Source organism: Carcharhinus amblyrhynchos, unplaced genomic scaffold (assembly GCF_965287045.1).
Source record: "Carcharhinus amblyrhynchos unplaced genomic scaffold, sCarAmb.v2.hapA scaffold_38, whole genome shotgun sequence".
In the NCBI taxonomy this organism is placed as follows: domain Eukaryota; kingdom Metazoa; phylum Chordata; class Chondrichthyes; order Carcharhiniformes; family Carcharhinidae; genus Carcharhinus; species Carcharhinus amblyrhynchos.
This window is the reverse complement of record NW_027649779.1, coordinates 3,322,385-3,466,563: the sequence shown is the minus strand read 5'-3', so window position 1 is coordinate 3,466,563 and position 144,179 is coordinate 3,322,385. Positions and strand designations below refer to the sequence as shown.

The 144,179-nt window shown below is 42.4% G+C and overlaps 2 protein-coding genes, 18 non-coding genes and 1 pseudogene across 20 annotated transcripts; 9 read left to right on the top strand and 12 right to left on the bottom strand.

The window, feature by feature from the left end:
• Nucleotides 1-29,072: 29,072 nt before the first annotated feature.
• On the top strand, nt 29,073-54,240 carry LOC145362400 (Ig heavy chain C region-like; annotated as a pseudogene).
• A 2,562-nt stretch (nt 54,241-56,802) lies between these two features.
• trnar-acg (transfer RNA arginine (anticodon ACG)) lies at nt 56,803-56,875 on the top strand. Its single transcript has one exon. It is a non-coding gene; the product is annotated as a tRNA-Arg (tRNA).
• A 991-nt stretch (nt 56,876-57,866) lies between these two features.
• trnaq-cug (transfer RNA glutamine (anticodon CUG)) lies at nt 57,867-57,938 on the bottom strand. The gene has a single exon. It is a non-coding gene; the product is annotated as a tRNA-Gln (tRNA).
• Nucleotides 57,939-59,614: 1,676 nt separating this feature from the next.
• On the top strand, nt 59,615-59,709 carry trnai-uau (transfer RNA isoleucine (anticodon UAU)). Its single transcript has 2 exons — nt 59,615-59,652; nt 59,674-59,709. It is a non-coding gene; the product is annotated as a tRNA-Ile (tRNA).
• Nucleotides 59,710-62,242: 2,533 nt separating this feature from the next.
• trnaf-gaa (transfer RNA phenylalanine (anticodon GAA)) lies at nt 62,243-62,315 on the bottom strand. Its single transcript has one exon. It is a non-coding gene; the product is annotated as a tRNA-Phe (tRNA).
• Nucleotides 62,316-64,001: 1,686 nt separating this feature from the next.
• trnaq-uug (transfer RNA glutamine (anticodon UUG)) lies at nt 64,002-64,073 on the top strand. Its single transcript has one exon. It is a non-coding gene; the product is annotated as a tRNA-Gln (tRNA).
• Nucleotides 64,074-65,320: 1,247 nt separating this feature from the next.
• Nucleotides 65,321-65,393, bottom strand: trnat-ugu (transfer RNA threonine (anticodon UGU)). Its single transcript has one exon. It is a non-coding gene; the product is annotated as a tRNA-Thr (tRNA).
• A 2,092-nt stretch (nt 65,394-67,485) lies between these two features.
• On the top strand, nt 67,486-67,558 carry trnav-aac (transfer RNA valine (anticodon AAC)). Its single transcript has one exon. It is a non-coding gene; the product is annotated as a tRNA-Val (tRNA).
• An 855-nt stretch (nt 67,559-68,413) lies between these two features.
• Nucleotides 68,414-68,487, top strand: trnan-guu (transfer RNA asparagine (anticodon GUU)). Its single transcript has one exon. It is a non-coding gene; the product is annotated as a tRNA-Asn (tRNA).
• Nucleotides 68,488-70,960: 2,473 nt separating this feature from the next.
• Nucleotides 70,961-71,042, bottom strand: trnal-uaa (transfer RNA leucine (anticodon UAA)). The gene has a single exon. It is a non-coding gene; the product is annotated as a tRNA-Leu (tRNA).
• A 3,229-nt stretch (nt 71,043-74,271) lies between these two features.
• trnat-cgu (transfer RNA threonine (anticodon CGU)) lies at nt 74,272-74,344 on the bottom strand. The gene has a single exon. It is a non-coding gene; the product is annotated as a tRNA-Thr (tRNA).
• Nucleotides 74,345-81,167: 6,823 nt separating this feature from the next.
• On the bottom strand, nt 81,168-81,240 carry trnaf-gaa (transfer RNA phenylalanine (anticodon GAA)). The gene has a single exon. It is a non-coding gene; the product is annotated as a tRNA-Phe (tRNA).
• Nucleotides 81,241-83,553: 2,313 nt separating this feature from the next.
• On the bottom strand, nt 83,554-83,626 carry trnav-uac (transfer RNA valine (anticodon UAC)). Its single transcript has one exon. It is a non-coding gene; the product is annotated as a tRNA-Val (tRNA).
• Nucleotides 83,627-84,047: 421 nt separating this feature from the next.
• Nucleotides 84,048-84,119, bottom strand: trnae-uuc (transfer RNA glutamic acid (anticodon UUC)). The gene has a single exon. It is a non-coding gene; the product is annotated as a tRNA-Glu (tRNA).
• Nucleotides 84,120-87,832: 3,713 nt separating this feature from the next.
• On the bottom strand, nt 87,833-93,285 carry LOC145362399 (putative G-protein coupled receptor 139). Its single transcript, XM_080218445.1, has 2 exons — nt 93,189-93,285; nt 87,833-88,776 (listed from the first exon to the last, which is right to left on the bottom strand). The coding sequence occupies exons 1-2, from the start codon at nt 93,283-93,285 to the stop codon at nt 87,833-87,835; spliced, it is 1,041 nt and encodes a 346-aa protein (XP_080074571.1).
• Nucleotides 93,286-96,003: 2,718 nt separating this feature from the next.
• Nucleotides 96,004-96,076, bottom strand: trnaf-gaa (transfer RNA phenylalanine (anticodon GAA)). Its single transcript has one exon. It is a non-coding gene; the product is annotated as a tRNA-Phe (tRNA).
• A 1,006-nt stretch (nt 96,077-97,082) lies between these two features.
• Nucleotides 97,083-97,156, bottom strand: trnav-cac (transfer RNA valine (anticodon CAC)). Its single transcript has one exon. It is a non-coding gene; the product is annotated as a tRNA-Val (tRNA).
• Nucleotides 97,157-98,276: 1,120 nt separating this feature from the next.
• Nucleotides 98,277-98,348, top strand: trnap-ugg (transfer RNA proline (anticodon UGG)). Its single transcript has one exon. It is a non-coding gene; the product is annotated as a tRNA-Pro (tRNA).
• Nucleotides 98,349-101,608: 3,260 nt separating this feature from the next.
• LOC145362398 (G-protein coupled receptor 15-like) lies at nt 101,609-102,502 on the bottom strand. The gene has a single exon (XM_080218444.1). The coding sequence runs from the start codon at nt 102,500-102,502 to the stop codon at nt 101,609-101,611; it is 894 nt and encodes a 297-aa protein (XP_080074570.1).
• A 23,973-nt stretch (nt 102,503-126,475) lies between these two features.
• Nucleotides 126,476-126,558, top strand: trnal-aag (transfer RNA leucine (anticodon AAG)). Its single transcript has one exon. It is a non-coding gene; the product is annotated as a tRNA-Leu (tRNA).
• A 783-nt stretch (nt 126,559-127,341) lies between these two features.
• trnaf-gaa (transfer RNA phenylalanine (anticodon GAA)) lies at nt 127,342-127,414 on the top strand. Its single transcript has one exon. It is a non-coding gene; the product is annotated as a tRNA-Phe (tRNA).
• Nucleotides 127,415-144,179: the final 16,765 nt, after the last annotated feature.

Below are 144,179 nucleotides of genomic sequence, written 5' to 3'. Positions count from 1 at the left end.
TCACACTCCAAAAGACGTGCTGGCTTAAAAAATGTATTCCAATTGTTATGATAATGTACTTTTTAAAAAAAAAACCATCGTAAGTCTAAATGGCAATTCCTTCCATTGAATCATATCTAATTTTATTCTGTATTTCCTTCCTGACAGTGAACATAATCACAATTGCGACGTTGACGAGCAGAAACTGTGGTCTGTCCAAATGTGTCACTCGTTACCTGGTGGCCATGTCAGCAGGGGATCTGCTGGTCATTATCCTCGACCTGATATTGAGACACATTCCCATTGTTTATTGGGAACACTTTTATTTCCTGCTGTCATTCCCCGTGTGTAACATCCACGCTGTCCTGCTTTATGCAGCCACTGACTGTTCTGTCTGGTTCACCGTCACTTTCACCTTTGATCGATTTGTGGCCATTTGCTGCCCCAAGCTGAGAAGTAAATATTGCACTGAGAAATCGGCGTCTGTGGTTCTGGGAACAGTGACAGTGCTGAGCTGTTTAAAGAACATTATCTGGTATTTTATGTTATTAAATACATATCGGCTGCGGAACCTCCCCTGGTTTTGTCACTTCACAACTGGTGTTATGTACTCTCTGGTCTGGGGAACAATCGAGTTCCTCCATTACATTCTAAACCCGTGTGCCCCATTCGTCCTGATTCTGCTGCTGAATGCTCTCACCGTCAGACACATTTTAGTGAGCAGCAGAGCCCGCAGGAGACTCCGGGCTCACCGCAGCGGTGAGAATCCAAGAGACCCAGAGTTGGAGAGTCGAAGGAAATCCATCATTTTCCTATTTGTTATCTCAGCCAATTTCATTATCTTATGGTCAATATTCATGGTTTATTCAGCATGGAATCGCATGTATGATTTGGGGGTTAAATTTAGATTAGACTTTTATGTTATGGAATTGGGCTTCATGCTGCAACTCACAAGTTGCTGTACAAATACTGCTATTTACGCTATGACACAAACGCAGTTCAGGCAGCAGCTAAAAAATCTACTGAAATATCCCCTTACTGCAATTTTTCAACTCAATACAGCCTGAGAGGAAATGACAACGACAAGACCTCTGACTCTTCCTATTGGGCATTCAAACTGTAAATCACCAAACAGCCTCACAGAGATAGAAAGAGTGACAGATAGATAGAGAGGACAATGTTAGCAACAGTGAGATTATTAGACAGAGAGTAGCAAAGAGAGGGAAAGGCACGAAGACTTGGAGAGCAAAGAATTTGAAAGAGTTACTAACAGGTACAGGAAAATAAACAGGGAGACAATGAGATAGAAGAGAGACAAAGACAGAGCCTCACAGAATGTGAAAGACAGAAATAGTGAGGAAAATGGCGAGAGAGATAAACAGGGAATGAGAAAGACAGAAATAATGAGGAAAATGGAGAGAGAGAGATATACAGGGAATGAGAAAGGGAGATAGAGGAAGACAGATTGGAGTTTGTAATACGAGAGGGAGAGGGAGACAAGGGGGGGTGGGGGAACGGGAGGCAAAAAGTGATGCAGAAGGAAATAGCCAGAGACAGATAGAAACAGAGATATCGAGACACAGAGCAGGAGTGAATGGGAAAGAGTGGGACTGAAAAAGCACAATGGACAAAGCAAGAGCAAAAGTCAGAGTGAGGTGGGTGGGGGAGGGGCAGAGAGACAAATAAATTAAAGAGGGACAGGGAGTGGGAGTAGGAGAGTGACACTGGGGGGTGGGGGGTGCAGGAGAGACAGAGGGAGAGTGGGGGAGAGGCGGAGAGACAGCAAAAGACAGAGTGAAACATCGAGAGAGACAGAGGCACAGAGAGACATAGAGAAAGAGTGGCAGAGAGAGAACCACAAGAAACATAGAAAGAGGTAGAGAGATATATTTAAGGACTTCAACGGTAACCATCAGGTGGAGCTTTGGAATATGAGCTCCCTGATTGAGGCAGTTAATGCTATCCAATCCGGGAGCCAGGCAGACATGCATAGTATGGTGTGTCTGGGTTACCGGAATTCAGGATGTGTACACTCACGTGTGCATGTGATGGACTGTGGGTTTTATCACTTGAGTATTAATGCAAGAACTCAGCTAATGTTCTGGGCACATGGATTCTGATCACGTCACTGCAGATGGTGGAACTTAAGTAAATATATCTGGAGTTTAGAATTCATTAGTGACCATAAAAACATTGTCCATTTTCAGAAAGACCCATCTGGTTTATCAATGTCATGATGTGGATATGCTGGCGTTGGACTGGGGTAGACACAGTAAAAAGTCTGACAACACCAGGTTTAATTCCAATCGATTTATGTGATAGTAAATTCACTAGCTTTCGAGGTTACCCTCTTCGTCAGGTGAATGTTTGTCGCCAGAACTCTCCATTCACCTGACGAAGAGGGTAACCTCGAAATCTAGTCAATTTACGATCAAATAAATCGGTTGGACTTAAACCTGGTGTTGTCAGACTTTTTACTGTGTTTACCAATGTCCCAGGGAAGGGCCACAGCAATGTGGTTGACACTTCATTGCCCTCTGAACATGGGCAACTAGGCATCAGATTTGCAAAGGAAGATGCCTTGAGTTGGCTCCAATTAACAGACACTGGTCATATCCCCAGTGGAAGAGACGGTAATCATGAACTTTTTCAAAACTCTCCCAGTGGCAGCCAATAATATTTGGCTTTGGATACAAAATTACCCAGTCCTGAATAAACTGAAGCAGCGAGCGCTGATGGGAGAAACTAAAAGGCCGTTACAGCCTGAATTGCACCCATATTGGAGTGGCAGGCTGACTGTGGAAGATGGCACACGCCTATGGGGTTCAAGAGTGTCATCTTGAGCCAAGGTTCACCATCTCATCCTCGCGGTATTCGTGGCCACCCAGGAGTGACAAACTGAATAACCTCCAAATTGCCACGTCTGTGGCCAGGTATGAATACAGGTATTTGGTCGTGGGTCAGTGCTGGCAATGTCAACAAGGGACGAATGTCACCAGTCACGACTCTTCACACTTGGGAATGGCTGGAACGGCCGTAGATGTGGCTGCACATGGACAGTGCCGGACCGTTCATGGGGTCTATGTTCCTGATTATGGTAGATGCTGATTCACAATGGATGGCCGTACAGAGGGTGAGATCATCAAACACAAGGACAAGAGTGGAGAAACCTCACTCCTCTTTCTTGACACTCGGGATCCCGCAGCTGTTGGTTTCTGAAAATGGTCCACCCTTCATGAGCCAGGAATTTGTGCATTGCATGAAGTTGAACAGGGTTTAACACTTTTGGACAGTGCCCATATTCCCCATCATCCAACGGCCTGGCAGAAAGAGCGGCACAAACAGTAAGAACAGGTTCAAAAAACCGTCCCACAGCCTCCTTTGACACCAAACTATCAAGATACAGCTTCAGTTACAGGACAACACCCCCCCACCCCCTCCCAATCACCAGTCCCCTCCTCTCTTCAACAAATGGAATAGCCCAAGCAGAGTTGCTCATGATCACTCTTCCCAAAGTTAAGTCTGATCCTCCGAGGGCGGGAGCTGACACCCAGTGCCGTTTCCATCAACTGGGACCGGCACTTAAAGGCAGTTGTTAGGCTATTAGTTAAGAATCATGGCAATGGATACGCTGGTTATGAGGCACGTTCAGGTCAGGAACAGGGCCAGATTCCTATCAAGTTCGCTTGGGAGATACCATCGATGGGAATGTTTCAAACATCTACAAACCATAAGAACATAAGAAATAGAAGCAGGAGTAGGCCATCTAGCCCCTCGAGCCTGCCCCGCAATTCAATAAGATCATGGCTAATCTGTCGTGTCTCAGTTCCACATTCCCGCCCTCTCCCCATAATCCTTAATCCCCTTGCCTATCAGAAACCTATCAACCCGCATCTTAAATATATTTAGCGACTCAGCCTCCACCACTTCAACGGGCAGGGAATTCCAGAGATTCACCACCCTTTGAGTGAAGAAGTTCCTCCTCAACTCCGTTCTAAACCGCCCCCCGTTTGTCTTGAGGCTGTTCCATCTAGTCCTACGGTCCTTTCTGAGCGGGAAGAGCCTCTCCACCTCTATCCTATCCATCCCATTCATCATCTTATATGTCTCAATGAGATCTCCCCTCATTCTTCTAAACCATTCTTATTTGTCTCAATGAGGTCTCCCCTCATTCTTCTAAACGATGAAACCCCAAGACATGCAGGGAAAATCAATTCCCGGCACACCCGGAACTTTGGAAAGAATTCCAGATACTCCGGCTCCTGCTCTCCATCTCCACCAGTGAGAAACTCGGAGTCTGAAATGGACAGGGCGGGTTTAGCCTCTCGGCCACATTGTCTCCCGATAAAGGGAACTCGGGCCACAACGCTCATGGTGGAAGGGGCGAGCTCCGGTCTGCTGAACCCCACTCACTTCCGAGGCTGAGCTGGAGGAACCAGACCCAGCATTGAAATTTCAAAGAAAGGCTTCCAAGCCGGTCAGCCCTCGGCGGTTACTCAGGCCTAGAGGGGGAGGGGTGTAATAACTTAAAATTGATTAATGATTTGGGCATGACCAAGTATGAACTTCGGAACTGAGGCCTGTGAAATCTGCCTATTGAATGATCTCCACAGACGGTAAGTTGCAGAGAGTGAAACGCTGAGAGTTGGGGTAAGTGTGGGAGTTTAGGGAAGTGGGTGGAGAGGTGTTGCTGTGTCTTGTGTCCCTTACTACCCGGTCCATACTGCCATGTCCAGTTGGGTAGGTGTCTATCAGGTATTACAGTTCAGAAAGTGACGTGGGACAAACAGAAGTTGCTGATTGTTGAGTAAGTCTTTGAAAGGAAAACTGAGGAAATTTTCTGAGTAGCTCCTACTGATGCCATAACTTCAGGAAGGATTCCTCATGTTGTTAATGTTCTAGGTACGAATCCGCTCACTGCAGCTGATGGAATTTGAATTAAATAAAAATTGTCTGGAAATAAAAATCTACTGATGACCATAAAACCATATTTGATTGTCGAAAGGACCAATTTCTTTCACTAATGTCCTTTAGGGAAGGAAATCTACCAGGGAGAGGGGAATAAAGCAAAGGTGAATTAGCTGAAGTGGAACTAGAGAACAGGGCCAGTAAGACTCAGAGAAAGAGCAGAAATAGTGTGGCTCCTAATTAAAGCGGGTCCGGCAGGCTGAACTGCATTTGTTTCAATACAAAAAGTGTAACAGGTCAGGCTGATGGACTTGGAGCTTGGATTTGTTCTTGGAACTGTGATGTTGCTGCTATTACAGAGACTTGGTTAACGAAAGGAGTGGAATGACAGCTTAACGTACAAGGATACAAATGATTCAAGCAGGATAGAGAGTGATGTAACAGGGGAGGGACATTTTCAAGACTGGTAAGGAGAATATTGCAGCAGTACTGCAGGAGGACTGCACCCAATGTACTTCGCATGGCTTATACAGCGAGGCAGTATGGGTAGAGTGCAGGAATAGGAAGGGTGTAGTCACAAGATTCGGCATTTTCTATTGGCCTCCCAACAACCTGCGGGAGATGGAGAAACAGATATGAGTGAGATTTTGGCAAGATGTAAAAGTAACAGCCTTGTTGTGGTGGGAGAGTTAACTTCCTCAAACTTGACAGGGATTCATTTTGTGCTGAGTGTGTGGATGGGGCAGAGTTTGTAAGGAGCATCCAGAAGGGTTTACCGAAACATTATATCGGTAATCCAACTAGGGAAGCTGCTGAAATTGACCTGGAAATAGGGAATCAGCCTGGACAGGTGGTCCACATTTCAGTAAGGAAGCAGTTCGGGACAGAAACCACAACTCAGTAAGCGTTAAGGTACAGACAGAGAAAGGTAAGTGTAATACTCAAGTGAAGACCCTAAACTGGGGGATGACTAATTATAACAATATTAGTCAGAAACTGAATAATGTAGATTGGGGCAAATATTTGAGGGCAAATCAACATCTGGCACATGGGAGGCTTTCAAGTGCAAGTCGATAGGAATTCCGGACTGGCGCATTCCAATGAGGATGAAGGGTAGGTATGGCAAATTTCGGGAACATTGGAAAACGAGAGAAATTATGAGCCTCGTCAACGTGAAAAAAAAAAGATTTTTTCTAGCCTAGGAAGACAAAAAACAATTATGAAATACAAGGAAAGTAAAACAAAACTTAAGCAAAGAATAAAGAGGGCGAAGAGGGGTCACGAGAATTATTTGGCCGCAGGATGGAAGAAAATCCGAAGGCGTTTTACACATATATAAAGGGCAAATGTTTCGCCAGGGAAGGGGTTGGCACACCCGAGGGCAGGTGAGGGATTCTGTGCGTGGAGCCAGGGAAATGGCGAGGTATTAAATATTTTACATCAGTATTCACTAAAGAGAAGTACTTAGTGCATGATGAGTCTGGGAAAGGATGCACAGAAAGTTTGAGTCATGTTGAGATCAAAAAGGAGGAGATATTGGGGTTCTTGAGAAACATTAAGGTAGACAAGTCCCCAGGGCCTGATGTGATATACCACAGAATAATGCGAGAGGCCAGAAGGAAATTGCTAGGGTCTTGAGACAAATCTTTGTATCATCACTGGCTATAATGGAAGTACGAGGATTGGAGAAGAGCTGATTTTTGTTCAGCAAGAATAGCTACCATAATCCAGATAAGCACAGGCCAATGAGCCTTATGTCAGTAGTCAGGAAATTATTGAAGAAAATTCTTCGAGACAGGATTTAATCCCACTTGGAAATAAGTGGATGTATTAGTGAGAGGTAACTTTTTTTTGAAGGCCAGATCGTGTGCCAATAACGTGATCGAGTTTTTTTGAGGAAGTGACGAAGATGATTGATGAGGACAGAGCAGTGGATATTATCTACATGGACACCAGTAAACACTCTGACAAGGTCCCTCATGGCAGACTGGTACAGAAGGTGCAGTAAAATGAGACCAGAGATGACCTGGCTAGGTGGATGGAGAACTGGCTCGGTCATAGAAAACAGAGTGTAGCTGTGCAAGTGTGTGTTTCTGAATGCTGTGTTGTGACTCAGGGATCAGTTCTGAGACCTTTGCTGTTTGTCATAGATATATAAATGAATTGAAGGAAATTGGGGAATCAGCTTGGAGATAATCGGCACATTGGGGGAAAGATTGGAAAGCAGAGGATGGTGATTTAAGGTAAATGGTGACAGGGCAAAAAGAACTAATTGGTTGAATGGACGAGTAATTTGCATATTTAATTTATTGCAGAGAAAAGTTACATGATCAGTTTTGTTCAGCAGAATGTGAAGAGAAAAATGGAAATGATGAAAACGCTATGAAAGTGAATATAGACGCCGAGGGACTTGATTGAATATGTGTATAAATCATTCATGATGCAAGACAGGTTGAGACAGCTGCAAACAAAAAAGAAGTGAATAGTTTTTGTCTATTGGGGAAAAGAATACAGAAACAAGGAAGTTGTGCTAAATTTGTAGAAAACACTTCGAAAATCGTCAACCGAAAAATTCGGTCCAATTTTCGGCACCGAACTCAGGCAGAATGTCAAGTCAATAGGCTGGATGTAACGGAAAGCACGAGAATAAGTCCAGAGATCAGAAACTTCGGGGACGAAAATATTTTGGAGGGGTTCGGACTAATTTCCTTGATAGAAAGTTGTTGATGTGACTTTAACGAGGCATTCAAAATCCTGAGGGGTCTTGACAGAGTAGATACAGAGAAACTGGTCAATGGCAGAAGGATTTTGACACAGAGGGCGCGGGTTGAAGTAAATTAGTGGAAGAAACATGGAGACATCACGAAAAACATTTTCAGACAGTGAGTGATCCAGATCAGGAATGTGCTGTTTGAGAGTGTGGTGCAGGCAGCGCCAATTAATGGTTTCAAAATGGGATTGGATAATTGTCTGAAAATGAACAAAATGCTAGACTGTGGGGTACAGAGTGTTATTGGATGAATTGCTCCTTTCGAGGGCCAACACACACATGACGCTTCAAAATGGCTTTCTTCTCTGCTGTAAGTACTTTATCAATGTTGAAAGGGTGACAGTGACAGAGTGGTAATATCTCTGTGAGGGTAGGCCAATTTCTCAAGATAAATGTTCAAGTCCAACTACAACAGGCTTCAAAATGCAATACAATTTTGAATGTAAAGGTCATTTCCGTGATTGCGGCCATGACCTGAAATATATCAGATTCTCTAATGCCCTGCAGAAAAGAAAACTTTCCATCTTTTCCCAGTTTAGCCCAGAGGTGACTCTAGGCGCAAACGTGCTTGGCTATTACGTGCCTTTTATGATGGTCTAGAAAACCAGTAAATTCAATGTATTAGCGATTGCCAATATATGCTGACCTTACCAGCTGGATACACAGCCCGTGAAAGAATAAGAAACAGCAACTAAAATCAGCATTTCACAACACCTGCAATAGCAAGGCTAGTCCAGGAGATGGCAGTGAAACTGCATTTTTTTTCGGTACGACGAGATACGGAAGATCGTCTGTTATTTCTGTAATAGACTCAGTCTTTGTCCATCCTAAACGTGACCCAGTTTATATGACACGAAATCATATTTCTGATTATATGACAATAATCTCAGTTGATGCTGTACTCAGCAAAATCCCAGTTGTTTGAGTATGGCATGTCTCTGTTTATATGAGAAAATGCCACGCTGGTTAGAGAGTGTTAGATACTGTATACACCCTCTCAGTAATGACTGAACTGGGCCCAGTCTGCATTTATATTAGTACAGGTGCTATATTGATATCTGGTGTATTCGGCCCTATCTCAATATTACTGCACGAAACCAGTCTCTCGATTATATTGCAACAGATAGTATTAGTTGGATTCGCCATGCAAAATTGCCCGTTATTTTCCCTCAGAATATGTGGAATAGCCATGGTAAATGTGTGGGGCTAACGGGGATATGGCAGAGCGGAGGACCTGGGGTGGGATGCAGACTCGGTGGGCCAGATGGCCTTTCTTCTGAACTGTAGGGATTCTATGGTTCTATGTCTAACAAATATCATAAACATTTGCGTGCTTACTTATTTTAAATATTCTATTTTCTAATAACCCCCTTTGGAGAAATGATCTCTTTTAGCAATTCCCCTTCAGTTTTCCCAGTGATAACCTTCAGCCCATCACTGCCTTCCATGAGTGCATGGAAACACCAAACAGTTCATGTGTTTCAACTGAAGAACGTTTAATATGTAATTATTTACTGACAACCCTTCTGTTGTGCGCTCTTGCATATACAATTATTGCAGCCTCACTATTTTGTTCCCGGTGATGACTTATCTGTCTTTAGAGATCTGTTGGAAAATGGATAAATCACATCTCGAATGACGGGGAGATTATGAAAATTCTTCTTCTCAGCGTCTCATTAAACTTCCTGATATAGGACTCAATTGTGTTCTGAGTTGTGAAAATGATGGTGAAAATGACCGTGGATATATAGCCGACAGGAGATAATTACACCTGTAATTCTCAGGCTTCTTATTTCTATTGATGCAAAGGATTGAAACATCTGCTCCTCTCCAGAGAAGGAACAATATTTCTGTTTAACCGTTACCTTCAATTCCATGGTTACCATCCTAAATATTTTCTACTGTGTATAGGTTGTACAATCTAGCTAATGCGATGAATCAGGATCAGGTGCATCATAAGAGTCGCCAGACCTTTTGTGATATAAACAGTGATATCACCTGGTGAACATGGACTGCAGCGCGTCAAGATAGCAGTTCATTACCACATTGTCAGGGACAATTAGAGAAGGGCAACAGATGTCAGTGCTGCCCGCACCCTATAAATGATTAAACACAATGATCCAACAACAGAAGAAGAACCTAATCTAATATAGACAGATACGCTAGCGCAAAATTGGCATAAACTGGCAGGGAGGGTCATGTAAAACAATGTATGAGATCTTTAAGGTAAGAGAGACAGACCATGGTATAACATTTATATAAACATTTACTTGTGCGTGTGATAATTCCAGAAAAAGTAATTTGTCCAATAATAATCGACAGATGTCCAACGAAGGAAATAAGATACACGTTCTAATTAACAACTGATTGGGTCACGCTTTCCAAAAAAAAACATAGAAAATTAAAACATTATAATTTGAATGACTGGCTCCAGTGTATCACTAACAGAGACAGCTGGGCCCGGAGTCAGACTGGAACCTGAGAATTAGGACATTGCAATGTGAATGACTGGCCCCAGTGTATCACTGACAGAGACAGCTGGGCCCGGAGTCAGACTGGAACCTGAGAATTAGAACATTACAATGTGAATGACTGGCCCCAGTGTATCACTGACAGAGACAGCTGGGCCCGGAGTCAGACTGGGACCTGAGAATTAGGACATTACAATGTGAATGACTGGCCCCAGTGTATCACTGACAGAGACAGCTGGGCCCGGAGTCAGACTGGGACCTGAGAATTAGAACATTACAATGTGAATGACTGGCCCCAGTGTATCACTGACAGAGACAGCTGGGCCCGGAGTCAGACTGGAATCTGAGAATTAGGACATTACAATGTGAATGACTGGCCCCAGTGTATCACTGACAGAGACAGCTGGGCCCGGAGTCAGACTGGGACCTGATATAAGGAAACAATCATTTCTAGGGCCTTAGCACAGGTTTCTTTGTCAGGACGAGTGACACAGGGATTTGTGTGGCAAACACGGATTGGAAACCCTATGACATCAGCAGGAGTGACTGACTCCACCTGACTAAGAGCTGGTATTCCCAAAGGGGGGACAGTCATGGCGGGCTCCCTAAATGTCTGTTTTCTGAGGTAACAATAGTGAATCTGTCAGAGGAAGAGAAAATAATCTGTTCCTTTTCATTCTTACAAGCAGTTCCACATTTACAGACAGAATTAGTACATGTAAAGATTGAAAAGACTAAGTATGAAAACCTCTCCGGAAGAAAAAGAACAGTGCAATAAATGTGAAGTGTTATTGTGCTTTTCCCAATCAAGTTCGATCCAGTATTCAGTTGTTCAAAGTGATGGTTTGTAAATAGAATTTCAGAGTGGTTCCTGGCAATTACACACACACACACACACACACACACACACACAAGTTTTGTCAAAAGATAAGATTTACACAAGATGACAGCTGTATAAATATTGCAAGTTATTCAGTCTCAGTGAAGGACAGAGAGAGAGACAAAAAAGGATGCTGGGACAATGATATAGATGAACCATTAAAATGCTCCCATTCCCGAAAACCCTTGAAATTTTAAACTCATGAAGGACATATCTTATTTATGTCCCAAAATTACTGTGAAATCTGATTCGATCACCCTTTTAAGCTGTTCATTCCAGTTCATAACAAATCTTGCGTAAAAATAAATAATTTCATTTCTGTCTCTCAGCTCAATAAAATAAACTTTTGCCGACTGGTTGCTGACCCGCCCTCCCAGTTGAAATACTCTCTCTTTAATTCTCCCAATCAAAACTTCATGATTTTGAGTACTAATAAAAGTGTTCAAAAGATTGACAAGGAAATAGAGGGAGGGAGAGAGGTTTGGAGAGTTGGGAGAAATAAAAACGGGGTGCTGACAGATAAAAGCTGAGAAACAAAAAGTAAATAGCAGATGGAGAGAAAATGATTAAACAATGAAACATAACAGTTATAATTTTCTTCCTTCGTGAAAACCGGGAGTTCAGTGACTGATCCACTGACCATCAGTTATGTCCGGGAAACTCTGAACAGATCACATCAGACTCATTTGTAAATGTCACCGCAATGTGATCTGTCTGACTCTGCCCTGACTCTGTGGACAGATATAAGCCGCACTGACAGATGTTCTCACCAGATTGTGGTCCCTGGATTTATTTTCTGCTCAGAAGTGAGATGTGCGGTTTGGAACCGGCAGCAAGAATCGGGAAGTTGTGTTACCTGAGATTGAAACAGTGGGCGTCAGTTTGATGTTATCACCGTGAACAGTCTTCCTGCCTGTGAGGGTGAACTCACTCTGGAAGCATTAAAAACAGCCACATAGATTGCTGCCGGTCTCAGCATTACATTCACTTCCACTGCCATTTTTGTGATTCAAGAGATTTGTCGTATTTGGTGTTTATATAGGTTAATTAAAGGGAAGACGGACTGGAAATTATCACTGAGAGAAAATTAAAAGAGGGAACATTTTGTCCCGCAGAGGAATTCTAAAATAATAAAAAGAATAAGTGTGTTAGGCGTCGTGTGAGAGAAATCGAAGAGAGAGGTTAAGTGAGTGAACAGGTCTGTTTCCGGCACTGAATTTCCCTTGATGGAATTTTTGTGTTTCATCTTTTCAGTCACAAGGTGCCTTCAGCAAAAAAAAGAACATTTTTTTTCAACTAATAGCTGGATCGGTCTCTTGGGTACCAGTAAAACTGAAGTATTGGAGATTGAGTGAGAGAAGAGAAGTCATCCGATTTAGGCACAATCTGAGACATACAGAGACAGAGAGAGAGAGACAGAGGGGAAAACAAAAAGAAGACAAGGAGCCAGGGAGAGAGAGGGGGACAAGGAGGGACTGAGAGAGATAGAGAGAGGGAGACAGAGAGACAGAGAAAAACAGAGAGGGAGAAGGAGCCAGGGAGAGAGAGGGGGACAAGGAGAGACAGAGAGAGACAGAGAGAGACAGAGAGAGAGAGATGGAGGGGAAAACAGAGAGACAGAGAAAGACAGAAAGAGAGAAGACGCCAGGGAGAGAGAGGGGGGCAAGGAGAGCGACGGGAGACAGGGGGAGAGGCAGAGAGTGGGAGGGAGAGAGGCAGGAATGGCGGGGAGTAGGGGAGAGAGAGAAAGAGGCAGGGAGAGAGAGAGAGATGCACAGTAATGCCATTCCACATATGGCGAATGATTTGTTGAGTGTTTCTGGCATTTCTTTTTCAGACCCCATGCATCTGCAATATATATTTTTATGAACAACAGTTATTTGATCAGATTAGTAAAAGGATGGTCAATGAAGGGAAAGCTTTATGGATTGATTTAGACGAGGAAACTGAGATAAGTAAATTTAAGAACGTAAGAACATAAGAAATAGGAGCAGGAGTAGGCCATCCAGCCCTTCGAGCCTAAGCAGTTGAACACATTCCAAATTGAAAAAATACAATCATTTAAAATATAACAATACAAACTGCAGGAAGTCAAACGTGACATAACTGTCAAGACTTGTTCTATGGCAATTTATTTTCTTTTTTTCTGGGAAACAGATAAGCAATCAATGATTGGATAGATATTCAGCTTGTTGGATCCATCTGAGATATTGTAAGTCCACAATTCAGTCTCACACCGTCACCGTATCAGTGAATGCTTTTAATAAAATGAGACAGAGGAAACATTTTTCGCTAAAATCTGCTGTAAATTGACGCAATGCAACACAATATTCATCTATTAAAATGCATCGCAACAGGGATTGCCTGACGGTGTTACAATGAATGCTGCACCATTGTTCAGATACTGACCTGTCCCCCAGTGCCAGTTAATCACTTAGAAATTGTTAGAATGTTCACGCTACCGACATACAATTAAAGGTTGCATCTGGTACAAAATAAGTAGAAGTATGGACTGGTGTGATGTAATCAGAGAGATGGTTCCTTTAATTCATAACCAATAAACAGTGTCTTCTGTATACTGGCCCTTTTGCCAGTGGATAACAGTTTCTTCCTAATGAGCAAAACATTCTCATTCATAGCTTTGAATTTTGTACAAAATCTCCCATAGACTGCTCAGTTCGAAGAGAAACAAACTCAGTGTTCAGCTGTTCTGACAGTGGAACTTATGCATCATTAACGTCAAACTCTCAGGCCTTGTGCCTCGCGTGTTTCCAGATGTTATTTTAAGATTTGATGGAAGTTTTACGTAGATTTCCATTAATGATTGCCATCGAGACAGATAAAATTCAAGACTAGGAAAAAAACTTGCCTCTGACAATTAAACACACCCGTGTAATATTGGACACTGACCTCACACTTTAGACACTGTGAACTAAATGGCATAATGTTAAAACACAAAATGTGATCAGTTAACAGTCTTATCTCACAGGAGTCAAAATCATTTTTGAAATAGTTGGTAGTATGTCCAATTCAGACAACAGATACCTGAACTCATGATCCAACCTGTGACCCAGTTATGAATGTTCAATTATTTCATTATTAGATGTGATGATACTTAATTGTAGCAATATTATTATTAAACTGGTAATATAGAATTTTGAAATAATGCTCTGGGGACAGGAGTTCAATTTCCAACCCGACAGCTGGGGAATTTCAATTCAATTAATTTGCTTCAACTGAAACAAAAATTCTTCTGTAATTGAACAATCATATTTCATCAAAGCTCATCTTCTCCTCTAGTGGTTTTAAAGAGAGGAAATTTTATTCCTCACTTATAAAGTATAGACAATTGTCAGAAGAAGCAACAGGCCTGAGGATTGTGAATTAAACGAATGAAGACAAAATGATTGAGGGGGGAAATAGATTATGAGAATAAAACTGCAGGGAACATTAGAGATATAATGGTGGCACTGTAGCACAGTAGTGAGCATTCCTGCTTCACAGCGGCCCGGATTCGATTGTCCTCTTGGGAGACTGCCTGGGTGGTCCTGCACGTTCTCCCTGTGAATACGTGGGTTTCCTGTGAGTGCTCCAATTTCCATGCACATTCTGTTTTGGTCAGAAGAATTCACCCGGATAGGCGCCAGACTGCGGTGACTTGGGGATTTCACGCTAACTTCATTGCAATGCTAATGGAAGCCTTATCAGTGACTTTTTTTCAATAAACTAATTACAAAAACATCTATGAATAACTGAATGGACAAAGATTAATAAAGACAAATGTACGGAACTTGCATTCAGAATCCAGAGAAATTATAGTGGGGAAGGAAGACATGTTGGTGGAATAGACAACAAAGTTTGACTCCATCTTCGCAAAAGAGGACACAAGCACCCTTCAAAAAATGTTATGGAACCAAGGGGATAGTTGGAAGACGGCATTGAGGAATACTAGTATTAGTAGGAAAATCATGTTGGGGAAATTAATAGGGTTAAATGCTGAAAAATCGCAAGAACCTGATAATCTACATACCAGAATATGAAGGGAAATGGCCCCGGGGAATATTGGATGCATTGGTGTTCATCTTCTAAAATTCAATACACTCTGGAGCAGTTCCTACAGATTGTAACTCCAATGTACACAATGGAAGGGAGAGTGACGATGATGAATTACAGCCTGATTTTTGTATCAGTGAAGATGTCAGAGACTGTTATCAAAGATATGATAGCAACGTATTTGAAAGGCATCAACGGAGTTGGATGAAGACAGGATGATCTTAAGAAAGCCATGCTATTCTTAACAAACCTACTTGCGCTTTTTAGTTAATATAAATAATAGAATAGGCAAGGGGGAGGGGGTGGGCCACCGTACATGGTGTATTTTCACTTTCAGAAGATATTTGGGAAGGTTTCTCATAAAATATTAGAAGACCAAATTAAAACACGTGGGATAGGGAGTAACGTATAGGCATAGGTATATAAATTGTTGACAGATAAGAAAGTGAGAGTGGAAAGAGATGGGGATTTTTCCCCAGTGATTTTTCAGCTCCAATTGGGGTACCACAGGGTCTGAATTTATTTTATTTATTTATTCGTCACAAGTACGCTTCAGTAACACTGCAATCAGGTTACAGTTAAAATTCCTGAGACACCACACTCCAGCTCACTTTCGGGTACACACACCTGAGGGAGAATTTATGCCAATGCACCTAAGCAGAATGACTGTGGGGCTGTGGGAGGAAACCTGATCACCTGGATGAAACCCACATAGACACGGAGAGAACGTGCAGATACTGTACAGCAATGACCCAAACTGGGAAATGAACCCAAGTCCCTGGCGCTGTGGCCAGTGGGATCTGGAAGGGGGAATCAATTGTAGCATGTCCAAAATGGCTGGCGAAACAAAGTTTGACAAATTTGTGAACTGTGAGGAGGGTCCTGGGGGTAGCGCGGGGGGCTGGGGGGGTGGGTGCAGGGAGGGGGGCTTCAATGTGATCTGGACAATTTGAGTGAATGGGTGAACACGGAGCAGATGCCTTACAACGGGGATAAATGTACAGTTATATACTGGTGTGTAAAGCCGAAAGCAACATATATTAGGAAGTGTGATGTAAAAATGGATCTGGGTGTCCTTTTGCACCAGTCAATGAAATTTTAGAGGCAAGTAAAACAAGCAATTAGGAAGGTTTCTGTTGCAAGAAGTCATGAGTTCAGAATTAGGGAAGCCTTACTGCAGTTACGCCAAACCTAGAAAGAGTGCAGAAGGGATTTACTAAGATGTTATCAGGGCTTGATAGTTTGATTTATAAGGAGAGGTTGGATCGACTGGGCTTTTTTTTTCTCTGGGGCGTAGAAGGCTAAGGGGTGATCTTATAGACTTCTATAAAATGATGAGGGACATCGATCAGCAAGATAGTCAATATCTTGTCTCAAAGATAGGGAAGTTTAAAACTAGAGGGAACAGGTTTAAGGTGAACGGGGAGAGATACAAAAGTCTCCAGAGGGGCATTTGTTTCCGCAGAGAGGGTGGTGAGAATCTAGAACACGCTGCCAGAGATAGTGGTAGACGTTGTTACAATTTTGCATTTGAAAAAGCATTTAGCCAGTTACTTGGCTAAGATGGGTATAGAAGGATATGGGCCAAATTCAGACAATTGGGATTAGTTTTGGTGTTTAAAAAAGGGCGGCATGGGCAAGTTGGTCCGAAAGACCTGTTTCCATGCTGTAAACCGCTGTGGCTGAGACGATTGGCTTTAAACAACCAGAACCATCTTCCTCTGTGCTCGGTATGACTGCGGTCAGTGAAATATTTACCCCCGGATCCACATTGATTGAAGCTTTGCTCAGGGCCCTTGCTGTCACGATCGGTCAAGTGCTGCGCTGATGTCGAGGGCAGGCTCTCTCTTTATTAAATCAGTTAGTTCCACTATATTTGGAGTAAGTTTAAATGATTTCTGGAAATGAGTGTTCCTCGTGGGAACCCAGCAGAGCATCACTGACCAAATTATTATGATTACAATTATTATTATTGCTTATTCAATAATCCTTGATACTTTCTACTACGTTGATGGAGTTCCGTTCATTGGGTGGCATTTGGTCGTTTTGGATTTGTCCTGCCTTTTGTGATCAGGCGTGTCTGCCAAAATTCCACAATGTTGTGTCTTTGATAGTGTCATAGCTGTACTTGAATACATTGGCTGGGGCACAACTAGTCCCAGAACAAAAATCGTTATTATTGTTGCTGAAGTATTGTCAGGACGAACAATCTTTACATTGTCCAATGCTTTTAACATGGGGTTAGGCCACATATCATTCATGATCATATTGCATGACCGAGCGGGCTCCAGGAGATGAATGACCGACTCCTGTCCCTATCCTGTCCCTATCTTCCTATGTTATCCTGTGAAATGAGTTGAACTGCTTGGAGACTGGCATCTGTGATGCTCGGGACCTCAGGAGGAGGCCCAGATGAAACATCCTCTTGGCACTTCTGGCTGAAGATATTAGCAATTGTTTCAGCCTTGTTTCTTTTCCTTCTTGCTGAGCTCCCCAATCTTAAAAATTGGGATTTTATTTGAGACTTCTGCTGCGTTTTATTTTAAACTACCATTCAGGGCTGTGTGCGGGAGAACTGCAACGTTCCATCCTGCCGGTAAAAATTCGGATCAAAGTGATCATGTGATGTATACATTGCCATGTACCGGTGCAAATTAGTTGAAACAAGGTGCCATATGATACATTATATTGTAATCAGAGACGGGGCCCATTCCACATATATACATATGGAGGCCAATTCAGAATGAACGGACACAGAGTCCAGTGTAGTATTTATTGAAACAGTGCCTGAATCATCTAATGTAACTGATCAAGATTTCAACTCCATCTGCTGGCAAAACTCTGCAATTACAGTATCATTATCAGGTATGATCAATGATACTAATGTATCAAGAGTTCACACCCATAAATATAATATCACATCCCCTTCTGTGGAAGGTGCCAAAATTTAAGGTGCAAAGAATTCTATAGGTACGCTGTTGGATAATGTAGGTTAGATGGTGCCCATCGGAATCTATCTGGGGGCCTTGATTATTGACAATATTCATCAGCGACTTAAATAATTACAAAAATAGACAAATATCCAACTGATATTGATTAAGATTTTTTTTAGAAAATACAAAGTTCAGTTCAGTTAATGTCCAGCGAGATTTGGAGTTCCGGTGCAGAGCTTCTTAAAATGCCATGAACTGTTGCAGAAACCAGTCAAGAAGGCCAAAGGAGTGCTGGTCTTCATATCTAAAGGTTAGGGGGAGAGGGACGCAGATGCTGTGCTGCAATTGTGCAAAATCTTTGTTAGACCCCAATTACAGAACTCTGAACAGGTATTGGCAACAAACTTTGGAAGCGTGATCACCCTGGTAGGAGTTCAACGCAGGTTTACAAGAATTATACCTGATTTTAAGGGGTTAGGTTGCCAGGAGAATTTAGACAAATTCAGAGTTTTTCGCTCGAATTCAGAAGTTTGGAGGGTGCGCTCACGGAAATCAACAAAATATTTACAGGGAAGGACGGAGTTGACAAGGATAAAATGTTTCCACCTGTTGAAGGCTCGGGAATAAAGGACCATATTTTAAAAAAAGGCCAAGCCATGCAGGAGAGTTGATACAAAGCATTTCTACACACAGAGAGTGGCGAAGTTTGGAACTCTCGTCCTCAAACGCCGGTGGATGCTGGTTCAATTGTTAAATTTAAGTCTAAGGTAGTTTTTTTTTAATTGAGCAGGGGTATCAAGGGATATGGGTCGTGGGCAGGTGCATGGAATTTGGTTACAGATCAGCCAGGATCTTAAAGAATGGCGGGGTGAGTATGTGGAGTTGATTGGCCCCTCCTGTTCCTATATTGCCAAGCAAGCCTCAGAGCAAAATGCCTCAATTCATGTTAATGTATTTGTGTTAATCCTGGATAGAAGGAAGAATGTTGACCAAGGCTCTGTTGGAGACCATGGCACCTTCAACGTCCAGCTCGGCAATCATGGCGTTGGGGAAAGTTTATTTCTTCATCATTCCACCTGAAAGATAGTTGGGGTCATTATCTCTGAAGCCTCCCAGGAAGGCAAGGTGGAGTCTTAAATTGAAGGAAAATGTGAGTATTCACGTCTGTGTGTGTGTGTGTGTGTGTGTGTGTGTGTGTGTGTGTGTGTGTGTGTGTGTGTGTGTGTGTGTGTCTACGTGCATGTGTATATGAAAAGAAGACAATACGTAAGACAGAATGAGAGCAAGAGAGAATGTGTGGGTGTGTGTTTGGCTGATTGCTTTGTCTGGAAAATGCCAAGTTGTGCACAAATCAATTTCACAATGTTCCAAATATAACAATCCACTCTTATCAACCTCATCATTTTCAGTCTTTCCAGCTTCGATTTGAAGATCCACCATCAGCAGGATGTGACTCTAGACGGACAGCAGTATGTGTAACTGGGCATTGCCTTCTGAGATGCCCTGGAATACCAATCTGCTGTAAATAAGTTAAGCACAGGAAACAAATGTTGGCCTTCCCAGAGATCCCCACATCCCATGGAAGAATAAATGAAATAAAACACAAGCATAAATGTTTATGTAGTATAAAATATACCATCTCTCTGTATCAACCCTCGCAATCTGCCTGAATTTATTTCTATCCAACTATCACAGTGTTTGGTTGTGTTGGAGAGATCATCATTGTTGCTACCAAGGTGCCGGAGAAGCTGGAAACTTTCTTTTCCTAAGAAATGGGAAGCATTGGTATAGGTTTACAACTTTAAAAAAACGAGTAAAAGGCCTGCAGCAGTGTTGCTGGGCAGATTTGTTTATAAATAGACCCCATTGACAATGTTAAGAGTTTGACGTTGGCTTGTAGCCAAGCGCTCAGTACTGAGTAAACAGATCTTTGAGTTACTGAACAAACACCGTCAGATGTTTCCTGGAAATATTTTCGGGTATTTGGCAGCAGGTTGGACTGCTGCCAAATGCTGCGTCGGACAGATTAACGTGAATCTGTAAGGATAGAATGGAACTTAGTCAGTAATATAATAATTGTTTGATTTCCACAAGAAAGACACATTTTAATTTGTATTCTTTCTCAGCGAATATTTTAAATGAACGCACTGTTCACTAGGTGATTAAACAATATCAGAGAGTAGTAAATTGGCCAGGTGCTATTTCATTTTTATAACTTGCAAATAAATGCCCTTTCAACAATTAAAGCCATGTTGTGAGCTACTGCATGATCTGCATGGAGGAGATTTTGATGATCCCAATCCCTCAGTCCAATGAGATCAGTGTAATGGCCCCAAAATCAGAAATAATTAAAAGTAGAAGAATCCATATAACTGCCTTGAGCAGCGCGGATTCTTGGAATATTCTCAGTGCTCTGCCCCTCTCTTACATTTGATTAGATCCATGTTCTGTTGTACAGCAGAATCTGATTTCGACCATTTACCAGTCCCTCTCGTAGCTGCCAATCTGTGAAGAAATGACCCGTTCATAACCTGGTTCAGTGGAAGATAAAACAATTATTCTTGTGATATTGTGTAATATGCCGCAAAGTCCTGATGTCCTGTTTTCACACTACCAATGAATGTTAGACAGCCGGTGGCTGATAAAATGAGCTGCAATGATCTGGATGCTGAGGGAGAACTTTCCTGATCCCTGTGTCCGTTCTGATTCATTAAATTCTCTGTCCAAAGTCGATTTTAATTTAATGTTTCTCTGTCAAGTAATCATAAGTCAACCAGTTTTCTTTCACCGTTAATTTTCACAGGGTTAAGTAGCTATTGGGGAAATATAAGGTGTAACATTGCATCATACGAGGATTTTCATTTTTGAATGTATTTGTGAGTTGTACGGTGACATCTTTGTTAGCTCTTCTGCCTTAAAGCGCCAGGGACACAGTTTCAATTCCGGATTTTCGTCTAAGTGGAATCACTACCTGTGTGGAGTCTGCACATTCTCCAATTGTCAGCCTATTTACTCACACTGTCAAATAATGTGTCGCTTAGGTTGATTGGCGATGATAAATTGACCCATAATGTCAAGGGATTTAGCTGGGAATATAGTTGGGTGTTGGTGATAGGGCCTGAATAGAAATGGCATTGGTGCGGGCCCGATAGGCCAAATGGCCTCCTTATGCTCTGTACAGATTCTATGAACATGGGCACGGCTGGATGACCAGAATTTATTGGCCACCTCTTGCCAAAGACAATGGAGAGCCAACCACATTGCGGTGGCTCTGGAATTGCAGAAAAGCCAGACCAGTTAAGGACGGCAGATTCCCTTCTCTAAAATACATTAGTGAAGTGAATGGATTTTTTTTAATCAATCGACAAAGATATCATTATCATAAGTAGATTCTTATTTCCAGATGTTTGTACTGAATTTACATTCTACCATCTGTTGCTCTGAGATTCGAAGCCAGGTCCTGAATACATTAGTTCAGTTGGTGGATGAATTGTCAGCGACACAAACAGTAGGCCATTCTTCTCTTCTTCGTATAACCAGTCTCAAATTACAGTGATAGTTATCCACATCGGAAATACAATCATCCCAGCATGTCGTTACAAAAATCGATAATAATTCCTCTAATGAATTATACTTTTGCTGCAATGTGTTAGACGCAAAATCATTACAGATCAGACTGACGTATTTATCCTGACAAGGTAATGCCATCTTCTTTATGTTTACTCCATTCTGAAGGGGTGCAGAAATAAAGGAGCTTAATTTATAATCATTTTTTTTTTCTCTCTAATACAGATGCTCAAATGCAATTTCACCCCTTGGACTAGCAGAGACGTTACAATGGATTTCACTGTCACTGTGTCAGTGTTAATCTGTGTCTTGAATGTTCCAGTGCCAGCAATCAATTAACTGGGAATAATTCTCAGTATTTTTGATATATTTTATTTGATTTCATTTGATTTATTATTATCATATATATTAGTACACAGTGAAAATTATTCATTCTTGCACACTATACAGACGGAGCATACCGTACATAGGGAAGGACGGGAGAGAGTGAAGAATGTCATGTTGCAGTCATAGCTAGGGTCTAGGAAAAAAGAATCAATTTAGTGCGAAGTGGATCCATTCAGTAATCTGGTTGCAACAGTAAAGAAGTTGTTTTTGAATCAGTTCGTACGTGTCCTCAGATTTTGTATCTGTCCCCGATGGCAAAAGATGATTCAGTATGTCCGGGGTGCCTGACGTTTTATTTTCATAGATCATGTTTCATATTTTAAATGTGTCGAATCGGAGGTTGTGTTGACTCAGCCAGAGGCAGAAACCGGGCGTCCCTCAGGCTCCCTGAAACTGATCTGTAAAGACATAGCGTTCAATATTGGCAGCAACAGGATGGTCTGGGTCTGACCAGTCCCTGGCCAGTGTTCACAGTGTCTTCTTCAGTATGATAGTCATGGAACAACCTACAATTTCTCTGCCCATGGATTCAGAATCAATTTGCTCCGCACAAAGACACTTCAAACAACGTAAAGAGGAAATCCTGGAAAATCTCAGCAACTCTGGCAGCATCAGTAAGGAGAGAGAAGCTTTGTCAAAAGGTCACTTGGACTCGAAACGTCAGCTCTTTTCTCTCCTCACGAATATTGCCAGGCCTGCTGAGAGTTTCCAGTATTTTGTCTTTTGGTTTCAATTTGTTGTAATTTGTTATTATATTTCAAACGGCATCTTCTCTTTGGAAATAACTGGAAATGGAAGATTCCTATATTTATCCTGCCTGTACTACATAGACTCCAGTTCCACTGTGATGAAAATGACTCTTAGCCACTACTGAAATTGCCGGATAGGCCAGTCATTTGTAACAAAGCTGCTATAGAAAATTAAATAATAAAATCATCCAGAGGGCAGGTTTCAACAAGGTGGGTCACAATCGCCTTCTCAACAGGAACAATTAAATGTTGTCTTTGTCAGTGATGCTCACATACAGTGAATCAATAACAACAGGGTAAAGTGCTGAAGGTTCTGGAAATCTAAAACGACAACAACACAAATGTTACTCAACAGGTCAATGTGTATCATCAGACAGAGAACTAGATTCATATTAATGATCGATGCCAGGATGCAAAATCTCATTGATATAATTCTAAAGAACAAAACTGTTCTCTCCAATATTCTACATTAATACTGATTCTTCACACAAAATCACACATTTACTGTCAAGTTGCCACATCTCGGTTTGTGGTAGCTTGTTGTACGCAAATTACCTGCTGTATTTGCAACATGACAGCAGTGACTAAATTCAGCAAAAGGACATCAGTGAGTTTTAAGAACAAACAAAGAGCAAAGAACAATACAGCACAGGAAACAGGCCCTTCGGCCTTCCACACCTGCGCCACTCAAACTTTAGGACGATATGAGGTCGGGTAAAGTGTTCTATAAATGCATGTTCCTCCAAAATGAACGTTGTAATTCTTTGGAAGCGTTGAGATTAATGTGAACATGGTCAAGCTTCTCCCTGGTCACAACAACATAACATCATAGAATCCCTGCAGTTCAAAAGGAGGCCATTCGGTCTAACAACTCTGCAGTGGCTCTCCAGCAGAGCATCCTACCTGGGTCCAGCCTTCACCCTATCCCGACAGCGAAGCATAATGACAGGCTAATCCCCCGAACCTCAACATCGTCGAACACTAATAAGAAATTTAGCGTAGGCAAACCACCTTGGACCTGGGAAGGATGCTTTGCTGGATAGCTGGTGCAGACTTGATGAACCGAATGGCCTCCTTCTGCACTGTAGGGATTCTATGATTCTACGTTGCATATCATTGGACGCTAAGGGTCAATTTATCATAGCCAATCCACCTAACCTGCACATCCTGGGACTGTGGAAGGAAACTGGAGCACTGGGAGGAAACACACATGGACATGGGTAGAATGTGAAAACCACTCACATTCACCCAGGGTTGGAAGCAAACCCGTTCCCTGTGAAGCAGCAAAACTAATTGTAACTCTTAGTGATAACCATATTGGATTTTTTATTCTTGTGTCGTGTGAATGTGATCACTATTTGTGACAGGAATATTGAGAAATCAGATCTTGTTTTTTTTTAAAAATTAACTTGTCTAGTTTAAACAGACTAAATCCTCAATCAAATGATCATTCAGTGGAATATCTGCCTGTTCACAGATGCTTTATTAATTGTGACATCAGAACTTTCAGAACTAATTCTGAAATGAAATGTATCATTTTCTTTCAATTAAATACAACTGGTGTTATGAATGTTCAAAAGTTTCTATTCATTTTGAACCAACTGTTAAAATTCTTAAAATAAATCGCTATTTTGAGTTGAAACTGATCAATAAGTGACGGTTTATCTGTTTTTTCTGTCATGAACATTTCATTGCAAACAGTGAGGTATTTATGTAAATAAATACAAAAATAGAAATTCCAAATTAGATTGTTGATTGACAAAAACACAACAAATATTTCCCCACCAACACAGCACAGAAATAGTGACAACCATGCAAATCAATCAACGGATTCCAGTAATGGTTGTTTTTCAACATTATTTATTCATCAGTTATGTGAGGAAAAACATCATGATGAAATCAATGTTCGAAATTAGGAAATAATCCCTCTGATCCCGAAATAAAATGACACAGAAAACACAGAACATCTCCTGTGTTTCATCTCTTTCTCTATCTTTCTCCTGTGTCTTGTCTCTCCACGATGGTTCATCGTCTTCACTCCACAGATAAAGTCAATGTCTGTCCAATGTATTCTCTCAGTCAGAGTTACAGGCTTCTAAAATATGTAATTAAATTAATTTGAATCCGTGAGTGAAATGGACTCTAAAAGACCTCTTGAACATTCTATGATCTTGAAATGCTTGCTACATTTTCTGTTGCATCTAACCTCGGGTGTAGCTAATGATAAAAATCGATGTGGCAGCACCAAGGGATCTTTCCCTAGATTTAGCCGGTGTTATCCCTGTCCTTGGAGTATTTGACTGGGCAGTGTGTAGGAATATTTACTCTGCATCTCAACTCACTGTAGCTGTCTCTTGAATGTTTGATATGACTTTGTCAATATCAAGATTTAGTCCGTATCTAATCTCTGTTGTACCTGACCTGAATGTGTTTTATTGAAGTGTGTAGACGATTTTTCCCCTGTAAGAACATAAGAAATAGGAGCAGGAGTAGGCCATCTGGCCCTTCGAGCCTGCCCCGCCATTCAATAAGATCATGGCTGATCTGTCGTGGCTCAGTTCCACATTCCCGCCCTCTCCCCATAACCCTTAATCCCCTCTCTTATCAAAAACCTAGCATCTGTACCTAGCATCTGCCTCCCGAATCTCTGAAGGAAACATACAGGAGAGGTTTTACATCGAAGAGAGTCCATTCTCTTTCTGCCTTCACTTTGTTTGAGCAGACTTTGTACAAGGAGGTTCACTCTGGTTCTTTACACGATACTGTTCCGGGAATGTTTGATTTGAATAGTGTAGAGGGAGATTCACTTTGTACTGATTCATGCTATTCCTGACTTGGGAGTATTTAATTTGGCAATGCAGAGGGAATGTTGCATTCTGCATCTAAGCCCATGTTACCCCTGTCCTGCAATTTTATGATAGTGCAGTCGTCATCTCTACAAATTTGATGGGGATTGAGTTTGTCTTTTCATATTACAGTAAATGTACCCTGTGTCAAATTATATCATGAGGCTATGTATTTCTTTATTTTTCACGAGAGCCTAACTCATTTTATATTGCATGTAGAATTTTATATTGTCTGTCTCTACTCATATTAGACTGAATCTTTTATCTGTTTGTACTAAGTTAGACGCTTTCCCTGTTTATGTTGTCCTTAATTTTGCTCGTTATGTAAAGCGAGACGTTGTCTCTGTTTATATTCATTTAGATATTTCTCGGTTTGTATCAAACTAGATGCATTCTTGTTTCTGAAATTGACCGTGTCCATGTATATATTGCATTAGACATGGTCTCAGTTTTTATTGCACTGGTCAAGGCCAGTAATGATAAAACTGGCTGGAAGAACACAATTCTCTGCATCCTTCGGCAACTGCAAACTCTATGAGATTTTGGGCTTTGTAAAAGAAGAAGCGATTTCTGAAATCTACTTCTGCTGACTGCATTCAAAATGGATACGAATTCCTGTGTAGAATTCACTGTCAACAAAGAACAAAAATCAAAGACAATTACAGCACAAGGAAAGGCCTTTCGGCCCTCCAAGACTGCTCCAACCAAATACTGTCTCCCCAATACTGCCCGTTTCTGGATCCTGCCTGATAACAATGTTTTTATCCCAACATATTATCTCTTCTTCTCACAGAACCGTGTCGTAATGCAGACATAGTTCAAACAGAGGCAGAGTTCAGGAATAACGCTGACACATTCGACTGAAACATATACAGGGTCAGTATCGAACATTACATATCCAGAGAGAATGTGTAGTGCAATGTAAACTGAGTTCTGATCTAGCAGAGTATTAACAGAGCCAGACTGTATTTTAATATAAACAGGGGCCGGGTCCAACAAAATAGAAATGAGTTAGTGCCGAGTGCCATGTGGGGGTGGGCAAATGCCAGATTCCAATGACACCAACATCCCATGAAAGAAACACTTTGAAAAAATGACATTGTCAAGGAAAAGAAAACTGAAACAGTGTATTCTGCAGTTTTACTGATATAGGTGCTTGTGTGACATGAACTGAGACATTGCCAACTTATTAATGATACTGGAACGAGATTGATATGAGCTGAGATGGAGTCAAGTGCATTAGTAATAATGACTGGTACAGGCTTGAGCCATGTTTCATCTGAGACAGAGTCCAGAGTATTAGTGATAACTACTGATTCAGAATCCTGACTGATACAAACTAAGACAGAGCCTAATTTATTCGTAATAATTGTTGATACAGGACCGAGACTGATACACCCTGAGATTCGGACAATGCGGCAAAGAGGAAGTGTTGCAAACTGCAATAAAATTGAGATATGGCGTAGTCTTAAATAATCAAACACATTGATTGTGCAGCGTTAACTTAGACATGACTGAGACATGACTAATGAACTATTAGCATACATGACTTAGACATGACTAATGAACTATTAGCACAGTAACTGTGGCAGAACCATGTGTAACGCATGAAGACTGTATCTCCAGTTTAGTATACTGCGGCAAATGTTGTGAGGCAGTAAGAATTAAGATACAGCCTCTTGTCAGGTTAGAAGAGACATGGCTAAATGCGATCATAACTTAGAAATTATAATATTAACGGTGCCGCTACCTCATATATGAGTACCTGAAATTGAGCCGAGTGCAGGGAAATAAAACTTAGATAGGAGCTCCTGGAATGTGATCCAGGCAGAGCCTAGTGTAACACAGACAGAGTCAGAGGCGAGTTGAGTATACGCAGAAATATAAGACGTTTAAAATTAGAAAAACACACATAGAAAATTGCAGCTCAGAATCAGGACTTTTGGCCCTTCTTGTCTGTGCCGAACCATTTTTTGCCTCGTCCTACCGACCTGCACTTGGACCATATCCCTCCAGACCCCTCTAATCCATGAACCTGTCCAAATTTTTCTCAAATGTTAAATGTGACCCCGCATTTACCATTTTATCCGGCAGCTCATTCCACACTCCCACCACTCTCTACGTGAAGAAGCCCCCTACACCACCCCACCACCGCCCCCCCCCCCCCGAAATATTCCCTTTAAACTTTTCTCCTTTGACCCTTAACCCATGCCCTCTGTTTTTTTTTGCCCTCGCCTCCTTATTTCATAAGATTTTGCCGTCACTGGTAAAGTCAACTTTTGTTGCTACATCCTAATTTCCTTTGAGAATGTGGTGACAGGCTTTGGAAAGCTGGTGAGTGAGGTGTTCTTCGACACAGCTACTTTTTCCAGAATGGCATTGAGATTTTTGAGTGGCACAAGTCGGACAAGTAGAGAATATTCAATCGTTTATGTTGCAACAGAGGCCGGTTCATGTGCGGTATTGTCCTTTGTTCTTTGCTCATACTCCTCAATTTTGCCTTGTAGATGACAGATAGAGTTTGGGAATTCAGGAAGTCAGCTGTTCACAACAGAACTCCTGGCATCTGACCTGCTCTTGCAGCAACTTGGTTTAAAAGCCTGTTCCAGTTCAGATGTTCATGAATTATATTGCCCAGGATGTTGACAGTGAGGGATTCTGTGAGAAAAATGATACTTAGTGTCAAGGGGAAATCGTTGGAATCTCCCTTACTGGAGAAGATCATTGCCTGCCACTTGTGTGGCATCAATGTTACTTGCCACTCATTAGCCCAAGACTGAATGTTTTCTCAGCCTTGCTTCATATGGACGCAGACTGTGTCAATACCTGAGGAGTTGGAACTAGTGTTGAACTTTGTTCAATCCTGAATGAACATCCCACACATGAATGTTAATGATGGCTGAAACTTGGGGCTAGGTCACTAAGCTGAAAAATTCCTGCAAAGCTCTGTGACTGAGATGATTGACCATTAACATCCACAACCATCTTCCTTTGTGTTCCAGCCAGTGGACTGTGTTCCCTCTGATTCCCATTAGATGTAGTGGTGGTGAACCACCTTCTTGAACAGCTGCAAAACCTGCAATGTAGATACACCCATGATGCTGTTAGGGAGGATTCTCATGGATTCCGACCCAGCGACAGTATAGGATCAGTAATATATGTTCAAATCAGGTTGATGAGAGTTTTGGAGGGGAATTTCCAGGCGGGGTTGTTCCAATTCACCAGTTATCATCAATTCATACAGATAAACAATTATTTCACCAATTATATTCAGCATTTTGAAAAAAAAACAAAATATTGCGGATCCTGGAAATTGAAACAAAAACAATACATTCTGGAAAATCTCAACTGATCTTACATCTGTGGAGAGAGAATAGAGCCAACGTTTTGAGTCAGGAAAACATTGTTTTTTTAATTTGGGGAAATTTGAAGAGGATGGTTAAGTTGGGAAATGGTGAGTGTGGATAGGGATTAGGAAGTTTATTTTCGTACATAGTTAGTGATTAAGGCGTTGATTAGTTTAGTTGGGATGGAGAAGTTGAGTATGATGTTTGTGATCGGTATGTGAATTGATGTAATTGTGTGTAGCTCGAAATAGTATATATCATTGAACAGTAACTACTTAAACTATCCCCATCTCACAGGAAAGTTATTCAGCTTCTCTGACATCTTGTTAGAAACAGTGATGAGCTCTCCAAATCATCAGGAACACTCTGTCGAAGAGCCATCCAGCCTCCATTCTGTCTCCACAGATGCTGGAAGACATGCTGAAATTTTCCAGCTTTTTCTGATTGTTTTCAGTATTTCATTCCATACAACACACAATTGTAATTTACTTCGTATGATTTATTTGATATTCCTATTTATTGACATTACATTGGCCTTTTATCACCAAGGAATAAAACCTGTCCCAGAATTCAGTGGGGAATGGAATTAATTCAGCCCGAGGATAATGAACAGCTACCCAGCAGCCTCTGCGCTTCATTGACAAGTCATCACCTTATCATCACACAGAAAATCCTGGTACATAGCTGGAGTGTCTGATGGTTTTCAAAGTGATGATATAAATGAATCCAACTGTATCTCGTGTGAAGTTACTGAATCTTTAAATCCCGATTTATTATTACACTGTTTTGGGAAGTAATGTCACACTTGTAGTTGCCCAGTGAGTCTCACAATATTTCTGTTGTACCTTATTTAATTTTCACCCTGTTACCTTCACTAATTTGGGCGAGGGCATGATGAGAGTTTTGTTGTAAGTGAAAGAATCACATGTTTCAAATATTACAATCCTCTCTCCTCAAACTAATCATCTTCACTCTTTTTACCTTGGGTATGAAGATTCAGTATCAGCAGAGAAATCCGAGCCTCAGGAAAATCTCGTCCTTCTCTTCGTGAGGATCAGTTTGCCAACTCCCGAAAGCCTCGGGACAGATTTTGCCGAGACACACTGGAAGAATTGGAGACATTAGGCTGACACAAATGGAATAAAGGAGCTCATTCAATTTATGAAATAATCAAGTACAAATACGGGAATGCAGAAGAGCATCTTTCAATGCCATCTATTCATGCATCCATCAATCGATTCACTGATTCCTCAATGAAAATATTCAGGAATCAAACTGTCATTCATTCAAATTTCATTCATTCCAAAGTCATTCATTCCTGCATCAACACAATAATACAATTATTATTTGCATAGATTGTGACATAATATTAATTTAATTGATCCAGAGATCCAGAGGCCCAGGACAATGCTGTGAGGACGGGGATATAAATCGGTCCATTGCAGCTGGTTGAAGTTGACTTTAATTAATAAACCTGGAACAGATACTAACGGCGACCATTGGAACTTCTCTGACTCTCCAATGGAGGAAATCTACCATCGCTACCTGGTCTCGCAAGAATGTGACTTCAGGTGGACAGCAAAGTAGCTACTCTTTAATATCTTCAGAAGTGACCGAAACAAAAACAGGCAGTTCAAGGGAATTTGGGAAAGGCAAGAAGTGCTGCTCTTTCCAATCAAACATCCCATGGAAGAATAAGGGGAAAGAAAACACAAACATACATTTTCATGTATCTTTTCGCTGAGACATCTCTCAGTTTGCCTATGACTCTTTCTATCCACCCATCACAATATCCTGATCATCGTTATGGCTAACAGGGTACCAGAGAAGCTGCATGGATTTCCTTTCTGTAGTAATGGGGAATAAAAACATCTACATTTACAACTTTTAAAAATTAAAGTGCCTCCAGTACTGTTGCTGGGTAGATTTGTTTTTAATTAGGCCTAACTGACAACGTGAAGGGTTTTAAGTTGGCTTGTAGCCAAGCGGTCAGTACTGAGGAAACAGATCTTTGATCTACTGCACAAACACCCCCAGGTGTTTCCTGTCAATAACTTTGAGCATTTGACAGCAGCCTGGATTGCTGCCAAGTTGTGTGTGGGCAGATTAGCGTGAACCTGGAAGGACAACATGGGATTCAAACATTTAAACAGTAAATGTTTCATTCCCACAAGGAAAACACGTTTTAAATCGTAATCATTCTAATCAAATATTTGCATTCAATGTCCTGTTCATTGTGTGAGTAAATGGTATCACAAAACAATAAAGTGACCAGATGCTTTTTCATTTGTATAACTTCCAAATAAATGCCATTCCAGTATTTAAAGTTTGTTTGTTAACCAAATCATGAAATGCGAGCGAGAGAGAGAGATGTTAATGTTCCCAATTCCCCAGTCACTTGAGATCAGAGTAATGACCAAAAATGCATCCAAATAATATTAAAATAACATCATAAAACTGACTTTTGACAGAGGAGATGCCTGGAATATTCTGAATGTTCTGTATCTCATTTAAACAGGCCTCTTGTACCTGATTAGCACCGTGCGCTATTGCACAGTATAATCTGATTTCCATTCTTGAAGAGTTCCTCTCATAGCTGCCAACGAGTGGAGAAGTGATCAGTTCATAACCTGATTCAATGGAAGATAAAACATTTATTCTTGCGATATTGTGCAATGTGCCGCAAAGTCCTGTTATCTTGTATTCCCAATACCAGTGAATGTTAGACAGCTGGAGGACAACAGAGTGAGGTGCAAAAATTTGAACGCTGAAGGAGAACTTTAATGACCTCCGTACCCGTTCCGATTCATTAACTTCTCAGTCAAAAGTCGATTTAATTTTATGTTTCTCTGTCAACTCACTATTTAATTATCAGAAGGGCGGGATTCTTATTATTTTTAAAGGGCTGTCTTCGAGATTGGGGCAGATTGAAAAATACAAGGAGAAACATTGTAGTGTGTGCGAGTTTCTACTCATCTTCAGACCCAAATTGTACAGGGATAGCCATCCCCGCTTTAAATAGAATCACTTTGTATATTCCACACATTTAATTACAGAAATCGCTAAAAACATTCTTCTGATAAATTATGCTTTATTATTGTAATATGACAGAGACCCGGGATTGTTGCAAAATTGACTGACGCACTCTTTATTTTCAGAAAGTGTTATTTCATCATTTTTAGATGTGTGTTCTTGTTGTTGGTGTGGTAATAAAATAGTCATACTTCCAATGGAATTAGATTTCTTTTTAGATAACGAAATGATGAACTGCAACATCACCATCAGAAATAATGGAGACAATACAATGAACAGATTCAGCCAAACAAATATCCCGATACGGATAAAATATCCATTTTTAATAATAACCTATTGGAGTCCATTCTGTTGGGGGTGTGGAGGGTGGGACGTGGATCCAGGCGCCGCCTCCAGCAGGGAATCAATAGGCGGCGCCGGGAAAGCCGCCCCCTTCTGCCGGGTATTTAAATACCGCTCACTGGGACCGGAATCCAACAGTCCGGGAGCTGGTTTGTTCACTGAGTTCCTGACACAACCATTTCCCCCAAATCACCAGAAAGATGAGGTCGGCCACTTCTCTCAGTTTGTTGCTGACTTTCTTATCTGGTGAGTATGTTTTTTTTCATTATTGTCCAAATCTCTCACTGTTACTGACTCAATGTTAGTCTATCTCTAGAATGTTCCAGAGTCAGCAATCGTTTCACCAGGATTAATCCTCTGTTTTTTGGTCTATTTTTACAGGTGTCCAGTCGGAGATTGTGTTGACTCAGCCAGAGGCAGAGACCGGGCGTCCCGGAAGCTCCCTGAAACTGACCTGTAAAACCAGCGGATTCAATCTTGGCGATACCTGGATGAGCTGGATCCGACAGGTTCCCGGGCAGGGACTCGAATGGCTCCTAGTTTACAAAAGTTCATCGAGCAATAATTACGCCCCAGGGATTAAGGATCGATTTACTGCGTCCAAAGACACTTCAAACAACATCTTCTCTTTGGAGATGACGAAGCTGAAGACCGAAGACACCGCCATCTATTACTGTGCAAGAGGACACAGCGAGAGGATCCAGGGATGGACCCGAACAAGAACAGCCCGAGAGGGAATTCAGCAACTTCCATCATAACCTGAAGGTCAGTATCTGTTTTCAGTATAATATTAACGGCAGTGATCAGAACCAAATCGCAAACCGCTTCTGACAAACCTAACATAAAGAAAAATGAACATTAAACCGCGCAAACCCACAGATGTAACTGGCTGAACTTTTCACTCTGTTTATATTTGCTATTAACAGGCTTCAACAATGACAGACCTGGATATAATGCTCATTTGACTATTTCTGATAATTGGAGGAGGTGTTTCTAGATTGTGTTTTGTAAACTGCTGCATAAATTGTAAATTACATTAGTAATACGGGCCTATTTGAAGTAAATATTGTGTGGCAGTACTGAACAGAGAGTGAGTGCAGTTTTTATGCGGGTGTGTGTCACAGTGATACTACAGGGGGTCACAGTGCTGAGCACAGCGACATCCTCATACAAAAACCTCAGAGAAAGGGATTGTTCAAATTGGCAATCAGTACCACAGCAGGATTTCCAAAGTAAACGAGGCTTCAGAGAAATAATGTGTGGACGTAATATTAGTTTGTGATTGGGTATAAAACTCTTTCCATAAAATCGATATTGACCGATATGCTAAATCTACACGGTGAGTTTAAAAGCAATCCGACACCCTTTCTAAATATAATGACCAGGTCAAGCTGAAATAAGTCACTCATTCGCTCTTGGATGAGGCAGAATCAGATATTTGAGAGAGCAGCGAAATTAAATTTCTGTATTTTCCAGTTAGCAGGCGGGAACAGTATTTGACGTGCTGTGTCTCACTGTGATAATTGGATGGCACAACAGTTACTGTCAATACAAAAACCCCTCAGCGCTAATTGACTGAGTCTGGGTCAGTGCTCTGTTTTACAATCCAGCATTATTTACAGTGCTGTATTATTTATATCCCAGCACTACACGAATAGCGAGAATTAAGATAGAAAATTTATGATAACAATTTGATTATCAGCTAGTGTTTTCAATAACTTGATCATGTGATCCTCTGTGAAATATAAAACATTAAGGTTATTTATGTTGAGCGAACGGTATCCACCAGGATAGTTGTAATTTCATGAAAAATGCAGTGATTTACTTTCCCTCTGGCTTGTGATTTTATTTAAATACTGGTGGATTTTTGTCTATTTTGTGCAGGGATGGTTATTGTATGGCCCAGCCTAGAGAATGTGACACTGTGACGCTATGACTACTGGGGACAAGGGACCATGGTGACGGTGACTGCAGGTAAGAAACATGCATTTATTTAGTCAGTGTTTTATCTGAGTTTTTGTTTTATATTTTTCTCGATTTTATTAATTCATTTGTTCCCTGAAATATGGTTTGGTGGATTCCGTGCTGAAAATCTTTACAATGTTTCATTTGATTCTGCTTAATATGGGGGTTATAGAATTCTACTGTTAATTGATAAAAGGTAATACTGAGTGATTCAGTCTCTTGTTGTGATTTGGTGTTTATCCGCTGAGGACAGTGTGAGGCTGGGTTACTTTAAATGCCTTCTTTTCGTTAAAAAGTTCGGCGTTTCTGTAATGTTTAATCTCGGTGAAATCTTGTGGCTGTGAGTTGCACCATCTACTCCACAAGTATTTGAAATCTAACCTGATCTTAACAAAATGTGTTAAAGTGTCTGCATTAATGCTATGAACATGTTCTGCTTAATCACAATGCTGGTTTTGTTATGTTATTGTTGCGTTCAGTTTAATTATTAGTTACTTTGGTGATGGGCGGATTGGCTGGATTTTAAACTGAGATTTTCTGCCAATGTGAAATTAGATTCTGTTGAAAGTGTTGGTAGAATTGAGCTGCTTCTGCATGAGCCGGGGTTCAGTCCCTCAGTGATGCATTTTTCTGGCGAGGAGATTGTCTGTCTGGGTGACTTTGAAGAAGTGAAATTTGTGAAATGGTTTGGCGATTCTGCATTGTTCACACTCCGTGATACTGAGCTGTTATACACTTTGTGATCGAATACAAAGTCTGTGGGTTTTAAACTATTTGACTGTGCCTGCACAGAGAAATCAGGCAGGCTTTATTGTATTTGCATTTTTTTTTTAATCGTAACTGATAATTCTGGTTAAATCAAATCACGGTTTACGCCACTCGTCCAAACAGTTTGCCACTGCATTCCCAATTTGGGGTAGGTGCAATGTTTTACCTGATGGCTGCAGGTAAATGTATAAATATGTTTGAAATGTTTTTGAAATATGACCCAATATGAATAGAATGTGGTAAAGTGTCAATGTTAATTTGTTGGATATATTTCACCTCCTCGCTATGCTGTTGCTCTTATTCCAGATTTTTGTTTAGTTTAGACATTCATATATTTGTTGACGAGATGGTTTGCCTGATTGGATGTTGAGATTTCCTTTCAATTATATTTCTGATTTTATTGAATGGATATATTCAACAGATTCATTCCCTCAGCGATGTGTTCTGGTGTGTTTCTGTTGAGGAGGTTCTGTGGTTCGGTCGCTATGAATGTTAAAATGCGTGAAATGGTTTGGTGTTTCGGCATTGTTTAAACTCGGTGGCACTGAGCAGTTACATGTTTTCTGGTTGAATGCAAACAATCTTTGAGTTTGAAAATCCTTGCAGGGAGAAAACAGGCAGGTTTTGGGAAAAAAATAAACATATTACAGCATTTTTAATAAAAGTTAAACTAACGTTTACAAATTAAAACAAATCATAACATACAACGTTCATTGGGACACTAAGTCGTTGCTGCAACTACAGACTTCTCATTAACAAATTTAATCGTAAAATTAATATAAATTAAATATTTTTAAATCGGTAATATAACTCCATGTTCACCAAAGATTATTTTATATTAATATCATAATTCATTAATCCCGCCTAATACTTCTGCCGTGCTTTGCACACAACTAACATGACCAGAAATGTTTTTAGGCTGGAAATATTTTGTGATAATTCCGGAAACTGTTTCAATGAAAACAATCTGTTTCCACAGCAGTGCTCAGTTCATCAAGATACTTTGCATTAATTGATATATCCCAATGAAGTTCGCTTTCACTTAAATACGAATTTTAGAGATTAAAACGTGACTATTTGGTACTTTTGTGTCCGATTATTACATTCTATCTGTGGAGGCGCAGCATTTCTTCCAATTCATTTTTAGTTGGATGTCAAGGTAATTAATCACTAATGTCATCTCAAAATTTTTGGAATGGTTTGGTGTTTCTCAATTGCTTCTGTATTTTTTGAGCACCGTGATCCTGAGCGGTTACACTTTTCCCATCTAAATGAACCCAAAAAAAAACAAACTAAGTTTAAAAAATATTTTCAGGATAAAACAAACAAGTATCAAAAATAAATGCACGCCAGTGCATTTTATTCATGTTAACTAATAGTTGCAGATTAAAATAAAACATTAATTATAATTCTTACTGCGTCACTATATCTCTGTGAGGGACATTACACTACCCTGAATCTGTTACATTTGATGTGCTCATTTTCAGAAAAAAAATATTTTATGCCCAATTTTCTAGATTTAAGACAGAGAGGTACAGGTAGTTAAAAGTCGAAGGGAATTTTGAAATTTTTATCAGTTTAATTTAAAAATAGTTATTGATTATTTGTTGTAATTTGACAATTGACCACTTAGAATCCCACATTTTGAATAAACTTGACAGAGTGAACACAGTTTTCTGACAGGTGGAATTCGCTGACACTAAACAATTGTTCAGTTAATGGTGTTTGAATTGTTGTAAGTGTCAACAGAAACTGGATAGAGATTGACAAGTCAGTCCATGAAATTCAAAAAGATTAATTTATATACAAATATTATAATAGTAAGATTTGTTCTACGCTTAATAATAACATCATGGCTCCATTACTGCTGAAAACAGAATAAATGTTGAATAAGGATGAAAAAATGACAGGATAGAATAATCGACTCTATTGGAACATTATGTTTAATTCTTATTGAATATTATACCGAAGAAAAAGTCTCGACTTACTTTGTGCATCATTTTTCAATGTTGCAGAGGATTTGAATCAATTGTCCTCATTGAATTTTTCACTGTTTTATTCAGATCTTCTTAAATTAATCAATATTTTCAGTAAGTAAATTATATGGATTGTCCAAATTATTCAATCTAAGAAGCGGTTTCATTGAGCTCAAACGTCCAGGCCGTTACAGCAAATACAAATACAGAAGCATGCATTTTAACACGATTGTAGGTTATAATAAGGCATTGGGAGTAAAAGTTGAAATGAAAAACATTACAACGTGATTCGATTTTAGCAAATGAATTTCAGATGTCTGAATATTTCCATTCAGTAGTTTGAAGTTTATTGTTTAAGATTTTATTGGAACCTAATTACTTCACAATGTTCGAGGCAAAGGCAAGTTTTGAATGATTGAAAACTGATTTTATTACGGAGTGCAAATCAGTAACAGGAGAACTAACTGCCAATTAACAATAACAAAATATAATATTGGTGCTAATTAATTCAAAACAAAAGACCTTGAATATTGCACTGGTGGACAAAATATCATCCGTTTTAAAGAATATTTAATTGTATCAGAAATGAATTCAGAAACAAAACATTTCTTTACTCGGCTCTGCTCAGCTCGATAAAGTATTTTAGCTTCATTATTGCGTTGACTACATTTAATTAAGAAATTAGTTCGAATCTTGTAATGGTTTTCAACGTTAATGTTTCCATGTTTGTTTAATTCTTATAATGTTACGGCATCTCTGTGAGGGACATTGAACTGCCCTGAAACTGATATTTTTGCTCATTTTCAGCGAAATTACACGTTTACGAGAGATGATACAAATAGAGGTAAATAATTAGAAGTCAAGGGATTTCTTTTTCAAATGAATATCATTTTCATTTAAGATAGGTAATTGGTTTTCTGTTGTTGTAAGTTGACCATTGATCAATGCGAATCCAACAGTTTGAATGAAGTTTACGGATTGAACAGATAAACCTGCTGGGAACTCGGCTGTTGCACCGTTTGTGTCTGTTCTGTTTCAGTACGCGTGGTCACTGTGTTGGGACCAGGAATCTGTTTGACTGGTTATAAACCTTCTGGCCCCTTCTGCAGTATTTCGGGAACTGAAATTTGATTTATTTCTTCAAGAAACTTGTACCTCTGAGAAATGTGACAGTTTGACTTGATATTTGACTCAGCTTGTCAGAAATGAGATCCCTGAAGCATATTGTGACCATCAGAGAGCAGAAACTTCAAACTGTAGAGGGGAGAATTGAATGATTTTTAAGCAGTGATGTACCGGCCTTGGGAATGTTCGGTGAACAAATACAAAGTGAGATGTATTATGTTGTGTTCCGTACTACAGCAGCCCCTGAACTGTTTAGTCTGACAATTGAAGGGCCAAATTCATTTGCATCTTATTTTTAATCTTCTAAAGGCATTTTAGTGTCATTTGCTCGGCCAGAATTTTTAATCTCCCCTAATCGTTCCTTGAGAAAGTGTTGAGATGAAACATCCTTGAATAACTGCAGTCCATATGCTGCAGGCATCCACCCTGCTGTTTGGGCAGAAAGTTCCAGAATTTTGACCCAACGACTATGAATGAATTGAGATATTGTTTCAAGTCGGGATGGTGTGTATTTTGGAGGGGAGCTTGCAGGTGATAGCGTTCATTGTGTCTGCTGCCTTTGTCCTGTTAGGATGGAAATGCAGCGGGTTTGGACAGTGTAATCTATGGAGCGTTTGTGAGTTCATGCAGTGTATGTTGTATATAATACACACTGCTGACACTGCTTGTTAGTGATGGAGAGAGTGAATAGGGAGAACGAGGGGACGGGTAAATTTGTGGGTGAATTTAGCCTGGATTGTCTCAAATTTCGTGAAATTTTGCAAGTTTCACTCATTGAGGAAAGAGGAAATTATTTAATTGTGAATGACTTGTGAAAGATTTAAATGTTTTTTCCAGCCATTGGTCCACAGTCCGTATTGTGCTCACTTGTCACTCCCACTTACTGTGTGAGTGGGTGAGTATGTGTGGAGTGATTGTGCTTTTCCAGACTGAATCAGCCAGATAGAGACCTACACACATCACACACTCTCACACACATAAATACACACATACACACTCTCATATTCCCTCACACATGCGCACATATATACACACACTTACTTGCTCTCTCATATGACATCTCTCAAACACATTCTCTTTCTCTCATGTTCTACATACTCTCTCACACTTACAAATAAATACATACACTCGCTCTCTCAATCGTTCTTTCTCACAAACATCACCTCTCTCACACGCACACAGTATCTCCATCTCTTACACACGAACACACATGTATACACAATGTATCTCTCTTAAACACTCCACCTGTCACAGACACATGTTCTCTCAATAATTATTTCACTCATACATCTTTTCTATTTTTTACACTTTTTTCTCGCTCACACAAACTCTACCCTCCCCTCCACACACACACACACACACACACACACACACACACACACACACACACACACACACACACACACACACACTGTCACCCCCCCTCCCAGGCACACAGACCCAAGCACACTCTCACACACTTTCCGTCTCACATACGTAAGAGAGACTGTCATTGATACCAAAGAACAGAATCATGGGATCCTACAGTAGAGAAGGAGGCCATTCAGCCCATCGAGTCTGCACTAGCAGCAGTCCCACCAATGCCCTATCCCCATAACCACATGTATTTACCCTAACTAGTCCCCCTGAAACTAAGGGACAATTTAGCACGCCAATCCACTGATCCCGCACATCTTTGGTCTGTGGGAAGAAACAGGAGCACCCAATGAAACCCAAGCAGACACGGGGGGAACTTGCTAACTCCACACACAATGACCCATATCGGGAATTGAACTGTGAGGCAGCGGCGCTAATCACTGTGCCACAGCGCCCATCCACGTTACTCCCCGCCGCCCCCTTCCCCTCCCCTGTAACATTTGAATGTGGGTGGTATCGAGCAGCCCGAGTAAAACGCAAGTGAATCAGTTACAGAGGGAAATTCTTTTCTGTTTGGAGTCATATTTAGCACAAAGCAAGGTGGTAATGGTTGTTGAAGGTCAAACATCTAAGTTGAGAAATCACTGCAGGAGTTCGGCAGGGGACTGTTCTGGGACCAACAATCTTCTATTGCTTCATCAATGACACATTTCATCCAACATGAGGTCAGAAGTAGGGATTTCCATGTGTTACACCGGACACAAAGACACAATCAATAAGAAGGGATCTGGCTGAGACTAAGTCCGCCTGGCTCCCCAATACTGGTGTCAACTTGGTGTTTGATTCCTGTGTGACCCTAGTTTTGCTGGAAGCTTCCCTTCCAGCTCCCTCAGTCTGTCTATTTGTTCACTGATCCGTGTTTCTGAAAGAAAGGCCCCGACATTAAAGCAGCTGCCCGGTGATCTACACTGATTCCTGACTTTACACAGCCCTGTTACTGAAAGCTGATCAATGGAGAGAATCGGGAAAAGATCGATGGAGAGGGAGAGGAGGAGGTGGCTCACTGACTCTCTCACCCTCACTCACACTCACTCACTCACCCTCAATCTCTCAGCCTCAATCAAATAACTTCACTTACTCACCTTATCTTACCTACCTTCTCTCGTTGGCACACTCTCACTCACTCACCCTCATTCACTCACCCTCACTCACTCAACCACAATCACTCACCCTCACTCACTCATTCTCATTCACGCTTACTCACTCGTCCTCACTCACTCACCCTCACTCACTCAACCACAATCACTCACCCTCACTCACTCATTCTCATTCACGCTTACTCACTCGTCCTCACTCACTCACCCTCACTCACTCATCCACCCTCTCACACACTCACCCTCATACACATTCACCCTCACACACTCACTCTCACACACACTCACCCTCACACACCCTCACCCTCACACGCACTCACCCTCACTCACTCACCGTCACACACTCACCCTCACGCACTCGCCCTCACGCACTCGCCCTCACGCACTCGCCCTCACGCACTCGCCCTCAGAAACTCACTGATCCTGATTCAACCTGAGTCAGTCACCCTCACACACTCACTCACAATCACTCACTCATATTCGCTCATTCACTCTCATCCATTCTCACTCACTCACCCACAAGCACTCACACACCCTCATTCAACTTCGCACATTCACTCAAACACACGCCCTGACTCACTCATCCTCACACCCTGACTCACTCACAATCACTCACTCATCTTCGCTCACTCACTCTCATCTATCTTCACTCACTCACCCACACTCACCCACAAACACGCATTCAACCTCACTCGTTCACCCTCAATCACACATCCTAACTCTCTCATTCTCACACCCTCACTGACTCACTCACATTCACTCACCCTCTCACCCTCAGTCACGCACCCACATTCACTCACCCTCACGCGCCTTCATTAACTCACGGTCACTCAGCCACCCACACTCATACACCATCACTCACTCAACCTCACTCACTAAACCTCGCTCACTGACTTCGACCCTCAGTCAGTCATCAACATTCATACTCACCTTCATTCACTGATCCCACTAATCCACCCTCACTCACCCAGTCTCACTCACCCTCACTCACTCACCCCATTCACTATCACTCACTCACTCACTTCACTTACCCACCCTCACTCATCCAGTCTCACTCACTCACACTCACTCACTCACCTACCCACCCCCACAGACTCAAGCTCAATGACCCTCTCTCTGTCTCGCTCTGAATTACGCCCGGTCACCCATTCAAACTCACTCAAACTCACGCACATACATTCACTCACAAACCCTCACATACTCATCATCACTCAACTTCACTACCCTAACTCACAAATCCTCAATCACTCACCCTCATCAAACACCTTCACTCACTCACCCTCACTCTCCCACCCATCCACATTCATTCTCCCTCAAACACTCTCACACACCACCTTGACTCACTCACTCTCACCCCTCACTTACTCAGTTACATTCACTCCCTCACCCTCATTCACTCAATCTCACTCACTTCCACTCACCCACCTCCACTAACCTTCACACATCCTCACTCACTCTCCCTCATTCTTTCAATCTTGCTTACCTTCAATCATCTAGTCACCTTCACTCACATTCAGCCACCTTCACTCCCTACCCTCTCTCACACACCCTCATTTACTCACGCTCTCTCACCCTCACCCACAATTACTCACCCTAAATCACTCAACATCACTCAAAGAACTTCACTCACTCACCTTCCGTCACACGTACACCATCACTCATCCACTCTCACTCATCTAATCACTCACACTCACACTCTCTCACTCACACTCACTAAATCTGTGTGGGGAAGGTCTGCAACGAGAGAGAAGAAAGATCTCAAGCGGCCGTTTGGTGTTCAAAGGTGGGAGCTGCCCTGGGAGTGCAGAGAGCTGGAGGGAATCGCTGGGGGCTCGGGGCCAGGGACAATGGCAAAGAGTCAGGGGAGAACAGGAGGCGTGGGAAATGGCAGAGAGCCGTGGGTGGGGGGAGGGCAGAGAGCCAGGGGAAACAGCAGAGAGCCAGGGGAAACAGCAGAGAGCTGGGGGAAGGGCAGAGAGGACGGGGAAAGGGCACACAGCTGGGGAACAGGGCGGAAAGCCAGGGGAAAGGGTAGAGAGAGAGGAGAAAGGACAGGGAGCAGGGGGAGAGGGCAGAGAGACCAGTGAAAGGGGAGAGAGCCGAAAGGAAGGACAGAGAGATGGGGAAAAGGGAAGAAAGACCACGGAAAGGGGAGAGAACCAGGAAAAAGGGCAGGGAGGGATGGAAAAGGGCAAGGAGGCACGAAAAGGGGCAGGGAGGTCGGAGAAAGGCCAGAGAGCCGAGGGAAAGGGCAGAGAGCCCAGGGGACAGGGCAGGAGAGTCAGTGGGAAAGGTCAGAGAGCCGGGGGAAAGGAGAAAGAGGTTAGGGAGCAGAGACAGAGGGCGGAGAGCTGAGGGAAAGTGTAGGGGACTGAGAGAAAGAGCAGAGAGCCGGGCGAGAGGGCACAGAGCTGGAGGGAAGTGTAGAGAGTCAGGTGGAAATACAGAGAGCCGGATAAATGAGAAAACGAGCCACCATGAAAGTCAGAGAGCCAGTGAAAAGGGCAAGGAGCTGGGGAAAATGGGCAGAGAGCGGATGATGGACGGGCGGAGTGAGGAGGTTGAGAATAGAGCTAGCACCACAATCAGCTCATCTGTAATCTCAGTGAATGATGGTGGAGACTTCAGGGCCCGAATGGCCAACTCTTACCATTAATGTATGATCCTTCAATTAGTTAATGTTGCATTTATTTGAATTTATAATCACATTTAGAGTTTCCTGATCATTCAGTAAGTATTCATTCCGGAGGTATTTTTGAAGCAAAGTCACTAATCTCCGATTTGTGGAGTGAGAGGCAATGAGTTGGAGAGAGGAAGGAGCATCAATCAGTTTGAACACAGGCAATTTCCAAAACTAGTGTGGAGATGCCGGAGTGAGGTTGTTGTGGGCACAGTAAGGATCTCACTGCACCAGGTTAAAGTCCAACAGGTTTATTTGGAATCACAAGCTATTGGAACTCCCTCATCAGGTGAGTGCATGATATGAATGAAGAGACAACTTCTTCATCACAAAGTGTTGTTGTTTGAGAAATAAATAGTTGCTGCAACAATTGAGACAATCTTTGCTCTTCTCTGTTAATCCAATGAATGATATGCCATTTTGACACTCTATGAGTGTATTTTTCTTCTTAATTTGCTAGAGGTGGAGACAGGGATGTGAGTTTCTTCAGAGATGACTTTTCCCAATTGATAGAAATAACACAATCTGAAAGGTAGATATAGGATTAAATCTGGAAATATTAGGATAAGTTCATAATTCTAATCAATGTTCGGGATAGAAGCACAAAAATAGAAGCAGGAGTGGTCATTTAGCCCTCTGAGCCTACTCCACCATTCACTTTGGTCAGATCTCATCAATATCCTGATCATACCTATTGCCCATATCCCTCATCAATATCCTGATCATACCTGGAACCCATACAACACCGAGAGCTATATCTACTATAGAAACATATTTGTAACAACATGTTTGATGACTTAATAAACGCAAATGAGAGTCTAACTTGTTCAATCGGCTATTCTTTCCCAGCGACACCGTCTCCGCCCACTCTCTACGGCCTGGTCTCCTCCTGTCAGCAACACAACTCCGATGGCTCCGTCACCTACGGCTGTTTGGCCATGGATTACCTTCCAGATGTCGCCAAACTGACCTGGAAGAAACATGGGCAGGAGATCACCAGTGGGTTTAAAACATACCCGTCAGTGAGAAACACGATGGGGACCTACACACTGAGCAGCCAGTTAACCATCACCGACTCAGCGGGAGAATGCCCCAGAATTGACTGTGAGGTTCGACACAGTGACTCAGTCAAGATCGTTGAAATGCCATGTAAGTGTTGTGAAACCTGGATAAGAGAGGGGCGCTGTGAATGAACTGTATAAGGCCTTAGTCATAACTGATTTGTAGCAATTTGAAAAATGTAAATTGTGCAAAATCCAGGTAAATATCTACTGACTGATAAGTTACTCAGAACGAGAGAACCATCGAAATGTTACGGTGCAGAAGGAGACCATTTAGACCATCATGTCTGTGCTGTCCAAAAGTGACAACAAAGAAACTAACCATTCATTTTAAGCCCACTTTCTAGTCCTTGCTTCGTAGCCTTGTCGGTTAAAGCACTTGAGATACAGATACAGAGACATTTTAAATGATCATGCCCCCTGGTAATTGAGCCCTCCACCTGGGGAATGAATTATTTCTACCTACGTCCCGTATAATTTTGTGAACCACAATTACGTCACACCTCAGCCTCCTCCTTTTTTTCTAAGGAAAACAACTCCTGCCTATTCAATCTCGCCTCATGGCTGCAATGATCAGGCCATGGAAACATTCCTGTAAACCTCATCTCTCTCCAGAGTCATTACGTCATTCCTGCAACGTGAAGGCCAGGACTATGGAGCAAACTCCAAACGTGGCCTAACTAGTGTGTTACACAGCCCCATCATTACATCACTGATTTTGTTTTCAATACCTCACACATTGGAGGAATTAATCCGAAATGCTTTCTTGATCAACTTGTCCAGTTGCCCTACCATCGAAAAACAGCTGTGGACATGCACTACAAGGTATTGTATTTTCTCAATCTCTCTCAACCTTCTGTTTTATTGACTATTCCCTTGCTTTGTTTGCCCTCCGCAAATGCATTGAGTGACACTTTTGACAGTTGAATTCTATTTGCCATTTCCCTGCCAGTTCCATAAAACCATGGGCACAATTCTCAAATCGGCAGCTCTGGTGCTAAAATAAAAGAACTAATTTTAATTGTTGTCAATTGAATTTTCAAGTGATGTCTAAACATGTGTTTGTTGAAGGTGAAATCCCCCCAACCGTTATCCTCACCGTGAGTTCCAGTGAAGAAATCACAAGCAGCAAATTTGCAACCATCGTCTGTTCAATCATCGATTTCCAGCCAAAGTCAATGACGGTGAAGTGGCTGAAGAATGGGGAACCCATGGATTCAGGAATTGTCACCTCTCCCGCCTGTCAAGTGAACGGGAACTTCTCGGCCAGCAGCCGGCTGACAGTCTCCGCTGGGGAATGGTTCAGCAAAGCGGTCTATAGCTGCCAGGTCACTCACCAAGGAAACACTCAGAGTCTGAACATCAGCGCATCTCAGGGTAAGAGACTCAAACAGAGGATAAAATATATCATTCCGATGTTAACCGGAATTAGAGATCTACAAATGTTGGTCCAACGCATAGAATAACTTCTAAGTTATTGTCATGTAATTTGCTGCATTAGGGCAAGGCCTCCTTCAGAATTTCATCACAAAAGCAATTGTTTGTTATCCCTTCATGAGAGGTGCATTTATTTCCCAAACCCAGGGGCACTTCAATGTCAACCACGTTGCTGTGAATCTGGAGTCACATGCATACCAGGCCAGATAAAGACAGCGGATTTACTTGTTAAAAAGGATTTGTGAACTGGAAGAGGTTTTACAGCAATGGCTTCATAACAATCATTTCAACTTTTAATTATACATTTTTATAGAATTCAGATTTAATATTTGCAATGATGGGATTCGAATCTGTGTCCCCAGAACCTTGCCCTAGATTACAAGCCCATTGATAACACCATATGCCACTGCCTCCCCTGAAAGAGTGCCCCCCTTCCATTTTGAAGTAATATAGTGAGAGAGATGGCCTTGATGTCAACTTTTTTTTTTCCCTGAGGCAGCTGGTAAGATTCAGAGAGACAGTGGGGATCGGACTCTTTCACAAGTCACAGCACAGGGGTAAAATTTCGGAAAGTGCATCCACCCTATTTATAAACTAACGCCCAGTACTGGTTTCCCTGAGTTCATGATGGTGTATCGTTTGGGAATCCTGCAATGTTGATTTATGAAAATGGTACCGCTGCTACAATACTTTAATAAAGGGAATAAGTTCATAGAACAAGTTGGTTCTTCATCGTCCATTGATGTTGAAAGGCTATAGTTAGAGATTGATGTATTGGAGGTGACTTCATCTCCTTCAGGCTGAAGACTGCTGTCCTGCTTCTGAAGGGGAACTAGGGTTCATTTTCATTTGTCATTCACAGGTCCTCTCCAGTGCCTTGATACCACAGTGAAGATACAGCCACCACCAATAGAACAGGTCTTACTGGAGGCGACCGTGACCTTAACCTGCATCATTTCTCATGCTCCTGATGGAGTTAACGTGTCCTGGATCCGAGACAGGAAGTATTTGAAATCAGAGATTGCCGAAAAGCCCGGAGCGGATCCTGACAGCGTGATCAGCAAATTAAGCATCTCCACGCAAGCCTGGCTGAGTGCGGCTGTGTTTGAGTGCGTGGTGAGCCATCAGGATCTGCCGACTCCTCTAAGAACATCTATCCACAAGGAAACAGGTGAGCTGAGAGATTGAAGCAATAAATGTGGGGTCAAAATGTAGGCAGGGTTCTGAGCAATGTGGAGGACCCAGAAGATCTTGGAGTTCATATCCCCAGATCTCTGAAAGTTGCCTCTCAAATGGATTGAACAGTGAAGGCTTACAGTGTGTCAGGGTGTTTTGACAGGGAGTTTGAGTTTAAAAGCCGTGTAGTTATCTGCAACTATATCGGACCTTGGTGAGACCACATTTGGAATATTGTGTTCAGTTCAGGTCACCTCACTATAAGAAGGATGTGGAAGCATTGGAGAGAGTGCAGAGGAGATTTACCAGGATGCTGCCTGGTTTGGAGGGTAGGTCTTATGAGGAAATGTTGAGGGAGCTGGGGCTTTTCTCCTTAGAGCGGAGGGGGATGGGAGGCGACTTAATAGAGGTTTATAAGATGATGAGAGGGATTGATAGAGTGGACGTGCGGAGACTATTTCATCGGGTGGATGTAGCTGTTACTAGGAGGCATTACTATAAGGTTCATGGTGGGAGATATAGGAGGGATGTCCGAGGTAAATTCTTCACTCAGAGAATGGTTGGGGTGTGGAATACACTGCCTGCCATGATAGAGGAGTCGGACACTTTAGGAACTTTCAAGCGGTTATTGGATAGGCACATGGAGCACACCAGAATGATAGGGAGTGGGATAGCTTGATTGTGGGTTCGGACATTGCTCGGCACAACATTGAGGGCTGAAGGGCCTGTACTGTGCTGTAATGTTCTATGTTTCCATGTAAATGCATCACTGTGTCTATCTCCAGTGAAAGTGTACTCGTCAATATTTAGTATTCAGTGCATTAATGTTCTCCCCTGAACTAAACGACTCTGGGCCGATTGATATGTTTATGGGGAGTTTGATGTGTTGATGAGTGAAAAGTGAACTGAAGGCGATGTTACTGGGTTTAGATCGAAGAAGAAGGGGCGAGTCTGATGTGGTGCATCAAAACTAGGAAATCAAAAAGGAAAGTAGATCAGTTGGGCCGAATGGCCTGATTCTGTGCTGTAAACTTTCTGAATCTTTCCACTCCGCCCCCCTGAGTTATTTGAGAAAACAATTGTGTTCACCTCTCCTCCAAGCTGCAAATCAAAAATGGAAACATTTAAAACCAAAAGCGAAGCACATTTTCCTGATATCGAACCAGCGGTTTCATTGCCTCCAGAATTCTCCAGTTTATTGATATTTATTGTACATGTTCTGCAGATCTAAATCCGCGGGAACCGGTCGTCTCTGTCCTCCTGCCCCCGGCAGAAGAAGTCTCCGCTCAGAGTTTCGTCTCCCTCAGCTGCTTAGTGAGAGGTTTCTCCCCCCGAGAGATCTTCGTCAAGTGGACCGTCAACGACAAGCCGGTGAATCCCGGGAACTACAGGAACACCGAGGTGGTGGCGGAGAACGGCAATAGCTCCTTCTTCATGTACAGCCTGTTATCCATTGCAGCAGAGGAATGGTCCAGCGGCGCTTCTTACTCCTGTGTGGTGGGACATGAAGCCATCCCCTTGAAGATCATCAACAGAACAGTTGACAAATCCAGCGGTAAACCCAGTTTTGTGAACATTTCCCTTGCACTGATGGACACTGTTAATTCATGTCAATGAGAATCACTCGGTTACATTAAAAACTACAATAAAAAGAATAAAATCATTTTCCTCTAACGATAAATGAAACACCCAATTGTTTTATTGATTGCTTTTTTTCCCGTTTTACGTCCAATAGATATTTTTGGTTTGAGTCAGATATTTTCAGGCCTCAGACCCAAGTCTTGTTGAACCAATGCACGCTGCTCAGATCCACCCTTTCTTAGAGACAGAGTAGAGCACATTTATGACAATATTCTCCAAAACGTCTTCACCGACTTTCCTGCCTGAGGAAAAATCCGACAATTTCAACATTTGCGTCAAACATTCTCAATATTTAGATCTCGGTGTTCCTGCTTCTCTCATTGTCCATGCCTTTACCCTTTCATGTCAGCTTTAAGCTGCTGCATCACACCCACTGAACAGAAGTAAGGGTCACACATAAACATTGAGAAATAATCCCCAATCAGATTGAGGGAGAATGAAATTGTTAACATCCTGGATTCCTACTCACCCAACAAAGAGAGGGGAGGATCAATAACTAACCCATATACCACAACTTCCTCAATGAAAAGAGGAGGAATGTCATTATTTAGTCCACTCATCTCCACCCCCTCAGTGGTTAGAACCATCAGGGACATTGCATCACAGGGTAGAGAGAGGGAAACTATGAGCTCACTGCCCTCCCTCTCCCTAAGTCGCGTGTTTGGAAGGGAGCGGCTCTCTAATCAGGAGTCAGTTGTCATCAGTACAAATTAGCTTCCTTTTTTTTTGCTCCAGATATTGAAGTATCATTCTCATTATCAAAGTATCATTGAAGTATATAATACACATAAACTAACATATGCATATATATTTATGCAACATAATTCAAAAATGTTTCAACACTCTTGTTCCTGTTAATCATGTGCTGGCATTGATTTCCCATAATACATATTTAAACAAGTAATAGAATCCTCCCCGGTTTTCACTGTTCTGTCCCTGATGAATCTGAGATGCATCAATGAATTATTTCATTCACTCTCCTGATATCACCGTGCCACTCGCATAAAAGACATTTTAACAGCAAAGTCTGAAAATGTGCTCCATTGTTCGGATTGTTTGGATCATGTTCAGTTAACAATTGCCGGTGAAACTTGAAGCAACAGTTAAAAAATATACATACTGACAATACTACACAAAACTATCACAATTAGAAATCCAGGTGTAGCTGTACACACACACACACACACACACACACACACACACACACACACACACACACACACACACACACACACACACACGAATATGTAGACTCAAACTTATACAAACAGGCACTAAAACAACAACATACGCACACAATCAAATATTTCCAAAAGCACTCACACAAATACACATAAAACACACAAGTTCATACACTTCTGTGAATCGGTACACAGACCCAGACACAAACACATGCATACATCGACAGATAGATACACGTGCATGTAGACCCACATAAATGCACAAACACATACATATACTCAGATATGTATATATATTAGCACGCATTCACCCTGACAGGAATATACATAAAGACACAATGTTATACACATTAACAGATATATATGGAAATGCATATAAACAAGTAAGCAGGCTGCATATAGATGAATGGACAGCAAAACATTTGCACGCAAACATGTGGACACAAACATTAACATGCTCATACAGGACAGAATACCATAGCACACATTACAACATATCGAAACTCAAACACGAATCAAAATATCATTATGAAGAACTATCAACACGTATATACATACATGCATGTTAACGGGTACACACAGAAATATGGGGAAAAAGACGCAATCAGAAAGGGAAACAAATCTTACTAGAATGGCAGAAATTAAGACATAGTAATAGATAGAGGCACATGTGCACCGATTAAGAGTGGCATTAATAATTATACATGGACTTAACACAATAATAGAGTCATACACACACAATACCAGAAAAATAAAATATACACTCAGATGCAGACACACAACTACACAAATCAACAAATACAGGCAAATGAATGCGAACATTAACGCTCTTGTACATATATTAACTCAGAGCCAAAGATTAATGCAGAGCACGAGATGATCATGCACACGGACACAAATGCAAAATCTTAAATAAGGTAAATGATGAAAGTAAAATTTAAACATGAATTTTAATGGACATATCAACCGACAATTCGCTCAATGTACACTGCACCAAAAACAAGTGGAAAAACTAAATTAAGCTAGTGATCTACTTACAATTTCAACCATAAATAAGAGATCAGAAATTACATCCCGGCCCTTAAACAGCAACATTCACAGTTTACATGCCAGTCACCATCTTTGGAAACAATCATTGACCAGTGAACGTTCCTCCATATCAGCCATAATATTCTTCAATGAGGGATAGTGCCAAATTGATCAAAAATGAACTGATACTCAAGAAAACATCTTCAGTGCTTTCTGGCATGGACTGTCCAAGGAATGTGCATAACGATCAAGTGTGAAGGTAGTTACGGAGATCGGTTACTGGGTGTCCTGAATGTAAGAGTAGATAGACATTGAAAATTATACAGAGAATACATTAACAGTTTATGAAGGAGAACAGGGAAAAGAAAAAAAAATCCCTGGATAAATAAAGTAATCTAATTTCAATTTCTGGTCTCCGCCCCTAGACCTCACCGACCGCATCTGGATTGAAGACAATGAGGATGATAACAGCAACATCTGGACAACCGCTTCCACATTCATCGTCCTGTTCTTCCTGAGCATTTTCTACAGCACTGCCGTCACTCTGGTGAAGGTGAGATGATTCAATTCACTCACATTTCAAACTGGCAGAATGGATTTGAAAAATCTCTCAATGTTTCATTGATTAAAAACTCGAACATTAATGTCCCACATCATAAACATCTGCTTCATTATTGTATCTTTATTTTACAGATCAAATGATGGGTTGAATTTTGGACGCTGCAGATTTCCCTCAGCTGATTATCAAGATCTCTGTGTGGCTCATGTACAATATCTCCTCTTGGTGACTCTATCAGTAAAATTCTTACAGTTTATCATTCTGAATCTGAAACTGAAGCAATCATAGACCTTATTTCAATTTTCTGTGTGAAATATACGACACATTTTTCTTATAAATTTAATTGTGATTAATAGTTTTCCCGTAGTTTAACTTTCATTAACATTTCTAATTCCTTACTCACATTTGTTAATTCCTCATTCTATTAATGTCCTGTTTTCCCTTTCTGGTGTATGGAACAGATGTACAAATATTGACGGATTATCTGTGCGTGTGTTCTGTTCTCAATGTGAAGCTCGATCGCTGTGTTCACTTTCATGTCTTAAAAAATAATTTTGCTGTAAAATATTCTCTGAATTTTTGAAATAAATATTGAATTAAACTTTAACCATCTCTGGCTTGGCTTCATTCTGTTCTCCGAACCCATCACCTCCGCCCCATTTTCCCTATTATAGGGTTTCCCCCTTTTCCTAGACAGGAATGTTCCCCCAGTCATGTGTGGGGTGTGGTTGAAGTCAAGGCCGCTCAGTGAAAGAGTCACTGCGCCACCGCGTGGCCAATCTGTGTAAATACACGTTCATCTCTGCCTTTTTCAGATAAAGTAAAACGTCTGACAACACCAGGTTTTAGTCCAACCTATTTATTTGATAATATACTTATCAAATAAATAGGTTGGACTAAAACCTGGTGTTGTCAGACTTTCTACTGTGTTTACGCCAGTCCAACGCCGGCATACCCACATCATGACTTTTTCAGATAACGTCCAGAGACAGAGTGAGTGAAGAATGCGGAGACATCGATGATTTCACTCATAAACTGATCTGTCACTGACCGAGTTTCAGGTAATTCTAAACAGCAAAGGTTCTGCTTCATCCGCGACCAATGGGGGTTCGTGTTTGGGAGAAAATAGTTTCCTTTCCCTGCCCCTTAAAAACACTATCAGAGTCACAACAGCGTGGGTTAACCGAGTGAGTTTCTCTATACATCGTCTAATGCAATACTTACAAGTCAGGCATACCACAAGCTAGATAGAGAACACAGACAGAACAGAGGTGCAAACCATCAGGTGAAACCAAGAGATTGAGGCGTATTTCACGTAAGAACATAATAAATTACACATTTCCAAATTATGGCTAGTGTTATGGGATAATTTGAGGTGACCAATACTGTCTTTAACTACAGAGAATATAAAATCACGAGGCCGATATCTCTCTTTAAAGACGTAATATTTATTTGAAACAAAAACACAACAAGCAGCTTCTCGGAGATGACAGAAAGAGTTAAGTGGCTCTGGTACAGAGCACAGGACTTTCCGATGAATCTAACGCGTACAATCAATAACAGATCAATTATAGATGTTCTTATCGATCATTCCTGCCTCATGTTCGTTTAAAAGATCAATTACGTTCAGTAAACGTACAACAATCATAATTCCTGATATGTTGCTCAGCCAATCGCATTTTACAACCCAGCATAATGATATCTCCTTCATCCATTTAAATCGGAGGCTGACTCATCTGTAATCAGTATCTGGGAGAATCAGGAAGATGAAACAGAGTCATTCAGTCACAGAGTTTTACAGCATTGAAACAGGCGATTCGGCCCGACATATGTATGCCTCCCTTTTTAATCTCCTAAAATGGTACCTATTGCCCGCGTTTGGCCCATATTCCTCGATAGCTAGCGTTTTTTTTAAGACAAAATTATACCCGCCTGTACCACTAGCTCTGGCAGCTTGTCCCAGACATTCACGGCCCTTTGTGTGAAAAAATAAAGTGCCTCTGGACTCTTTTATATCTTTCCCTACACACGTTAAACCTATGCCCTCTAGATTTAGACACCAATGCAGTTGGGAAAAGATATGCACTATCTCACTGATCTATGCCCCATATTATTATATGAACCTCGATAAGATAACCACTCAGCCTCCTGCACGCCAGAAAAAAAAACAATCTATCCAACCACTCCTTATAACTCAAACCATCAAGTCCCGGGAGTGTCTTCGTAAATCTTTTCTGCACTCTTTCTTGTTTAATGATACCCTTTCTATAATAGAGTGACCAGGACTGTACACAGTATTCCAATGTCTAGTACATCTCCTGTATTCAATGTTCTCACCAATGAAACTAAGCATGTCGAATGCCTTCTTCACCATCATGTCCACCTGTAACTCCAGTTTCAATGAGCTCTGACCTTGTACCCCTAGATCTCGATGTTTTGAAATTTTCCTAAACGCCGTGCCATTTTGGTGCGTTAGTGATTCGTGTTCGGTCCTTGCAGGTTCGCAGGCTGGTTTCGATATATTAACAAATAATATTTTTGATAAGCAATCCTGAATTGCTTCCTGGTCTCAAACAATTCTGTCAGCATCAGTGGAGTGAGAATTTGTGGTTTTGCTTCCGAACTGGAAATGTCACAGGGGCAACAGGCTGAGAACAAACACAGATAGTGAAAGGCAGTGATAGGATGCAAAGCGCAGGACAGATGATGTAGTTAAGAGTTCACATGGTGCACTTGCCTTTATTAGCAGAAGCATTGATGAGACGAGCTCAGGAGTTATGCTGGTGCTGTATAAAACTCCCATTATGCCACGGTTAGTGAACCATGTGCAGATTCATTCGGATGATACTGGTGCCAAACTACTTTAACAAGGAGAATAGTTTCGATTCAGTACACATTCGAGGGTTCAGCTCACTACACATACAGATGTTGTTGTATTAGAAAGGATATTAAGTGAATTGAACGGGATGCAGCCTGGGGTGAAGTTTGCAGCGATGAAAAGAGACTGGACAGGCTGGGGTTATTTTCCTTAATGTGGAGAAGGATGAGGGGAAACCCACTGATTTGTACCAAACTATGAGGGATATAGATTATCCAGATGAGAATAACCATTCCGCTTAGTAAATTGTCAATAACCAGGGGCATAGATCTAAGGATAGGAACATGATATTGAAAGGGGATTTGCAAAAAAAAACCTCGTTAACCTAGATGGTGGTGGGAATCGGGAACTCACAGCCGAAAGTATGGCAGGGGAAAGAACCCTCACATTTAACAAGCATTTAGATGAACACTTGAAAAGTCATAGCATGCAAAGAAGAGAACTACCTGAGGCAAAATGGGATGTGATGAGATAGGAGTTATATGGCCGAAGGGCCTCTTTCAATGCTGAAAATCTCCATCACTACATTATCTCTTCCAGGAAGTTAGCAATAACTCAGCATTCATTCAGAACAATAACGGGGGCTGTGAGCACTGTATTATGGCGCTTACATCTCCTAAGTCCTGTATCTAAAGCCCAATAGTGTCTGATTTCAGACAGACGGATTGGTCTAAATTGATGAAACCCAAACACGTGCTGATGTGTGTTTTAGCCAGTGAGCTTGGTGAAGGGGCTCAGCAGAACCTTCTTCAGGTCCTCTCGGAACTTGGTCTGAGCGACTGCGTAGATGAAGACGTTGTTGCAGGAACTGACTAGCTGGAGCATGTTTGCTGTTTCCTGAAAGATGTACCGTGGGTCTTTGAAATCCAGGCTGGTGCGGTAGCCCAGGCCTGTAATCCACACATAGAGGAAGTATGTGACATAGGTGACCCAGAGGAGGAGGAAGCTGAGGGCGATGGCGAAGAGCAGGATGATGGACCTCTTGCGGTTGGCCATCTCTGGGTCCCCGTGACCCTCCGTGCTCCGGAGTCTCCTGCGAGCTCTGCTGGCCACTACGATGTGTGTTACGGTTAGAGCGTTAAGAAGCAGGATGAGGAGGAACGGGAGAAATGGGGTTAAGATGTTGTCCAACCAGTCAAATGTCTGCCAGGCGGGCAGCGTGTAATAACTGGGCTTAAAAACACAGAACCAGGGCACCCCGTCCAGGATGTACAAGGGCTGGTAAGTGAAATAGAAAGGGACATTCCTGACACAGCTCAGGACACAGACTATTCCTATAACCAGCAATGCTGTTTTCTCGGTGCCTGGTTTAAGAGCACGGAAAGAGCCCACTCGGACGCACACATGGCAGGCGCCCACACCCATCCTGGACGGGACAAGTTAGTTCTAATTCCCGCTCCACAGACAGTGCCAAACGTACTGACATCACCCAGTATTTTCTGTTTTTATTTCAGATTTCGAAAGTCCGCAGTAGTCTACTTTATGTTTATGTTTGAAGCTGACAAATGGCAAGTAACATTGGCGCCACACTGAATGCTGAGAGGCTTGGTGATGCTGTTGTCTGTGTGGTGTTGGAGGGGTGCGGGGATGCTGCCGGGTGGAAGTGGTCTTGTGTTTGGAAGGTGCTGTTTAAGGTGCCTTTGGTGGATTCCTGCATCATGCAGACAAGTGGGGAACATTCTATCGCACTCCTGACTTGTGCCACGTCGATGGTGGACTGTTCCACTGATTCAGAGACTATTTCCTCGAGTGGATGTAGCTGTCACTCGGGGGCATAGCTATAAGGTTCATATAGGAGGGTGTCCGAGGTATGTTCTTTACTCAGAAAGTGTTTGAGGTGTGGAATGGACTCACTGCTGTGATAGTGGAGTCAGACACTTTAGGAACTTTCAAGCGGTTATTGGGTCGGCACATGGAGCACTCCAGAATGATAGGGAGTGGGATAGCTTGATCTTGATCTTGATCATGGGTTCGAACAAAGCTCAGCACAACATCGTGGGACGAATGACCTGTACTGTGATGTACTGTTCTATGTTCGATGTTTTTTGGGAGTCGGGAGGAAAGTTACTCCTGCAGGATTCCCAGCCTCTGACCTGCTCTTTTAGCCACTGAACGAACTGATAAAATGCGTGCTGAGTCAGAATAGGTCTATCTTCTTTCCTGCTCTGTGTTGTCATGAATTTTCAGCACTTTTGTCTTTTCCTGAATGTATTTTGAGGCTGAAGTAAGAGCCAATGTCATATGATTGTAAGATCTGTGTTCAGGTAATATTCAATAGTGGATTCACTGGCGGGAGGGGTGCGGTTTCCAGCCATGTTGTTGACGCTGGATCGATAACGCAGAGAAGCAAATGACGCTCTGAGAACCAGGGTTCGAATTCCAACACAGCAGGTTAACTCAATTCAAGGCAAAGTAGAATGACTGCGAGTGAGAATAGCAAATTTCAATTATGTAACATTTCCTCACTAAATCGAATATGTTTTGACCATGTTTCCGCCAATTTTGAAGCTTCGGACGGATATGTAAATAGTGCTGCAGGTGATTTTGCTGTGGGCCAGTGGCGCAATGGATAACGCGTCTGACTACGGATCAGAAGATTCCAGGTTCGACTCCTGGCTGGCTCGATATGTTACTTTACTTCAAAAACTCATGTTCGTGTTGATGAAAAATATTTTTCATTAATTTCAGACCAATTCTGGGAAATGTTGACCAAATGCAATCAGCTTCTGTAAAGATATTTATCTTAGCTACATATTTTTCAAAAAAAATGTTGACAAAAAAAGAAAAAACTTTTCTTTTGAAAGAAAAATGTTTCTTTTTTAAATGAAAAATTCTCATTAAAGTATTTGGGAAAAATACGTCAGCAAACTTAAGCTACCTTTTAAAAGTTGGAAATTTCTCGAAAAAAAACATGGAAACATTACATTTTTCAGAATGGTGAAAATAGTTTCTAAAAAAAGTTGATGAAATCTGTTGAAGAATTTCTTTTAAGCATGTTTAACTTTAAGAAGCAAAATACAGAGTTTTTTTAAAAAATGGACAAATTTCAGTTAAAACAGATGGAGGAATTTCTTCAAAGTAAGTTTTATTCTGAAAAGTTCAAATTAGCCAGAAGTTTCTGGTTTGTGATGCTGGGATTGTTGTCCATTGGAGAGCAGATTGAGCAGTGATTTAATCGAGGTGAACTAGATTAGGGCAAGTTTATAGGGGGAGCGTCAATTTATAAAATTTGGGGCAAGTCGGGGACATCACACATGCACACACACCTACACACTCTCTATCTCTCTCTCTCACGCTCACACACACACACACACACAGACACACACACACACACACACACACACACACACACACACTTGCTCAATAATTGCCAGACTCGAGCAGAATTGCTATTATGTGACACGAACCGCGTCTTTTTATTTTCCAACAGAGGAATTAAAGAGCAACAAAAAAACGAAAAGCATTGACGTTGCAGACACCTGGCACCAGAGGATTATCACACTGTGCATTGTCAGACCAATTGAACTGGCTGACAAATTGTCCTCTCGATTGGTGCTTTGTGATACATTGAAACAAAACACTCTTCAGCAAATCAACCATCTGCATGTGAAAACAAGGTCCCACCGAGATTTGAACTCGGATCGCTAGATTCAGAGTCCAGAGTGCTCACCATTACACCACGGAACCACGCAGGCGCACCGAAAATCCTCGTTCAATATTTCTGCCACCTTGAATAGCAGAGAGAAATGTAAATCCCGTTGAGCAATCCCCTCAATGGCCAACACCCATTCATACTTGCATTGCCTTTACTGGTTCCTCCTATAAAAATGCTGGAAAATCTCAACATCTTTAACGAGAATCAATAAATAGTATTAAAAAACTGAAACATTAGTTCTCCTGATCCGGGAATCTCAAACACGGGGACACAATCTCAGGATAAGGCGCTGATGATTTAGGACTGCAATGAAGAGAAATTGCGTCACTCAAAGACTCGTGAGTCTTCGGAATTCTCTACTCCAGAAAGTTCCGATGTTCCATCATTGAACACATTTCAGTTTGGGTTAGACAGATTTATGATCTATCCAGGAATGAATGGAAGCAGGAACATGGAATTGGAACAAATGCTTAGCCACAAGTTCATGTTTCAATTGTATTTCTTTAATAGTATAATGGAAGCATATATATAATGTTATATGTAATATGTTTGAAGTCAGTTGTCATTAAATAATGTTGGTAACACCAGATAACAGTACAGCCGGGAACAATTGAGAGCTATTTTTTATTGGCACCCACGGACACTTTGCAAACAGGCAAGTGTTTGCCGATGAAGAGAAAATAATGAAATTCCGTCCCTGTGTGAGTTTCGAACCACCAACTTTTCGGTTAATAGCCGAACGCGCTGATTAATTGCGCCGCAGAGACTAAGACAATCGCTGTTAAATACATTCTAAACTAGTGTGTCAATGACCACAATTCTATTACTGTAAAACCTCTTCCAGAACTGCAGCATGACTGCACTGTTTACGATTCTATACAAGTCTCTTTAGTTCCGTTGATCCCGCAGCACTGCTGTAGTGTGTTGGTTATTCCCTTTCTCCTATGAACGGGCAGGTAAAATAAATCCATTTCTCTTATCACAGGGAGGAATTTAACGGGAGGGAAGGGAACCGACCACCAGTAGCCCAACCATCCAATACTTTCCACTCAATCATCAATAACACCATTCACAACTGCACCTCCTTCCGAATATTGTGATCCATTTCCCTCAGGATTTCTTCCAAGATTTAATATTTCCCTTGTTTTCTTTTAATTTTGATATAAGATTCGCTTCAATATACAACACAAATGGAATTACAAACCTGAGGCTAACCCTGGGAAACAAGTCACTGGATAACACAAATCCCATGGTGCTCATTTCCAGATTCCCAACACTCAGCTTTTCAACCAAATGGAGGAATTTATCACTGAAAAGTTTTGGAAAGTTGGTGTGAATTTTGTTTGTGAATCACTCGGGTGTTGCGTAAATGTTACTCGAAGGTTCAGTGAGCGGGATATAATCTATCTGCGTTTTGCTGAGCTTGTGTTCGGTGTATGGGGAGGTTTGAACGGGGTTGGATCTTGTGTCCCGGGGATGGGCAGTAACCCACTGATTGAAGCTGCGGTCGCCGCTTTCTGCTGGCGATTGGAGACTGCGGGATATAATCCTGCTGCTTCTCCCTGTCTCACTCACTGTGGAGCCGGGGAAAAGAGAATCATTGATGGGGTTGTTTCCCGGTCTGAAATGTGGCCTCGAATAGCGGTTATTAACGGAGGTAACGCTGCGGCAGCCTTTAATAACCTGGCAAAAATAAGCACAGTGTACTGATCCAGTGGCGCAATCGGTTAGCGCGCGGTACTTATACAGCAGTACAGCCAGCGGGCTATGCCGAGGTTGTGAGTTCGAGCCTCACCTAGAGCATGTGTTTTAGGTGAGAGGATCGTCCAGTCGTCTAATCCCACCAGCTCATCATCTGGGAATCACCAGAACGGTCGTGGAATTTGAATACAACAAATAAGATTGGAATAGAAATGCATTGATGAGCATGAAACTGCTGTCTATTGTTGGAAAAAAAATCATGATTCTCGAAATCATTCATTTCGGGTGCAGTAAGTGCGAATGGAGAGTGGGATAGTGACAGGTTAAAGCAGTGTGAATTGTCTCACGCCTGGCCAGTTTGTAGGATTTTGCAAGCCCAGGAAAAATGGTGGGGGTTAACAGTTGTGTGACATGAACCCAAGATCACGATTGAGGCCATTCTCATGTATATGGAATTGGGTTATCAGTTTCTGATCAGAGATTCTGTGTTGTCGCGTGTCTTGAAGGCCGCCTTGGAGAATGCTTGTCGGAAGTTTGGTGGTTAATGCCCTTGATTTCTTTAGTGTTCCCCACGGGGAGGGAATATTCTTGCCGGTGATTACTGAGAGATGATCCTGAAATGTGCAGCAGACAAAACTCATCTCCAGTCAGAAACACAATGAGCTGCAGTGAAGAGCCCGCTCTATTTAAACTGAATTAACCTCGTCTGGACCCCGGAAAGAACAATATGGTTTCCTGTTGAATTGGCTCAGGGTCTTCACTTGAGAAAGGACAGAACACAAGGCGAGACTGAGATTTGAGCGTTCTGCCGAGAAATAACTGATATTTATTGTCACGGATTGGAGGAGAGCAATACATCTTCTTTCCCTGACCTGCAATCTAAACAGCAGGAAAGCTTCAAACTCTAACCACCAGACCAACAGATTACAGCGGGTTTTACAATTTGCTTTGTCCACGATCCTTTTGTTATTTTAATTTCCACGTCAGACCACTTGAACCACAATCTGACACCTGCAAAATGGCACCTTCTTTTTCAACACCAGGGACATGATCTAGTCTGATATAAACAGAGATGTGGCCCGCTGGACTAAAACGTGAGGCAATGCAGAATAAAGTAATAACTGAGAGAGGATAATGTGTAAAATGAACTATGGTATGCTTTAGCGCAGAAATAAAGGAGAGAACGTCTAGCACAGTAAAACTGACACCGCGCCTAGTATAATTTTGTCTGGTGCTGAACATTGTATAACATAAACTAAGAAAAAAATCAGGCCAAGCTCTTAGATTGATGTAAGATTTCACAGGGGCAAGTTCAGCAATAAATGAATGATGGAATGGAACAATAATTAGAGACAGGGTATTATTCGGTATAAACAGAGAGGTGAACTGGTGCTGCAGTGAGTGAGATATTGGCGAGGTTTCTTTCTACGTGGCATGTTCCAGCAATGTAATAACTGGCATAGAGCCTCGTATAATGCAATCAATAACATGTCCCGGTGTAGTCTCAGGAGAGAAAGGTTTTAGTGAAGTAGCTACAGAGATATGGAGTGTCATGACATCAGCCAAGAATTAATTCCGTGCTGTCATAACTGCCAGAATACACGGTGTAACTTCAAATGAGACTTGGTGCAAGTTAATAACAAGCGGGATTTTGCTGAGTACAGAATCAACTGAGAATCACTGTCATATAATCAGAAATATGTTTTTGTATCATATAATCTGTGTCCAGTTCAGGGTAGACAAAGGCTAGGTCTATTGCAGCAATAACTGAGACGTTCTCTGTTTCGTGTTCGTGCCAAAAATCACTGCTTCACTGCCATCTCGTGGATTTCCTTTGCTATTGCAGATGTTGTGAAGCGCTCGTTTTAGTTGCTGTTTCTTATTCTTTCATTGGCGGTATAGCCTGCTGCAGTAATTTCTGTTTAAGGCCTTAGATTGATATAAGCTTCGACAGGGACAAGTACAGCAATAATTGAAACATGAAATAGGTCAATAATTAGAGTCAGGATATTATTCGGTCTGAACAGGGAGGTGGACTGGTGCAGCAGTGAGTGAGATATTGTCAATCTTTCCTCATACGTGGCAGGTTGCAATGTAATAACAGAAATGGAGCCGCGTGTAATGCGTGTTCTGGTGCAGTATCAGGAGAGAGAGGGTCTAGTGGAGTCACAACAGAGATATGAAATATTGTGGCATTAGCCGAGAATTAATTCGGCGCTGTAATAACTGGCAGAATGAACGGTATAATCTCAAATGAGGCTTGGTGCAGTATAGTAACAACTGGGATTTTGCTGAATGTATTTTCACTGCCATGTAAAAGCGGACCTGAAATCTGCACTGAAATGTGATGAGGTTGGAAAAACTCAGGATGTTACATGGCATGTGTGCATAAGGAAACAAAGATAAACCCTCACCTCCATTACCTTTCATTAACATTGGGAATGTTTAGAAATAGAGGAAGTTTTTTTTAAAGAAGTGAAATCCAACAATGAGGAAATATAACAACATCTGGTAGGATGGAAATTGCGATGGGTATTTGGTCTGTTACAGCTTGTGTGAAATGAGGTTTGAAGACAGTGCAAGACAAAATGCAGCGCCAATTAGTAGATAACACAGAAAACCAGCAAGGGAATCCTGCCGGAACCCGGGATTGAACCAGGGACCTTTAGATCTTCAGTCTAACGCTCTCCCAACTGAGCTATTTCGGCTATCCCGCAAGCTAAAAGCTTCCTTCTCCCAAATATCTAAGAGAGCAATGATTTCTGCCCACTCGTTAATGCATCATTTTCATCTTTCTTCGAATAATCTCAACCAAATGTCCTCAGTGATAAAAGCAAATTACTGCAGATGGGAAAAGAGGAAATGCTGCAAAATCTCCCAATGTCTGACAGCCCCTGTAATGAGTGAAAAGGGCGGACGTTTCGAGTCCAGATGACAATTTATCAAAGTTCATTGTACAATGTTACTCACTAATCCTTTCAATATTTAGTATCAATGTATTATTTAACACATATGTCTTCCTTATGAATTGAATATTTCTGAACTTGAACATCACTGAATTGAAAATATAACTGACCAACAGAACCAATCGAATCACCGGGTAATACAGATCACAATTTTGAGAATGACTATCGTCAGCTTTTAAACAAAGTCAAATACATTTAAATGGAGGAAAATCAAGAATTATCTGTTAGTGACCCTTGAGCCTTTTTTATTATGGACGTGAAAAATTCAGGCGCATAAAATCCGAACTTTTACAGGAAAGTGCAGTAGATCCGCACTGAGTCTCGATTCCCTCGTCTGTCCCAATGCCTTTTCCTGTTTTTAGTGACGAGAAGCGATTTAAAAATATTCTTCTGTGAAATGTGCGCCGTTTCCTCTTGTTCACTTACAGTATCATTTGTATCTGTCTGTTTGAGCACACACTACTATCAGATATTTCAGATGGTGATTAATCATATTAGTCTGCACCTGTAAACCATTAAATTCTGTTGGAGACTGAATGGGATGGGAATAAATGCTCGGTGTCAAAATCGAACTTTCCTGCCAGTGCGTCAAAAATAAGTGCATATTATTTCACAGAAAACATTTGAGGGTAAAGTCAGAGCAACGATAACATGTCTTTTACATCGAGTTTCGGATAATGTTGAGCAACAAACTGAAATCAAGCAATTTTCCTTTACCCGACATGAGAAAGCTTAATGAATGTTTCTACCCGGTTACGGACCGGGGACCTTGCGTGTGTGAGGCGAACGTGATAACCACTACACTACAGAAACAGCTTGAAGCGAATTTGAGCAAATCAAATTGAACATTGCCTGTCTGCAATGTTCAACTGCGCTGTGTTGCTGCAGGTTCCGATGGTTAGACTGAGAGCCCATGTCACTGAATTCAGGAAGATAACCGTTACTTTCAATCTGATTGTACAACTTATCCCCAACATCAACATTTAAAAGTACTCGTCTCGCAAATATCTAAGGGAGCAATGATTTCTACCCATTTATTATTTCATCATTCTCATATTCCTTCGAATAATCTCAATCAATTATACTCAGTAATAAAAGCAAATTACTGCAGATGCTGGAATCGGAAAAGAAAATGGAAAATTCTGGCAAGTCTCACAAGGACTGTGAAGAAAGCAGAGCTCTGACAAGCTGATGTTGTTCAATAGATTTACTGCAGTAAGGTTTATGTCAGTTCGATACAAACATTACTATTTGAAAGTGGTCACTTACAGAGAAATTTAATGCAGTGGAAGGTAGCCTACTTATTTTTACAGGAGGAACGAGCAACGGCTTTATAAATATGAATTGTGCAACGGGACTGAAATTTCTCCCTGCTGTTGACATGGTACAAATATTTATCGGCGATTTTCAACTTTCTGCCATGTGTTGCGTTCCGTGGTGTAATGGTGAGCACTCTGGACTTTGAATCCAGCGATCCGAGTTCAAATCTCGGCGGAGCCTTGCTTCAATTTGCAAATGCAGGTTGCCTGAAGTGCGTTTTGTTTAAATTTCTCACCAAGTGCTAATCCAGAGAATTTCTCAACCAGTTCAACTGTTGTTAGAATTCGATTTGCTGAGCCTCTGGCGCCAGATGCTTGAAACATCTGTGTTTTTCATCTTTCCGCCGTTCTTTCCCTTCTTTGTTGAAAGAAAGAATCAGTTGGTGTCACACTATAACCATTCTACTGGAGTCCAGCAATTACTGAGCAAGTGTGTGTGTGTGTGTGTGTGAGTGAGAGAGATGGAGAGTAGGTGTGTGTGTGGTGGGGGAGGGGGGAGGGGGGAGGCGGGGGAGGGGATGATTGTTGTCCTTCAGAGTTCTGTTGATTCCATGGGTGACGCTTCGCACTTGGGCAATTGTTCCCTGGGGCTGATGCAATGACGCCAGGAGAGTCATTCACTGCATCGTCTGCAATGTGATTGTGGTGGAATTTGCTGAAATATCCTCAGTGTTTAGATTTCCACTTTCTGAGAATTTAAACATAAATTCCCTTCATAAGAACTAGGAGCAGGAGTGGGCCATCTGGCCCCTCGAGCCTGCCCCGCTATTCAATAAGATCATGGCTGATCTTTTTGTGGACTCAACTCCACTTACCCGCCCGCTCATCATAACCCTTCATTCTTTTACTATTCAAAACTGTATCTGTCCTTGCCTTAAAAACAGAAGAACATATCAGCAAACTCATAATACGTTTTGCAAAAAAAAACAATCTTTCACCAAGTTCTGAACTCCGAGTACTGTATTTGGAGTCCAGAGAGCTCACCATCACACCATACAAACAGGAACAGAACCGCCAGATGCAAATGGTCACTAAAAACACGTGATTTTTTTTCATTCAATGTGGCAGCAACAACAAGTAGGTCAAATGCTTTGAAGTGATCATTTGCAGACACTTCGTTATTTTTAAACTCCAGTCTGCCGGCAAGGAAGAACAACATGTAATTTCCCTTCCAATTATCTGCTGCACCTACATGCTAAGTTTAAGCATTCCTTGTACAAACGCATCTATTATATTCTTAATACCAATACTTATATTTTTCAGCTCTTCGAATATGTTTTGGTTATTCGATGTTTTTCACGAAGAAGAACATATTCTTGCTTTCCCAAGTTGCACCTGACCTGCCCCTCCACTCACAAGAACACTCTGTTTCACCTCCCACTCTATCTGCCTTTTCCCTTCAGCTTCTCGTAGCTAAACTTTGGATGGAGGCTCCAGCGAGAATTGAATTCACGACCCCTGGTTTACAAGACCAGCGCTCTAACCACTGAGCTACAGAGCCAAATGCTGTCAGCTTCTTGTGGTACGAGTAGCATTATCAGTGGATTGAGGAGCAGGATGGGGTTTGAGGTGGGGGATTTTTGATGAACGTGGAAATGTCTAAGGTGGAGAGCAGAAAGTTAAAATGACAGAATTTGAACCTCGGTTAGAAAGAACAAAGAACAAAGAACAACACAGCACGGGAAACAGGCCCTTCGGCCCAACGAGCCCGCGCCGCCGTCCTCCTATCAGTGACCTATTCATGATTTTAGTCTACGCCTAACGTGCGAGGATCAGGGAGGTCCAATTTAGGGACAATTTAGTACCCAATCAATCAGCCTAAAAGCACATCTTTGGGGGATGTGGGAGGAAACCGGAGCACCCGGAGGAAACCCACGCAACCACGGGGAGAACGTGCAAACTCCCACAGACACAGGCCCAAATCCATGTGTCCGCACAGCAACAGAGATAGTCTCTGAGCTGTCATGTTGCCCTCGAGATGGTCCAGTTTAAGCACACTAACGACATGAAGCAATAGGCAACTCCCGAAGCAACATCCAAGAGCAGCCCACTACAACCTGCCGCATGCATGCCCCTTGCTGGACTTAAATGCCTGTGGAGACAAAAAAATTCATTATTAAACAGGCAAAGACTAACATTCCTGAGGCAAAACGTATTCCCAAGCCTACAATGTTCGGTAAGGCCTACTATATCCCCCTATATGTAGCCCGCTCATATGGCTGTCTAAGTGACTCTTAAACAACCCTAGCGTGCCTGCTTCCACCACCTTACTCGGCAGTGCATTCCACACCCCCACTACCCTTTGCGTGAAAAACTGCCCTCTAATATTTGTCTTACACCTAGCCCCCCTCACCCTAAGCCCGTGACCCCTCGTTCTATCCATTTCTAGTAGCGGAAAAAGTTTACCACCATTTACTCTATCTATCCCCTTCATAATCTTATAAACCTCTATTAGATCCCCCCTCAGCCGACGTCTCTCAAGGGAAAACAGCCCAAGTTCATTCAATCTTTCCTCGTAAGACAGCCCTTCCATACCAGGCAACATCCTGGTAAATCTCCTCTGCACTCTCTCCAGGATCTCTACATCCTTCCGGTAGTACGGCGACCAGAACTGGACGCAGTACTCCAAGTGAGGCCGAACCAACGTTCTATACAACTGCAACATCAGACTCCTACTCTTATATTCTATACCTCTTCCTATGAAGGCTAACATACCATACGCTTTCCTCATCACATTCTGCACCTGTACCGACACCTTCAGGGACTTGTGCACTTGCACCCCCAGGTCTCTCTGCGTATCTATACTCCGGATAGTTCTACCTTTTATCGTATAACTCCCCTCCACATTATTCCGGCCAAAGTGCATCACCTCGCATTTCTCCGGATTAAATTCCATTTGCCATCTATCTGCCCAATCTACCAGCCTATCTATGTCCTGTTGCATTGCCAGGCACTGCTCCTCAGTACCCGCCAATCCAACCATCTTGGTGTCATCAGCAAATTTGCTGATCACACCACCTACCCCCTCTTCCAAGTCATTAATATATACCACAAATAGAAGAGGTCCAAGTACCGAGCCCTGCGGCACACCAACCCATCCTCTGGGCAGGGATTGCAGTCTCAAATGTTGGCAATTCTGTCGCTTGTACCGACAAACAGCCATTCAGCCTGTGTTCCTGTCTGTCTTCTCGATCGGACTAACTCCGTTTGATAAAGTGCCATCTGGACTCGAAACGTCCGCCCTTTTCACTCCTTACAGGTGCTGTCAGACACTGGGAGATTTTGGAGCATTTCCCCTTATCCCATCTGCAGTAATTTGCTTTTATCACTGAGTACAATTGATTGAGATTATTCGAAGAAAGTTGAAAATGATGCATTAATGAATGGGCAGAAATCATTGCTCCCTTAGATATTTGCCAGATGAACTCTTTTAAGTTTTGGTGTTCGGGATAAGTTGTACAATCAGCTTGAAAGTAACGGTTATCTTCCTGAATTCAGTGACATGGGATCTCAGTCTGACCATCGGAACCTGCAGCAACACAGCGCAGTCGAATATTGCAGACAGGCAGATTCGCTATGCTTGGCTTCCAGCTGTTCCTGTAGTGTAGTGGTTATCACGTTCGCCTAACACGCGAAAAGTCCCCGGTTTGAAACCGGGCAGAAACATTTATTAAGCTTTCTCGTGTGGTGGAAGAGAAAACTGTTTGATTTCAGTTTGTTGCTCAACATGAACCGAACTTCGATGTTAAACACATGTTACCGTTGATCTGATTTCTCCCTCAAATGCTTTCTGTGAAATTATAAATACGTTATTTTGACGAAAAGTCAGGGAAGTCGATTTTCACACCCAGCATTTATCTGCATCTCGTTCAGTCTACAACAGAACTTAATGGGTTTATAGGTGCAGACTAATATGGTTAATCACCATCTGAAATATCTGATAGTAGTGTGTGCTCAAAAAGTGAACTAAGTATATTCTAAAGTAGTGTGTCAATGACCACAATTCTATTTCTGAAAACCTATTCCAGAACTGCAGCATGACCGTACTGGTAACAATTCTATACAAGTCTCTTTAGTTCCGTTGATGAACTAGGGGAAATGACGCACATTTCACTGAAGAATCTTTTATTTAAATCGTTTTTCACCACTAAGAAACAGGAAAATTCACTCAGGCAGATGAGGGAATCGAGACTCAGTGCGGATCTACTGGGCTTTCCTGTAACGGGCCGGATTTATGTGCCTGAATGTTTCAATCCCATAATAAAAATGGTGATCAGTTCCTTTGCCTTCCGTTGAATTTCTCCCTGTGGTAAGAGACGTGGATTTATTTTACCTGCCCGTTCATAGTAGAAAGGGAATAACCAACACACTACAGCAGTGCTGCGGCATCAATGGAACTAAAGAGACTTGTATAGAATTGTAAACAGTGCGGTCATGCTGCAGTTCTGGAACAGATTTTCAGAAATAGAATTGTGGTCATTGACACACTAGTTTAGAATATACTTACCTTCTACTATCTCAGTCTCTGTGGCGCAATTGGTCAGCGCGTTCGGCTGTTAACCGAAAGGTTGGTGGTTCGATCCCACCCAGGGACGGAATTTTACTATTTTCTCACCATCAGCATTCACAGTAAACAGTTCCCTGTTGGCAATGGGTCCGTGGGTGCCAATAAAAAAATTGCTGTCAATTGTTCCCGGTTGTACTGTTATATGGTGTTACCAACATTATTTAATGACGATTGATTTCTAACACATCACATATAACATTATATATTCCATTACACCACTAAACATAAAAAAAAATACAGTCGGAACATGAACTTGTGGCTGAGCATTTGTTCCAATTCCATATTCCTGCTTCCATTCATTCCTGGATCGATCATAAATCTGTCTAACCCAAACTGAAATGTGTTCAATGATGGAGCATCAGAACCCTCTGGAGTAGAGAATTCCCAAGATTCACCAGCCTTTGAGTGAAGCAATTTCTCCTCATCTCAGTCCTAAAGCATCAGCGCCTTATCCTGAGATTGTGTCTCCGTGTTTCAGATTCCCGGATCAGAGGAAATAATGTTTCAGTTTTTCAATGCTATCTATTCTTTCCCGTTAAAGCTGTTGAGATTTTCCAGCATTTTCTGTTTTTGATTCAGATTCCACCATCCTCAGATTTTGCGAAGATTCTGCTTAAAATGCGGGGATCCAAACAGCACACACTGTTCCAAATGTGGTCTCAACAAAACCCTGAATTACTGGAGCAAGACTTCAAACACTTCAAAACTTAACTCCGTGCTCAAGGCTGGAAGGAGAGTGTGACAGTGGATAATTCTCACTGTGTACATCCCTGTGATCAGTAACTGGATCAGGAAGATGAGATACCTGTGTTTCTTTGTACTGTCATCTGTAAACTCCATCTCCCCTCAATGCCGTGTATCATCCCTTGGCTTTCCCTGCTTCCTAGTTTGGTCAATGACTTGTCCCCGTTACCCTCCGTGATGAATTCCTGCTGTGTGTTACCTTCCAAGTTTCACAGGAGCCACAGTGATGAGGTTGGTGGGTTTTGGAAATTGAAAGTGTCACATGAGCAGTTTGCGGGACTATTTCACCTCACTGTCCATTTCCTGTACCAGCTAACAGGAATCACTGCTTTCATTGGCTGAAATATTCACTTGTGTGTGATATGAACATGGCAATGTGAAGGATAAACTTGTATTTGGTGAATTCAAAAGTCTGAAATAAAATAAATAGCAATTGGTTCATGGATAAGTTCATCTTTTAAAAAAGCTGGCATCAGCTTCCCTGGTGGTCTAGTGGTTAGGATTCGGCGCTCTCCCCACTGCGGCCCGCGTTCGATTCCCGGTCAGGGAATGTAGACTTATTGCTGTACAACAATCCTGCGTTACAGTTCTGACGGAATCAGTATTAGAGAATTTTCCTCTTTTACGACTGAATTGGAAATGTCACATGAAAAGAACGAGAAAAAAAGAGAGCGATAGACTACAAAGCACTGATGATATAAAATGCCGATGTTAAAATTTGGCTGTTAATGGGGAAAAATTTATTCCTTCTACTGACACAAATACCTCGCAAATCTGGGTCCAAATCTTGTGCTCAATGACAAGAAAACACTTTGATTGAATTAAGCAGGAACTCTCCTACCTCCAGTGAAGAAGAAGCAGTTTTCACTCAGAAGCAGTAACTGTGAGATTAAGTGGAGAGGGGGATAAGGACAGGTTAAAGCAGTGTGAATTGTCTCAAGCCTGGACAGTTACTAGGATTTTGCAAGCCCATGCCAAAAGGTGGGGGTTACAAGTCGTGTTTCATGAACGCAAAATCCCGGTTGAAGCCGTTCTCTGTATTTGGAATTTGGCTATCAGATCTGTTCAGCGATTCTGTGTTGTGGTGTGTCTTGAAGGCCGCCTTGGAGAAAGCTTACCCGAAGATCGGTGGTTGAATGCCCTTGACTGCTTAAGTGTTCCCCGACAGGAATGGAATAGCCTTGTCGGCTGTGAAGCGGTGTCCATTCATCTGTTGTAGCGTCTGCATTGTCTGGGCGATATACCATGATACGGAATATCCTTTCATGCAGTGGATGAGGTAGACCACGGTGGCTCAGTTACATGTGTATATATTGTCTACCTGGTGGATTCTGTTCTCACGTTTGATGATGGCATCCATTTCGATGATCCAACACATCTTGCAGAGGTTGCCGTGGCGGTGGTGTGTGGTGTCATTGTCGCTGTTCTCCTGCAGGCTGGGTAGTTTTCTGTGAACAATGGCCTGTTTGAGGTTGAACTGTGTTTTGAAGGCAAGTAGGGGGGTGTGGAGATGGCCTTCGCGAGATATTTGTCTTCATCAATTGCATGCTGAAGGTTCCCAAGAAGCTTCTCCACTCTGGGGACGTACTGCAGAAGGAAGGGACTCTAACGTTGTCGCCTGTATGCATTCTGAGGAGGTCGGTGAGTTTTTCTTTTTGCAATGTCGATCGATGAGTCAAGCGCAATATCCCGTTCTTACAAGGGTGTTTGTCAAAATAAAAACGAGACCACGCATACCCCTGCGTTCAACTGCTCTGTGGTAGTGGTGGGATTCGAACCCACGCCTCGAGAGAGACTGGAGCTTAAATCCAGCGGCTTAGACCGCTCGGCCACACTACCACACGGGGAAATGTGATAATCATGTCATTACACTGCATTGATACTGAAACATGTCAAAATCAGTGGAGTTGGGATGAGCGATGAAGAAATCGTCACCGAATCAGATGTGCAGCAAACAAAACTCATCTCCAGTCAGAAACACAATGAGCTGCAGTGAAGGGCCGGCTCCATTTAAACTGTCCTTAACCTCGTCTGCTCCTCAGATGGGAGAATATGGCTTCCTGTTGAATTTGCTGCGAGTCTTTACTTGAGAAAGAACAGGACACAAGGCGAGACTGAGATTCGTGCCTGCTGCCGGGAAATAAGTGATATTCATTTTCACGGATTGGAGGAGAGCAATAAAGCTTCATTTCCTGACCTGCAATCAAAACAGCAGTGAAAGTGGATTTGAAACTGATGTTTTCTCACGAAGATTTGAACCTCACCCACTGCTCTGCTCAGCATTCATTCCTTTAGGTGGCTGCAGAATTAATTCTTCGTTCAATGCAATCAAATCCTTCCAAATATTCCAGTTTGTTTTTTTTTTCCTGTTTCACTTTCAGATTCCTTCATTAATGCTCATCAGCGATAACTTGCTAAATTCCAGCCAGAAATTGAACAAGACTGAAACCAGTTGTTGACATCCTTGATTTCTGGACGTTTGCTTCTCCTCAATTCTCTGTCCGTCTCTATGTCTCTCTGTGTGTGTTGCTCTGTGCATCAATGTGATTTTGTTCCCAGGAGGAGTGAGCACATTTTTACACAACGAACTGTGTTCACTTTATCATTCATCTCACTGGCAAATGGTACAGAAAATAACAACATGTTTGAAAGTAGAGAGAAAGATTGACTGATTCTGGCTCCCATTTTGATTGGCTATTGCTTATTGATTCGGTATCTGTATATCACTGAGGATGATTGGCATTTTCACTGATCAACACTTAAACAGACAGTGGATTCACTCGGTGTGATGGTGGGTTCCAGTTCTATATCTGCAATCGCAGCAACAACTTCTATCAGTTACTGTGAACACAGTGTTTCTAATAGTTTGGAAAAATACCAAAGCATAATCGAATGCCTCTTGTATTATTTGAAATGAATATTCAGAGATCTATTTGTATATCAACTTACTGAATAACAGTGTGAACAGCAAAGCTTGAACAATGTTTCTTTGTTGCAGAAGGACACACAGTGTGTCTATGTTGAGAATATAAGTAGAAGCAGGAATAGAAGAAAACTGTGTGGCTCACGGTGCGATCAAGCCTCCAGCCTTTCAGTTAACAGCTAACTGTCCTGAATAATTTTACTACAGCAATACAGCAACAGTTTAAATTCAGGACATTGGTTGTCTGGTTTGAATTCAATTCCCTGTCTAGATGTTGTGCAAATTGTTATAACTCGAAGATGTTACTGTTTTGAATAACATTATATTGGATTCTGAAACTTAACTGTGTTTTTCTCTTTATGTTTGCTGCCAGACCTGCTCATAGAGGCATAGACGTTAACAGAATGGAAACAGGCCCTTCGGCCCAATTTGTCCATGCCATCCTTTTTTAAACCCCTAAACTAATCCCAATTGCCCGCATTTGGCCCATATTTTTCTATTCCCATCGTACCTATGTAACTATCTAAATGTTTTTTTAAAGATAAAATTGTACCCGCATCCACTACTACCCCTGGAATTTTCTGTATGAAGTAAAAAAATTCCGACCTGGACACTTTTGGATTTCTCCCCTCTCACCTTAAACCTAAGCCCGCTAGCTTTAGACTCCCCTACCTTTGGGAAGGGATATTGACTATCCACCTTGTTTATGTCCCTCATTATTTTATAGACCTCTATAAGGCCACTCCTCAGCCTCCTACGCTCCAGAGAAAATAAAAGTCCCTCCTTATAACTCAATCCGTCAAGTACTAATAAATCCTAATAAATATTTTCTGCGCTTTTTCTAGTTTAATAATATCCTTTCAATAATAGGATAACCAGAATTTGCACACGGTTTTACGAATGTGCCCTTTAAATGCCTTGTACAACTTCAACAAGACTTCCCAACCTGCTGAGAACTTCTGGAGCAATCTGTTTTTATTGAAAATATGAATTACTGTTTTTCTCATACACATGAACACAATAAATAGGAGCAGGAATGGATCACTCGGCCTATCGAGCCTGCTCTACCATTCAATGCCATCATATCCGACCTTGGGCTTCAACTCCATTTTCCCACTAGCTCCCTATATCCCTTAATTCCCAGGCAGACCGTATTTTTTTTTCCATCACAGTCTGAAACGTGTTCAATGAAGGAGCAGCGATAACCCTCTTCGGGAAAGAGTTTCAAAGATGCACAGCACTTTGCGTGAAGTAAATTCCACTGATCTCATAGAACCACTGCCCTGCTGAAAGAGGCCATACGGCCCGTCTGACTCTGCAACGACTATCCGACTGAGACCACATCAAGGTCCCATTCCCGCAGCCCCACACATCCATCCTGCTAATCCCCCTAACCTACACACCTTTGGACACTAAGGAGCAATTTGCCAAGTCCAATCGACCTAACCAGCACATCTTTGAGCTGTGGGAGGAAACCGGAGCACCGGGAGGAAACCTATGTAGAAACGGGGAGAATGTACAAGCTCCTTACTGCCCGAAACGCTCTTTTAGCTGATGCTGTTTTAGATTCCCGCCCAGTGGAAACAATCTCTCAGCGTCCACCCTCTCGACCCCATTCAGAATGGAACAGGTTTTTATGAGATCACTTCTCATTCCTCTAAACGCAAGAGAATTTCAACCGAATTTACTCAAGTCCTCATCACAGCGTAAACCCGAGCTTACGGAGCAAACTAGCGACCCTTCACCACACGGTCTGCAATGCAAGAATATCTTTCCTTAAATATGGAGACCAGCATTGCGAAGAATTTGCCACATGGGGTCTCAATAAACCCTCTCAACTGTAGTAATACCTATTTATTGCTGATCTCCATTTCTTTGATAAGAAAGGTCAAAATGCCATTTCCCTTTCTAACTGATTGCTAACAAAGTAATTTCCTGCGCTCCTATGCACAAACAAAGCCGCCAGCTTTTTCAAACATGCCTCTTTTTACTACTTTCATGATCAAGGAAATAACTCGTCACTTTTCAAAGTCACATTGGAAATGTCGACTCTCATGAGAGCTGCCTTCATCAACTTCGAACCCCGTTGCACTTGCTCTGTGAATTTTTGGTATTATAAGTTAAACCTTCCAGGGAGAGTTAAGCAGGCTCCAGCGAGAGTCGAACTCGCGACCCCTGGTTTACGAGACCAGTGCTCTAACGACTGAGCTATGGAGCCAAGCGCTGCGCGACGTTTGCATCAAACGTACCATAATCCGCTAAACAAGGAACAGGCTGAATTTACAGATGGGTGATCTTGTGTGGATGTGTGAGCAATTGAGATGGACAACAGGGAGTTACAAAATGCGATGTGAAAGCGGTAGAATTTAAGGCGTTTCAAATACTTCCAATTATCAGTACCTGCCATGTGTCTGTTTAGAGAATATTCTTCAGAGCTTTATGCTGATTTCATACCTCTGACTTTTCCAAATATGACACAAGTTTATCCAGCTGAATAGTTTACTTTTTTTACTCACTTCATAGTCTCGCTGTGTTTTACATTTAATAAAGAATTCATGAATCCACGCTGTGTCTGCTTGATTGAACCATTTTTTTCCAAGTGTCCTGTTGTTTCTTCATTAATGATAGATTCCAGCATATTCCCAACCACAGATGTTAAGCTAACTGGCCTTTAGTTACCTGCCTTTGGTTTACCTCTTGTTTTAAACAGTGGCGTTACATTAGCACTTTTCCAATCAGCACTTCCACAGAGTCCAGCAAATTTTGATAAAATACAACGAATGCATTTGCCATTACTTCTGCCATTTCTTTTAGTACCCTGGGATGCATTCCATCCGGACCAGGGGACTTGTCTACCATTAGTCCCATTACTCTAACCAGCACTGCCGTTTTAGTAATATTGATCATTTCAACGTCCTCACCCCCATGTCCATCGATTATTGGTATGCTATTTGTATCCTCCACTGTGAAGACCGACAAAACAAACTTGTTTAAGGGCTCGGCCATTTCCTCGTTTCCCAATATTAATCCACCTTCTCACTTTCTAAGAGTCCAACATTTACTTTAGCCGCTCTTTTCCATTTTATATATTTGTAAATATTTTACTATCAGTTTTCGTATTTTGTGCGAGTTTACTTTCATAATCTATCTTTCCTTTCTTTTTTGCTTTCTTAGTAGTCCTTTGTTGTTTTTTAAAGGTTTCCCAATCTTCTAGTTCCTCAGTAATTTTGGCCACTCTGTATGCATTGGTTTTTAATTTGATACTCTCCTTTATTTCCTTAGTTATCCATGGCTGGTTATCCCTTTTCTTACATTCCTTCTTTTTTCACTGGAATATATTTTTGCTGAGTACTGAGTAAAATTTCCTTAAAAATCCTCCACTGTTCCTCAACTGTCCAATCAATTAGTCTGTGTTCCCTGTCTACATTAGCCAACTCCGCCCCCATCATATTGTATCCCCCTTGTTCAAGCAGAGGACACTGGTTTGGGTCATTGCTTTCTCACCCTCCATCTGTATTAGAAATACAACCATATTGTGATCACTCCTTCCAAGAGGATCCCTAACAAGGAGATCATCTTTTTTACCTCATTTCACAAGGCCAGATCCAAGATCGCTTGCTCCCTCGTAAGTTTTGTAACATACTGTTCGAGGAAACTATCCTGACAGCATTCTAAGAACTCATCCTCAAGTCCACGGCATCCAACTTGAGTTGACCAATCAATATGGAGGTTAAAATCCCCTATGATTATTGTTGTTACATTTTTACATGCATCTGTTGTTTGTTTCTTTATAGCCCGCCCCACCTCGAAGTTATTATTTGGGGGCCTATAGACTATGCCCATCAGTGACATTTTTCCCTTTACTATTCCTTATCTCCATCGACATTGATTCCACATTTTGGAACAACCAGAACTGTACGCAATACTCCAAGTGCGGCCACACCAGAGTTTTGTAGAGTTGCAAAATGACCTCACGTCTCCGAAATTCAATCCCAAGATAAGCTACCACGCCGTACGCCTTCTTAACAACCTTATCAACCTGGGTGCCCACTTTCAGGGATCTATGCACATGTACACCGAGATCCCTCTGCTCGTCGACACTACCAAGAGTCCTTCCATTTGCCCTATATTGTGTACTCCTATTACTCTTACCAAAGTGAATCACCTCACACTTTTCCGCATTAAACTCCATGTGCCACCTCTCAGCCCAGCTCTGCAGCTTATCTATGTTCCCCTGCAAACTGTAACATCCATCCTCACTGTCTACAACTCCTCCGGCTTTGGTGTCGTCAGCAAATTTACGAATCCATCCTTCTACACCCTGTCATTCACTCACTCATCTGTGCCAATTTATACAAGATGTGGGACGGCGAGAGTCCACATTGCGAGGAGTCACACCGTGGAAACGACAGTACTCTGCTCTATGATACTACGCCTTTCTCCCAAGACACACACACACACACACACACACACACACACACACACACACACACACACACACACACACACACTTGCTCAAAAATTGCCTGTCTCCAGTCGAATGGTTATTGATGTGTGACACCAACTGTTCCTTTATTTCAAAGAAGAGTTAAAGAGTAACTTTCATCAAGCTTACTCCTCCAAATATGATTTACACATCGTCTCGATAATAAAACTTTAGATGACCGAGGTTTATGTGAGAAAATAAACAAATAAAATGCAGGATTGCAATTATTTCGCCCCAAAATAATAAAGTCCAAGGTGAATTTCGTAGATAAAAAGTGTTTCGCTTGCTGTTTGTAGATCGGAAAACGGGTTCATTGTATCACTTCTTAAAGGAAATATAGCATATTTACCTTAGTTATCATTTGTCATTTCTGTGAAATCCATCCTGTACTCGCTGAATGTGAGAGCAGGAGGATAGGATGTGCAAAATGGTCATAGTGACTTCAGGTGTTTCCGATGTACATCTAATAAAAATAATTAGGGAGTAGGAACGCAGTTTGATGATCACTCATGATCAAAATGAAGGGCGGAGTAGACTCGGAAACACTGAATGTCCTACTCATGCTTCTACTTTCTGTTTCCAAAACTCTCAGAAGGAAATACGCGCCTAACTAATCTGATATCTGTGAGCAAGATGTAATTGGGCACCTGGCAGAAATGAGAAGAGATGGTCTTTGAATTTGAGATTAGAGCCCAGATCAGTATCTCGCCTCACCTGCTGTTCTTGATGTAGACACGAAGGCAATGGTTGTGGGGGGTGAAGGTAACCATGGAATGAGCAAGCAGCAGTTTGGTTAGGTATACAATGGGGTCATCCCCCTTGCCAGAGGTGCAATGTGGAGGTACCAAACAGTGAGTGAATCTGTTTGTTCACCGGCCTGTAACTAAGGTGTCATTTCTAACTTAATTATTCCTCTGGAGACGCTCACTCAGAATAAATGTGGGACACAATGAAACCACTGCAGAGCTCAGGTTTCAGCTTCATTTCACTTTCTGGGAGAGGATGCATGGACCAGCGAAGGGCCTCTTCTTCGCCGTTTCTTATCCCATTCTCGCTGCCATTGGTGTTCCTGGTAGGTGAAATATCCCAAATTATTCTCATGACTTGAAATGTATGGCGTTGCATAAACATTAACATCGTATTGTTGAATATTCGGTTTTATTCGAATGTAGTGAAACCCGATCCAGTGTTTTCAGTGTTATTCAGGATAAAGCCTATAAAGTGACCCGTATTTCATCCACTGGTATGCACAGTCTCAGAAAATGAGCTATTGCGATCTAATCATTCAATTAGATGCATTGACATAGAACATGCATTCAGTGGTTACATGAAGCTGTGTTGCGACCTCCAGCAGTTAGTAATCGTTGATTTGAATGAGGTGGCACTGGGCTGTCCACATTGTTACTGAGGTTTTAACAAATTAAGAATTAATTATTGAAACTTCTGATAAAAGGTGAGGGGGTTATGCATACGCATTTTCCCTTGTGTTAGTAAGTCTGGTAAATGTCAGATAAATATATTTTTAATCACTAGCTGCATCCATGTAGATATGGCAAGTCGAACATGTCTTGCCCATCTCCAGCTTTCATTTGAGAAGGTGATGTAGCGTTTGTTTCTTCAGGCACCCGGATAAGTAGAATGGGGATATTTCACAGAACTTTAACACATCAACTTCATACTGACGATAAAATGACTTAGAATTGTTCAACGAATTTATTTTCTGAGGATCGTCCTGAAGAGCAAAGGGAAAGTTTAGACTTTGAAAGAAGGAGTTCCAGCGGTTAGGGTCTCGGCAGGTAAAGGCACACTGAAAAGATCAAATCAGGGGCATTGAAGACAACACTCGGAAATATGGCGTGATCTCAGATAGTTGTAGCACGCTATCAAAATCTGGAAAAGCGAGATTGTGGAGGGATTTAAAATTTGAAGGACGAGATTATAAAAACAGAGACTCTGCCTGAATGGGGCCTGATAGGGCTGATGGATGGATGGGATTAGTACGAAGAAGAATAGTGACAGTAAATTTTGGGAGAATCTAAAATTTGATAGTTATCTGAGGGGATCAACTCAGTGACCAGAGCGCAGAGTTAAAATTTGGACTGATTTCCCCTAATTTAAAATAACTTTAATCCAGTTTTGAATGTCGTATCATTGCCGGGACTTTACAATCACTGGAGTCTGGAGTTGGCAAAGTGAAGGATGGGGTGGTTTTCAGGAACTGATTGGAGAGCGCAGCAGCTGGTGTTTACATCCCTCTCAGTAACACCTCTCTCTGCCTCTTTCTATTTCAGCCAACTTGGTGGCGATCGTAATCTTATCCCGAGGACGGTGCGGACTGTCAGGGTGCATCACCTACTACCTGATCGCGATAGCATTGGCTGATTTCCTTGTCATCATGAGTGCTGTCATCCTCAACCGGATTGGCCGCATCTACTTTCAGAACAGCGTCCTGTCTACCACTCCCGCATGTACACTCACCAATCTGCTGGTCTATTTTACCCGGGATGCGTCTGTCTGGTTGACAGTGGCTTTTACCATCGACCGGTTTGTGGCCATCTGCTGCCAGAGCCTGAAGACCAGGTACTGCACCGAGAAAACAGCATTGCTGGTTATAGGAATAGTCTGTGTCCTGAGCTGTGTCAGGAATATCCCTTTCTATTTCACTTACCAGCCCTTGTACACCCTGGACGGGGTGCCCTGGTTCTGTGTTTTTAAGCCCAGTTATTACACGCTGCCCGCCTGGCAGGCATTTGACTGGCTGGACAACATCTTAACCCCATTTCTCCCGTTCCTCCTCATCCTGCTTCTTCACGCTCTAACCGTAAAACACATCTTAGCGGCCAGCAGAGCTCGCAGGAGACTCTGGGGCAGGGAAGGTCACGGGGACCCAGAGATGGCCAACCGCAAGAGGTCCATCATCCTGCTCTTCGCCATCGCCCTCAGCTTCCTCCTCCTCTGGGTCACCTATGTCATATACTTCCTCTATGTGTGGATTACAGGTGTGGGCTACCGCACCAGCCTGGATTTCAAAGACCCACGGTACATCTTTCAGGAAACAGGAAACATGCTCCAGCTAGTCAGTTCCTGCAACAACGTCTTCATCTACGCAGTCGCTCAGACCAAGTTCCGAGAGGACCTGAAGAAGGTTCTGCTGAGCCCCTTCACCAAGCTCACTGGCTAAAACACACATCAGCACGTGCTTGGGTTTCATCAATTTAGACCAATGTGTACTCCGTCTGTCTGAAATCAGACACTATTGGGCTTTAGATGCAGGACTTAGGAGATGTAAGGCCCATAATAGAGTGCTCACAGCCCCCGTTATTGACCTGAATGAATGCTGAGTTATCACAGTTGTTAACTTCCTGGAAGAGATAATGTAGTGATGGAGTTTTCCAGCATTGAAAGAGGCCCTTCGGCCATATAACTCCTATCTCATCAAATCCCATGTTGCAACAGTTGGTTCTCTTCTTTGCATGCTATGACGTTTCAAGTGTTCATCTAAATGTTTCTTAAATGTGAGGGTTCTTTCCCCTGCCATACTTTCGGCTGTGAGTCCCCGATTCCCACCACCATCTAGGTTAACGAGTTTTTTTCTGCAACTCCCCTTATCAGTTACCAGTTATCCGGCTAAAAGAGCAGGGCAGAGGCTGGGTAGCCTGCGGGACTAACTCACCTTCTGACTCCCAAAAAACATAGAACATAGAACAGTACAGCACAGTACAGGTCATTCGTCTCACGATGTCCTGCCATGCTTTGTCTGAAACCAAGACCAAGATCAAGTTCAAGCTATCCCACTCCTTATCATTCTGGTGCGCTCCATGTGCCGACCCAATAACCGCTTGAAAGTACCTGAAGTTTCCGAATCCACAATCCCAGCAGTGAGTCCATTCCACACCCCAACCACTTTCTGAGTAAAGAATCTACCTCTGACATCCCTCCAAATCTCCCACAATGAACCCGAGTGACAGCTACATCCACCCGAGGAAATAGTCCCTGAATCGGTGGAACAGTCCACCATCGACGTGGCACAAGTCAGGAGTGCGATAGAATGTTCCCCACTTGTCTGCATGATGCAGGAATCCACCAAAGGCACCTTAGACAGCACCTTCCAAACACAAGACCACTTCCACCCGGCAGCACCCCCGCACCCCTCCAACACCACACAGACAACAGCATCACCAAGCCTCTCAGCATTCTGTGTGGCGGGAATGTTACTTGCCATTTGTCAGCTCCAAACATAAACATAAAGTAGCCTACTGCGGACTTTCGAAATCTGAAATAGAAACAGGAAATACTGAGTGATGTCAATACGTTTGGCACTATCTGTGGAGCGGGAATCAGAACTAACTTGTCCCGTCCAAGATGTGTGTGGGCGCCTGCCATGTGGGTGTCCGAGTGGGCTCTTTCCGTGCTCTTAAACTCTGCCTTTTTACACAGCCAGTCAGCAGAAAGCCATTTGGTATTTGGTTTGTTGCAGCTTGTGTGAACTGATGTTTGAAGACAGTGTGAGGCAAAATGTACTGCCAATTAGCACAGAAAACCAGCAAGGTGATCCTGCCGAAACCCGGGATTGAACCAGGGACCTTTAAATCTTCAGTCTAACGCTCTCCCAACTGAGCTATTTCGGCTGGCGGGTAAGCCACACGCTTTCATCTCCCAAATATCTAGGAGAGCAATGATTTCTGCCCATTCGTTAATGCATCATTTTCATCTCTCTTCAAATAATCTCAACCAAATGTCCTCAGTGATAAAAGCAAATTACTGCGGATGGGAAAAGAGGAAATGTTCCAAAATCTCCCAATGTCTGACAGCACCTGTAAGGAGTGAAAAGGGCGGACGTTTCGAGTCCAGGTGACACTTTATCAAACGGAGTTACTCCGATCGAGAAGACAGACAGGAACACAGGCTGAATGGCCGTTTGTCGGTATAAGTGACAGAATTGCCAACATTGAGACTGCAATTCCTGCCCAGAGGATGGGTTGGGACTTTCTAACTGAGGTTCAAATTCTGTTAGTTTCGCTTCCCGTCATTTCTCATCGTGACTTATTTTTGTTGAAAATTATTGGAAATAAAGGCATGGGCACAGAGATGGTCAATTCATTACAAATCTCTCACATCAGCAACGCTGAAGGTCCAGTGATCAGTATCGGCGCCGTGACGCGGTTTCGATTCCCAGTCACGGAGTGAATCATTTTTTGTTCAATTCTTCATTTAATGAAAACACGCCCCACAGCGTCTGTGAAGGGAACAACATCTAAATCTTCCAGCTGGATGAACTGGCATCGGAGCTGGAGGAGTCAGAGATGTAACACTAACGATCAACTCTGAAGCAGAATCACATGACAGGCACAACATACATGTCAGATACACACACAGCACACATGTCAAATCATGTCACTTTCAAGTTGCTTCTTTTAACTTCCTGTTCTCCACCTCAGACATTTCCCCATTCATGAAAAATCTCCCACCTCAAACCCCAGCCTGCTCCTGAATCCACTGATAATGCTACTCGTACCAGACGTTGTTTAGAGCATGTGGTTCCATAGCTCAGCGGTTAGCGCACTGGTCTTGTAAACCAGGGGTCGTGAATTCAATTCTCGCTGGAGCCTACAGGCAAAATTTAGCTGGTATAAACTGTAGCAAAAAGACAGGTAGTAATAAGAAGTGAAACAGAGTGTTCTTATGGGGGCAGGTCAGGTGCAATTTTGGAAAGCAAAACGATTTTCTTCTTCGCGAAAAAGAAATTGAAAGAGCAGAACATATTTGACGAGCTGAGAAATATAAATGTTGATATTAAGAATAGAGTAGATGCGTTTGTATAAGGAATGTATAAAGTTAGCATGTAGGTGCAGCAGATATTTGGAAGGGAAATTACATTTTGTTCTTATTGCCGGCAGACTGGAGTTTAAAATAACGAGGTGTTTCTGCTGCTACACAGGATTTTGTGGAAACCAGGTTGAATATTCTGCGCAGATGTGACAGTCACATTTAAAAATGTTTACGCTTTGCATTAGAAACGGTAAAGAGAAGGTTCACCAGATTGTTCCCTGGGGTCAGTGAGTTGCCCTGTGATGAAATTCTCTGGAGTTTAGAAGAATAAGCGGTGATCTATTTAAACTTACACAGTTCTGATTCGGTTTGATAGGATGGAGGCTGAGAGATTTTCGTTTTCTCTGCTGGTCGGGAATCTAACCCCCTGCTGCACAGATCAGCGGCTGGTCATTTAGGGCTAAGATAAAGAGAAATTACTTCACTCAAAGGGCAAGAATCTTTGGTATTTTATGTACCTGACAGTTATCGATGCCCCATCATCGAGCACATTTGAGGTTGGGATAAACAGGTTTCTGATCTCTTAGAGAATTCAGAGATCTGGGGAGCTGGTGGAAAAACTAAGTTGTATCCCAAGATCAGCCATGATGACATTGAATGGTGGAAATCTCGATGGACCGAGTGGTCTGCTCCTCCTCCTATGATTCCTGTTAGAATAAAAACAGAAAGGACTGGAAGTTCTCAGCAGGGCTTGCAATAAATGTGGAGCAAGACAGAGAGTTAAGTTTCCGAGTTCAATATGATTCTTTTCAAACCAGTAACTGATTGTGAATTATAACAACTAGCACAACATCGAGACTGCAAGCACTTCCAGTATCACTTGTAACTGTCTTTTTGAGTACACAATACGCTCAGATATTTCAGATGGTGATTACCCATATTAGTCCGCAACTATAAACCCAATAAATGTTGTTGTAGGCTGAACCAGATGCGAATAAATGCTCGGTGTCAAAATCAAACTTTCCCATCAGTGCACCTTATTTGACAGGAAGTATTTGAAGGTAATATCAGACAATGATAACATGCCTTTTAACACCGCGGTTCGGATAATGTTGAGCAGTAAACTGGAATCAAACAATTTTCCCTTCCCCAACATGAGAAAGCTTAATGAATGTTTCTGCCCGGTTTCGAACCAGGGACTTTTCGCGTGTAAGGCGAATGTGATAGCCACTACACTACAGAAACAGCCGGAAATATGATAGAGCAAACCTGCCTGTCTGCAATGTTCAACTACGCTGTGTTTCTGCAGCTTCCGATGGTTCGACTGAGAGCCCATGTCACTGAATTCAGGAAGATAACCGTTACTTTCAATCTGATTGTAAAACTTATCCCGAACATCAACATTTAAAAGCTCTCGTCTCGCAAATATCTAAGGGAGCAATGATTTCTGCCCATTCAATAATGTATCATTTTCATCTTTCTTCCAATAATCATCCGCATTTTGTAACATCAGCGCTTTGTAACCTGTCGCACTTTTTTTCTTTGTTCTTTAAATGTGACATTTCCAAATCAGATACTAAAGAGGAAATCTCCCTGATACTGATTCCGACAGAACTGGTGCAGACCGGGAAGTAACGCAGGATTGTTGTACAGCAATAAATCTACATTCCCTAACCGGGAATCCAACCCGGGCCGCGGCGGTGAAAGCGCCGAATCCTAACCACTAGACCACCAGGAAAGCTGATACTTGTTTTATAAAATATTAATTTATCCATGAGCCACCTGCCTTTTGTTTTATTTCTACACGGGGACACAATCTCAGGATAAGGAGCTGATGACTTAGGACTGAGATGAGGAGAAATTGCTTCACTCAAAGACTGGTGAATCTTGGGAATTCTCTACTCCAGAGGGTTCTGATGCTCCATCATTGAACACATTTCAGTTTGGGTTAGACAGATTTATGATCATTCCAGGAATGAATGGAAGCAGGAACATGGAATTGGATCAAATGCTCAGCCACAAGTTCATTTTTCTTTTTTTTAACTGTAATAGTTTAATGGAAGTATATTTATATATATAATATTATGCGTAATATGTTTGAAGTCAACAGCTGGTAAATATATTCTAAACTAGTGCGTCAATGACCAAATTTCTATTTCTGAAAACCTATTCCAGAACTGCAGCATGACCGCACTGTTTACAATTCTATACAAGTCTCTTTAGTTCCGTTGATCCCGCAGCACTGCTGTAGTGTGTTGGTTATTCCCTTTCTCCTATGAACGGGCAGGTAAAATTAATCCATGTCTCTGATCACAGGGAGGAATTCAGCGGGAGGGAAGGGAACTGACCACCAGTAGCCCAACGATCCGATACTTTCCACTCAATCATCAATCTCAATCACTCAACTTTTCTCCTATGAACGTGCATCTCTGACATCTCCTCCAGTCAGACAATCCTGTGTGATGTCTGTGCTGATCTCATTGTATAATCATGAGCGTTCCACATACAACATGACTTGCATCTATAAATTCTCATGTTGAACATTTCAATTCAATATTCAAAGCGAGGGGGGCCTTTTGAGCAGAATGGTCCAGATTCCCATCCCCTTTAATGTGAACACGTTGTTTCTGATTTCACTGCAGAGATTGTCTATTCGACAACGAATGAACACGAGAGGGGGGTTGGGTGTGGGGGGGGTGGTGAATGTAAGAAGCTGAAGTTTCCAGTTGAAGAGGTTCCCAGTGTCTCTGAGCAGCTGAACTGGGGAAGCCTTTGGGCAGACTGTGATGCTGCTATTTCCCTTCCTGAACACCAGGGGCGCTGTAACATGCCCGGGCGCTGCTCCGCCCAGTGTCACCTCTTGCCCACTCCAGCCCAACCGTTGCTCGTTGGCGGAACATCCGGGTCCTGTAGAGAGGCGTGGCGAGCCGCCATATTGCCGTGACGTCATCATCAGTCTCTCTCCGCCTCCGCCCCCCCCCGCCCCCCCACCGTTTAAAAAGCGACTGTTGACCCGTGAATGCCGAAAGTGAGAGAAATTCCCACCCGGAAATTCCGCCAGGAGCGGAATTACCTTCCAAACCCGCCATCTCTGCCATACAGAAGGACAACCAATGGGAGTGGGAGCAGCAGATACCTGGGGAACACTCACCACTTGGAGGTTCCCCCCGTCTCCGATTCACTCACCATCCCTGACTTGCAAATATCTCAGCCGTTCCTTCACTGTGGCTGGGTTCAAAACCCCAGAGCTCCCTCGCTAACAGCACCGTGGATGTACCTACACTACAAGGAGACTGTGGCGGGTTCGAGACGGCAGCTCACTCGCCACCTCCTCAAGGGACGAGTTAGGGCTGGGCAATGAATGCTGTTCTCGTCAGCGACACCCACATCCCGTGAATGAATAAAAAAAAGCCATATTTCGAATCCCAATCGGTCAGAGTGATACCCACATGCCTGTTCGAATCGCAGGATCATGGCGGATGGAAAATAGACAGTGGTCGGGTAGTTTACTTGCCGATTTTAATTTCACCCACTACCTTTCTCGCAGCCCCAAATTTCCCCCGCAGCAACGATTATCAAACACCGTTTTGAACCCCTCGTTGCAGAAGGAGATGAAAGAACTAGGAGCCGGAGTAGACCATCTGGTGTCTCGAGACTGTCCCGCCATTCAATAAGATCAAGGCTGATCTTTTCGTGGACTCAGCTCCACTTACCCGCCCGCTCACCATAACCCTTAACCTTTACTGTTCAAAAATCTATCTATCCTTACCTTAAACACGTTCCATGAGGTAGTCTTAACTGCCTCACTGGGCAGGGAATTCCACAGATTCACAACCCTTTGTGTGAAGAAGTTCCTCCTCAACTCAGTCCGAAATCTGCTCCCCCTTATTTTGAGGCCATGCCCCCTAGTTCTAGTTTCTCATGCCAGTGGAAACAATCTCCCAGCTACTATCTTATCTATTCCCTTCATAATCTTATATGTTTCTATAAGATGTCCCCCTCATTCTTCTGAATTCCAATGAGTATAGCCCCAGCCTACTCAGTCTCTCCTCATAAGTCGACCCTCTCATCTCCAGAATCAACCCAGCGAATCTCCTCTGCACCCCCTCCAGTGCCAGTATATCCTTTCTCATGTAAGGAGACCACAACTGTATATAGTACTCCAGGTGTGGCCTCGCCAGCACCTTATACAGCTGCAACATAACCTGGATGAAACCAAGTCACTGTGGATGCTGGAATCTGAAACCAAAAGATGAAGTGTTGGAAAACCTCAGCTGTTCTGGCAGCAACTCTAAGGAGACAAAAGAGCTGACGTTTCAAGTCCAGACGACTCTTTGTCAAAGCTTTGACTATCGGAAATAGGGCTGTAGGGGCTGGAAAGTGATTCAGCAGGGTTAAGGGGCTGGGGGAGGTTACAGAGACAGAGAGGGGGTGTCAGAGCTGGAGGAGATTACAGAGATAGGGTGGGGCTGCAGGGGCTGGAGGAGGTTACAGAAGTATGGAAGGATGTAGGGGCAGGAGATGGTTACAGAGATAGGGAGAGGGGTGTATGAGTTGGAGGAGGTTGCAGAGATAGGGAGAGGTGTTAGGGTTACCACTTAACCTGCACACCTTTGGTTATTAAGGGACAATTTGGCATGGCCAATCAACCTAACTTACATATCTTTGGACACACAGGGAAAATTTAGCATGACCAATCCACCTAATCTGCACATACTTAGGCACTAAGGGACAAGTTATATGGCCACTGCATCTAACACGCACATCTTTGGACACAAAGGGAAAATTTAGCATGGAAAATCCACCTAACCCTCACATCTTTGGAGTGTGGGAGGAAACCAGAGCACCTGGATGAAACCCACGCAGACATAGATAGAGTGTGAAAACACCACACAGACAGTAACCTGGGGTTTTTCATTGTTTTCCCACTCTGAAATTTCACATCCTGGGGGCAACACTGGCACAGTGGTTAGCACTGCTGCCTCTCAATGTCATGAACTCTGGTTCAATCCTGGCGTGGGTCACTGCCTGTGCGGAGTTTTCACATTTTCCCCATATCTGTGTGGGCTTCGTCCAGGGGCTCCAGTTTCCTCCCACAGTCTGAAAGATATGCTGGTTAGGCACATTTGTGATGCTTAATTCTCCCTTAGAGTACCCGAACAGGCACAGGAATGTGATGGCTGGAATGTTTTCACTGTAACTTCATTGCAGTGTTAATGCAAGCCTACTTGTGACATGAGTAAATAAACTTAAATTAAAAACCACTTTCTCCATGGAGTTTGCTCACACCATTTAATAGAAGATATCTATTTTGGCCCCCAATTGATTGGCTCTTTCTTGAAGAACATTCATTATCATTTCGTTTTTTTCATGAAAAAAAAATCAAATTAACTGTTTGCTCTAATGTCAGTGGTGAATCAGCTACTTTGCTTCCATGTCCATTTTATTTGATCACTGAACTTTCGAACATAGTCCAGGAAATGAATGTGTGATGTCTCGTATTTGAACACGTTTGACAATCATCATCAGGGGATATTTAATACCGTTCACTAACTCCTTTCGGAATTGACTCTGAGTAACAGCATAAATAAAAGTATTTGTACAGCAGCTCAGGAGCTGGAGCATGAAACCAATTTCAGGAACAAATGTGGGCACGTGAACTGAATATCCCAAGTAATCTAATCGTCTCACTATCGAACAGGACATAAACAGTGCCCACAGCAGCATGAAATTCCCCGAGATTAGAAAGAGTAAGACCATGGATTTCCGTCGCCTTCCCATTTCTGGGTCGTTGGAACTCTCGCCACTGCCCCGAACGCGGAGTCTCATGCGGGCCCTGCTGGCCAATAAGACGCTTCTGAATGTCAATACATTGAACAACAAAATCAATACAAATGGAACGAACGGTGTTAAAATGTAATGCATAAATTCAACAAGAGCCCAGGCCAGTGAGTGAGATGCATGAGGCAACACGTTGCAAAACCAGGGTGTGTTTGAAAGCCAGTACTTACTTGCATACAGAAAATACCAGAAAATGTTCTTCAAACAGCTCAACACCGTCACTGTGACGAGAACCACAGTTGCTGTTTCTTCAGTGCAGTATTTTGCTCTTAACTTCTGGCAACTAATGGCCACAAATCGATCAAAGGTGAAAGTGACAGTGAACCAGACAGAACAGTCAGTGACAGCGTAAAGGACAACCGCGTGGATGTTACACACTCGAATGTACAACAGGAAAGTAAATTGCTCTCGATACACTATGGGAATATGCCTCAGGATTAGATCAATGATGATTATCAGTAGATCAGCTGCTGCCATGGCAACCAGATAGCGAATCACACACTTGGAGAGGCCACACTTTCCCCGACACAAGATCACTATCGTCAGTGTATTAACTGTGTGTGGGAGAGACAGAATGAAAATATCCAGCAAATTAGTGTTCAAGTTTATTTATTATTGTCACAGGTAGGCTTATGTTAACACTGCAATGACATTACAGTGAAACCCACACAGGTACAAAAGAGACGAAAATGTCTGCGGTCACGTGACAACTGACTCATAGAATCCCTACAGTGCAGAAGGAGGCCATTCAGCCCATCGAGGGTGTACCGACCACAATTCCACCCAGATCGTATTCCTGCTATCCCATGTATTTACACTGCTAGACCCCCCGACAAATAGCCAATTCAGCACGGCCCATCACTCTAATCTGCACATCTTTGGACTGTGAGAGGAAACCAGAGCACCTGGAGAGAATCCACGGGGACAATGTACAATCTCCACACAAACAGTGACCCAAGGCTGGAATTGAAACTGTGTCTCTGGCGCTGTGTGGCAGCAGTGCTAATCACTGTCCCGCCCTACACCCACCCCACCCCACCCCCTCCCTTAAGGACAGCTTCTTCCTTGTTACCTTTAGTCTTTTGCATGGACCTACCTTGCACTAAGTTGATCTTCCTCTACACCCCAGCTATCACTGAATTTGCCTACTTCTGCTCCTAATTCCTATGTAATTTTGTTCTGAGTTTTTAGCTGTCCTACTGGTTCCTATTATGTGTCTTAACTACTCCACTATGACTGTAAACAACTTTTATAGTTACAGCATAGAACACATTCTTTCTGGTTGTATCAAAGTTTGGTATGGCCCCTGCTCTGTCCAAGACCGCAAGAAACTACAAAGGGGGTCATGATCGAAGCCCAGTCCATCACACAAACCAGCCTCCCATCGTTTGACACTGCCTCGGAAAAAGCAGCCAGCATAAGCAAGGATCGCACACATCCCGGACATTCTCTCTTCCACTTTCTTCCAGTGAGAAAAAGATGCAAAAGTCTCAGGTCACGTACCAACTGACTCAAGAACAGCTTCTTCCCTGCTGCTGCCAGACTTTTGAATGGGCCTTCCCCATATTAAGTTGATCTTTCTCTACATCCTAGCTGTGACTGTAACACTACATTCTGCGCCCTCTTCTTTCTTGTTCTATGTCTGCATAGCATTTAAGAAACAATCGGTTTTTAATGTATGCTAATACATGTGACAATATTACATCAATTCAGTCATGGGGAGATACAGATAGCCTCTACATAGACAGTGATCCAAACTGGGAATTGAACCTTGGTTCCTGCACTGTGAGTCAGCAATGCTAACCACTGAGCCAGCTTGCCACCACCTGCATGCTGACAGTTAATAAGATCAACTTAGTGCATTTGTGATGCGATATCGAGTTTGACTGCAATTCCGCACGTTAAAATTCCTCACGACAAACTAACATTAATCTGTATCTTGACATGCATCCAAAATGACTCTCTGTCACAGGCGTCCCTATTCGTGGGGTTGGTAGTCAAAGTAATCATGAACCAATGATGCAGATTTGATCACAGAATCCCTGCCGTGCAGAATCTGACCATTTGGCCCATCATGACTGCAACGACTCTCTCCGTTAAGGCATGTTACCCAGACACTATCCCCGTTACAGCTTCTCAGGAAACAGCTTCTTCCCTGCTGCTGTCATGTGCCTGCCCGCTAATCCACCTAACCTGCAAATCTTGGGACACTAAGGGGCAATTTAGCATGGACAATCCACCAAACCTGCCCATCTTTGGAGGCTAGGGGACAATTTGGCATGACCAATCCACCTGGGTCAGATCTCAAACAATGATGAGATGGAATACAGGAAAAAGATATAGAAACTGGTGACGTGGTGTCATGATAATCATCTCTCGCTGAATGTCAATAACAAAACGGAGATAGTAATCGACTTCCGGAAGCGTAGTGGAGAACATACCCCTGTCACCATTACTGGGGACGAAATAGAAATTGTTGAGGGCTTCTCATTTTCATGTTTTCAGGTCACCAACAACTTGTCCTGGTTTCCACCCCCCGCCCCCTCCCACTGATGCCGAAACTATAGTTAAGAAAGCCCACCAACACATCCTCTTTCTGAGAAGACGAAGGACATTTGACATGTCCGCTCCAACTCTCACCAACTTATCCAGATGAACCACAGAAAGCATTCTATCTGGTAGTATCGCAGCTTAGTATGGCTCCTGCTCCACCCACGGCACAATAAACTACAAAGGGTCATGGATAAAGCCCAGTCCATGATTCAAACCAGTTTCCTATCCATTGACTCCACCTACAATTTCCACTGCTTTGGAAAAGCAGTCAGCGTAATCAAGGACCCCATGCTTCCTGGTCCTTCTCTCTTTCAACTTCTTCTGTCGGAAAAAAAAAAGATAGAAACGTCTGAGGTTATGTACCAACCGACTCAAGAACAGCTTCTTCCCTTCTGCTGTCAGACTTTTGAATGTACCTACCTCGCATTAAGTTGATCTTTCCCTACATCTCTGACTGTAACACTACATACTGCACCCTCTCCTTCTCTATGAATGGTATGTTTTGTTTAGCGCACAAGAAACAATACTTTTCACTGTATACTAAAGCATGTGACAAAATAAATCAACTCAAATCATCCTGGAGAATCTCCTGTGCAAACCCTCTCCCCCAGTGCAGTCACATCCATCCTATAATGTGGTGACCAGAACTGCACACATTACCACAGCTGCTGCCTCACCAGTTGAACAGGGTGGGGTGAAGGGACGAGCCTGAGTTAGATGCTCTTTTGGAGGGTCTGTCCAGACTCACTGGGCCAAATGGCCTCTTTCTGCACTGTAAGGATTCTACAGTTCTAATCGAGGGGGTTCTCTAAACCAATAGTGAAATAACAATAGCTGTTTGTGGTGCTTATAATTTCACGATGGTCAGGAGTGTGATGGAATCGTCCCCATTGGCCCGGATGGGTGCAGCTCCAGAAGCTTGACACAATCCAGGACAAAGCAGCCCCGCTTTATTGGCACCACATCAACAAACATCCACTCCCTCCACCACCAACGCACAGTAGCAGCAGTGTATACTATCTCCAAGATGCACTGCAGCAATTCACCAAAGATCCTTAGACTGCACCTTCCAAACCCAAGACCGCTTTTCTCTAGAAGGACAACGGCAGCAGATACACGGGAACACCACCAACTGCAAATTCCATTCTAAGCCACTCACTATCCTGAATTGGAAATATATCAGTCATTCCATTGCAGTCGCCACATCAAAATTCTGGGATTCCCTCCATAACGGTATTATGGGTCAACCCACAGAACACAGACTGCAGTGATTCGAGAAGGCAGCTGACCACCACATTCACAAGGAGCAACTAGGGATGGGCAATAAATGCTGGCAAGGTAGAGAAGCCCATATAGAACCATAGAACATTACAGCACAGAAACAGGTCTTTTGGCTATTCTTGGTTTGTGCCAAAACATTTTTCTGCCGAGTCCAATTGAACTGCACCTAGACTATATCCTTCCACATCCCTCTCATCCATGTACCAGCCCAAGTTTTTCTTAAATGATAAAAGTGAGACCGCATTTACCACTTCACCTGGCAGCTCGTTCCACACCCTACCACTTTCTGTGTGAAGAAGCCTCCGCCCTCAATATTCATTTTAAACTTTTCCCCCTTCACCCTTAACCCATGTCCTCCGTTTTTTTTTTCTCCCCTAGCCTCAGTGGAAAATGCCTGCTTGCATTCACTCTATCTATACCCAACATTTTTTTACACCTCCATTAAATTCCCGCTTGTTCTTTTACGCTGCACAGAATAAAGTCCTAGTCTATTCACCTTTCTCTGTAACCCATTTTCTCAAGACCCAGCAACATTCTTGTCAACCTTCTCTGCACTTTTGCAACCTTATTAATACCCTTCCTGTCATTCGATGACCAGAACTGCACACAATGCTCTAAATTCGGCCTCACCAATGTTTTGTACAACTTCACCATAACATTCGAATTCTTATACTCAATATTTTGATTTATAAAGGTCAATGTTCCAAAAACACTCTTTACAACCCTATCTACCTGTGACACCACTTTTAGGGAATTAAGTTTCTGTACTCCCACATCCCTCTGTTCTACTGCACTCTTCAGTGTCCTACCATATTCCATGAATAAATATGAAAGAAATGGCCAAGGGCATTATGTATTTCTGAACAGTATCTCGAAATAACCCCCCTTGCAGACACGGGGAGAACGTGCAAACTCCACGGAGACAGTGACCCAAAGCGAGAATCGAACCCGGGTCCCTGTGAGGCAGCAGTGTTTGCCGCCGTGCCACCCCACCAACATCGCTTTACACAAAACGACCTTATCTTCAATTACTTTCACCGTTGTTAAGTCGGCAGCGTGAAGAAGTGGAAGAGCAGGAGGCACGGGTTAAGATTCCACGTTGTTCTGAACCCTGCCTCCTGCAGTAACCTACCAGGAACACTGACTGCTGCCAGCACGGGGTAGTAAATTTTTTGTATGTCTTCGAGTGCCCACAGAATCCTGAGCTTGGCCAGAAACGAAAGCGACATTTTCACCCTGTAGGTAAAGATTGATGATTCGATGCTCCTGTTGCCGGGAGTGATCCCCAGATGAAACCCTGGATATATTCCTCCTTATTTATAGGAGAACGAATCCACAGGGTCAGAAAATCCCGCGGCAGTATCACTTATTCATAGTCACTGAACAAACAACTATTTCAACAGCTATCACCCCCCAGGGTTTATGGGTAACAACACATCTGCCAGTCAGGGAGACCTGTGTAAATATTCTTTATTCCTATAATCCTAAAAAAAATGCACATGTATATTTTCTGACTAGAATTATCACGGGGACACGAGGTTACTTGAATATCAATATCAGCTTTCTGTTTACACTCAATTCTGGCTGCCACATTACAGGAAGGATGTGAAGGCTTTGGAGAGGGTACAGAAGACTTTTACCAGGGTGCTGCCTGGATTGGAGGGTCTGAGCTATAAGGACAGGATGGACAAACTTGGGTTGCTACCTCTGGAGTGACGGAGGCTGAGGGGAGGCCTGCGAGGAGTCTGTAAAATGATGAGAGGCATAGAAAGGATTGACAGTCAAAATATTTTTTCCCAGAGTTGAAGTGTGTAATTTTAGGGGACACAAACACACTTAAACGGGAGATTTCAAAGGAGATATGAAGGGTGATTTTTCTTTACACACAGAGAGTGGTAGTTGTCTGGAACGCACTGCCAGGAGTGGTGGTGGAGGCAGATGTGATAAAGGGCTTGTTTAAAGATGTGTTTAAAGGGCTTTTAGATCAGCATATGAATAAACAAGGACCAGAGGGATATGGAGCAAGGGCAGAGAATAGATTAATTTGGCGTCATGTTCGGCACAACATCGTGGGCTGAAGGGTCTGTTCCTGTACTGTACTGTTCCAATGTAGTTGACAAGATTGTCAGTTCAGGGAGACAAAGCCACATCTTTGAGCACCCACCGACACTGTTTTTTACCCCGTTTCAGGAATAGCCTTCCAAGCGGATTAATGGGATCGTGCACATTCCTTCTTTTTTTAAAAAAAATTCTCGAGACACTGATTGGCCAACATTCATTGTCCATTCCGAGTTGCATATGGAGCATAGTTGAAAGTCAAATACATTGCTGTGGCTCTGGAGTCCAGTGTAGGCCAGATTGAGCAAAGACAGCAGATTCCCTTTCCCCAAAGGACATGAGTGAACAAGTTTTTTTCCCCCGTTTCCCTGACAATGGTTTCATGGTCATCAGCAGATTCCTGATTCTATTTTTGATGAACACAAATTCCACCATTTGCTGAGGCTGGATTCGAACCTGGGGTCTCTGGAACATGTGTTGAGTTTCTGGATTAATATTCTAGTGATAATAGCACTCGGCCATCACCTCCCTCTGAACTGCTTTTAGTTGAAGGGCTAATGTTCAGTTAATAGTTAAAGTTCAGTTGAGAGTTTATGCGTTGCAATGACTTTAATCAGGCAATTGAGGTGGGCCACTGGACGGACTAGCTTGGGCGGGGTGGGGGGGACATTCCACACACACCGCCTCCCCCTCCACCCCTGCCCAACCCAACCCGGTCGAAAATCTGTAAGGTGTAACCCTCTTAGTTAATTACCGGCACAGGATTGCCACCACCCCATCTCCTCCCAGCAGGGGAAATAACCAGGGAGGTGATGCCCTGGAAGGCTGCAGATAATCGATCATCTTTATCCCCAGTGTAATAGAATCGCTTGTTATGTCATTGCATTGAAATTAATTGTTGTTCTATAATATATCACTGTGGATTGTCTGGAGCCCGGAGGGTGTATCCCCTCGGATGAAGTAGAGAGAAAACAGTCTCATCCCACTCCCACTGCATCTCACCTCACAGGACAACTGCCTCATTGCAGGATTAAATGCACTGAATCTTGGTTAAACATAGACAATGAGAGGACAGAGGGAGCAAAGAGCAAAAGAGGGAACAGTGATCGCTGCACGAAGAGACAGACTGAAAGAGTGAAAGAGTCTGAGACAGTTTTCCAGCGACCAAGAGGGACGGAGAGTGAGGCAGACACCCACAACCCAATATACACACAACAGCTGTCTGAACCCACAAGCATGGGGAGCTCTGAATGGGTGAATAAGGATTTAGTGAATGTTCGGAAGCATTGTCACTTTTTGAAAATGTCTGGATTCTCTGTGAGTCTGTAGTGTTGATAGAATCCTTGCAGTCCCTGCTCGGGTTCTCAAATCATATCCCATGTGAACCAATTCCAGTAGGTCATGGGGAAATAAACAAAATCCGTAACGCGTCCATTTCTGAACAAGGGCTTGTCCGCAATTTGAACCCAGGGCCTCTCGCAAGTGTGCAGGCTTTTATATCCAAAGGGAGAATCTCATCCCGAATCCATCAAGCCATCGCTCAAACAGAATGTCAACTAAAAGTATTTCCACTGCCATGTAAAAGCGGACCTGACATCTGCACTGAAATGTGATGAGGTTGGAAAAACTCAGGACGTTACATGGCATGTGTGCATCAGGAAACAAAGATAAACCTTCACCTCCATGAACTGTCATTAATATTGGGAATGTTTGAAAATAGAGGAAGTTTTTTTTTTAAAATAAAATCCAACCAGGAAGAAATATAACAACATCTGGCAGGATGGAAATTGCGATGGGTATTTGGTCTGTTGCAGTTTGCATGAATTGATGTTTGAAGACAAATTGTGGTGCTAAATAGCAAATAACACAGAAAACCAGTGAGGGAATCCTGCTGAAACCAGGGATTGAACCAGAGGCCTTTAGATCTTCAGTCTAACACTCTGCCAACTGAACTATTTCGGCTGCCTGGCAGACTAGAAGCTTCCGTCTCCCAAATATCTAGGAGAGCAATGATTTCTGCCCATTCGTCAATGCATCATTTTCATCTTTCTTCGAATAATCTCAACCAGATGTCCTCAGTGATGAAAACAAATCACTGCGGATGGGAAAAGAGGAAATGCTCCAAAATCTCACAAAGTCTGACAGCACCTGTAAGGAGTGAAAAGGGCGGACGTTTCGACTCCAGATGACAATTTATCAAAGCTCATTGAACACTTGTACTCAGTATTCGTTTCAATATTTAGTATCAATGTATTATTTAACACATATGGCTTCATTATGAATTGAATATTTCTGAAATTGATCATCAGTGAATTGAAAATATAACTGATCAACAGAACCAATCGAATCACCGGGTAATACAGATCACAATTTTGGGATTGACTATCGTCAGCTTTTAAACAAAGTCAAATGCATTTAAATGGAGGAGAATCAAGAATTATCTGTTAGTGATCCTTGAGCCTTTTTTATTATAGGCGTGAAACATTCAGGCGCATAAATTCCGGCCCGTTACAGGAATATCTGGTACATCCGCACTGAGTCTCGATTCCTTCATCTGTCTGATTGGGTTTTCCTGTTTCTTAGAGATGAAAAACGATTTTAAAACAAAGATTCTTCTGTGAAATGTGCGCCATTTCCAAAAAGTTCACTTACAGTATCAGTCGTATCTGTCTGTTTGAGCACACACTACTATCAGGTATTTCAGATGGTGATTAACCATATTAGTCTGCCCCTAGAAACCCATTAAATTCTGATGGAGACTGAACCAGACGTGAAAATCTGCTCGGCGTCAAAAGCGAACTTTTCTGTCAGTGCGTCAAAAAAAAACTTTGCTTATTTCACCGGAAGTATTTGAGGGTGAAGTCAGAGAAATGATAACATGTTTTTAACATCCAAATTCAGACAATGTTGAGCAACAAACTCAAACCTCGCAACTTTTTCCTTACCCGACATGAGAAAGTTGAATGAATGTTTCTGCCTGGTTTACGAACCGGGGACTTTTCGCGTGTGAGGCGAATGTGATAACCACTACACTACAGAAACAGCTTAAACTAGAGAAACGCAAATCAGCCTGTTTTCAATGTTCAACTAGGCTGTGTTGCTGCAGGTTCCGATGGTTAGACTGAGAGCCCATGTCACTGAATTCAGGAAGATAACCGTTACTTTCAATCTGATTCTACAACTTATCCCCAACAGCAAAACTTAAAAGCGCTCGTCTGGCAAATATCTAAGGGAGCAATGATTTCTACCCATTTATTATTTCATCATTCTCATATTCCTTCGAATAATCTCAATCAATTGTATTCAGTAAAGAAGCAAATTACTGCGGATGCTGGAATCGGAACCGAAACTTCTGGCAAGTCTCACAAGGACTGTGATGAAAGCAGAGCTCTGACAAGCTGATGTTGTTCAGTAGATTTACTGCAGTAAGGTTTATGTCAGTTCGATACAAACATTACTATTTGAAAGTGGTCACTTACAGAGAAATTTAATGCAGTGGAAGGTAGCCTACTTATTTTACAGGAGGAACCAGCAACGGATTTATAAACATGGATTGTGCAACGGGGCTGAAATTTCTCCCTGCTGTTGACATGGTACAAATATTTATTGACGATTTTCAACTTCCTACCGAGTATTTAGGTTCCGTGGTGTAATGGTGAGCACTCTGGACTTTGAATCCAATAATCTGAGTTCAAATTTCGGCGAAACCTTGCTTTAATTTGCATAATGCAGATTGCCTCATCACTGTGGCTCCTGTGTAATCACTATGCAGTCCACCCAGCAGTTCCTTATTATCCACAGCACACGGGATTGTTTCAATGACCTTGTGAATGGTCTCATACTCTGGTATAAACATTGTGTGATATTCTGCTTTCCTCACGCTGAGGCCATGGAACCCACAGGACTCGCTTTTATCTCTCCTGAAATGCACGCTATCTGTTGTTATGTTGCCTCGCTCCTGGATTTCACGTGTTTAACACTTCCTACCTTTCCAACCTTTAACCATTTAAATGAAAGGTTATGGAGGTGTAAGAAGTGAATCCTTTCTTTGTGCGCACTTGCTGCCTGGCTTCCTCAGTACTTTATTCCAGCGCTTCCAAATTTCACTGTAGCTGTCTGATCAGGTTAAGATAACAATATAAGTACCTGCCTTTGCGCCAGTGGCTCGTTGGTCTAGTGGTATGATTCTCGCTTTGGGCGCGAGCGGTCCCGGGTTCAAATCCCGCATGAGCCCCATTGTTATTCATGGCCAAGTCTTGTTCATTTCTTTATCGTGCACGCAGCAGGATGAGTTCACTCCCGGTTTGGTTTGAGAACCTGACAATGCACGGAATCCAACAACACAACTCATTCAAGATGATTTCAAAAGTTGAACGTGCTCGTGGACGCTCCCTTCATCCCAAATCAACGATTCCAGAGGACATGGTGCTTGTGGATTCCGGCCTCTGGTTTTATGTATATTGTTATTAATTCATGTGATATGGATTGCTACTCCATTTTCTGTCGAAATCTGTCTGTCCTTGTTTCTCTTTGTCGACCTCGGTCTTTTTCACTCAGTCTCTCTGTGCCTATATCTCATTTCCCTGGTTTACTCTTATTTCCCTCTAAGCTCTCGCTGTCTGCGTGACCAAGTTTCATTGGCACAGTTGTCATTGGAGAGGGGATTTAATGCGATGATGCTGTTCTCTCTGAGGTTTGGAATAATGAGAAGTGAACTCATTGAAAATTCTGGAACTACGAGAGAGAGTTTGGCAGTGAATAACAGAGAGATTGTATATGCCTCCGATTCTGTGTGTGCCCTTGTATCTTTGGAGTTACCAGTATCTCTATATGTCTGCTCCTGAAACTTGGTGTATCTGCATCCATATGTGCCCCTGCACCTATATGTGTCCCTGAATCTGTATATGCGCCCCCCCCCCGTATCTCTGTAGGCCCCAATACCTCTGTGTGTGTGTGTGTGTGTGTGTGTGTCTATCTTTGAGTGCTTCAGAACCTGTGTGTGCCTGTATATGCATGACCCCCCAAGATTTGTGTGTGCTTGTGTGTGTGTGTGTGAGTGTGTGTGTCCATCCCTGTAAATGTCTGATTCTTTGTGCCCTTTTTTAAGACGAAACCTTGAAACTGTCTGCCAGCGAATTGCAGAGGGCAGAAGTGTTTACCCACTAAGATTCTGAATTTGATTAACGTCTGATAACGGCATCGAATGTACAATTTGCAGTCTGAAATAATCCCAACTTCAATCTCCAGACATTATCTCCCAGTGGGAAATGAAGAACACGGTTTATCTGCGGTGTCTGGTTATAAAAAGGGCGAATACGCCAGCCGAGGTCCTTCTACAAGCTCCAATCTCGGACAATATCGTTCAATATTCATATTTCAGCAACTGGTTCGCAGACTCACAAGCACCAGCGCCTGCAGTCGCTGTGGTCCTCCAGCAGATGGTGGTGTTGTATCACTTTAATCACAAGACCGTGCAGCAGGTTTGAGGAGGTATTTGAGGAACATTTATTTCCCTGTTTCCTTGCAAAGGGAACAAATAGTAAAGCAATGGCATTAATATCTCTGTCAGTAACATTCACACGGAAATCTGGCCGAAGGATAGCGAATTTAATACTTGTATTCATATTTACCTTCCGGCTAGTGAACATGTCGATTACCTGCTAATTATTGTACAACTTCACCTTTCACTGATTTAAGGATTTGTCTGTTTTATCATCCAGACGTTATCAAATAATATTTTATTATAATTGGGCACATGCCTCTTTTTCGCTGGATTTTCTTTTCTTCGGCGCTCACTTTTTTTTTCCTTAGTCCCTTCAGAAATCCAGCCGAATCCTGCCTCTATGTTATGTTCTGTGTATATTTAAATATAGTTCCTTGTTAGAGCAGAGGAGGATGAGAGGCGACTTAATAGAGGTTTATAAGATGATGAGGGGGATAGATAAAGTGGACGTGCAGAGTATATTTCCTCAGGTGAATGTAGCTGTTACTAGGAGGCAAAACTGTAAATTTCATGGTGGGAGATATAGGAGGGATGTCCAAGGTAGTTTCTTTACTCTGAGAGTGGTTGGGGTGTGGAATAGACTGCCTGCTGTGATAGTGGAGTCGGACACTTTAGGAACTTTCAAGCGGTTATTGGATAGGCACATGGAGCACTCCAGAATGATAGGGAGTGGGATAGCTTGATCTTAGGATTGGACATAGTTCGGCACAGCATTGAGGGCCGAAGGGCCTGTACTGTGCTGCACTGTTCTTTGTTTCTATGTTTGTATGTAAATGCATCATTGTGTCTATCTCCAGTGGAAGTGTACAAGTCAATATTTAATATTCACTGCATGAATGGTCTCCCCGAATGGAAAAACTACAACTCGAAGGCTCTGGGCCGATCGATATTTTTACGGGGAAGTTTGATGTTTTGATGAATGAAAAGGGAACTGAAGGCGATGTTGCTGGGTTTACATCATAAAAGAAGGGAGGAGCCTGATGTGGAGCATTAAAAAAAAACAGAAAAACAAAAAGGAAGAAGTAGAGCATTTGGGCCGAATGGCCTGATTCTGTGCTGTAAACTTGTTGAAACTTTCCAGTCCTACCCCCTGAATTATTTGAGAAAACGATTCTCCCCCTATTTGTTCGGGTTTCCGTCCAAAATGCAAAAGTGTGCATTTTAGGTACATTGGCCATGCTGCATCCCCCTTTCGTGCCCAATTATTTGTAGGTTACGTGGATTAACCATGACAATTTTGTGTGGTTACGGGGATAGGTTGGTGAGAGGGCCTGGGTAAAATACTCTTTCTGAGAATTGGTACAGGCTCGATGGCCGAATCCTCTCCTTCTGTGGGGCTTCTAAGGTTCTCTGATGGTAACCACAGCTCCGCGTCAACATTAAAATTGAAACAGTTACATTTGAATCTGAAAAGAATGTGTTACCAGGGGATATATTTGCACGTGTGTTTTTTTTTAATGTGTTGGTATTTGAAAGTTAGGATTTCATTGGGATCTTGGTGGAATCATATTGTTTAAAACTTTTTTTTTAATCAGAAAAGCTGGGATATTTCACCAAAACAATGTGAATCAACGGGGTTTAAAATAATGGTGGAATCATTATCCGTTCACTACACTGCAAGGATATCAAAATGTTCAAGAATAATGAGACATAATCATGTAACAACTTTGACTGGAAAAAAAAATCATCTTGGTTCTCTGCAACTGAGTGACTGGGGGATCTGGTGTTTTCCATCGTTGGGGGCAGACGTGAATTTTCTTCTATCGAGAAAAAAAACAGTGTCTCCAACGCAGCAGCACTTAGTTAGTACCAGAAACTCTGGACACTGGAGGACGGACATTGCAGCTCTGCAGTGTTAGGGAGGGATGGAGCTCTGGAATTTTTGATTCAGGTGAGAGATAAGTTGGCATAAAATGAACCAATCCAATGGACAAGAAACAACACGAGAATATGAGCTTGAAAGGGAAAGATAACAATATTTTATTGCTTATTCACCGGTTGATGCAGGCAATAAAAATGGTAAAGGGAAACCTCAGTACATTCTTCAGCTGTTCCCGGAACTTGGTCTGCGTCACCGCATAGATAAAAATGTTATTGCACGAACTGAGAAGCTGCAGCATGTTGGTCGTTTCTTGAAGAATGAACTGTGGGTCATTGAAATCCAGGCCGGTAAAGTAGGCCTCACCCGTAATCTGTACGTAGAGGAAATGCCCGACATAGGTGACCCAAAGGAGGAGGAAGCTGAGGGAGATGGCGAACAGCAGGACAATTGACCTTTTGCCGTTTGCCATTTCCAGGTCTTCCTGATTCTGGCAGCCTCGGAGTTTTCTACGGGCTCTGCTGGCCGCTACAATATGTCTTATCGTGAGGACATTGAGCAGTAGAATCAGTAGGAATGGAAGAAAGGGTGTAAAGATGCGGTCAAGCCAGTCATATGTCTGCCAGGCGGGCGAGGTGTAATAGCTGGACTTGATATCGCAGAACCAGGGCATCCCGTCCAGAATGTACAAAGGCTGATAGGTGAAGTAGAAAGGGATGTTCTTGACACAGCTCAGGGTACAGATCAGTCCTATAACCGACAATGCAGTTTTCTCAGTGCAGTATTTGGTCTTTAGTCTCTGGCAACAGATGGCCACAAAACGGTCAATGGTGAAAGCCACTGTCAGCCAGACTGAGCCATCCCGCGTGGCATAGACCAACACGGTGCTGGCAGCGCATCCGTGGGTGGTCGACAGAACACTTTCACGGAAATAAATTCCTCCAATCCGGTTGAGGATGACGGCAGTGATAATGACAAGAAAATCGCTCACCGCTATCGCCACCAGGTAGAAGGTGATGCCCCGGGAGAGGCCACACCGCCCTCGGGATAAGATTATAATCACCATCAAGTTGGCTATGAACGATAAAAAGAGAAATACAGGAAGACATTACCGAGCAGATTCTAAACACCAGCCTCATCTAATGCATTCTGAAACCTTCCTCACCCACTCTAATGCTATTTTGCTCCACCAGAACCCTTGTCTTTTGTTTGGCATCCTATTCTGGATGAACAGACGTTTGTTATGATCAACAGTTTTGAAACAGGAAACACTGTCTTGAACTACCAAGAAAAGTTTAGCCTCTCGCCACTAAGTTCATCCTCTGAGCCTTAAGGTCATTTGCAATCTTAGCTCCTTCTTGTATTTGACTTGAGCGTTCAAACGCTCCCCCTCACCCCCTCCCCGCGCCATAAACATCATCCAGCACAGATGCCTAGTATCGACTGTCATATCACACATCACAAACCTGCCTTAGGTTAGCTGGGGCTTAAACACTTGTCCAATATCTTGTAAAAACTACATTTCAGCAACATGATTAGTCTTTTGGGTGTTCGTCCAAACTGGATCTTTAGTGTGTTTATGCTCATTTGCTACATCTGATAACAGGAGGATTGCTCACAATGAGTCCTGGCCATTTATCACACCGATATTTTCTCACCTACAACAGCTACGGCCTAATAGGTCCTTAAATTTCATGAACTCATTGTTGTTTTCAAGTCATCCATAGCCTCGCCGCTCCTTATCTGCAAACCTCCGACAACACTGTTAATATCATACAATATCTAACATCTGGTATGCTCAGGAATTAAGTAGCTCCATCAGTGCTCATTTTGCCTTTAGGTGCCAAAACTTAACGTTAGCAATTCTCTCCCTCAAGTGCTCTGCCTCTCTTGCCTTTATTATGGCTCGGTTTAAAATATTTTTCTTTACTGAGTCCTTAAGACATTTGCCCGAATGTTGTGGTTAATGGGAAATTTGGTTTGCGCAAGCTGCTGACAAGTTCGCCTTTCCGCATGGACTTGAGTGGTGGCAAAAAAAAACGTTGAAATTAAATTTCTGAAGTAAAACCATGAGATGGACAATGTATGTTGACCTTCCCAGTAAATAAAAACATTCGTTAAATTAACGTTCTACTATGATGTATGGAAACATCTGAAATATACCACATCCATTTAGAGATAGTGCTGCGGATTCCTGTTATGAATTAATACATTTTATATCACAATGTATTTAATATAATTGTTACATTTTGATAAATCAGTGCAGCATATTGTAATGAAATAATGCACGACATTGAATTTTACTGCACTGTGACTTGCCATTGTTCTGTGCAATGCTAAAAAGTTATAACATTTGATGAACTGCAATGTTTAAAAGAAACACGTCCATACACATTCATGTGTAACACTTCATAACTAGGAAATCTAACAAACGCAGTTTCTATAAATTTGCACCATGGAGCATTGGATAATATCTTATACTGTGAACAAAATAAGTGGGACTAATAACTGGGGTGAAGTGGCATAGTGGTTAGCACTGCTTCCTCAGAGAGCCAGGGCTCTGGGTTAGATTCCCGACTTGGTTCGCTGTCTGTGTGAAGTCTGCATGCTTTCCCTGTGTCTGTGTGGTTTTCTCCTACGGTCCAAATATGTGCGGGTTATGTTGATTGATCTTGCTAAATTGTCCTTAATTGTCAGAGAGATTAGTAGGATAAATATGTGGGGTTACAGGGAAACCTTCTGAGACTGTTGTTGGTGCAGACTCAATAGACCAAATGGCCTCCTTCTGTACTGGAGGGAGCCCATGTTTCTAAATTATAACTCTGTCTAAAACCGAAATACTGCATCTCCATATATGAACCCAAGTGAAGTATATTAAACTGAAATAACACTGCATTTAAATAACAAATAGCCCATTTCTGAGATACAACAACAGATTTTCTGGCAATTTACCAAATAAAAATACTATCAAAATCTATATCTATGTATTCAAAATCTATAGCTTACCCGGGATACCAATAACAGCGAGAATAGGATAGTAAATGGCATAAAATAGTCCATTCGCTGGCCCGTGCATTGTTATTTCTGAAATTGAACAAATCCTCCAAGCTGTACACTGAAGCTCTGCAGCACATTAAAAGCATCCTTCATTTATATGCAGTGAAAATCTCAAGGGTGACAATTAAGCTAGGTGCATTTGATTTACAGTTCAGTAAACAAACAGATTCACTCACGAGTCCAGTCCTCCTATGTACAACATTGGCAACACGGAAGGTTCCATATTTTCGTGGGCAAACTGCTTGCCGTTTTTGTACATCACCACCACCATTCTCCCCACCCCTCTCCGCGCCTCCCCACACCGCAATGAAAACACCCACCAAAGCATGACTTGGAATCTGCATTATATGAAACCACTGTTGATAGATGTTGTTCAGAGGTAACCTGAAATCCACTCATGTTCCCAGATAACAGTACAATAGAGAAGGAATGTCTGGGGTATATACGGGATAAATTTCTGGACCAAAGCGGTGAGGAATCAGCAAGGAAACAAACCCTTTTAGACTGGGTATTGTGTAACATGAAAATATTATTTGGCAATCTCGTTGAGATAGAGCCCTTGGAGATCAATGACTATAATATGATATAATTCTATATCAAGTTGGATACTGAGGTAGTAGATTCTGAGACCAGGGTGCTAAATCTCAACAAAGGGACCTAAGATGATCTGAGACATGAATTAGATTTGATGGACTGGGAAATAGATGTATTGAAACTAATGACTGAAAGAAAAAGGAAAAGTGATGCAGATGTTAAAAAAGTAGCATGAGGCAAATGGTAAAGAGATTGAGGAGGTTGAAATGGGTGGGTAGTACAGAATTGCAAAGAAAGAAAGAGTATGGGCTGAATGGAGAGAGAAGTGAATAAGAGTGGGCTTTGCATTGGGCGGGAATCGAACCCAGGACTTCTCACGTGGTACTTGACAGTTGGACAACAGAGCCATCAATGCAAAGATCAGGGGCCGCTGCTCATTTCATTCAACCAATGCTTTCACATGCAAAGAAATGTTCATGATTTTTTACAGCAAATTCAATGCAACTAACACACAACAACAACAGAGATGAAGTAACCACTGCTCGTTAACTGGGCAGGAGTCGAACCGGGCCTCCCGCTTGGCGCGCGAGCATTACACCGCTGAACCACCAATGCTGTGCTTGCTGATTCGCCCCCATACAAAACATACATGTCAGATACACACATGAAATCATATCACTTTCAATTTGCGACTTTTAACTTCCTGCTCTCCACCTCAGACATTTCTACATTCATCAAAAATCACCGACCTCAAACCCAATCCTGTTCCTCAATCCACTGATAGTACTGCACCTACTGCGAGTAGCTTGCTGCATTTGGTTCCATAATTCAGTGGTTTAAGCGCTGGTTTTATAACCCAACGGTCACGAGTTCAATTCTCGCTGGTGCCTTGAAGGAAAAAGTATTTGAAGAAGCCTTTAGGATGAAAGCAGGCAGACTGGCACTCAAAACGGAGTGTCCTTAAGATTAGGGAGGCAGATCATGTGTAACTTCGGGAATTAAGAACATTTTCTTCTTCGTGAAAAATTGATCAATTACAGGATGAGAATCTGAGAACAGTAGACTGCAATGTTCCAATAATGGATCAGGATCTCAGGACAACATGACTGTAATGATTGTAATGTTGCAATAATGGATCAGAGTCTGAGAACAATTTTGGATCAGGATCCGAGAAAATATACTGTAATGTTTCAATACTGGAACAGAATCCGTGAACAATAGACTGCAAAGTTTCAATACCGGATCAGAATCAGGGAACAATAGACAATAGATTGCAGTGTTCCATCAAACGATCAGAATTTGACAACACCCGAATGCAATTTTTAAGAAATGGATCAGAGTCTGAGAACAATAGAATGCAATCTTCCAAACTTGGATCAGTATCTGAGAACAATGGGCTGTAAATGTTTCAACACTTGATCAGAATCTGAGGACAATAGACTGTAATGATCCATTACTGGATCAGGATCTCACGACCATAAATTGTAATGTTCCAATAATGTATTAGAATCTGAGAACAATCGACTGTAATTTTCCAACAATGGATCAAAACCTGAGAACAATAAACTGTAAAACTCAATATTGGATCACATTCTGAGAAAAAAAAATAGACCGCAATGTTCCAATACTGGATCAGAATCTGAGAACAATAGACTGCTGTGTTCCAACACTTGATCTGAATCAGAGAACAATTGATTGTTATGTTCCAGTACAGGATCAGAATTTTCCAGTGCTGGATCAGAAACAGAGAACAACAAACTGCATTGTTCCAAACATGGATCGGAATCTGTGATTAATCGAATACGATGTTCCAATATTAGATCAGAATCTGAGAACGACATACTGCAATGTTCCAATACTGGATCACAATCTGAGAACAATAGACTGCCATGTTCCAACAGTGGATCAGAATTTGAGATCAATAGAGAAAAATGATCCAATAATGGATCAGAAACTGAGGGCCGCAGACTGCAATGTTGCAATAGTGGATCAGATTCTGAGAACAATAGACTGTAATGTTCCAATACTGGATCAGAATCAAGGAACATATACAGTAATGTTCCAATAATGGATCAGCATCTGAGAGCAATAGATTGTAATGTTCCAATAATGGGTCAGAATCTGAGAACAGTAGAATGCAATGTTCCAATGCTGGATCAGAATCTGAGAACAATAGACTGCAATGTTGCAATACTGGGTCCGAATCAGAACAATTGACTGCAAAGTTCCAATACTGGATCAGATTATGGGAAGAATGGACCGGGATGTTCCAATAGTGGATCAGAATCTGAGAGCAACAGACTGGAATGTTCCAAAAACGGGTCGGAATCTGTGATTAATAGACTGTAATGTTCCAATACTGGATCATAAACTGAGAATAATAGATTGTAATATTTCAAAACTGAATCAGAATCTGAGAACAGTAGACTGCAATGTCTCAATGATGGATCACAATCTGAGAACAGTAGACTGCAATGTTTCAATGCTGGTTATAATCTGAGAACAATACTCTGTAATGTTCAAATAATGTATCAGAATCTGAGAGCAACAGACTGCAATGTGCCAATAATGGGTCTGAATATGTGAGTAATAAAATGTGATATTCCAATACTGAATCAGAATCTGAGAACAATAAACTGCAATATTCTAAAACTGAATGAAAATCTGAGGGCAATTGACTGCAATGTTCAAATACTGGATAAGAATCTGAGAGCAATAGACTGCAATGTTCAAATAATGGACCTGATTCTGAGAGTAATAGACTGCCATGTTCCTCTTTGTTAGCTTTGCACCGTCGGGGCCAGGGGTGGCACTGTCATTGGATAATCGATGATTGACAAGCGCTCATGAACACCTCGGTCATGTTTTATATCAGGTTCATTGCTCAGCATTAGATACGGTAATTCTTGATTCTTTGTTGCATCCACGGCATGCTGCCATGGAGGTGATCCCGAACACACTCCAGAGAACCATTACCTTCCTGGCAGGTACTTGCCTGTCTTTCGCAGTCTATGTTAGGATTAAAATCATCCATTCATACTCATTCTGCTTTGACGGCACAGTTGTCTAATTTCAGCATTTACAAGATTTAGCATTTCTGGGCTATTACCACATAGTCGATAAATGACACCTATTGTGAAATTAGTGATTTTATGTTTGGGGAGGACATTTGGCCCGTCTTCTACATGCCGGCCCAAGATCACCCAAGTCCCTGTTATAATCCCACATTCTCCCACCCAGCCCATAGAAACATAGAAATTTGAAGCAGGAGGAGGCCATTCCGCCCTTCCAGCCTGTTCCCCCATTCATTCTGATCATGGCTGATCATCCAACTCAATATCCCGGTTCTGCATTCCCACCATAATCTTTGACCCCCTCCGCTCCAAGTGCCATATCCAACTGCTTCTTCAAACCATTCTCTATTTTGTAAACTTTCACTTTACATGGCAGTGAATTCCTCAGGTTGTCCATTCTCTGGGTGAAGAAATTTCCCCTCATCCCTCTTCCAAACTGTCGACCCCTTATTCTGAGTCTAGTTCTGGACTCCCCTACCATTCTTTGTGAAACTACCTTGTATGACCCTATTAGAATTTTGTTCGTTTCTAAGAGATTCCTCCCTCATTCTTCTGATCGTCAGCGAATATGAATTTAACAGACTCAGTCTCATCTCATGTGTCAGCCCTAACATGCCAGGAATCAGTTTGGTAAACCTTTTCTGCACACCCTCGAGGGCATGGGCATCCTTCCTCAGATGAAAAGAACAAAACTGCTCACAATATTCCAGGTGTGTGGCCTCACCAAGCCTCTGTATACTTGCAACAACACATCCCTTTTCCTGTACTCGAAACCTTTCACTGTGAAAGTCAACATAATATTTGTCTTCTTTCTGGCCTGTTACACATCCATGCTTACCTTCAGTGACTGGTGTACGAGGATACCCAGGTCTCGCTGCACATGCTGCTCTCTTAATTTAAATCCTATCAAATAGTATGTATGGTGTATGGTGTCGAAATTTGCTGATGACAGCAAGAAGGGTGGAACGGCAAATTGCGCGGAGGGTGTGGAGAGCCTCCAGAAGGATCTAGATAGGCTGGGCGAATGGGCCAGGAACTGGCAAATGGAATTTAATGTTGGCAAGTGCGAGGTGATCCACTTTGGTAGGAAGAATGGTAGGAAGGACTATTACTTATGTGGCGAAAAACTGGACCTCGGTGTCCTTGTGCATAAGTCGCAAAAACCCAGCCTGCAGGTGCAGCAGGTAGTCAGGAAGGCTAATGGGATGCTGGCCTTCATAGCGAGGGGGATTGAATGTAAAAGTAGGGAGGTCTTACTGCAGCTGTATAGGGCACTGGTGAGGCCGCAGCTGGAGTACTGTGTGCAGTTTTGGTCGCCGCACTTACGCAAGGATATTTTGGCCTTGGAGGGAGTGCAGAGGAGGATTACTAGGCTGATAGCGGAGTTGAGGGGGTGGAGGTATGAGGAGAGGCTGAATAATCTAGGCTTGTACTCGTTAGAGTTTAGAAGAATGAGGGGAGAGCTCATTGAGACGTATAAGATGATGAATGGGATGGATAGGATAGAAGTGGAGAGACTCTTCCCGCTCAGAAAGGACAGTAGGACGAGAGGGCACAGCCTCAAGATAAAGGGGGGGGGGGGCGCGGTTTAGAACGGAGTTGAGGAGGAACTTCTTCACTCAAAGGGTGGTGAATCTCTGGAATTCTCTGCCCGTTGAAGTGGTGGAGGCTGCCTCGCTAAATATTTTTCAGACGCGGGTTGATGGGTTTTTGATAAGCGAGGGGATTAAGGGTTATGGTGAGAGGGCGGGAATGTGGAACTGAGCCACGACAGATCAGCCATGATCTTATTGAATGGCGGGGCAGGCTCAAAGGGCTAGATGGCCTACTCCTGCTCCTATTTCTTATGTTCTTATGTTCTAATAATATGTAGAACCAGAAACTTTTAAAGGAGCTTACGGCATTTGTCTCTACCAGCAAATAACGCACTGAATTTTGGACAACAATGACAACCTTTGCATAAATACATGACGCTCTCTATGTTCCTTCATTCTGGACTTCTCCACCAAGGGAAATAATTTTATCCTGTTGCTCTATATCTTCCCCTCATAATTTCGCATACTTCTATCAAGTCACCACCCAGCCTTCTTTGTTTCAAGGAAAATAACTCCAACTTGTCCAATCTAGCTACAGTTTTCTGCACCTCCCAAAAAATCCGACATTGCAGAAGGAGGTCATTCGACCCATCGTCTGAACCTACCACAGTCCCACACAGACTCTTTCTGCGTAACTCCTCATATTTAACCTGCCATCCCTCCTCACGCTAGGATCAACTTTGCAAGGCCAATTTACTTAACCAACACATCTTTGGAGTGTCGGACGAAACTGGGACACGCGGAGGAAACCCATGCAGATATGGGCAGACTGTGCAAACTCCATGTAGATAATGAACCTAAGCTGGAATTCAACCCTGGCACTGTGAGGCAGCAGTGGTAAGCATTGTGCCATTGTGCCACCCTGAAAATCCCGCAGACACCTCGAATCACACCCCACCCGGCCAAGTCAAACTAAACTCTCATTTCTGTCAGAGGAATTTAAAGGGGTTTGCTCACACTTGTAGCTTCGGGTCTGCCGAGGCTGGAAGGTCAGCCAGGCCTTGGCACCCCCATTCCGGGGAGATTGGAAAGATTAACCCATTACTCTCAGCCTAAGTCCCACCTAATTCCTAGGAGAATTGAAGGGCCCTTCCTATGCCACCTGGCAGCTGATAAGAGGAAAATGGTCTCCAGACCAAACTCCTCAACTGTCCCTGCAGGAGTAAGGTGCCAAACATGGGCGTCAGTACCAGTGCGCACTGTCACAGGGATTGGCAGGTCTCATAGCCAGTAGGGGGAGCTATACAATAAATGGCAGAAACTTCAGTAGTATAGACACACAGAGGGACCTGGATGTGCAAGTCCACAGATCCTTAAATTGGCAGCACGGGTGGAGAGGGTGGTGAAAAAGGCATATAGCATGCTTGCCCTTATTGGACCGGGCATAGAGTATAAAAGTTGGCAGAGGATGTTGCAGCTATATAGAACGTTGATTAAGCCACATTTGGAATGCTGCATACAGTTGTGGTCGCCACATTACTAAAATGACGCGGAGGCTTTGGAGAGAGTACAGAAGAAGTTTACCAGGATGTTGTCTGGTATGGAGGCTCTTAGCTATGAGAAGAGATTGGGTAAACCGAGGCTGTTCTCCCTGGAAAGACGGAGGATGAGGGATGACCTAATACAGGTGTTCAAAATTATGAAGGGCATAGACAGGGTGAACTGTGGGAAGCTTCCTCCCAGGTCAGAGGTGACTAACACAAGGGGTCACAAGTTCAAGGTGAGGGGGACAAGGTTCAACACAGATATCAGGGGGAGTATTTTACATAGAGGGTGGTGGGGGCCTGGAATGCACTGCCAAGCAAGGTGGTTGAGGCGGACACGCTTGGGTCATTTAAGACTTATCTAGATAGCCACGTGAACAGACTGGGAATAGAGGGATACAAACGATTGGTCTAGTCGGGCACATGAGCAGCGCAGGCTTGGAGGGCCGAAGGGCCTCTTCCTGTGCAGTATTGCCCTTTGCTCTTTGTTTGGTGGTTTAATTTGGTTGTTCAGGGCCAACAGCAAGGAGTCTGAAGGGATTTCGTTGTTCTCTAACTGTCTCCAATACTCAACCATTAATAGAGTAAGTCCTGCTCTGGTTCAATCTACCAAAATGCTCCACCTCGCATTTATCTAAATTAAACTCCCTCTGCCATTCATCAGCACATTGGCCCAATTGATCAAGATCCCACTGCAATTGGAGATAATCTTTTTCACTTTCCACTATACCACCAGTGTTGGTGTCATCTGCAAACTTACTAACCATGCCTCCTAAATTCGCATCCAAATCATTAATATGGTGTTAGATGTTACAAGTTATTTTCTCCAAGCTTATGGGTTCAAACATTTCCCTTTCTGTCACTGATACGATGCTGACACCATTACATTTCCAGGTTTAAAATGTGCACTCTTTTACGGACAGGTTGGGGGAACTGTTGCACAATCTTTTTCTTTCTTTTTTTGTGAGAATCGCATTCCACAGAAGGATTGAAAGATACTCGTCAACCCTTCCGATATTCGCAAAATTCCTTCCATCAGGAAAGCTCACACAAACCCAAGCTTGTTTTGTGGTGCATTTACAGGAAAGATTTTAGATGCAAAATGGAAGGTAAACTTATTTGTTCAGCGAGTGTAATTAATGCCAGAATTAATTCTGCCGGTATTAATTGTGCCTCTGAAGAATTCCCATCTATGCTTCATAAAGGATTCCTCCAGTGTTATCCACACTGACAGTGGGAGCACTACAGTGATGAACGGCTCCAGAGAGAGGGAGTCGAGGAGCAAACATCTGGGAGAAAGAGATTGCAGACTTTTTGTACTGAATCTGAATCCATGAAAAGCAGGACGTCTCGACAATGGATCAGCATCTGAGGGTCACAGTTCTGAATGATACAACAATTGAGAGAAGTTTATACTGGGCACTGTACTATGTTTCTCGAGATTGGATATCTTTAGCTCTGCGTGTCCAATATATACTGATAGTGATTCAGTATTTTTACTATCCAATCCTGGCAGTTATTGGTGTCCCTGGTAAGTTTCTCTACTAATTATTAATGGTGTAGCCCATGTTTAACTCTGCTACTCTTGCCATCTGCTCTACCCTGTTTGCTACTGTTGCTTCTGGTGTGCGTCCTCGTCGAGTTATCACATCTACAAAGCACTGAACACTTCTTCAATGCTGCCTGTGTTATGAAGTTGAGTTCAAAATTAAATAAACAATGTTTAGAAAGATAGAACATAGAACATAGAAAAACTACAGGACAAACAGGCCCTTCGACCCATAAGTTGCACCGATGATATCCTTGTGGGCTGAAAAAGAGATCTAAAATAAGTATAAAAAGATTAAAGGGAAAAAAGTGTGTTGTCCCTTTAAAAAGCTGTTTTTGTTTGACGTTAAGAAGTTTAAACTGCAGAGTACACAGCGACTCTAAGTTGCAACATTTGGACAAAAGCATCGGGTTTGCCTAGGTAACTGGCTCTATAGGTTTCGCATTATGCCAGCCGATGAGTTTAAATAAAACACTCATCTAAACGGGACCTATTAGATTTGAAATGACTGTTGTTGCTAACCTCGAGCCAAACTGAGTACATGGATAAGTCAGTAGGATTACAAAATTATCCAGCTGCCTTCAGTGCAGATCCACCGGTGCTTGAACCAGGAACACAACCAGAAGCAAGGCCCCGAACACCTGAAGAAGTTAAAGGCAGTTAAAGGAATTTAGATCAACGGAGCAGTTATTTCTTTACTCTGCCAGCTTCAGACAGGGATTCAGATAAATCACCGTCTAACCAGCAGGAAGCATCATATCAGATAGCATGTACAGACAGCGGACAATGACCAAAGTGCAAATGTGAGGTAATGCATTTTAGAAGGTCCAATACAGATAGCAAATATACAGTAAATGGAGAATCCTGAAGAGTATTGATAGACAGAAGGATCTGGGTGTACAGGTACACAGGTCACTGAAAGTGGCAACGCAGGTGGGGAAGGTAGCCAAGAAGACATACGGCATGCTTGCCTTCATCAGCCTGAGAATTAAATTTAAAAATTGTCAAGTCATGTTGCAGCTTTTTGAATATTACTTTGGCCGCACTTGGAATATAGTATTCAAATCTGGTTGCCACATTACCAGAAGGATGTGGAGGCTTTGGCGAGAGTACAGGAAAGATTTACCAGCATGTTGCCTGATACGGTGGACATTAGCTAAGAGGAGAGATTGGAGAAACTTGATTTGTTCTCAGTGGAATGGCGGAAGTTGAGGGACGACCTGATAGAAGACTACAAAATTATGAGGGGCGTGGACAGAATAGACAGTCAGAAGCTTATTTTCGAATGCGGAACAGTCAGTTACTAAGGGCCACAGGCTTAAGGTGCGAGTAGCAAGGTTCAAAGGAGATGTACGAGGCAAGTTTTTTTTTACAAAGATGTTGGTGGGTGCTTGGAATTCCCTTCCTGGGGTAATAAATGCTGGTATGAGTTTTCAGGGGCGCCTGACAAATACATGAATATGATGCGATTGGAAAGGCATTGTTCCCGGAAGGGTGTGGAGATTTATTTCAGGTTGGTACAGGCTTGGAGGGCCAATGGATCTTTCCCTGTGCTTTAATTTACTTTGTTCTTTCTTCTTTTTTTTTCTCCAAACTTCCGAACACGATCAGACCTGGTTACATATATCTTTTTGCCAGTGACTCAGATTTTGTTATTGCTGTTTTAGTCTGAATGACCCTTGTTCTTTCTGAAAAAGCATGTCAGTCAAAAACCACCTTTAATACAAATGTGACTTGTTTAGTTAAAGTTCCTGGTTATCTAAACAATATACTTTGTTAATTACTCACTGGCAGTGAGTGTTAGGTCTTTACATTAGTGGACTTCAAAGTTAATTATGAATAGCTAACACCTTCCCAAAATAATTGTAGCTGATTACAATGCGAGGGAAATGGGATTAGCCATCATGACATAACACTTGATAATTCCTTTTGCTACTGGGAATATTCCACGTCAATCTCCGTTACATCTGTAATCTGTATTTGTTGTTGTCTCAGTATTGAGGACATGGAACCCATTCATTCACGTTCCCTGACACCTGACTGTGGAGTCGATATTGAAAGGAATCCTCAGCACCACAAGGCACAAACAAACGGCTTCGATCACAGTGTGTACGACTCTACCAGTAGTTTGAATCCTCTATGTCCCCCTCTCACACTCTCCTCAAGGTGCTGATTGTCAGTCCCAGTCACCCAGTGTCCACCTTTCATGTTCTACTTAAGGTGCTGCTTGTCTGCCGCCGTGTCCCAGTGCCCCCCCCCCTCTCACATTCTCCCCAGGTGCTGACTGTCCCGGTGTCCCAGTGTCTCCCTCTCACTCTCTCCTCAAGGTGCTGACTATCTGTCCAGGTGTCCCAGTGTCCCCCTCTCACACTCTTCACAAGGTGCTGACTGTCTCTCCCCATGTCCGAGTGCCCCCGTCTCACACTTTCCTCAAGTACTGAATATCTGCCCCGGTGTCCCGGTGCCCCGGTGTCCCAGTGTCCCTCTCACACCCTCCTCAATGTGCTGACTTTCTGTCCCCGTGTCCCCCTTTCACACTCTCCTCAAGGTGCTGCTGACTCTGTTTAGGTGTCCTGGTATCATGTTCTCAGTCTTGCCTCTTTTCAAACTCACAATAGAAAATGCTGAGGAAGTTTGACGTAAAGCCTCTTGATAAGATTCTTCTTTATGTAATACTGAGAGATAAATCAATATGAACCCTCTTTCTCTGATTGTTCTGTATGTAACACTGACAGATAGATCTCCCTGAAGCTTGTTGCTGTGACTGTACCTCATACCGTCCAGAACACAGATACTTCTACCTGAAGCCTCTTGCTCTTATTGTTCTGTACATATCACTGAGAGATAGTTCTATGTGAAGCTTGTTGCTGAAACTGCACAGTCAGAACACTGAGAGATAGTTCTATAGGATGACTTTAGCTAAGACTATACAATATGTAACACTGAGATCTATGTGATCTATGTGAAGCCCCTGACTAAAGTTGTTTTCTATATAAGCTGTACACTAGATCCAGGCTACAGCCTAGATTTAGCATTCTGTATCATTTCTGATTAATGTTAATCTCATCTAAACCCCACAAACATTATCACCGTAAGACAAAAAGATATAGGAACAGAATTAGACTATTAGGGCCATCGAGCCTGCCCCACCATTCAATTATGGTGCATATGTTTCTCAAACCCATTCTCCCACTTTTTTTCCCTGTGACCCTTGATCCCATTGCCAGTCGAGAACCTGGATAACTCTTCCTTCAATACATTCAGTGACCTGACCTTGTGCAGCAATGAATTCCACAGATTCACCACCCTCTCTCCAAAAAAAAATCCTGCTCATCAATGTTGTAAAGTAAGAATTCTCACAACAGCAGGTTAAAGCCCTACACATTTATATGGAATCACAATCTTTTCGGAACGCTGCTTCTTCATGAGGTGAGTGGACAACTGGTGCTGTGAGATTTCTCAATATGCCCACCCCAGTCCAACACCGGCATCTCCACACCACATTTCAAAAGGGTCGGCCCTTTCCTCTGAGACTGTGCCTTGGGACCTAGTCTCTCCTGCTAACGGAATCGCCCTCCCCAAGTGCACTCTACCCAGGCGTTTCACTATTCATTAATTCTCAATGATATCCCCCTCTTCATTCGGTCCAAACTCCATCGAGTACACTCGCAGAGTCCTCAGACATGCCTCATGTGTTAAGTCTTTCATTCCCCTGATCAGTCTTGTGATGCTCATCTGGACACTATCCAAGACCAGCACATCCTCCCTTCGGTGCAGGACCCAAAATTGCTGACAATATTCAGAATGTGGTCTGACTAAAGCCTTATAAAACCTCAGCAGCACACCCTTGCTCGTGTATGCTAAACCTCTGGAAATAAACGCTAGCAGACTGACCTCTGATATATAAAATGAACATTGTAAGGTTTATGGTCCATTATTTCCAACTTCCCATACCTCCCTTATCCTCAACACTCCGTCTAGGCTGTACGTTTTCTACTTTGGGTCTAAAAAATGTTGGATTGAAGGGGGTTAAGTGAAGCTGTTTGTTTAGTGATTGTAATTGATGTGAATCTCCATGGATCTGATTAGTGTGCCTGGAGGGTTTCTCTCTTTCATTAATGAGGGATTCCGTTCAACGTGTTGTCCCACTGAGTCAACGGGAGCGACAGCTCCGACACTGACAGAGATCAGCATCTTTGGAGAGAAAGGGAGGGAGAGGAGAGATCAGAATCTGGGAACAATGGATTGGAATGTTCCAATAATGGATCAGAATCTGTGTACAATGAACCGGAACCTTCCAACAATGGATCAGAATCTGGGAACAATGGATTGGAATGTTCCAGTAATGGATCAGAATCTGTGTACATTGAACCGGAATATTCCAACAATGGATCAGAATCTGGGAACAATGGATTGGAATGTTCCAATAATGGATCAGAATCTGTGTACAATGAACCGGAATATTCCAACAATGGATCAGAATCTGGGAACAATGGATTGGAATGTTCCAATAATGGATCAGAATCTGTGTACAATGAACAGCAATATTCCAACAATGGATCAGAATCTGGGAACAATGCACTGGAATCTTCCAACAAAGGACACGAGTTTATTCATTTGGATTTCTATGTTTACTGCAGATGATCTGTGGATAAGATCAGCCTTTCGGATTGAATACCTACTAAACACGATTCAATGTTTTTACTGTCCCCTTCTGACATTTGTTGATGTACCCGTTAAGTCCCTGGCTGAAATTATACTGGGCTGACCGCCACAGGGATCAGAACAGTCGAGGGCGGAGCATATCAAGGTCTGATGGTCTCAGGCGGGATTTTGTAGCTTCAGGAGGAGTAAGACTGTGAAGTTCCGTCCCGTGCCTTTTCCTACACACCTACACACACACACACACACACACATACAAGCACACACACACAAGCACACACACACAAGCACACACAGACACACACAAATAGACACACACCAGTGGAAACAACTTCCCTGCTTCTATCTATCTATTCCCTTCATAATCTTACATGTTTCTGTAAGATCTCTCCTCATTCTTCTGAATTTCAATGTGCATAACCACAGGCGACTCAGTCTTTCCTCATAAGCCAACCCTCTCAACTCCGTAATCAACCTCCTAAATTTCCCCTGCACCCCCTCCAGTGCCAGTATGTCCTTTTTCAATAAGGAGACCAAAATTGAACACCAGGTGCAGCCTAACCAGCACCTCATACAGCGACAACATAAACTCGTTATTTTTAACTCCATTCCTCGAGCAATGAAGGGCAAAATTACACACTGACATATTGGTACAGACAGTGTAGACTCACAGGAACAGAAACTGACGGGAGGGGAGCAGGTTTACAACTCCTCCCTGGCTATTGATGATGGGGTGAGCATATAGAACCACGTGACAGCCTCGAACTCAGGCCTATGCCCGATCTCCCCTCATTCTTTTGAATTTGTGTGAGTATAGCCCTAGTCTACTCAGTCTTTCCTCATAAGCTAACCCTCTCAGCTCCGGAATCAACCTCGTGCATCACCTCTTCATCCCCATTCAGGGCCAGTATATGTTTTTTTAAAGTAAGGAGACCAAAACTGTACACAATACTCCCGATGTGGCCTCACCAGCACCTTATACAAGTGTAACATAAACTCGCTGTTTTTAAACTCCATCCCTCTTGCAATGAAGGATAAAATTCCGTTTGCCTTCTTCATTACCAGCTGCACCTGCAAACCAACTCCTTGGAATTCTAGCACAAGGATACCCAGGCCCTTCTGCACTGCAGCACGCTGCAATTATTTACCATTTAAATAATAGTCCATTTTGCTGTTATTCCTACTAAAATAGGTGACTCACATTTACCAACATTGCAGTTCATCTGCCAGATCCTCACCCACTCACTTAGACTACCTATATCCTTCTGCAGACTTTTAGCATCCTCTGCACACTTTGCTCTGCCACTAATCTTAATGTCATCTGCATTTTTTGACATACTACACTTGGTCCCCAACTCCAAATCATCTCTGTAAATCGTAAACCACTGTGGTCGCAACACTGATCCCTGAGGCACACCAATAGTCACTGATCACCAACCAGAAAATCACCCATTTACATCCACTGTTTGTGTTCTGTGAGATAACTGATCCTCTATTGACGGTAATAATTCCATGTAACATTGCACACCTTTATCTTATGCAGAAGTTTTTGGTGTGGCACCTTTGTCAAATGCCTTCTGAAAATTCAGACACACCACATCTATGATTCCCCATTGTGAACTCTGCATGTAATGTTCTCAAATAATTCCACCAAATTAGTCAAACATGACCTTCCCTTCATGAACCCATATTTTGTCTTACTAATGGGACATTTCATATCCAGATGTTGTGTTATTTCTTCCTTGATGAGAGACTTAAGCATTTTCCCACTACAGGAGTTAGCTAACCAACATATAGTTACCCACTGTTTATCTATAACATAGAACATAGAACAGTACAGCACAATACAGAGCTTCTGCCCTCAATGTGTGCCGAGCTATGTCCAAACCCAAGATCAAGCTATCCCACTCCCTATCATTCTGGTGTGCTCCATGTGCCCATCCAATAACCGCTTGAAAGTTCCTAAAGTGTCCGAATCCATCATCACAGCAGACAGTGCGTTCTGCACTCCAACCACTCTCTGAGTAAAGAATCTACGTCGGGCATCCCTCCTATATGTCCCACCATGAAACTTATAGGTATGTCCCCGAGTAACAGCTACATCCACCCGAGTAAATAGCCCCTGAACTTCCACTCTATCAATCCCTTCCATCATCTTATAAACCTCTATTAAGTCGTCTCTCATTCTCCTCCACTCCAAAACTAAAACAGCTCCCTCAACCTTTTCTCATAAGACCTACCTTCCAAAACAGACAGCATCACATTTGCTGTTTTGCAATCTGCGGGAACAACCTCAGATTCCAGCGAATTTTGGTAAATTACTACTAGTGCATTTGCTATTTCTCCCGCCATCTCTTTTATTTCCTTGTGATGCATTCCATCAGGGCCAGGAGACGTGTGTACCTTTAGCCTCATTAACTTGTCTAACACTAATGGAGTGCAGAATGTAATGCTGCAGTCATAGCTAGGGTGTAGAAAAAGATCATCTAAATGTGATGTGGGTCCAATAAATCGTCTGCTGGCAGCAAGGAGAAGCTGTTCTTGAGTCGGTAGCATGCTGGAACAATGGTTAGCGCTGCTGTGTTACAGGGATGTGAGTTTGATTCCCGGCTTTGATCACTTTATGGAATTTGCACATTATCCCCGTGTTCGTGTGTGTTTCTCCGGAAGCTCCGGTTTCCACCCTCGTTCCAAACATGTGCAGTTTAAGTTGACTGGCCATGCTAAATTCTCTGTTAAGATCCCGGGATATGTATGTCAGAAAGATTAGCAAGGTTCATAAGTGGGCCTGGTTGGGATTTTGTAGGTGCAGGCTCGATGGTTGGAATGACGTCCTTCTCCAATGTAGTGTTTCGATGATTCAATGTGGCAGTCGGTCTATGTCCTCAGACTTTTTATCTTTTTTCTCGACGGAACAAAGTGGAAGAGTTTATGTCCGTGGTGCATTGGGTCTTTAATATGCTGGCTGCTTTTCTGAGGCAATCAATCGGTGGGAGGTTGGTTTAAGTGATGGATTGGGCTCAATTCATGAAGCTTTGAAGTTTCTTACATCTTGGACAGATCAGGAACCATACCAAGCTATGATACAACAAGAAGTAATGTTTTCTATGGTGCATCTGTGAAAGTTGAAGAGAATTATAGCTAATATGCCAAATGTCCTTAGACCTCTGAGAAAGTTGACGCGTTGGTAAGACTTGTTGACTACTGTGTCTTGATGGAGGGACCAGGATAGGTTGTTGATGATCTGCACCCCTAAAAAAAGTGATGCTCTCGACAACTTCACCTTCACCCCATTGTTATAGACAGGGGGAGGTACTCCACTGTGCTCCTTGAAGTCGATGATAATCTCCTTTGCTTTGTTGACACTGAGGACGAGATTATTGTGGTCGCACTGGTTCACCAGATTCTCTGTCTCCTGTTCTTGGCCTTATCGTTGTTTGAGATTTGACCCACTACAGTGATATGATCAGCAAATTTGGAAATCGAGTTGGAGGGGAATTTGGCCATGCAGACATCAGCACAGAAGGATATAGTAAGGGGTTGAGGACACAACCTTGTGAGACACCGCTGCCGAGATGTAGTCGGTAAACATAAGATTGTGTTCCAGGGTTGAAGGTAGGGCCAAGGAGTTGGTTTTCTGTCGACCTGTTGTGATGGTAAGTGAACTGTAGTGGATCTGGGCAATCTTGGAGGCCGGAATGGATTCATACCAGGATTAACATTTTGATACGTTTCATAACATTGGATATCAGTGCCACTGGACGATAGCCATTGTGTCAAGCTGTTTGGCTTTGCCTTTGTACAGGCTTTGGTTTGAGTTTGTTCTTGCCTGGTGCATAGATTTGCAACCTACCTGCCGAGAATGGACTCACTGATCTTCAATGGTCCAGTAGGCCATACTGGCACAACAGCAAACTTACTGGGTACTGTGGATGGTAGCTATTCACTGAACCCTGAAGCTTGCTCCCACTGTTGAAAGCAAACCCTGATACTGGTGTTCTCTGCCAATTGAATGTGAGATTGCTGTTTCTTTCTGTGTTGTGCTAATGGTGGTTATAATATCGTGGTCTTCTGTCCAGGATGCAGTCCTGTGTAAGTATAATAGAGTCAGAAATGTTGAGGCATTAGGGTCTCCCTCTGTCGACTGTTAATATTGTCCAGAGGAAAGGGTGAAACCAGCACTGTTTAATACCAGCTCTACTGCAGGGGTTGTCAGTAAGCTGTCTGACAGACTACAGGTTATCACCTCCAGGACTCCACTTCGAATTTTCTGTCAGGGTTTACTCCCTCATCCTTCTTACTGCCAAATACCCACAAAGGTAGAGGGACTATTCAACTGTAGCTGAGAGAGGATCAATGTTGTGGACTCCCCGGAAAACTCTCACGTAAGTGTATACCATTGTGTCGCTACCATAGAGCAGGATAGTGACACCGTGGTTGGCACCACTGACTCATAGCATCAGGGATCTCAGTTCACTGTCTGCGTGGAGTTTGGAACTTCTCCCATGTCTGTGTGGATTCCTTCCGGATTCTCCAGTTTCCTCTCACACTGCAAACAAAGTTTTGGATTAAAAAAATAATTCTTCTTTGTGTATGTCTCTACATTTTTTTCTATTTTAATCCGTCCTCAGTCTAAACGGGATTTTCTTCCTCTCAATCATGTCTAATTTTATTCTGTATTTCCCTTCCTGACAGTGAACGTAATCACAATTGTGACACTGACGAGCAGAAACTGTGGTCTGTCCAAATGTGTCACTCGTTACCTGGTGGCCATGTCAGCGGGGGATCTGCTGGTCATTATCCTCGACCTGATATTGAGACACATTCCCACTCTTTACCGGGAACAGTTCTATTTCTTGCTATCGCTCCCCGTGTGTAACATCCACGCCGTCCTGCTTTACGCAGCCACTGACTGTTCTGTCTGGTTCACCGTCACTTTTACCTTTGATCGATTTGTGGCCATTTGCTGCCCCAAGCTGAGTAGTAAATATTGCACTGAGAAATCAGCGTCTGTGGTTCTGGGAACAGTGACGGTGCTGAGCTTTTTAAAGAACATTTTCTGGTATTTTATGTTATTAGATGGATATGTGATGGTGAGCATCCCCTGGTTTTGTGGTGTCAGAACAGATATTAGGAAATCTCTGGTCTGGGGAACGATCGAGTTCCTCCACAACATTCTAACCCCATGTGTCCCATTCGTCCTGATTCTGCTGTTCAATGGTCTCACCGTCAAACACATTTTACTGAGTAGTAGAGCCCGCAGGAGACTCCAGGCTCACAGCACTGGGGAGAATCCCAGAGACCCAGAAATGGAGAATCGCAGGAAATCCATTATTTTACTGTTTTGTTTATCAGCCAATTTCATCTTGTTATGGGCGACGTTAATGGTATTCACTATATGGATCCGAATGCATGATTTGGGCTATCGGTCAGTATCATTACATTATTTTGTTGTGGAATTGGGTTTCATTCTGCAACTCACAAATTGCTGTACAAACACTGTCATTTATGCTGTGACACAGACTCACTTCAGACAGCAGCTGAAAAATCTGCTGAAATATCCACTTACTGCAATTCTTCAACGCATTATGAGATGACACTACAACCAAAGACGCATTACTCTTCCTATTGGACATTCAAACTGTAAATGACAAACAGACTCATAGAGGCAGCAATAGTGACAGATAAAGAGAGAGAGAGGACAGTGGGAGCAACAGGGAGAGTGATAGGGAGACGGAGATGGACAGAGAATGAGAAGGGCACAAGTTCATGGAGCGTGACAGATTTCAAAGTGTTTCGAACAGATATAGGGAAAGAAACAAAGAGACAGAGAGAGAGAGAAACAGAGAGTCGGGGTGGGGGGAGGACAGAGACTGATAGGGACTCTCACAGAGCGAGAAAGATAGGAACAGATATTGAGGGAAATGGAGAGGGAGATGGACAGGGAACAAGAAAGGGAGACAGAGGCCGACAGATGGGAGGTTGTAATGAGAGAGGAAGACTAAGACGGAAAGAGAGACTGTAAGGGAGGCAGAGTGAAATGGATACAGAGACAGAGCGTCAGTGAATTTGAAAGAGGGAGACTGAATGAGTACAATGGACACAGCATGAGCAAAAGACACAGCGAGGTAGAGAGAGAGACAGAGAAATAAGAAATGGGCGACAAAGTAGGAGGGGGAGAAGGAGAGTGAGACTGAGAGGGAGGAGGAGACTCAGAAGAAGCGTGTTGACAGACAGTGAATAAGCGAGATGCAGAGATACAGTAAGAGATACAGAGAAACAGGCAGAGATAGATAGAGAGAGATGCACAGAAAGACAGAAAGAGACAGAGAGAGACATATTTAATGACTTTGACGGTAACCATCAGTTGGAGTTATAGGAATATGAGCTCCCTGATTGAGACGTCAATGCTGCCCAATCGGGAGCCCTGCAGACATACATAATAAGGTGTGTCTACGTTACTGGAACTCATGGTGTGGACACTCACTGGATGTGGGTGTGATGGACTGGTGGTTTTATCACTCGACTATTAATACAGAAACTCAGCTAATGTTCTGGGCACCCGGGTTCCAATTCTGTCACATCAGATGATGGAATTTGAATAAATATTTCTGGAATTCCCAATCTGCTGACGACCATAAAAACATTATCGATTTTCTGAAAAACAAAACATCTGGCTCACCAATGTCCCAATGAAGGAAACCTGTTGTCCTTATGTGGTCAAGACTAGATGTGACTCCAGAGCCACAACAACGTGGTTGACTCTTAATTGGTCTCTGAAAAAAGGGCAACTAGAGATGGGCAATAAATGCTGGCCGGCCAAAAAAACCCAAGTGCCAACAATGAATAAAAGTACGTTGTACTCGGAAATTTTAAACAACTGTGTCTCACATCGGGATCAATAACCAATCACTCGGATGTTACTCGTGGTAGCGGTATTGAGTTTGGAAAGTGTTATCTATGGCGTATTTGGTGAGTTCCTGCACCAATCTGGCAAGTGGGGAGTATTCACTCAGACTCCCGGCTTTTCCTTGGAAATGGTGGAATGCTTTGAGGGAGTCAGAATGTTAGTTACTCGCTGCAGGGTTTCCAGCCTCTTACCGGCTCTGCCACTGCACAAACTGATAAAATGTGTGTTGATTGAAAAATAGGAGCATCTCCTTTCCTGCGTAGTGTGCAGAGAATTTACAACACTTTTTTTTCTGATTGCATACTAAGACATATGTAAAATCTAATGGCATATGCAAGCAAAATATTGTGTTCAAGTAATATTCGATAGTCGATTCTCTGAGGGAGTGGTTAGTGGTTCGGTAGTCTTACTGTCTGACTGTCACCTGATAAAGAATCAGCATTCCGAAAGCTCGTGATACTAAATAAAGCTGTGGACATTAACCTGGTGTTGTGAGACTTCTTACTGCCTTTAGCTAGCGGTTTGAATTCCAACACGGCGATTTAACGCAGCAACTCAATTCTATAGCAATTAGGGATGATTGTAAATGAATAAAGACAATCTCAGTGGTGAAACCTTTCCTTACAAGAACAAGTCTTTGACAGAACTTCGGCCCAATTTCGAAGCATCGGACAATATGTAACAACTTGCATAAGTTGATATGTGAGCCAGTAGCGCAATGGATAACGCGTCTGACTACGAATCAGACGGTTCCATGTTCGACTCCTAGCTGACTCGGTGTTAAGCTTTTCAAAAAGGTCACAAATTCCACCTTATATTCGATTAAAAAAATGTTTTCAATAATTTTAGACATATTCAAATATATGCGGATGAGCTTTAGTCAGTCTTCATTAACATTGGGAATGGTTAGAAATATAGGAAATTTGAAACAAATGAAATCCAACAGGGAAGAAACATCACAAAATCTGGTCGGGTGGAAACCTGGAGAAAATATATGAGGGAAACAGAGAATCACAGAATTATTACACCAGAGATGAGGCGATTACAAGGTTATTTGCACAGTTCACATGCGTTGTTGGTGAAAGGGAACCAGAGGCCGTATTGTACGTATATTTGAACAGAATCACAGTAATCAGGTTGGTCGGCTGGAAAATTGAACCTTACATATCGAAACATAGGATCATTGGAATTTGGAGCCGATGGAGTTAAATTCAGCCCTTTGGTCCGGCTCCACTATTCTACTAGATCATGGTTAACATCTCCTTGATATGAAATCCACCTCCCCACCTGTTCCCCATATTCCTTTAATGTGTTTTCTTTATCAGAAATAAATCTCTCCATTCTTGAAATTATGCAATGATTCAGACTCCACCGCACTCTGGGGCAGCGAGTTCCCCCAATGCACCACCATGTGCGAGAAGTAGTCCCTCCTCATCTCAGTTTTAAATCTACCGGCTCGCAAACTATACACGTGACCTCTTGTCATAGATTGCCCCATAAGAAGAAAGTTTTGGTTTTCTTTATTTTTCAACCCATGTAGAATTGTATATACCTCGATCAGATTCCCCCCTCACTTCCAAACTCCAGCAGTTTATGAGACCATTTCACCTCACTATCAATTCCATGACCCAGCTCAATCCGTGTTGTTATTGGTTGAAGGAGACAATCACGTTCCATCCAAACAGCACATGTTGAAAGAGGAACGTGTCAGAAGTGGAAAAGACTTGAGATGAAAACAAGAAGCAAAGGGATTTGTGTTAAGTCAGTTTGAAATACACTTTTCACCGATTTTTCTGGTAGTTCAATGGTTTGTGTTCAGCACTTCCTCACTGTTGCGTGGTTTCCATTTCCGCGGAGGAAAATAAGATTATTTGATCTCAGCAAACCATTAATAATGATCTGATTCACTCTCTGATCGAAAGCAGATCTACTAGAATCAGCCGAGTGAGGTTTGCAAGATTCCATCAGAGCTGGAAATTTCACATGTAAAACAGTTCAAGAACAAACACAGAAAGAGAAGGACAGATGATTTCTGTTTGTTACTCAGTTCAGACTTACCTGAATCAGTGAAGGAACAGGCTCAATCCTCCTGATGGTCTTTTCCAGCTCCATTGCTTTTAATGAATTTCAGTAACATTATCATCAAATAACATTATTGTGAGAATATTTCACGTGGTAGCGTGGCCGAGCGGTCTAAGGCGCTGGATTAAGGCTCCAGTCTCTTCGGAGGCGTGGGTTCGAATCCCACACACTGCCAAAATAGGTTTGACTTTTGGGCTCAGAGTGAACGCAGGAATGTGTAAGGTGTTTATTTTCAAGAACAACGAACAGAAACATTACCAACTTTACAATTTGCTGGGGTAAAGCAGTGTGTGCAAGTGGCCCCTTTCGAGAGCACACACACACAGTGAATTTCTGACTGCCGAGTTAAACACTCTGATGAAGGAGCAGCGCTCCAAAAGCTCGTAATTCAAATTATTCTGTTTCACTTTAACCTGGTGTTGTGAGAATGCTTTCTGTACCCACTTCAGTCCAACACTGGCGTCTCCACATCATGAGATAAATAACAGGATTACAAACAGTGAGACTGTGTTGCCTGCCCAAGAATTAAGGTGATGGGCTTGATTTTTCTAACTGAAACTGAAATCGGATCGTGTACACATCCCATCATTCCCATTTCTACCCAGATATTTACAGAATTAATCTGGGTCTTGTGATAACCACCGTACTACAGAAACAGGGTGATGACCTCAGGGCAAGCAGATCCGGTTTACTGGAGAAACAATTAGACTGGCTCCAGAAGCCCATCTTTTGCCCACAGTAATTGATATTACATTGTCTCTGCTGGTTCCTCCTGTCAAAATGAATAATGATGTTTCCCACTGCATTAAAGTTTTGGAATAACATGGTCGAGAAAAAAAAGTATTCATGACGTTTAAAGCAAATCAGATCAACACCTGAAAATGATGCATTAACGAATGGGCAGAAATCATTGCTCTCTTAGATATTTGGGAGATGGAAGGTACCAATTTGCCAGTCAGCCGAAATAGCTCAGTAGGGAGAGCGTTAGACTGAAGATCTAAAGGTCCCTGGTTCAATCCCGGGTTTCGGCAGGGTCCCGTTGCTGGTTTTCTGTGCTCTCCGCTAAACAGTCCTGCATTTTGTCTCGCACTGTTTTCAAACATCAATTGACACAAACTGCAACAGACTAAATACCCACCGCAATTTCCACCCTGCCAGGTGTTGTTCTATTTCCTCTTTGTTGGATTTCGCTTTTTAAAAAACTTCCTCTATTTCTAAACATTCCCAATGTTAATGAAAGGTGATGGAGATAAAGGTTTATCTTTGTTTCCTTATGCACACATGCCATGTAACGTCCTGAGTTTTTCCAACCTCATCACATTTCAGTGCCGATGTCAGGTCCGCTTTTACATGGCAGTGAAAATACATTTAGTTGACCTGCTGTTTCATCCAAAACAATGTATATTTGCATTACCTCTTTTGGGTCCTCCACAAGGAGGCCATTCGGCCCATCAAGTCTGCACCCGCATCAATCCCACCAACGCCCTATTCCCCGTAAACCCACAGATTTACCCTTCTAATCCCTTTGAAATTAGAATCAATTTGGCATGGCCAATCAAACTAACCCACACATCTTTGACACGCAAACCGGAACACCCGGAGGAAACCCACGGAGGCACGGGGAGAACGTGCAAACTCCGCACAGACGGTGACCCGAGGACCTGAGTCCCTGGCGCTGTGAGACATCAGTGCTAATCACTGTGCTACCGTGCTGCCCTTTCTACTGCATTCAATGTTACTGCAGTTCACTCCATTCAAAGTATTAGTGTCAATTTCTGATAAACCATCCTGTGGTGATTCTGCTGAATAACATTAAATTATCACCGTTAATGGACCATCCAACGTTGGACGCCATTGATTTTAAACTTTGCTGCTTTTCTGGGCGAACTCCAGCTCTCCATTCCTCCCGCAATGTCACCGCTCGAACTGAGTCTTTCTCCTTCCCACATTGTTAAACTCACACTTACTGGTTCCTGAGTGAAAACTGCCTCCACTTCACTGGGGGTGAGAGAGTTGACTATTTCATTCAATTAAAAGTTTTCTTGTCATTGAAGCAAAATTTTGGACCGAGATGTGCAGATATTTGTGTCGGTAGAAACAATAAATTTTCCCCCATTAACAGCTAGATTTTAACCCGTATCAGCATTTTGTACCATCAGCCCTTTCTCGCCTATCGCTCTCTTATTTCCTTTTTGGTTCTTCACATGTGACTTTTCCAATTCAGACGCAAACAAGGAAACCTCCCTAATATTGATTCTGACAGTTGCAGACTGGGAAGTAACGCAGGATTGTTGTACAGCAATAAATCTACATTCCCTGACCGAGAATCGAACCTGGGCCACGGCGGTAAGAGCACCGACTCCTAAACACTAAACCACCAGAGAAGCTGATGAAAGCCCTTTAAAATGTTAATTTATCCATTAGTCAACTGTTTTTTATTGTATTTCAGACTTTTTATTCACCAAATACAAGTTTATCCTTCACATTTTACCCTTCACAAAGACCTTGTCTTTGTCAAAACTGAGTATGTCTTGCCTCTATTTAGATGAGAAAACACCACGCTGGTTAGTAATATACTGTATACACTCTCTCAGTAATGACTGAACTGGACCCAGTCTGTATTCATATTAGTACAGGTGCTGTATCGATATCTGGTGCATTCGGCTCCTTCTCTGTATTACTGCACAAAACCCGTCCCTCATTTATATTACAACTGATCATATTAGTTGGATTGACCATGCAAAAATTGCCCGTTATTTTCCTTTTGAGTATGTGGATTAGCCATGGAAAATGTGTGGGGCTAATGGGGATAGGGCAGAGGGGAGGACCTGGGTGGGATGCAGACTCGGTGGGCCAAGATAACCTTTCTTCTGAACTGTAGGAATTCTATGGCTCTATGTCTATGAAATATCATAGACATTTGCGTGCTTATTTATTTTAAGTAATCTATTTTCTAATAACCCCGTTTGGAGAAATGATCTCTTTTAGCAATTCCCCTTCAGTTTTCCCAGTGATAACCTTCAGCCCATCTCTGTCTTCCACGAATGCATGAAAACACCAAACAGTTCATGTGTTTCAACTGAAGAACATTTAAGATGTAAGCATTTATTGACAACCATTCTGTTGTGTGTTCTTGCAAACAAAATCATTTCAGCCTCATTATTTTGTCCCCGGTGTTGACTTATCTGTCTTTAGAGATCTGTTGGAAAACGGATAGGCTGACAATGTGTGACAGCAATATTCACAACGGTTTCAACTCTCTTCAGTTCAGCAACACATTGTTAATCAATGTTCCTTTTTTTTGCCAAAGTGCATGAACCAAAATGTTTGCCTTCATTCGGATTTTTTAGCATGCATTAAATGGCAATAACCATATAATTTGCAAGGAAAGGTGAAGTCATCTTGTTTGTTCAGAGACTGTGATTAATGTCCCTCAGCACACGGTTTAATTGTTTCAATGGGGACATTAGAGGATTTATAAATAGGAATTTTCACAGTGTGTGCAATATTGTTTAACTGGGAGTGGTCTCTGTTACAGCCAGCGATCATTGAATTTCAGAGCCATGTTCTGGATTATACCACTTGAGCTTCGTATTCTTTGGGTATTTTACGATATCCAAAGGGTTTACTACCCTGTCCTTGCCGTAGTTGGTGTCACTGGTAAGTCATATTTCTCTGTGTTCATTGTCCTTGTCGATGTTACCCAGTTATTGATATCATTCTGTGTAACTTTCATGGTTTGTAGCTGTGAACGCACTGGAAACATTTCTCCTTGCCACACAGCTATCCTCACACTGCCTGACATTCACTTTCACTCTTTCCACTTTACGGTTGTCGTTATGTAACATGATTTCCAGTATTATGATTCACAGCCAATTCCAAATCAGCTGATTCAACATCTTCAACTGCACAGCCTTCAGCACAATCAAAGCAGAGTCATCCAGACCAGAAATATTTGCTCCAAACCTACTGGCACCATTGTGTCCCCCATATACAAATCTGAAGAAGGCAGCAAATTGGAGATTTTATTAACTGGTGAATGTGGCTTCTTGCTACATCATTGCGGGGCTGTTCTGCTGTGAACTTGGTCTGGAGCAGAATAGGTGAACTCATTCTATTCTGGGGTGGATTTAATAAAAATGTTTCAGCTGTTACCAAGGATCCTGAGAGATTGTTTCTCTTGTGCTCAGTCTAAAATACGAGTAAATTGTGTTTCTCTTCCTTACAGTGAATGTATTGACGATTCTTATCCTGTCACGAGGGAAGTGTGGTCTTTCCAAAAGTGTGATACGTTACCTCATTTCCATGTCAGCAGCGGATCTACTGGTCGTTATCATCGATCTCATTTTGAGGCAAATTCCCATTAAGTTTGAATTTTTAATCATTTACCAATTTAAAATATGTAATATCCATGCTGTGCTGCTTTATGCAGTCACTGATTGCTCTGTCTGGTTCACTGTCTCTTTCACCTTTGATCGATTTGTGGCTATTACTTGTCAGAAGCTGAAAATAAAATACTGCACTGAGAAAACTGCAACAGTGGTTCTCGGAACGGTGAATGTGCTATTCAGTGTAAAGAACATTTTCTGGTATTTCATGTATGGTGATAGATATGTGTTTCAGAATATTCCCCATTTTTGTAATGTAGGCTCTGATGTCCTCTCTTCTGCAGCATGGGGAGCTGTTGAAAATCTGCATTATATTTTAACACCATTCGTTCCTTTTTTGTTGATTCTGTTGCTGAATGCTTTCACCATTAAACACATTCTAGGGTCGACCAAATTCCGCAGGAGACTTCAGAGCTGCAAGTGTATGGATAGTTCAAAGGACCCAGAGACAGTGAAGAGAAGAAAATCCATTATCTTACTGTTTGCTCTATCAGGAAATTTTATCCTACTATGGTCAGTGTTACTTATCCACTCCTTTTGTCAACGATTATATAATGTAAACTTAATTCATTTCTATATTCCTGCATTTGTGCGGGAGTTAGGATTTATGCTCCAACTTCTGAGTTGCTGCACCAATACATACATTTACGCAGTGACCCAGACACAATTCAGAGAGGATCTAAAGAATGTGATCAGATCTCCATTTACTGCAATTGTGAAATTACTTACAGAATAAACATGTTTTTCGTTAGAACAGGGTGATTATCTCGTGTTCTGCACAAAACAATATCTCAGTGAAACATACACAGTGTAGACATTTTTTTATCACCATTTCTGATTAAAACGTGTATTGAAATTGTAAAAACGAATAAAAAAAATGAATTGAGTCCAGAAAAAATCCGGATTCAAATCAGCTAATACTAATGAACCAGCCTGGACATCATGTTGGCCTCCAGTTTTGTACCATTCTGTTAACTTGCGTGGATGTTTGCATTTCACTTCAGCTGCAACACAACTCCCTCAATGAAATGAATCTCAAAACTCAACCCCCGTGAACTCTCTTCACAATTCCACCCCAGCTCACCACATCCCCACCCTCCCATTCAGCTCGACACTCAGCCCAAACAGTCCTGCCCCCTTTGCACAGTATTCATTATTGGATTTAGCAATGGTGAGTTGAACAGGTAGGAGTAGAGATTCATGGATGAATGGATTATTTAGCAAAGGTGGTTGCAAATCTTCCCCAGGAGGTGTAGACAAAGGTCATGGGTAGAGGAGGGCACTCATAATGTTGAAATGTGGCGCGGGCTCATTGGGCCGAAGGGCCTGGTTCCCATGTTGTGTTGTTCTTTTTTCTTTGTTCAAATATTAGCACTAAACTTCCATGGATTTACAGTCGGTGCTAGACGGCAGCTTGAGACAGAATGTTGGAGTGGCAGTGATTGCATTTAGTAAAACTCAGTGGCAGTATTTGACAATGCACTTGGTACAATTCATTTAAAAAACCTCAGCCAAATGCGCATTAAATTCCACTACCCTGGTGGATTTTGCAGCATGTGTGAGACATCAAAGTTAGTTTGTGCCCCAAATGCACTGGAGTGTTGAAGTGAAATAAGCAAATACATATATTAAAGATGCACAGAACAGAATATAAGCAGGGTTGGTCTTTGTTTGTGAAGGGTCTGAAAAGTAAATAATTGTTGAAAAATTCAGACAAAAGTAGATTTATCTTCAGTTATGAATAAATATTTTTAATGAATTTTGAACAAGTATTTAAAATAACAAAATAGAATGTAATGGAATTATTAGCCAAAAACAGACATCTTTATTCGCAGGAATAGCTAAGTAAGTATTCTATTCATAACCATTCCACGCCGTAAGTTACTGGAAAAGATGTAGACGCCTTTTTATTCACTTTTTCCTACCATTAAAAAAACTCGAAAACCTTTTTCACTGTAAACGTGATTATAGTGATACAGTTTCACCATCTGCTGGCGACTCACAGCGCTGGTCTCATGTGTTTGCATTCAGTAGCTGGATGTCTGCACTTGGGAACCAGTTGCTGAAGTGTGACTATTAGACAAAATTGTCTGGGATTGAAGTTTTCCAACAGGAGCTCGGCTGGTCAGTTTGCCATTTTATCAGCAGTCACTGTGCAGGAACTCTATTTCTCTTTCCCATGGGAGATAGTGACTAGAGATGCTAGATGTATATTTAACACATGCATTTGTACATTCGGTGGCGTTATGAAACGCAAATCCAATTTTGAGTGGGAATGGATGAAATTTCCTGAACTCTGCCATTCATCTGTCACAGGATATCACTTTTAATCTCACATAATGGACGTTCATCAACGTTATTTATATTTCCATAAGAATTGTTTCAAAGGATGCGCGGGCCCTCGTGACTAGGCGATCTCCTTGAAACCTGTAAACTTTTGGAGGTCCATAAAAGTTGGGGCGTTAAGAGAGATACAAGCCCTCTCTTCCATTTGTCCTCCTCTCCCTTTTTCGAAAGGTGAACTTCCGTAAAATCTGGAATATTAATGTCTTATTTCAGTTATGATGCTAGTCCAGTGGCCTGAAACGGTCACCAAATCTCCCGTCACAGACTGGGTCTGACCCTCTGGGGATTCACCACATTTTCTGCTTGTGAATGAGGCGAGAAATATCTAATCAACTGGCTTCTGTTTGGGTAACTCACACCGGCTTTCACAATGCCCTAGTCTAAATGTTTGTTTTCAATTACTTTGCTTGATTTCTCCTGGAGGATTTACACTTACATTCTTTCAGCAAGATGTTCACAAATTTGCAAAATCAGTGGAGTATGAATCCCGGGATCCACGAACACACGTCTAGATCCCACCACAGCCTGGATATGAAATTCAAGTGAAAGCTAAACTAAGAAATGAATCTAGTTCTGATTGTTAGAAAAACTCAGCTGTAGTTTCACAGACGTTAATCTGCCAACATGACCCAGTCTGGTGTACATGGGACTCCAGGCCCACAGCAATGTGAATGACTCCTGACTGCACTCGAAAATGGCCCAGCAAAATATTCATTTGAAGGGGAATCGGGATGGCCAATAAGTGTTGGCATTGACAACAAAATGCATATTACTTCAGCGGTATTTTGTTTCATTTCATGTGGAACGGGGTGACAGATTCTCTTGTCTAATTTTTGAATGCTTCTTTATCATTATCAGCCTATCATCCTGAACTCTAGTGCCTGTATCCTAACTTGCAGAAGTTTTGTTCACCCTTTTGCTCATTGATCTATATTGACCATTGGTAAAGCAATGCCTCCATTTTAAAATTCTCACTCTGGTGTTTAATCCCTGCATTTTCCCTGTACACCTCTGTAGATTCCTCTATTACTTCCACCTTCCCGGTTTCCTGTGTTCCTTCAGTTCAGGAGGTGGATATTTGAGGATTGAAGCTGTTCTGTGGTCAAATGGGAAAAAAAGATTGTAAGTTCCCTGGTTTAGTTCCACACAGTAACCAGGTAAAAGGATTGTCTAGAGAACTGTGCCTCACACGGAATATAAACGCTTCACTCTTCCCAGTGTTTGATTTGAGATTTCTATTACTCAGGAAATGTGTCAGACGCTCAGTGTGAGAATTCAGTCAGTGGAGAGGGTCAGGAGAAGTGATGTTGAGGGAGGGCTGGCTGTCAAACCCACTTCACTGATGGAGATTCTGATCACTGCTCTGAACACCTCCTTCTTTAGCTCGGCAAACATTTGTTTTGTTTGATGTTGCACATCTGTGATATTCCTCTGGAGATTTTCTTTCTCTCTTTAACTCTATTGTTGAGGGTGTTATGTGGATGGTTCCTGTGTGGGAGTTGGATTTTACTGTTCCCGCCCACTGAATGATCTCGTCAGAACCAGGAAATGAAAGTGAAAGTACGCAGCTAAAGATTCCTGCCGGCTCTGATACAGTGTGTCGCTCTTTCGAACGTTTAAATCATTGCTGAGAAATCAATACTTTACTGTAACATTTTCTGCAATACAGGTAAGGAGCGAGAGAAATAGAGAGAGTGGAAGGCACATAGATAGAGAGATAAAAACTGCTCTGTGAACGGTTATCTAGACTCGAAATGTTGGCTCGCAGAGTCGCTGAGCAGAGACTGATAGCCAAGTTCCGCACGCACGAGGACGGTCTCAACCGGGATCTTGGGCACATGTTGCACTATCCGTAACCCCGATGACTTAACTGGGTTTGCAAAAGCTCACTCACTGTACTGTCTGTACATCTCTTTAGCCTATGTATAATGCTCCTTCCACTCACATTGTCGGCATCTTTAAGACTTGAACAGCAGGTTAGGTGTAAAGACTCGCATTCTAATCAGTAATCTGTAAACTGTCTTTGCTGTTATATGCTCTGCCTGAGGCCAGAACCCTCCATTCCCCTGACGAAGGGGCAAACCCCGAAAGCTTGTGAGTGTACTCTAGAATAGATTGGTTGGACTGAAACCTGGTGTTGTCAGACTTCTTACTGTATTCTCTCTTCACAGATACTGTTAGATCTGCTGAGCTTTTTCACCATTTTCTGTTTTTGTTTTAAGAGATAGAGACAGATGCAGGTAACACGAGAGACAGAAAAGAGAGAGGGGGAAAGACACTAAGAAGGAAGTAGGGAAAGAAAGGGAGAGGCGGACCTAGAAAGAGAGAGCGAGAGTGAAGAAGAGAGGGAAAGGCAGAGGGATGGATGTAGTGATAGAAAGAGAGGGAGAGACAGAGAAAGAGGGATGGGAAAAGAGGTAGAGGCATAAAGCACTTGAGAGAAAGAGAAATACACTCTTCCACCTTCCACCAGGAAAAAGAGACAAAAGTCTGAGGTCATGTACCAACTAACTAAAGAACAGTTGCTGCCATCAGGCGTTTAGGAACATAAGAACAAGGAGCAGTCGTAGGACATTAAACCCCTTGAGCCTGCTCCACCATTCAATAAGATCATTTCGCAGACTCAGCTCCACTTACCTGCCCGCTCACCATAACCCTTAATTCCTTTACTGATCAAAAATGTATCTATCCTTGCCTTAAAAACATTCTATGAGGTAGCCTCAACTGCTTCACTGGGCAGGGAATTCCACAGATTCACAGCCCTTTGGGTGAAGAAATTCCTCCTCAACTCAGTCCTAAATCTGCTTCCCCTCATTTTGGTGCTATGCCCCCTATTTCTAGTTTCACCCGCCAATGGAAACAACTTCCCTGCTTCTATTTTATCTATTCCTTCATAATCGTGTATGTTTCTATAAGATCTCCCCTCATTCTTCGAAATTCTTATGAGTATAACTCCAGTCCAGTCAGCCTCTCCTCATTAGCCAACCCTCTCAACTCCGGAATCAATCTAGTGAACCTCCTCTGCACCCCCTCCAGTGCCAGTCTATCCTTTCTCAAGTCCGGAAACCAAAACTGTGCACAGTAATCCAGGTGTGCCAGGTGTGGCCTCAGAAGCACCTTATACAACTGCAACATAACCTCGCTACTTTGAAACTCTATCCCTCTAGCAAAGAAGGAAAAACAAACATTTGCCGTCGTAATTACCTGCTGCACTTGCAAATCAACTTTCTGCAGGTTCCTCTGCACAGCAGCATGCTGTGATAGTTTTCATCGTTTAAATAATACTCCATTTTACTGTTACTGCTACCAAAATGGATGACCTCACATTTATCAAAATTGTACGCCATCTGCCAGGCCCTTGCCCACTTAACGGACCTATCATATATTAAGCTGACCTTTCTCTTCACCTTATCTGTGACTGTATCACTATATTCTGCACTTCCTCTTTTCCTTCTCTCCTATGTTCTCTATAAACGGCACATTTTGTTTGTATAGCATACAAGAAACAATACTTCTCAGTGTGTAGCAGTGCATTTGACAATAATAAATCAAATTAAAGGCCTGGAGCCTTAAATCTCTGTTCATCTACTCCTCGTTTCTCACCTTTCAGAATGGAGTTCCATCCACTAATATTTGGTCCAATCATTTAACCTGTCAATGTCCTTGGAAACTTTCTCCCATCTTCCAACCCCATCGACATTACTTATTTTATCACGGAACATAATTTCTAAAGTTTATTAGTCACAAGTAAGGCTTACATTAACACTGAAATGAAGCTACTATGAAATTCCCTCAGTTGCTACGCTCCAGGACATGTTCAGGTCAATGCACCTAACCAGCACGTCTTTCAGAATGTGGGGGGAAACCGGAACATCCGAAGGGAATCCACGCAGACATGGGGAGAACATACAGACTCCGTAGAGATAGTGGCCTAAGCTGCATTTGAAACCGGGTCCCTGGCATTGTGAGGCAGCAGTGCTAACCACTGTGCCACCGTGCTGTCCACCAATGTCATCAGCAACATTAGTCTTTCACCTGACATGTTTATAAATGTAGTGAATAGTTGAGGCCTCAGTACAGATTCCTGGAAGCGAGCTAGCCTGAGGGGGTCCATCAGTCACATTCTGCTCTCCATTGGTATCCATTGTCCCAGCTCACTGTTTCCTTCCTCCTAATCATTTATTGACTGTTTGCATTTCACTGACAGATGATGGATGTCACTGGGCCATCAGAGAGCCTCAATCACCAGACCAGTTTCATTGATACTCTCTCTGCCCTGTTCAACAAGGAGGATTTCAGCGATATCAAACTGATTGTGAACAAAAAGCTCACGCTGAACGCCCACAGGTTCATCCTGGTCGTGCGAAGTGACGTCTTCAGGACCCTGTTGAACACTGAGCGTTGGTCGGATGCTAAAGGCCAGACTGTCCACCTCACTGAGGAAGAGGACTGCCTGGATCACTTCCAGGATTTCCTGAGGTATCTGTACAGTGGGACTGTTACCCTCAGCACTGAGAATGTGCAACCCCTTCACCTTCTGTCAGAGAAGTACAACATCCAGGAGCTGAGAGAAAGCTGCCAGCAGTTCATGTTGGCCAATGTGGCTGCCCCAGGCTCCTCCAACCGTGCCATCACATGGCAGAGATATGCCAAGCTGACTGGCCTGACCCAACTGGAAGAGAAATGCCTCCGGTTTATAGCCTGGAACACTGGCAGCGTCATAAAGTCACCGGACTGGACATCAATGGAACCCCATCAACTCTCTGCTCTCCTCCAAAGGTCTGACCTGATGGTGGAAGATGAAGTGGTCCTTTTCGAAGCCCTGGTGAGATGGCTGTCTCTACATCCTGCCCATATCAAGGAAATGTTGCACCACATTCGCTATCCTATGATGCCCCCAGAGAAACTGTTTATTCTCCAAGCCCCCGGAGGCTTACCCAAGGCAATCTCGAAATATTTGCTCCGGGAGAGCTTGCTGGTTTACCAAGTGCACCTTTTGCCCATGGACTCCATCAGCCAACGCTATGATATCAGCACCATCCCATTTAGCATGAGACTGTACACATCAGCAAGTTTCAGCCACCACTGGGAAATCACAGGATATCAGAACATGAATAAAGGATCTATTGTGACATCGTTCTCGACCAGCCATTTCAAACTAAAGACTCAGTGGTGTGTTACCTTTTACCCAAAAGGTCAAAGGATTTCAACTCAGCAGCAAAGGTATAATTATTCAGGATATTACTCGGGATACGAGACAGTTTGGCAGGAGAATAACTTTTCCACTCTCTCTGTCTCAGTGAGTAATTGTGATCCAGCTGAGAAGACATATTCTCACAAGCTGAGCATTCTGCTTTACCAATGTGTCAATGGAGTTTGGTTTGTGAATGATGTGAAGACCCTCCAGGTCTCATACTTCCAGAAAGCTGAGATTAAAGATCTGATCCCCTTGTCAGAGCGAGATAAATACATCAGTGATGACACAATGAAGCTGCACCTCATTGGACACACTGTCGAGGAGAAATCAGAGACATGAAAGGGGATTAAAGGGGAATTGAGGAGTTTGACGGGGTAAATGGGGAGGAACTGTTCCAACCAGCAAGAGGGTTGGTAACCAGAAGATGAATGGACTTAAAATGTGCAAAGAAACAAGAGTTCAGATTGAGGAGATGTCTATCTGGCATGCTAAGATGTGATCTGGTTAGTGTGCACTGCCTGAATAGGTTGTGGAATCAGGTTCATTAATTAATTTTGAAGCAAAAACAATTCGGTACATTCTTAAAGTGATAAAATTGCAGGGCTATTGGGAAAGTTTTGGACTTAATTGGATAGTCATTTAAATCTCCATTTAGTTCAACAGGACAATAATGTACCGCTGGGCGAGAAGTGCCATAAAATCCTGGTTTCCATCTCTGGTTGTTTTAATCTGGGCCCTGTCTCTGTTCTTACTACCTGATATTATTATACCTGAGCCTTTTTGTACGACTGCAGACCCGGTTTGAGTTCACACTGTGCACAGCTCTGTCTCAGTTACTGTGCCAGCTATGCCCCTATTCAAATTACTGCAGTCCCTCCCTTTGTTAATACTGTTTCTAGACTATGTTCATATTTCACAGCATAGAATCTCTCTCACGCAGAAAGAAGCCATTCAGTTCATCAAGCCTGCACCGACAATCCCACCTAGGCCCTCGCCCTATAAACCATATAGTTACCCTGCTAATCCTCCTGACACGAAGGAGCATGGCCAATCAACAGAAAGTGTACATCTTTGGAGTGTGCGAGGAAATTGGAGCACCCAGAGAATACCCCAGCCAACATGGGGAGAACATGCGGACACCGCACAGGCAGTGACCCAAGCTGGGAATCAAACCTGGGTCCCTGGTGATATGAGGCAGCAATGCTACCACTGTACTGCCCTGTAGTTATGTTAAATCAGGTTGTGGCTCAGATAATGTTACACTAGACAATTGCTCTCCTTAATAATAACTCTCCTTATTAATAATTAGACAACACATCTCTCTGTTTACATCATAGGAGGCCCTGGCTTGACTACACTGAAGACCAAATCTCTGTTAATACTTCACAGGGATCTCTTTTAGCTACTGTTACATTAGATTCTGCATCAGGTTATTTTAGACTAGATATTCTCTATTAAAACTGCACCCGACCACATCTCAGTTTTAACTTTACAATTAACCCTTTCTCACTACTGTTGTGTTCAATCATATTTCTCACTGTAGGCCTGATTGGTTAGACCTGAATTTAACTTGATCAGTTTTATATTGTATCTGCTGTAATGAGTAACAAGATCAAATCCCCCCTCCCCCCGCCCCCAACCCACCCCACTGTCAGATTTTCACTTAAGTTACTTTAAAAGTTATGAGCACATTTGGTCAATATGTGATTACTAGAATTGAATGCAATAAAATGTATCATCATTCATTTTGCTTGGAAGAACCATCAGGAACCATGCAAAACGAGTAACTGACGGACTTGAAACCACTTTAGATGTTCCACCAGTTAGCCGGATCTGCATGCATCACCGTGTTTCTGTAGTGTCGTGATTATCACATTGGCCTCAGGAGGAAGGTCCCCGATTCGAAAACCTGACAGAAACATTCCCAAATAATTCTAATTTCAGAATTGTTCTCGTTTCGCACCAAAGATTAATTGAGCTGATGAGTTTTGTTTTGGCATTTATGACGGGAATCACAAAGTGAAGAATATTAAAGGAAAAGTATGCAATCGCGAGCAAGACAGGGTGGATTATCTGACACAGTGAATGATGGACAAGAACGGCGTTTATTGCTTCCCATTAACTTTAAACATTGTTGCTTTCCCGGGTGAACTCCAGCTCTGCTTTCCTCCAGCAGTATCACAGCTCAAACTGAGACTTCCTCAATTCCGCTTTGTTAATCTCACAATTACTGCTTTCTGAATGAAGTCAAATAGTTTGGTGTTTAATTCAGTGAGAAGTTTTCTTGACATTTAATCCGAGACTTTTATCCGGAAATGAGTGATATTTCTGTCAGTGCACACGGTTAAATCTGACCCGTTACCACCCAGATCACCATCAACATCATCAGAGCTTTACATCATATCACTGCCTTTCACTATCTGCGTGTGTTCTCAGCCTGTTGCCCCTGTGACATTTCCAGTTCGGAAGTACATCTACAAATTCTCACTCCACTGATGCTGACAGAATTGCTTTCGACCAGGAAGCAATTCAGGATTGCTTACAAAAACATCATTTGTTAATGTATCGAAACCAGTCTGCGAACCTGCAAGGAGCGAACACGAATCACTAACGCACAAAGATGGCAGGGCTTTTAGGAAAATTACAAAACATCGAGATCTAGGGGTACAAGGTCAGAGCTCATTGAAACTGGAGTTACAGGTGGATGTAGTTCGACATGCTTAGTTTCATCGGTGAGAACACTGAATGCAGGCGTTGTACTCGACAGTGGAATACTGTGTATAGTTCTGGTCACTCTATTATAGGAAGGATATTATTAAACAAGAAAGAGTGCAGAAAAGATTTACGAATATGCTCCCGGGGCTCGATGGTTTGCGTAATAAGGAGTGGTTGGATAGACTTTTTTTTCTTCTGGAGTGCAGGAGGCTGAGTGGTTATCTTGTAGAGGTCTATAAAATAATATGGGGCATAGATCAGTTAGATAGTGCATATCTTTTCCCAACTGCATTGGTGTCTAAATCTAGAGGGCATAGGTTTACCGTGAGAAGGGACAGTTGTAAAATAGTCTTTTTTTTCGCACAAAGGGTCATGAATGTCTGGAACAAGCTGTCAGAGCTAATAGTATAGGTGGGGACAATTTTGTCTTTTAAAAAACGCTTAGGCAGTTACATAAGTAAGATGGCTATCTAGGGATATGGGCCAAACGCGGCAGTAGGGACCATTTTACTAGTGAAAAAAGGGCGACATAGATATCTTGGGCCAATGGACTGCTTCAATGCTGTAAAACTCTGTGACTGAATGACTCTGTTTCATCTTCCTGATTCTCCCAGATACTGATTACAGATGAGTCAGCCTCCGATTTAAATGGATGAAGGAGATATCATTATGCTGGGTTGTAAAATGGGATTGGCTGAGTAACTTGTCAGGAATTATGATTGCTGTATATTTACTGAACGTAATTGATTTTAAACTAATATAAGGCGGGAATGATCGATAAGAACATCTATAATTGATCTGTTATTGATTGTACACGTTAGATTCATTGGAAAGTTCCTGCCGCTCTGTTCCAGAGCCACTTAACCCTTTCTGTCATCTCCGAGTAGCTGCTTGTTGTGTTTTTGTTTTAAATAAATATTATGTCTTTATACAGAGATATCTGCCTCGTGAGTTTGATAACGTCTGTAGTTAAAGACAGTATTGGTCGCCTCAAATTATCCCATAACACTAGCCATAATTTGGAAATGTGTAATTTATTATGTTCTTACGTGAAATACGCCTCAATCTCTTGGTTTCACCTCATGGTTTGCACCTTTGTTCTGTCTGTGTTCTCTATCTAGCTTGTGGTATGCCTGCCTTGAAAGTATTTCATCGGACGATGTATAGAGTATCTCACTCTGTTAACCGACATTGTAGTGACTCTGATAGTGTTTTTAAGGAGCAGGGAAAGGAAACTATTTCCTCCCAAACACGAACCCCCATTGGTCGCGGATGAAGCAGAACCTTTGCTGTTTAGAATTACCTGAAACTCGGTCAGTGACAGATCAGTTTATGAGTGAAATCATCGATGTCTCCGCATTCTTCACTCATTCTGTCTCTGGATTTTATCTTAAAAAGGCAGAGATGAAGGTGTATTTACACAGATTGGCCACTGGATAGCGCAGTGACTCTTTCACTGAACGGCCTTGAGTTCAACCACATTCCAGACATGACTGGGGGAACATTCCTGTCTGGGAAAAGGGAGAAACCCTATAATAGGGAAAATGGGGCGGAGGTGATGGGTTCGGAGAACACAATGAAGCTAAGTCAGAGATGGTTAAAGTTTGATTCAATATTTATTTCAAAAATTCAGAGAATATTTTACAGCAAAATTATTTTTTTAAGACACGAAAGTGAACACAGCGATCGAGCTTCACATTGAGAACAGAACACATGCACAGAGAATCCGTCAATATTTGTACATCTGTTCCATACACCAGAAAGGAAAAACAGGACATTAATAGAATGAGGAATTAACAAATGTGAATATGGAATTAGAAACGTTTCTTATTTATACATGAAAGTTAAACTACGGGAAAACTATTAATCACAATTAAATTTATAAGAAAAATGTGCCATATATTTCACACTGAAAATTGAAATAAGGTCTATGATTGCTTCAGTTTCAGATTCAGAATGATAACCTGTAAGAATTTTACTGATAGAGTCACCAAGAGGAGATATTGTACATGAGCCACACAGAGATCTTGATAATCAGCTGAGGGAAATCTGCAGCGTCCAAAATTCAACCCATCATTTGATCTGTAAAATAAAGATACAATAATGAAGCAGATGTTTATGATGTGGGGCATTAATGTTAGAGTTTTTAATCAGTGAAACATTGAGAGATTTTTCAAATCCATTCTGCCAGTTTGAAATGTGAGTGAATTGAATCATCTCACCTTCACCAGAGTGACGGCAGTGCTGTAGAAAATGCTCAGGAAGAACAGGACGATGAATGTGGAAGCAGTTGTCCAGATGTTGCTGTTATCATCCTCATTGTCTTCAATCCAGATGCGGTCGGTGAGGTCTAGGGGCGGAGGCCAGAAATTGAAATTAGATTACTTTATTTATCCAGGGATTTTTTTTTTTCTTTTCCCTGTTCTCCTTCATAAACTGTTAATGTATTCTCTGTATAATTTTCAATGTCTATCTACTCTTACATTCAGGACACTCAATCACCGATCTCCGTAACTATGTTCACACTTGATCGTTATGTACATTCCTTGGACAGTCCATGCCAGAAAGCACTGAAGATGTTTTCTTGAGTATCAGTTCAGTTTTGATCAATTTGGCACTATCCCTCATTGAAGAATATTATGACTGATATCGAGGAACGTTCACTGATCAATGATTGTTTCCAAAGTTGATGACTGACATGTAAACTGTGAATGTTGCTGTTTAAGAGCCGGGATGTAATTTCTGATCTCTTATTTATGGTTGAAATTGTAAGTAGATCACTAGCTTAATTTAGTTTTTCCACGTGTTTTTGGTGCAATGTACATTGGGCGAGTTGTCGGTAGATATGCCCATTAAAATTCATGTTTAAATTTTACTTTCATCATTTACCTTATTTAAGATTTTGCATTTGTGTGCGTGTGCATGATCATCTCGTGCTCTGCATTAATCTTTGGCTCTGAGTTAATATATGTACAGGAGCGTTAATGTACGCATTCATTTGCCTATATTTGTTGATTTGTGTAGTTGTGTGTCTGCATCTGAGTGTATATTTTATTTTTCTGGTATTGTGTGTGTGTGTGACTCTATTATTGTGTTAAGTCCATGTATAATTATTAATGCCACTCTTAATCGGTGCACATGTGCCCCTAT

What these genes read in the sequence shown, in the direction of transcription:
- LOC145362399 (XM_080218445.1), bottom strand. Translation starts at nt 93,285, where the DNA reads ATGTCGCTTTCGTTTCTGGCCAAGCTCAGGATTCTGTGGGCACTCGAA. An exon ending in GGCAGCAGTCAGTGTTCCTG is followed by an intron (nt 88,777 to 93,188) that starts GTAGGTTACTGC and finishes TCCCACACACAG; the next exon opens with TTAATACACTGACGATAGTG.
- LOC145362398 (XM_080218444.1), bottom strand. Translation starts at nt 102,502, where the DNA reads ATGGTGATTATAATCTTATCCCGAGGGCGGTGTGGCCTCTCCCGGGGC.